Here is a 141,483-nt window from a genome sequence, read left to right as displayed (position 1 = left end):
TATCAACTGACTTCATTGAAATATAATATTCAAATTCAAGATTTTAAAAAAATGAATCCGTAAATTTTTGGAAATATCAGGGCTCGGAAACTGATTTGGGGGCCGATTTTACATTTTTTATTATATCTACTTAACGAATTGATGGAATTTCTTGAAATTTAATATTTAACTTCTTGAAATTTAATATTTGACTTCTGGTTGTTACCAGAAGTTACTGACGAATAATTCGGATGACTCAAAATGCTACTCTATTAAGAGCCAAATTCACATTTTTCTAGTTATGTTAACTAAAAAGTTATTAGTGTCCTTAAATATGTAAAGAAGTGTTTAAAACGCATTTTCATAATCTTCTGGAATACTTTTACCTATTAAGACAATATACATAGCGATCGATTATATGCTGATCACATCAGATTTTTTTATACTGAATGGATTTTTATACTGAATGAACAGAAGGTCCCCTTAATGGTCAGTAACTGGATGGTACCGGAGGAGTCTTCCCTCTCGGACCGTTGCTGGATTCGTTCTAGGATAAATTTGCAACTGGAGGGGTTAGCGCAATTTAGGAACCCCTGAAGGGCAAATTGGGATGGGTACTCAGCGGGCCTGGAATCTGCCATGGCCGGGCCGGTACGAGAACTGATAAGAAGGGGTAAGTCGATTAACAGTACGGTTGAGTGTCTGAGTGCGTCTATGCGGGGGCTTTGGAGGCCAATTGACCCATTAACCGTCCTGCAAAGTGCACTAGACCACCATGGTGCTGTAACGAAATTGGTGAATCCAGGAGAAAGGTAAGGAGCCTACATCATTTAGCGAAGCGGGGTAGCATCCCATCCATGTAGGATGAATATAAAAAGGAACTGAGGGCTTTTAAGTACACAATAAGGAAAATACCAAGGAGGTTGCAAGATTACGAGTACGAGTTTTGGGTAAAGAAATTTTTACGGGGGAGAGGATACGGTCGGCTACTAAGTCTTTTGGCCCCTACGAGTCTCCGGGAACGAATGGAGTGTTGCCTATTATGCTGCGGGGGCACCGAGAGTTATCATTGATTGGTTGGTGGTAATTTTTCGCAGCTGCCTGTATATGGGGTATGTCCCTAGAAAATGCAGAGAGATTTTTGTGCCGAAGCCTGGTAGGAAGGGTCATGTCAGCGCGAGGGATTTTCGACCAATCAGTTTGTCGTCGTTTGTGCTGAGGACCGTGGAGAGGTTAGTGGAAAAATATATAAAGAATGAGGAAAGGGAATCGGGTCTGTCAAATGACCAGCATGCCTACAGAAGAGGGAGATCTGTGGAGACGGCGATCTGTGGAGGGAGATCTGTGAGCACGCGGTGGTCACACAGGTGGAGGTGTCTCTGCAGTACAAGGAGTATACTTTGGCCGCTTTCTTGGATGTTGAGGGTACTTGATAGACTGGATGGCTGGGCGCGTGGATGCGGTCTTTCTCTGAACCCCGCAAAAACGGAGCTGGTATTGTTCATTAGGAAAAGGAAGGTGCCCGAGTTTGCTCTGCCTAGGATGGCGGAGGTCGCACTGGATTTGGCGGGTTGTGCGCGATACCTGGGCGTCATTATGTATAGTAAACTACTGTGAAAGGAAAACATAGAAACCTGTTTGCCTGTAAGGGTCTATGGGGAGTGAGTCCTCGGCTGGACTATTGGTTGTATGAGTGGAGGAAGTTGGAGAGGATGCAGTGTATGGCGTGTGTTGGGGTGACTGGTGCATTGCGCACTACATCCACTTTGGGTTTGGAGGTTATTCTCGACTTGGATCCGGTGAGTGAGCAGGTGAAAGCGGTGGCTGCGAGGAGTACCTCGAGGCTACAAGTGATAGGCATACTTAAAAAAGGAAATACACACACAGTAGGATTCTGGGAGAATGCGGTCTATGGACATTAGTCCTGACTTTGTGGTGCTATATACTGACTGGAGGGTTGATTACGGGGTTGTGATTCAACAAAGGGAGGATTGGAGTGCGGAGGGGCTATGCATGATGGTTCTAGGACCATCCGTATAGATGGTACAAGGGGGATTCTCCAAGGAGTTGGGGATAGAGATATCGATTAGGTTGCCTAATTGATGTAGGCTTTTCCAGGCAGAGATTTTGGCGGTGCTCAAGACGGCGGAATCGGCTGCCACTAAACCGGTTGGGGGGATGGCAATTTTTGTGAATAGTAGGGCGGCGATTGGGGCCCTCGCGTCCTACTCGGTTGGGTCGGCTTTGGTGGGTCAAGGCGGGGGGCACTTTGCAATATGTGCAAAGTGACTGTGTGCTGGGTTACCGGTCAGAGCGGGATACTGAGCAATGAGATGGCACATCGTCTTGTGAGGGGAAAAAAAATATTATCCAATTTTGAAGAACTAATCAATGTTATATGTTAAAGTACTGATTACTGAATCACTTTGCATGTACATATATGTTCATATGTACACGTATAAAGAAAGCAAAAATACATTTGCACAAAAATTGTCAAAGAAATCTTAAATAAAAGGAACTAATTTGGAAATTTTTTAATGAACAAAAAATGAGTTTTATCTATTATAAAACCATGCACTGTTAGAATGAGGATTTCATTAGCTATAAAACGAGTCTACAAGATTGGATTTACCTGTCACATTTCCCGAGTTATAGATAAAAATGTGAAAATATGCCGGTTTTTCCATGTTCCAACTTTGAGGCCCCATAACTCGAGAACAAGGTCCGAGAAAGAAAAATGTCACTAGGTGCTTTTTGTTCGTCTGCATGTATTATATCACCCTGCTTCGGAAATACCATTGAGTCTCGGACACCCTGTATAATGTTCCTTTTAGTTTTATTTTTTCCACATAATTGAAATACTTTTAGCACGTTTTACTATAAGAAGCATTGAAATATGTTTATGTTATATAAAGTTAAAAATTGTTTCTATTTTGAGCAAAAATATTAAAGTTATCAAATATTTTATTTACAAAGAAATATGATCTTCGAAATGGTTTATGACCAATTTAGATATTCGTTTTTTTTCAGTGTAATTTTATATTATAAAATTATTGCTTACTGTACATTAATGTTTTCTTCAATGAATTCATTTATGCGTTCGTTTTATCAATGCAACTCTTTATTCAAAACAAATTTAAAATACTGAAATTATGTCTTTCATATTAGTCTATACATAAATAAATTTTTATTATGTGCACTCTTTGTTTAGATGCATACACAGATCCATTAACAAAACTAGGATTATTCGATTACTATTAAATCATTAGTATTTATTATGAATGAAAAAACAGAGTCCATAAAAATTTTTTAAGAATATATTTTTGATCAAACAGTAATTATTTAGCACAAACTTCAGTGTTTATTACTGAAGAAAAGAGGTACTGAATCTAAAACTAAAACGATTTTATCACTTCAAATTACAAAATATATTTGTACTGGTAATCCGAATGACTGTATTAAAATTGAAATTTCTTGTAAGATTTCTGAAAAAAATTTATTCAAGTACATTTATGCTGGTTGAAAAGTTATGTACAATTAAATTTTCTTTTTAAAAATTAATGCACTTAATTATATGATCAATGGCTTAGAAAAAGTTAAAAATTAAGATCAATTATTTAACCACATAAAGAATATAAGGTCACCTCTTTGGGTCAGCGTAAATCATTAAGTTATCATTTGTTGTCTCTTTAATTTGTGTTTTGTATTTATGATTGTTTGATATATTATAGAAGTATGCAGAGAACTTGTGTCGAAAAAATATGTCGAATATACAGTATAACATATTGTAGTTTGTGTATACAAAATACAAAATAAATAAAGGAAAACTATACGGTTCAAATTAAGGGTTCAATATTAAATTAAATTTTAAATTGAATTATTGTTTGTGCAATATACGGGGTGTTTCGCATAAGTTGGGAATAATTTCAGGAATGATTTTTTGATGAACTTCTACAGGTTTTTCCTGCATATAAATAAATGGTCAGAACTTCGGAATCACGCAAAATTTGTGTTTCTTTTTTTTCAAAAACTCGAAATTTCTCAAAAATTTGTGTCATTATTTTTTTTTTTTGGTTTTGCTAACAATGAGAGCTGAAGTTTACCCACATAACATTTTTTTCTATCTTTCATAGTTTTCCCAGTAAAATATATTAAATGTGCATGCGAAAAAGGTATTATTCATACATTTCTTACAAATTCCTTACTATATACGAGTACTTAAAAAAATATTTAGTGTATGTTATGTTTGTATTTTCCAACTCATACTAACTTTAATCTTTCCTAAAATTAATTGCCACCTTATGCGAAACGCACCGTATACTTACATATTGTATAAATGAATTATGTGAATTTGCTACATATATTGTTAGCCTATTCCCTAAAGACTTTTTTCCACTCCGTTATAATTTATAAAAAAACTTTAATAATTTTTTAAATATCAGATTAATTATTCAAATTTGTTGAAATAAACTCATTTTAAAAAAAATGAAAAAGAAATCAGGTAAAACCATTGTCTTGTGTACTACAGAACATTATTTTTTGTAATATATTTTTTTTTTTTTTTCCTTTGTTCACTCCTAGAAGGAGCATAGGGCTAGTGCATGATTTCTCATGCACTAGTTTCATAGCGTCATAGGGTTTAACTAGGTAGGTGACTGACTAGCCTGCCGTAGTTTTTATTTATATATTAATTATTTGAGGTTATTAATATTTACTATTTATTTTTCTTAGTTTTTTTTTTTTTTTTTTAATATCGAATATTAGGAATATTTGAAAATTACTTGTATAATATTTTTATTAGTATTGTATATTAAGTTATAATAATATTGAATATAATTTTTATAGTGACCTGACCGGGGTTTGAACCCGAGACCCTTCGGTTAAAGGACCGGTGCCATAACCACTGCACCAATGGTCAGATATTTTTTAATATATAGCTGGTACTTTATATTCTTGTGTATAAGTATCCTTTGTTGTAGTTAAGTTATGTAGTAAGTAATTAGTAAAAAGTTTCATGTTAATCTTCTATTTAAGTTAATCCCTTTCGAAAACAAAAACTCAAAATTTATCAAAAAAAATGTAATCGAGTCGTGGATTCTAAAATAGAACGTTTACTTTTTAGTAATTTAAATCTAAATGTTGTATTTGATAATGAAAACGATCTACATTGATTATTGAAATATGTCTTTTATTTCCATTCAATTTTGTCTAGGTTTAGGAGAAGTCTTATTGTAATAAATTTAGAATAATTCATAGAAATGCAAAGCTTGAATTATTGTATTGCTATTAATATAGTTAAGGCATACTAAGTGTTTACTTTTGGGTAAGAGTACATTTTCTGTAACATTTTTGCATTAATAAAATTTCAACAGAATGTCGAAGTTTTACAGTGTTAAAGAATAAGTAATAAATCTGGTGCTGGGGGACTTAAAAAGAAATTTTGTTATAGGAAAATATAGTATTCATAAAAAAGCTATTAATTTTTGAAACAAATCTGAGTTGGTGTGTAGGAACAAAAATTACTCCGACAGTTAGCAAAAAACAACTTTAGATAATAGTGATTTCCTTTATGAGTATTTATTATACGAATTGTATTGGCTCTGGTTTTGGATACATTAGCTTGCGAAAACTTGCATTTTAACGTACTGTCTGACAAAGTAAAACTGATAGACACTTTTTTTTCCAAATTTTGTTCAAAATTCATAGACTTTGACTTATAGTTTTTATGTTCATAGATATAGACTGGACTGTTAAGTGTAATATGATATGCGCTATATGAATACATAAATGAATGGTCGTTTGGTATATGTAGCATCAGCAAGACGAAGCAGAAGATGTAAACAAACATATGGCGAACGAAAGTAATCCTTTTAAAGACGATAACAAACAAAATAATGCAAGAGAAAATTTTAAGGCTACAATGTAGCGAAGATTGCAAAAAATCTTTCTACTGTACTTGTACCGGATCAAAAATTTGTGATTTCAAGAAGTATTCACAGAATCTAGAAAAAAAATGGTTTTGTCTAAAATATAAAATTTTTGCATTGTTTTTGTGTGAGTAGAAAAATTCTCAATCTGAGATCAAGTTCTAATAACAATATGGATGCAAATGAATACATACATAAATATTCGTACCATATATTATTTTATTTTTCAGATTAACAGTGAATACAAATTTGTCATCGAAATTGCATTTTTGTGTTCTTTAATTTTTTTACGAATTTGTTTTGCTATAGTTGCAAAAATATGAAGCACTGGACTGTTATAAAATGCAATTAAACATTTTAACTATAAATAAAACGAGAAGAAATAGAGTTAATCGTCGCCAAACTTTATATCATTTGCATTGCGTTATAATAAGTAATTTCAGGTATTAAACTTTCATCTACATATTATGATGAACTATAATAAACCGTTTTCTTTTTGTTTAATTTATTTAATCTTTTTTATTTACAATAAAAAATATGTGTTATATACATATATATAAAAACCAAATCATATTTTTTAATTGCTTTTTAACGTAATTCATCATTACTTTATTTTTTAATCTTGTATTTTCATAATAATTTATTTTAGTATCAGATACAGCTATGCCGAATTGAGTTTTTTTAGTAATATGTGTAAATGTGTTGCTTGGTAAGGTATATACATATGTCCTTTTTTAGTAAAAAATACAGGAATGACAATCAAAATATTTGGGAAACTAAATTCAAACATCGTATTCTGCACTCTTCATAGATGAATGAAGGTTTCTTTACAAAAAAGGAAGATTCTTCAAAGAGAAAGGAAAATTGAATTTACTAATTAAAAAAAAATTGTTTTCTTCAAAGAGAAATTGAAAATTGAATTAGTAAAAAATTTTAGATTATTCACAAGAAACACTACAGCAAGTAAAATAATACGTGTATTGTAGGAAGGAAAACACTCAAAACTCAAGTAAAAAGTGATATGTATAACATAATAATTTGCTTAGAAACGCAAGAACCATATATTTTATTAAGACATATCCTTACTAAGATATATATTTTTATATAATTCGATCGTAATAATAAGCAAAATATTGAATTTTATACTTTGTGTGAGAAGTTTACCTCGTTTGAGAAGAATATTAAAGTATATTTTAAAGTTGAGTTGAGTAATGAATGTTTCCACTGCTCATCTTCAGAGTGTTCGGTAGATTTATGAGAGAAATAACGGCACAAAGAGAATGAATAATTTTGCAGCTCTCACAGAAATCTCGAAGCCAGGTGAAATAGTCATAAGTCTAAAGCTAAACCACTATTAATAAGCACAGAAAGAGAAGAAGACATTTATTTCCGCCTCCGCATGACACCAAAAACCAACAAAGATATATTTAAAGGATACGCAAAGAGGATTTGGATAAGTTTGGATACTTGGACAGTGTACTAACGATTAATAGCGTTACAAGTAAAAACACACACCAAATAATAGGCAAGACCAGGGGTGCGGAGGTCAAGGCAAGAGAAGTGCTAGGAGTCTCCGAGTAGAACAGCGGAATGAGAGTTAAATTTAGTTAAATATAAGTTTGGGTCAAACGAATGGTTTGTAAAGTAACACTTTTCCCTTTAATAAGTGCCTTAAAAACAATCTGTGTTACATTGTCTAAATTGCTTTCATTCATATACGAAAATATTTCAAAAATTGCATAAATGTAGGACGATACAAAAAAAAAGTTAAAGAAACATTAACATAATTGTGAATTTAAGGGTTAATTGCGTGAATTAAGGTAAATAACTTTTTTTGATATCAATCAAAATCTTTTTAATAGCATGTCATTTCCCGTTAGCTTTCTGCATTTATATAAATTTGGAGAAGGTTGCTGTTTCGGAAATATAAGGTACTAAAAATTCAAATTTTACAAGTTTTAAAAGGCTATAACTTGAGAAGGGACCTATTTAAAAAAATTTTTTTTCTAACAAAATAAATTATTTGTAAATATATTATCTAAAAGCAGCTAACAAACAAAATTTGGAAGAAATGGATTTTAAATAACGGTTAATTTTAACGGCCATTTTTTTTTTAGTTTAACTGCGGTAGAAGAAGTCCACTATATATAACTTTTAGAGCGGAATAAATAGGCAACAATTCATGTAAATTGAGAATATTTTTTTTAGTATTTTATTGAATTTTTGTTATTAAAAATATTATATGGAATGTTTTGTATCTATAAGTGAGAGGTTTTGCAAACAGACACATCAACGGACAAACTAATAATAAACGGAAGGATTAATAAAAAACTAAACTTTTACAGTGAAACTAATAAAAATTAAATACGATAGCCAAACTGGTTACTTAATTTCATATATTTAAAATATTCACCTTTGGATTTTTAAAAATTTCTATTAAATGTGGAAATCTTGTAGTCGTCAAAAGATAAACATCAATCATAAAATATTTTTTCTTCAAAGAGAATTATAAAATATTGAATTTTCTCAAAAAACCTGTAATGTCAATGCTCCACTCTCATTCTAAACATGCGACATATAACATTATGTAATTGAATAAGTATGTAATTAAATTTTAAACATTGTAAATAATTGAAATATTTTGTTAAAATAAAAAAATATTTTTTAAAAAATATTTTTCACTATACATATATTATGCACAAAAAATCTTTAACAAAATTGGAAAATCTTCAACAAAAATATTGCGTGAACAAATAAATAAACACGTGAAATTAAACGAATTTACCTGTATCTTTTTATATTAACACGACAAGTAAACTCTGAACATTTTTAGTAACATATTTACATAAATATGTTATTTATCTTCTTTTGATAAATTTAATCTCACTCACACATACAAAACACACCATTCATTATTTTTAATAAGAAAAATTCAATAAAATATTTACGCTTAAAAATATAAGAAAAAGAACACTCGTATTCTCAATTTTCAATAATCATGATTCACGATCATTGATGACTCAAACTACCAGTTCACTCACAGAGTGCAATAATATAACTCAAACTAACGATACCAACGAATAAAAATTAAACAATATTATCAAAACATTTTTTATTAAGCGGTTTCATTACAGTTGACTTTAAATTTGTTTTAGTAATGTGTTAATGTAGCAAGTGTATACAATTTTTGTTAGTGTTTACCAGTTATGTATAAATGTAAGGTAGAGAAAATTGAAAAAATTGTAAATGAATTCAGAAAAAAAATATAACTTTTAGTTATTTAGTTTGCATTCAGCTCTTATACTCTGAAAATTATTGTCGGATAGTAATTTGAACGTCTTACAATTTTGTTCATTTGTTGTTGTTGTTCTTGTGCATAAGAAATTCCCTCTACTTTTACTTATCGTGGCATTAACATTGCAAAACATTGGATATTGGACTAAAAATATGTTTAGTTCATTTTTAAAAAATATATAATGTACAAGTATAAAAATTATTTGTTTTAATAATTAACATAATTTATGCTAATATGAATTACATGTGTATATGTATATGGATATGCAGGTAGTACGATGTGAAACAAAATATTATACTTTAGGAAAATGATAACAGGAGATTATGTGAAGTTTAGAACTTTTTTACATAAAAGCAAAGTATGGAAATTATTAGCAAAATTAGTGACTAATTAAAGTAAACAAATATATTCTAAAAAAAGTGAAAATATGAGCGTGTATGAAGATTAAAAAATCATTTTAGATTTAATACAAAAAAATGATAAATTCTAGAAGTGTAAAGTGCTAAAAGAAAACACGAAATTCTTATCAAAATTTTGTAGATAACAAATGATGGAAGAAATTGATTACATTTACATTTAAAATAGTTCAATTACAATTTATGTATATTCATTTACAAACTGTGACGGAACAAAAATAAAAAAAAAATTATTAAAATATTATTTTCTAAGAAGTGCCATTAAATCATTAATTTTTTAAGTACTTAACATTATTTTATGAAAAAATTATTTCATAAATTCTTTTAATAATCGCAATGAATAAAAGTGAAACATGACACCTGAACAAAGCAATAAATGTTCAATTTTTATAACAGCTAAAAATTGAACTATAGTGCAATATTATTTTTTTTTATTCATTTGAATTTACATACAAATAAATATGTGGATATATTCTGTATATGTTTGTGTTGCTAAAGTAAATTAAAGATGCAAGTGTTAGTTTATGTATGCATGAAGTTATATACATATAATATTTTAGCGTATATTCTAAATTTTTAACGAAACCATTTTGTTTCATATTAAAATTAGTGAAATAAAAGATAAAAAATTCTGTAATGAAAAATATAACTTTACTTTTTTTAAAAAAGAACACAAGAACTTATCATTTCAAATTATATTATTATAAGCAAACACCACGAACATTTTTTTTTTATATTTTTTATTCAAGTAATAAAATTAATAACAAAAATTAGATTCTACAGCATGTTCAACAAAGCCAGTTTTGAAGTGACGTCATAGAAAATATTACTCGCTTTGTTTTCTCTTCGCAATTTTATTTATATTTTGTTTTTTTTTATTATTTTCTTGAAAAAGAAACTCAACGTCCTAACCTACATACATATAAATTAAATTATTTTTCATACACTTACATAAACATACACAGGTACAAATAAAACGTGTGTGAAGATACTAAATATACACAATAGTAATCCACACATTTATGAAAACGTTAAAAATTAATTAAGTAAATAACAGTAGTTTTGTGTTTTATTCAAAATTGAAATTATTAATTTATTTAATACATATAATGTATTTCTTTTAGTATATCTGTATGAGGCAGCTATTATATTATTGACTAAAGGTCTATTAATACATAAATTCATTATTACATTGTTTGTACTCCAGAAGCATGATATTTTAATATAATATAATTACTACCATATGCGGATAAATAAAATAATTTAATTGTATTTTACCTCATACCTCTACCAATTTTTTGCCTATACTGTGTATAGTTATTGAGAAAATGCTAGATAAATATATAAGTACATATGTACATAAGTACATAAGGTTTCTTTATTTTTCTACTCATATTTAACAATATAGAACAAGAGCAGATTCCTTTATATTTACATTTGATTTTCATATTGTATTTTGTGGAAATTAAATAATTACGCACTAGTGTTAGAAATGCAAATAAACGAGAAATGGAGTATGTATGTATGTTTTTATGCACTTAATTATATTAACATTATATGAAAGTATATAATTTGAAATTTTTAATTTCAATCACCTAATTTAGCATTTTGAATTATAATGATTGTAATTATCTTAAGTGAATGTAGCCAATTAAAATAAAATCTATGTCGTTATCTTTACAATTTAAAACAAAATAGCTTTGCTTATATTTAATTTTGAAATTCTAGAGCTAAGCCGTCTAATAAAATATAAACTTATACATACATACATATATGTATATGTATATAGACATATATTTATTTATTAAACATAACAAAAATTTTAAATAATAAATTTAATTTATATTTTAGTTTAAAAAACACTTGAACAATTTATATTAGTTTCTAGGTATATTGGTTACTTTACTAAACTATGATGTCTCAAAGTAGGAATCGAATTACTCAAGCCACTTGCAAGTGTATATGTATGTATGTATACGTATATGATATAAAAACAATTTGATTTATTTGTATAGCTTATAAGAAAGATTGTATAAATAAGTTATCTCCTTATAAATAAAATTATTATAACAAAAAACTGGATATTATGTGGTTCTTATACATATGTGATATACACATTGTTACAAAACCTAAATAAAACTAAAAACTCAATTTCAGTTTGTAAAACTAGCCCAAAGTAAAGCAATGCAACGCTAGCGGAAAACAGAAAAGTTTAACTATAGCAAATACAGGAATCTTATTCATAAAACAAAGTTTTAATGTAGCAACGCCAAGCTCAAGTAAAGCTTAACTTTTAACTTTCTCATTGATATGTTGATATAATGTAAACCACAGTGTTTTTAATGATGCTGGGAAAACATTTAAAATTCATATTTATAAGTAAAAATTTGAAAACCTATTTTGCGTTAGTTATTTTGAATGGCGTTAAAAAATTTTTTTTGTTAGAAATTAAATAAAACAAAATAAATTTAACAAAACGCCAAAATCTTAGATTTTTAAATATGTATACTTATATGTATTTAGTCAATTCAAAATAAAAATACCATGGTACTTTGGTTTCCTTTGGTTTAGAGTTGTTCGAATTGCATTGCAAACAAAGCATAAGGAAAATTCTACTTTTGTTTTAAAAATATTGCTGTAAGCCTTACTAAAAGTTCTTTTCTTCTCTTTCATTATTATTAGAATTAGAAAACTTAAAAATATTTTAGATTATCGCTCATATAATTTAATTCACAATAACATACAAGAGAAAGTTAAATTACCGATACAAAATGAAAAACATTTCACCACAAAATAAAAAGAAAAATTGGATACAAATTTTTAGAAAACCAAAATTAAATTTGATAGTATTTGTATACTGCCAGTACTTCATATTTATCCAACATTTCAACTTAGTAGAAGCACAACTTTTATTACCCACGCGTGACCCAAGATTTTATTCAAGAGAAGGAGTTGATTTTCCTGTTCAAAACCCTGGGGATCCAGATTATCGGTTAACAAATTAGTTACTTATTTTATATTTAAGAATTAATGAAATTTTTCATAATTTAGAACTTATACACACAATGATCGACGTTATGGATTTTATCAGCCTAATGGTTATGGACAAAAATATCCTGGACAGTATAAACCTGATCAGTATCCTCAAGGCTATCCGCAAGGGCAGGATACGTTTCGATATGATCCCGTAAGTGTATACATTACATATTTATTTTTTATTATCATAAAATTTTTATTTAACTTAGTTTAAGGGGGTTTCCGTTTATTCAGTTCTAGAATAGTTCTAACTTCTAGTACGTTCGAAAATTCACGCTACATATTCTAAAATTATAGATCGTTCGGAAATACTGCCTGCAATAAAAACTTTCAGAATCATCTGCAATTCAATCTGTAATAAAGAAATGTTAGAAATGTAGCGCAGACCCCTAGTATAATTTTGTTGCTGTCATGAAGTTTCTTTTTTTTTTAAATTCAAAATTCAAAAAAAAAATTTAAATTTCAAAATAGCAGATTCAAATATTGAAAGGTTATTAAAGTAAATTTTTTTTTAAGTTTTCAAATCTTGTTAAAATTTCCTTATTTTGCAATGAAATAGAAGGCGAAAATTATTGAATACAATTTTATATATAATGTCATTTCTGTTATTTTCGAACGAAGCTTCAAAATTGCTAGACTGCTTAAACAAAAAAAAATTAGCAAAGTTTTTGCATACTGTTTAACGCTGCAACTTAGAAATTCTTGTTCTAATGTAGAACTTTCAGCGCAGCGTGCATAAACGAAAACCCCCTAATTACATTTATTGTAATTAAAACATTTCCCGACCTATTATGTTAATATTATTTATGTATGTATATTATTTACATACATTATACAAATATAATACATATGGTTTATTCCTTTTTTACAATTAAACGTTAATCTGTAGAAAAATTTAGTACTCGTAGATGAAATCCATCATTTATAAAATAGTAAATTGTCCATTAAGAACTTGAGTCTAGAGATTAGTATTAGTTATATACGTACAACATACTTGGTACTCGTATTAACTTACAATGATTAGGTATAATGAAGTAATGAAAAGCATCTATTGCATTAGAAAATTTTATTATCAAAGAATTTTGCATAAATTCGGCAGAAATCTCTGAGTAATAAATTTCGAAAAATATTTTTACTCAGGTTTACTTCTAAGTAAGAGGATGATTGCTGTTACATTTTTGTGTCAGATGGAAATTAAGTAGAGTATACATAAAGTTAAAGAAATGGAAACGCAAAATTGAAATTTTTTAAATTTTGATGAGTAAAAACTCTGAAAGGGGAGGTGTTACAAAGTTTTTTTCAAGTAATTATCAATATATATAAAATTTTAATATGGCTATAGTTTCCTATGATAAAAAAAACTGATGTGATCAGCACATAACCGACCACAATGTGTATTTTCTAGCTAAGTGAAAGTGTTTCAGAATATTACAAAAATGTCTGTTAAATACTTCTTTCCAATTTTTAGGACATTAGTAAGCTAAAAGTTAACATACCTAGAAAAATGTAAATTTGGCTCAAAGTAGCGTTTCGCTTTGTGCTACCTGAATTCCCTGAAATGTTAGCCAGTTGTAGATTGTAGATTGTAGATTCTAAGGGAACTGAGTGGGGACAGGAGCATCCCCCCAAGCCACCGCAGCCATTTTTGACTTATTGTAGCCACCCCACTCTCCCGTCTATAATATCCCCGTCCCAATCACAAAGCCGGAGATATCCCTAAGGGAGTTGGACAATAGTTCCCGAACACTTAGGGACCCATGTCCAAGACAATTGCGGCGCCGAACAGCCAGTGCCGGACAGTCGCAGAGAATGTGCACGGCGGTCTCATCGCCACCCCCACAAAATCTGCACAGGGGGGAGCCCGACTTCCCCAGCCTGTGCAGGTGGTATTTCACCGGGCAGTGCCCCGTGAAGAAATTCGCAATAGTGCGAACCCGGCTCCTGCTCATCCCCAGCAACTCCGCAGCGAATCCGCCGGAGCACGCCGGAACAAACACCTTCGCATGACGGCACCCTTTCGTGTCCCGCCAGTGACGACTGCATTCCGCCGCGAGTAGGCAGGCAAGCCTGGCCCCCACGGCGGAAGAAGGCAGACCACAGAAAGGCAGCGGCTGCACAAAGGCAGCCCCAGATCCCCTCCGCGCCAACTCATCGGCAACTTCGTTGCCCGCATGGCCACTATGGCCCGGCACCCAAATGAGCATCACTCTGTTTTCCGATGCCAATTCCATAAGTGCAGCAAGGCAGCTCCAGACCAGCTTGGATGTAACCTGAGCTGAACGGAGCGCCAGCAGTGCAGCCCTGCTGTCTGAGAACACATAGATGGTGCGGTTTCTATACCCCCTTTCCAAATTGATTCTCAGACAGATCTCTATTGCATGTATTTCGGCCTGGAACACTGTGCAATACACAGGCCACACGCTCGAACCCGACCTAAGTACCGGACCACCCCGATCCCACGTCCATCGATCAGGAAACAGAACCCTGTACTTGTGGTCGAAGTTGTACCGCGGCAGACAGGTATCTGACATGGTTATCCTTAGAATCGGATCGCCCTCAATGAAGTCTCTGTGAGTTCTGTGGGCCAACTTTAGCCCTGCCCCGTCCTCGCCAGAGAGAAGTCGGTAAGTCACCAGCCGAGCTTCCTTCAATATATGGAGGTGCAGTGGCGGCAATCCGATCATCACCTCCAATGCAGCGGTGGGAGCCGTCCGCATCGCCCCGGTCACTCCCAGGCAGGCCAGCCTCTGTAGCTTTTCTAGCTTGGCCCGCACACCCGCCTGCTGAGCCTTACGGCACCATACAATCGACGCATAGGTGACGATTGATAGGTGATGTTAGCCAGTTAGTTTCGGTAACAACCAGAACTCAAATATCAAATTTCAAGAAATTCCATCAATTCGTTCCCTAGATATGGTGAAAAATGTAAAATCGGCCCGCAGATGAGTTTCGAGCCCTGATCTTTTCAAAAAATTTATATGTTCATTGTTTCAATACGAAGAATTTAAGTATATATCAAGTAAAATATAAGAAATAATCCTATCACTAAAATTTAGGTAATAGTCTAAAACTTATGTCAACTTATATCTTAATAGTCTTAAACTTTTTATCTTGAAGGATACTAAGTGAAATAAAACGAAAATTCTAATAACTCTTGCAATAATTTATCATATTTTTCCTTATGAGAATTATTGAAAAAAAATTTTGTTTTCACGAATCTTATATGAAAAATAAGCGAATGCAAAATTTATACTTAAAAGAGCTTCGACGTTATACATACAATTATTGTAAAATACTTTATCTTTGAGGTACATTTACAATATGTTTATAGCAAACAAATTTATATTTCAATAAGCTAAAAATATCATATCTTAGAACAATCCCAGCATTCCGTTAACTCCTTTTCCCGGTATTCTCGGAGGATGGCGCAAGGATCTCCAAGGAAAACAGCGTCCAGATTCAGTAACATTAGACCCACAAAGGAATGTTTTTGTTACAACTAATTATGGACAAGTTCAAGGATTTAAGGTGGCAATATATGACGACCCCGATCCAAAATCATTTTATCGACCATATCACAGTCCAGTTGACCAAAAGAAAGGGGAATGTTCGGTTTTTCTTGGAATCCCTTACGCCTTACCACCAGTAAATGAAGGGCGTTTTAAACCTCCGCGATTACATCGTGGTTGGCAACTTCTTCAAGCTGTAGACTTTGGACCAGCTTGCCCACAACATCCTCGTTTTACAGGTGCAACAAAAGGAATACGTGACGTTCACGAAGATTGCTTATATCTTAATGTATTTTCTCCAAAGGTAAGTTATTTAATTCGATGAAATTAAAGTAAAACAAAAATATTGTGCACGGTATTAATATTATCACTTGAAATTTATTTTTCAGACAGGTGGTGGAGCCGTTCCAGAAAAATATCCTGTTATGATTTATATTCACGGAGGACACTTTGAACGTGGAGCATCAAATTTGTTTCCGGGCCATATATTAGCCACTTTTTATAATGTTGTAGTTGTTACCATTAACTATCGTTTGGGTGCTCTTGGCTTTCTTTCAACAGCAGATGAAAACTCTCCAGGAAATTATGGAATTCTTGATCAATCTATGGCAATACGTTGGGTCTATGAGAATATAGAGTTCTTCAATGGGGATCGAAATTTGATTACGCTATTTGGGCCAGACGCTGGCGCAGCTTCAGCTGGGCTATTAGCTGTAGCGCCACAAACAAAGCATATGATTGGTAGAGTAATAGGTCTTTCTGGTTCTGCTTTCGCTGATTGGGCATTAATTTCCGACAAATATAGGTCACAAAACACAAGCAGAGTTTTGGGCCAAAAATTGGGATGTTATATTGATTCAAGTTGGAAGTTAGTAAATTGTTTAAGATCTCGTAGTTTTGAGGAGCTTGGAAATGCTGAGTTGGACCCACAAGTTGGAACTTTTGCATGGGGTCCCGTTTTAGATAAAAACTTCACATATCCAGGTGATGATTGGTATGAAGGTTGGCGAGAAAGTGATTGGAAATTTTTATCGGAAATGCCAGAAAAATTGTACCGAGAAAATAAATTCAATAAGGGACTACATTACATGACTGGTGTGACAACACAAGAGGCTGCGTCATTTATTTTTCAAAATGATAGTTTAAAACCCAATTACATAGTAGATGAAAAGTTTTTCCAAGAGAAAATACGTGAATTTGTCTTACGTTATAATTATACATTAAATCCAAATGGTGTTTTCGAAGCAATTAAATATATGTATACATACCACCCAGATCCTAAGAATGTTACTTGGATCAGGGAAATGTATATAAACTTTCTCTCAGATTTTTTGTACACTGCTCCAGTAGATAAAATGGCTAAGTTATTATTAGAGAAAAAAGTTCCAGTTTATATATTCGTATTAAATACCACAATTGAAGCATTTAGCTACCCTGAGTGGCGAAAATATCCCCATGATATTGAACACTATCTTTTAACGGGGGCCCCATTTATGGACGTTGAATTCTTTCCAACTGCAGCAAGATTTGAAAGAAATATGTGGACAGACAATGATCGTAACATGAGTCATTTTTTTATGCAAACATTTAGCAACTTTGCAAGATTTGGGTAAATTCATCAAATAATTATCAAAGTTTACTTTTCACTTGGTTTTTACGATGAAATTTCAATTAATTTTTCAGAAATCCGACCCCTCAACAAGTTCTTGGGTTACATTTTGAAAAGGCTTATCAAGGTGAACTTAGGTATTTAAATATTAATACAACTTTCAATTCTACAATTAAAATGAATTATCGGCAAACTGAGAGTGCATTTTGGATGCAGTATTTACCAACCGTTATTGGCGTCTTGATTCCAACATATCCCCCAACTACAGAATTTTGGTGGGAGCCACATGAGCCATTGCAAATTGCTTTCTGGTCAATGACAGCAGCTTGCCTGTTGTTAATAGTATTAGTCTTCATATGTTGCATAATGTGGAGAAATTCAAAACTGTAATGATTTTTAGTTTATTTAAAATTTTCTTTTTCAATTTAAAATTTTATTTTAACAGTAAAGCTGATCGTCTTGAGGAAGATATATTTTTTATCGATAACGTCGAATCAACAAGAAGCGGTCCTAGTATTACTGGTATTGAAAACACACATATGCTTGTTCATAACAACTCGGTTAAATCACGAGATAACATTTATGAATATCGCGAATCGACTACAAAAAAAAAACCTCTTGCAGACGATTCATCCACACATGCAGTAAGTTCAATTGGTGTGACCCAGAAATTTGGTAGTCAAATTTCCCTGAAAAGTGGAATTTCTGCTAAAGATAATACTTCTTCTTTCCAAATACCAACAATGACACAATCCGTTGAACAAAAACTTCGAAATAAAATCGAAAATGACCCCAAAATAAATACAAGTGGAACCGAAACTGTATTTGGAGTAAATAACGTAAAAGAAACATCTAGAAAACAACCACATTTTTCATCAGAAGAAAAAAGTCTATTAGTTAAAGAATCGTGTATAATTTCCCCAGAAAAAGATTCTATTTCGAATAGATCTATAACGGGTAAAAGTAGTTCAATCAGTCAAACCCCTCCACTCGCTAGGCTGCGAAGTAATGTAAAACATTCTCCTAGGACTATGTTGTTTGAAGGAATACCACAAACATCTGTATAAAATTATATAAATGTGTATATACGAGTATTTAGTTTTAAAATTAGTTTTTTTTTCATTTTTCATTTTCCACACGTGCTTAGGCTCACATTCATAACATTTAATTAAATATAACTAATAGATATAATTAACCTATTATAAGTTTTTATAAAGTCAAACACATAAATATGTAAGAAATAATAGGTCTGGCTGGAATAAAACTTGAAAAAACTTTAAAAAGAGAAACAATGACGAAATTTCCCCCAAAAAGAAAAAAAACTTTTCATTTAAAAAAAAAATAAACCAGACACAAAACTTTAAAAAACTTTATGTAAGTTATTAAAATTTCAAAGTGTTTATCAAACATAAACAAATATTTTTTGGTTATACCAAAAACTGAAAATTTTGACTTTCTAAGTTGGTCTTTTCTAAGTTCCACACTTTTATGGCTCAAAATCAAAATTTTCTGTTTTTTTTTTTAAGCAAAAAATTTGTTTATGTTTGATAAATATTAAGAAATTTGACGTTTATCTATTTTTCTTTATTTTTGCGAGAAATCACGTCATTGTTTTCTCTTTTTTAAGTTTTTTAAGTTTTATACTAGACAGACCTAATTTTTCAGTCTACAATAAAATTGCATTTTGTCAATAAACAAAAATTACATTTTCCACTACTGTTTTCTTTAAACGAACTCTATTAAAAGTTATTACTAAATATATTCATTCATACATCAAAAATAATAGTAACGCCGAAAACAAAGGATAGAGTTCCACAACATTATATTTTTTCATAGCGAAAATTACTAATAAAAACATTTAACCCTTAAAATAATTTTAATTATTTTCCATTTTTTTTTAAGATAGTTCAGAAGTATTTTATTCGCAAAATACATTAAACATAGACGAATAAAATAGGCCTCCATAACTAAAATTTTTTATTACTTGGATTTCATTTTAGTGAATAAAGGAACGAAAAAAGACACTAAAATCTGAGGAAATTATATCAATAAAATTCTTATTTTATTAAAGAACAAGTGTTAATAGTGCTCTTATTTATTTAAATATGTAAGTAGGTACATAAAAATGCATTTGTACCTTACGCACACATACATATATTTCTTTATCAAGAAAATCAAGTTTTTAGTTAAATTGAATTTGAATTTCTCGGATAATATTGTGATATCTTCAATTTCAAAACATCATATATTTCCGTATATGTGGGTACATCCATCCATAAGCAAAAAAAAAATTAAAAAGAAGAATTCGACTTGAGTCTAAATAGTTAGCAGTAAATGTTTTTTTTTATTTTCTGTAAAATGAATACTTTAGTAAAATAACTTCCCTCCTTTTTTTGTAAATCTATACAATTCGTCTGTTGAGAAATAAAACAATGTATGCTCCATATACTTTGTAAACGTTATGCCTACACTGTTTCATTTCGCAACAGAAGAATTTATGTTTGTCATTGACCTGTTAAAAAAGTACCTATAAAAAATTTATAGGTAATTTTTAATTAATAATTCTTTCTTTAGAAAAAAGCACTTTATTAATAGACCAAAAATTTGTAAAATGAAACAATTACAATTTGTTGTGTCTTTATGCATACAATTGTATATGTTTGTAATATACATACATATAAAATATTGCTTGATCAATTTTTTTTTTATCTTTAGCACTGTACATATTTGATGTTGATTTTGTCATTTTACTTTTACTTACATAATTAAATAATAAGCCTTCATTATTACTATACGTACTCGTCTGTATAGGCTATAAATTATTTTTTAATTTGAAAAACATAGGGCAAAACAATTTGTGCAATTTTAAAAAGTTTTTTAATATTATGTATTTCGAAAACATATGCATTATGTAGTTGGGAATGTTTTGTAAACGATTAAAATAACAATTAATTTTTCAAAAATTGTAATAATTACATATATATAAGCAATTCTATTACCTACATAATCTATGTTAAAGTAATTTGAGATCTCGCTAGAAATAAGCCTTTGTGAACCAATTTTTTAACAATTAAAAACAAACTCCCTTTAATTCGTACTTAAGCACTTTATCAAAAATGATTTTCTGATTTACAAATAATGTGATTCTGATTTTCAAATAATGTGAATTTTTCTAATTAAAGGAAGTTTTAAGTTTTCTTCAGTTTAAAATACACATATAAAAATTAAGGATTCGAAAAAATTATAAATTTATTTTAAAAAATATTTTAAAATTATTTAACTACTATTTTTGAGTATTAAAATTTAAAATAAATATTATAATAAATTTCGTTGTATTTAAACAAATTTGTTAAGCAAAATTTATTACAAAAATTATATTCAAATATTTATATTTTAAACTTTATTACAAAATTTATTACAAAAAACTAAATTAAGTAAAAAATTAATATTCTTAGGGCCAAAGAATTGTTTTGTTAATGAAAGCGTAACTATTTTTTTGGTGGTTTTCCAAAGTTAACAAGAGTCAAAGCTTAACTCCTACGGCGAATCTTTCCAAATTTTCAAACCTATTTTATAACTTTTTTATTACACGCATAATGAAGTTATTTAATAATATATCGCTGAAACCTACAAATTTTTCTTATGAATATGTGAAACTACATTGATAATATCAATTTTTTTTTTTATTGAAATTATAAAATTTAATCATTTTTAAAATCACATCTTTAAAATACATACATACTTATGTATGTAACTAGGATACGTCATTACAACAATAAAATTCGAAATATATTTATATCCAACAAGATTTTTTTCAGGAAAGTTTTTCATCCAATGCATTAAATCTACTTTTTAATTAACCATTTATTTATGTAAACAAGTTAAAATTATTTTCAACTTTAGAATTCCGAAATTTTGAAAGCTTCAGTCAATTAAAATAAAAACTTGTTTTGCAGTTCTTAAGTACATATGTATATTAAAAACCATGCTTTAGATTCACAATATCCAATTAAAAAACAAATTATTTGTTTTTGCCAATAAAAAATTTAGAAACGAAGTTAAAATTTGCTTAATTTATATTATATTAAGTTTGCATAATTCATAAAGTCAATACGAATACTAAATACGAATTTGTTTGAAAAAAATTAGATTCACGATGATTAGACTTAATTAGACTAGAATAGTTTTTAGTATTAGCTTTCATTTTAATTTTTTAATTTTGTGTGTACGTTTGAGAAAAATTTTTGATTAGTACGTTCATACATATAATTTAAGATTTACATATGTATATTTTAATTGTTAGAATTTAAGCTGTAATTATGTAAAAAAAAGTAGCTACATAATATTCCAATCAGAATTCCGTCCATTCATTTTTGTATGTATTCGTAGTTAAAAAGTGTCCATGTTATAAAATTTAACTTTTAGAGTTCTTCATTGTTTAAAATAAAATTTATGACAAATTGAAAAAAAAACTTGTACTTTAGCTTAAGTATATGATTTCATGTTTTTAACAGTTTCTGTTTAATTTTTTTTCAATAAGAAATGTTTGTTACTGTTTATTACTATTTGAATTACTTACTTTCATAAAATAAAAAGATGTCTTAGAACTTATTTTAGAAGTCAGTAGAAATACATGATTATCTGCAATTCAATGTTTTGGATGCATTCCAAATTTTCAAAACATAAAATATAACTAAGAACTATCAGCAGTTTTCGAATCCTTTCTAAAGAAATTAAAGTAAGTACATACATTATAAAATTAATTTCATTTGCATATGTAGATATTCGTTCAATATATTACCATAAAAAATTTATATACATATGTACATAATATTAAGTAAATAGACCATTTAAATATTTCTCTTTTTCAAATAATTTTTGGTTTAATAAGTTATTAGGATTTAAAGATCAGGAGCACTTCGTTTTTTCATTTTCGTCAATATATTTGAGAAAAATTTAAATTAAACGACATGCAAGAAAAATTCAAGAGCCTAGAGAAAAACCTTTATTTACATAAAGGATGTAAATGTTTTCCCCTCCGAAAGTAAAGTGAGTCCCCTCCGAAAATAAAATGTGCAAAAACCAAAAAACTGCCTTGTAATAAAGATTTATGTTAAAAGATGTTCAAGTCGTCAAGTAGTAATGGAATGTTACTGTGTATATCTCGGAAAATCCTTATCTAATATTCCATACCGTGCATGGATAAATACATATATGTATCTTTATGTTCATAAATGGCTAATACAAAAAAATTAACGATGCCTAATAGCACTGTTGATTTCTTTTGTATATATGTGTTGTGCACCTATCTTCTGGGTATTGATTTATTAACTTTTTTATGGGCTAATTGCGACTAGTTACATTGGTTTTCTTGCTAGATTCTGGACTTTTCGCTAGATGATTCTTTCTATAAGAAAAGTAATTCATGCTCTCACAAACTTTTGTTTTAAAACGGAACAATAAAAACCTCTCGATGCGAACGATACTTTAAGTTTATTTTATTTTCTGTATTCGTCGGCAATATGCGATTCAATTGCAAGCAGTTCTTTGTGTAATATCTCAAGCTGCACAAAATCTGAAACCACGTAAATAACAAGCAACATTAAGAAAGTGAATAGTTTAATATAAAAGCAAATAAAAGCATGTGCAAGTTTGAGGTTTTTTAAAGTTAATTATATAAGGATAGTGTAAATTTTGTAATAATATTTTATATAATATTTTTATTTAAAATTTTCGTGAACAATTTACAAATATAAAGAAGCAGCAAAAACAATATCTCTTTTTATTAGACGAATTCCCTCTGAAAATTTATTTTCTAAATCAGTATTTCCAATGGTTTTTGAGGCTTGGCACATTTGCCTCAATAGTTCTTCTAATCTTCGCATGCAACGTATAATTGATCCTTCAAATATATCAGTCATTTTACATAAATTCAAAAACGATGAGCCTTTGCACCACGCTAGAACAACGTCCATTAAAAACGGTTTGAACTTTTCAACATAGCAGTCTGGATCTAAATCTAATTTACATTCCTTAGACACTTTTGCAATCCTTCTTGCTAAGTCTTGCATTTCCCGCAAAGGTCCTGATAATTCTTCTGCAGAGGCAGGTATTTCTGAACTTTTCTCGTCGCATACAAAAGTCGAAAGCAGCGATACGCACTGACTTGAATTTAATTTATTAAAAGTACCATTAAATATCATTTCAGTTATTAAAAGCTCGTCTGCAGTGCTTAATTCACAAGCAACACGTCCTTTAAATTCTATGACATCTGAAGCAGTACAAAATCCTAAACGGCGTAAAACTCGTTTTCTATGCTTCAGTTCGTCCATCTGCAACAAGCTTCTTGCCTCTCTTAACTCTTCCTTAGCTGCTTTTAATTTTTGCATTATAGACATTTTTTCGATATATTTTGTGTATAATTTATTGAGATCCTTATTGTTATGCAGAGGATGAGCATATAAACGCTTTTCAAAACCTTCAATATTATTAACAATTTGTTTAAATTCTGGTTGATTTATTTTCATTTCTGTAATTGGATTTAATATAGGTGGACCCTTTGGAAATCGCTTTTTAATTTCGTCTATTATTTTTATTAAACTTTTTCTATTATCTGCAGGTCGCAAATCTTTTGGCAAATGTACTCTTAGAGAAGATATTTTCACTACTAGTTTATGGAGTACTGGTATAACTTCCATGCTACCTTTTTTGTCACCAGAATGACATGGTTTTGGCTCTTTTTCCTTATCAAATCCTTCAGCCACATGCAATAAAACGTCAATAATAACGTTAACTTCAGAAGTAAGTGGATTTTTGCTTTCATCTGATTGTTTCTTAAAATTTACAACTATTCCCCAATCGAATTCTTCAAGCTCTGTTTTGATTTTAATTAAGCGTCCTGGTTGCAAGAAGGGCACCATATACTCAGGTTTTGTAATATAACTCCGAAACTGTTTGCCTAAAGTTTCTAACTGTTCCCGAATATGATGATATGATGCTACAACATGCTCGTCATTTATTTTTATTTTATTCAATTCTAACTGCTGATCAAGTACTTTTTGATACAAATCAGGAATTTTGCTCTGATTTTGAAATTGAAAAAATGACCGCTCTAACATATACTCTGGATTGATTTCTTCCACTCTTAATAAATTTAGTACCATGTTATATGTTAAATGGAATGCAGAATTTATAGGATCAGCTTTTCCTTGTATTATACCTCTTCCAATAGATGGGGATACTTTTTCATCAACCATCAAAATAACTATCCCTTTATCGTCAAGGCCTCTTCGTCCAGCTCGACCAGACATTTGAATATATTCGCCTGATGTAATCCACCTTAGAATTTATTTTATTTTATAAATTTTTTTTGATTTTACTACTTAATTTTTACCTAAAATCTTTGCCGTCAAATTTCCTAGGAGCAGTAAATAGTACTGTTCTCGCCGGCATATTTAATCCCATAGCAAAAGTTTCAGTGGCAAAAAGAGCCTTCAACAATCCTTCTCCAAACAGAATTTCAATGGTTTCTTTTAAAATAGGAAGTAAGCCTCCATGATGAATGCCTATTCCTCTCCTTAACAAAGGTAAAACATTTTCAACTTGTGGTAATTTCCTATCTTCCTCTGACAGAACATCCATAGCGTTGTTAAAAACTTCGTCAACCAACTTCTTTTCTTCACTTGTATTAAAGTCCAATTTAGCCATTTGCATTGCATAAACTTCGCAATCTTTTTTGCTGAAAGAAAAAATTATAACTGGAGCAAAATTTCTTTCCATAATCATCTTCACAATCTTAAATATGTTAGTAGAACCAGAGTCTTTTCCTTTTATTCCTCCTTTTCGACCTTTTTGGTCTCCTTTTGAAGCTTCCCCTGCATTTGCTAAAACTGACATTGCTGTGTTGAAATTGTCTTCTTTAAATTGTCCTTTTTCATCAACAATTAAATGAATGCCATCCCCACCAGCTGGAAATATGTAATGCTAAAATGTAAGAAAATTTATTTTATTATATAAAAAATATATAATAATAAAATATGTATATATAATAATTTTCTAAAAAGAAATAAAATATTAAAATATATTTTATTTCTTTTTAGAAAATTGGATATGTAATAAAGCTTACTTGTAAAGGGGTTGGTCGGTAATCTGTGTAAACTACGTGACATGGTTGCTTATGTAAATGACATACCCATTCAGCAAACTGTCTAGCATTTGGAATAGTAGCCGACAAAAAAACATAACGCACATTATCTGGTAATAAAATTAGAGTTTCTTCCCAAACCACCCCTCGTTCTTTATCACGCATATAATGAATTTCATCAAAAACCACCCAACCAACTTCACGCATAATTTCTGAACCGCGATACAACATATTTCTTAAAATTTCTGTTGTCATTATTAAGCATGAAGCGGATGGGTTTATTGTTACATCTCCAGTTACCAAACCAACATCCCCGAATTCTTCAGTAAACTCTCTATATTTCTGATTTGACAAAGCCTTAATAGGCGTGGTATAAATAACTCTTTGTTTAGCTTTCAACGATTTTGCAATTGCATATTCAGCAACAACAGTTTTACCAGCTGAAGTGTGAGCCGAAACCAACACACTTTGACCATTTTCAATGCATATTATAGCTTCTTTCTGAAAAGGATCTAATACAAAAGAGTACTGCTTGGCAGGCTCTCCTGATAATGGATTTAGTGGAATAAATTCATGCTCAGGATATACAGCAACTTCATGAGTACATGATTCTGGAGAATCAATAACATGTACTGTAATTCTAGACTTTAAATCTTCAATGCATATATCATCCAAAATTGATTCTGTAATTTTTGAACGTTTATAAGGCGATTCACCATTTTCAGCAGTGATCTGAATATCTACATTGTTCGATTCAGTATATGATCTTTTTTCACACCACTGTCTGAAATTAATGCCAATTTAAGTACTCACCATTAAAATATACTAAAAACTTACTCCTTAGATGAACTTGTGTCAGAGTAAAGCTTTTCTTCGACAGTAGGAACACATGGCATTACAGAATTAACATCAGCATCATGGTTGAAACAATCGAATAAATCATCCAAATCAGCCATAGATTAACGTGATTTCAATTTTAATTTTACACCAATTTAAGCCAAAATAATTTAACACTTTCTTCCCTTTATTTTTATAATTATGAATGATTTTCTTTTTCAATTAAAAAGAAAAAGCAAAAACAATCTTTAGTCTAAATCAATTTGGTAAACAGCAATACATTGAAAATAGAAAATTTACAGTGTTTCCCAAAATTATGTCAGGCATCTACTGGAGGTTTTTCAAAACTGTAATACTCTGCGTATACACGACGACTCATAGTAACCGATGCAATTATTCTCTTATATCCCAAATACACATCAGACAACATCTATAATTTAATCGAACGTACTGTTTATACGACAAAATCGAAGATTAAATCTACGATACATATGTATGCGACAAAATGTACAATTTGGTCTAAAATTAATGAAAGTTGTATTTTTAAACCTAATTTGACATCAGACTTTGTCTCCCTAGACAAACAAAATTAATCTATTATTATTATTATTATTTCTACAATAAAAATTACTTTATTTACTGTCAGATTTTTGAAAAGTAAGTAGCAACAATTAATTGTGAAGATTATGGAGAAAGGTGGCCACTCTTGAAAAATCAATGATAAAGATTTCGAAAAAGAGAGGAAAATTGATAATGTGGTTAATTGTAGAAATAAAACATTTCTTTGTAGTTTAATCTGAAATTTATATATAAAAAATCATATATATCAAGCACACAAATCTAATATGTATATAAAAATCACAACATAATAAAAAAAGACATTCTAATGAAAAAATTGTAACACTAAATCCAGAATACTGAGAGCATTGATCACTATACCTCAATTTTAAGATCTTGATACATATTTATTATCAAATTTTATATAAAGAACTTTTATAAAGAGAAAAATTAAGGTCCTTTTCAATATTAAGAAAATGGGCCAAACAGGAATTTAAGAGAAAAATGGACAATAGGGACAAAATGATTTTAAACAAGGAAAATTGTACACGTTGGGCCAGATTTGAAACACTGCTTATGCGTCTGAGCTTCATCAAATAAATTCATTTCAGTTTAAGTCTTCAGTTCATATATTTTTTTTCTAGGAATCATATTATTATATTATTTGTATTCCATTTACTCATGAGCTTATATACATACGTAGTTTGAAAATGGTATGGTCTTTTTCGGTATGTAGCAATGGATACCTTAATTTTTTTAGAGTAACGACTTTTTCTTCTAATAGCTTTTTTTTTCTTCTAGTATATGTACATTTTTTAAAAAAAGATTTGAAATATTACAATGAAAGGCCAAAATACCTCTAAATACACATGATTCACCTGTTGAAAATAAAAAGTACATTTACCTGGAAGTTCTATTTTCATTTATTTGGAAAAAAAATAACTTAACTCCACAGTGTAGTTTTTCTCAGTTTTGGGAGCTCATTAGTGGTTTAAACATAAAAGCGTGATTTTTTTTTAAATTAGTAAAGTTTGTGAATGAAAAATTATATGATATTTCGAAAAACATTTTTAAAAAACTATTATTTAATTTAAACTTTTTAAAAAAATATAACAAACTGAAAAAAGAACAAGTTTTTTTGGAAAAAGAAATTGTCATTCCTATTTGAAAAAAAAAATTGATGTTTTCCACCATATGCATGTGTCAATATTTCCCTTTCCCTTTATAGAGTGCAGATTTACTCAACAATGAAATATGTACATACATATATGAAGACGCAAGCGATGTCGTTGAATAAATGTAGTAAGTAAAATAAAATATTAGTGTGAATTACTTATAAAATATATTCTTTCAGAATAAATAAGTATGTGAAGCTCAGTTAATTAATAAGAAAGTTTACGATAATAACCATATTTTTTAATGAGTAATAACCAAAATATTAATTAAAATTTGCTAAAAATGTCATTTTGTATACGAAATTCAAAAAATTAATGAAACCTCACAAAATACAAAAAAAATATGTTTACTTTCAAGAGCTGTAAGGTATTATAGTATAAAAATATGTATATTTAATTTTAGTTCATAAAATAATTTTATTTTTTTACAGATATTTCAAATAAAAAAATAAAATAAATACGCTCCTGTTAAGACTTTGACAATGGTTAGAACACAGACAAACAACTAGGAAAAATTTGGCTTCATTTTTTTTTTGCAAAATTAACCTTTCTATATTATTTCTAATTCGTTGACCTAACAGCGATTAGCGATAATTACCCCTTGGTGCAATTCAGTGGATATATGTACATATGTAAGTTCATAATAATAATAGCGCTATTATAATTTTATAATTATTATAAAATCTAATTTTAAACTTATATTATAAAATCTAATTTTAAACTTATATTATAACCTAATATGTAAAAATGATTTTATTAATAAGGTTATTATTTTCTGCTGTTTTTCCCTAAGTTTTTAGGCCCTTATTTTTGTCATGTCGAGGTAGAAATTTATTTTAAAAAGAGTGACATTGACGTTTAGCTGTGACAATTTTAGAAGATTTTACATCTTACACTTATGACAAATATTATCAGCTGAAGGTGACAAAATATATTTATTTGAACACAATTTGGAATTTTTTCTTTGATTTGGAAAAAGTATTTGGAAAGTATTTTAAATACATGTTACAGCTTTGATTATTTAATATTTTTTGTAGAAAAGTACACGAATTTTCGGAAATGGCATCCCCAACCGGTGGTACGACTCCCATGGCTATTGCTGGTCGTATGGTTCGAGAACGTGAGCGTTTAATTGGTATGTCTGATGAAGAAAGAGCATGGCGTGCCAAATGGTTAAAAGATCAAGAGTTGCACCACGAACCAAAGCGAGTACCAGAACTAGAACGTCATTTTAAAAACCCAATTCGACGTTTCTACCGTGCACCTCTAGATAAATTATGCGAAATCCTTACTCCCACCATTGTAAGACTTACAAATTAGTATTATGTAATTAACCAAAGTAAAAAAAAAAATTGTTAGGGCTTTCAAAAAGCGTATGGTGTCAGGTTTTTTTTGGGAAAAGGCTTATTGGCAATAAGTGGAATTTATTTAGGAGCTTACTATTTCAAATATAATGCAAATGTAAGGAAGTAAATGAGAAAAAAATTAATGTTAAGTCATGTGAAATAATTTAACGAGTTCTTTCTTTTCTTAAGGATTGGACAAGAAAAGGTGGATGGAGAGTCATTTCATCGCGCAGAGCTTGCAATCCAGGAGATCCAGGTTTTCCAAAGATATCTGAACGAAATAAGCCATCAGATTATGCCTCAAGAGGTTTCAATAATTCTCCAATATAATTGTAATTTTATCGAGCTGATATTTACTAGGTCACAAATATATGTACTACTACTAAATTCGATATTTTAATTTTTATTCTGTCGAAAGAAAGAACTGGTAGTGCGTATGAACATAAATAAATTGTTTATTCAGAATTAAAATTTAATTTTGGAAGTTGAATTTCGTATTTACTTAAAGCCGGGTGATGTTATTGTGTATAGTGACGGTTCGCTAAATAAGCGTACCTATATTTACTAAGAGCTTCATTTATTTATTCCAGTATGTGCAATGTACCACGTTCCCACATTCTATCCAACCATAGGTTCCACCATTCACCTCCTTAATAATATGAATAACTGATATAAAAATACATATGTATGTATGTACTTGTTATACTTGTGTATAACGCCATTTATTTTCAGATGCCTTACTATGTACATACATAATTTGACTTTCGTATTTGTAGAAACGTAGTACCATACAAATTTATTGATGCAAGGTTAACATTTTTCCGAATAGGAAAATTGTTTAACGGTTTAACTTAAGATTAAATCGTAGATTTACTCTAATACCGATATGTATCTACCAGTTTAAGGATTACGAAAGTTCCTTTTAAAATGAATAGTAGGTATAAGAAAGAAGAAAGTAAGCCCAAAATTAGTAGTCATATTGAGACATTTTTCTAAACGGACGACGCGTAACGCATAGTGCTCGTACCAGCACTTAATAAAGTGACTTAATTTTAAAAACAGAACCAAGGCGGTGAAAGAAAACGGCACACAATTTCCGTTATTAAAAAGAGTGGAAAAGCAAAATCAACTCTTCAGTAATTTGTATACAATGTGACACACACATGCAAGCAGATACTGGCAAGTGTCAAAAAAACGCCAGCGGTAAAGGCGGTTGAATTCGCCACTGCAATTTCGTTTGATTTTGGGCGACCCCATTTAAATTTGTTTTTTTATTCCTACTTCGCTCCTGGGAGGAGCATAGGGCTGGTACACGATATTGTAGGTAACCATGAACCACTTTCTTACATCATTAAGTTTACTAGGTATTTTGCTGGTGTTTTTAATATTAGATATTATTGAAATATGGAAATTAGCTAATATTAATTATTTATTTTTATATGTAATGAGTGTTAAGCTATATAATATTGAATATAATTTTAATAGTTACCTGATTGGGTTTTGAACCCGAGACCCTTCTATTAAAGGATCAGTGCAATAACCACTACACCATTTGTCAGTTATTATTTAAATGTGTGTATTCTATACTAATTCTGACATTTCGCCGGGGAAAACCACTCTTGTTCTGTTTTAACTTAGATGAGCTACGCCCGTACGCAATATATTGGAATTTTCGATTTTAGCAACGCGTATGTACATTTATAAAATAAATTATTTTTAATTTATTTTTTGATTTTGATTTAACAATTTTTTTTTATTTCTTGTTTGATTCCTTTTTTCTAACGTCAAATTGATCTGCTTATTGTCAATCCGCATACATATGTGAAGTGCAGACTTGAAATTTAACAATATAAACTTCTTTTGGAAAATAATTTTGAATATAAAACCCGCATAAAATCACATACATATAATAAATTCTTGACAATAAATGTCAGATTACATATGTGATGTGCCACATCAGTTACCTTATGCGTATATCCGTATCTAAGTAATATACGCACTACGTGCCCATTGGAATAGAATAATGTTATTTCTTATTCTACTCCAGCGATGGCAGTCATAGCAAAATGTTTTGTTACAGAAATAAGTATCGACATTTGACCAATGACCGTCGTCTATTCACTTCCCACAGACATCATTGAGCGAATTACAATCAAATGGCTGAATGGTATTTTTGTGAGAAGTGATCCAAAACCATTTAAATACGTAAAGCAAACCTTTTTTTCAACCAGCTGCCTTCACAGTGTTACCTAAAAGTACCTAAAAGTATTAATGGTTTTTTAATATAAAAAGAATACAAATATGCGGTAATTTTTATGAATTATATAGCATATAAATTTAATTAGTATAGACATGAAAAATATATACATATTACATATGTATGTAAATATATATGTGATATATAAGAAGCACATACATTATGTACATACATTATTAGGAATACTTGTTAATATCAAATGTACATTTCCTCAAATTTGACAAAATGTCATTTTAATACATACTTTGAAAAAAAATTTCACCATTACTTTTTCTTGTAGTGTAGCATTTATTGAAATCTTAAAATAATTTGCACAGAAGGCTTTTTTTTTAAATCAATTTTTCAATGTTTGAATAACGCAGAACTTAACATAAGAATGTAGTACAGCAGAAAAAGATTGAGTTTTAAATTTTTAACTACAAACCGAACATTTTGATTTCGGATTGTAAAAGTGTGAAGTTTAGAAAAAGACAATTTGTAAACTCATTTTGGTTATTTTGTCTTTAATTGAAAAATTTTGAAAAAAAAATTATTGTTGACGAAATTTTTTTGTTTTTTCAAAAATAAAACCTTGTGACTTAATAAAGAAAAACATATGTTTCGCCAGCTGTAAGATTTGAAAAGTTTTTAAAACACTAATTGAAAAATGAGAATGTCATAATTTTCTCTCATTTTTGTTTAAAGAGTATTATCCCAGACACTTTGCGCGCAAAAACTTTCTTATACCAGACAGATTTACTATTTCCACCTACTGGAAAAAAAATAGATCATCTACGCATTTTGTAGTAATGTAGTTATGCTTATTTTGACTATTCATGTCGGGCAATTGGAACACGTAAATGGTAGATAAATGCTATGTTCAGAAAAGGTTTTCAAATATTTTCCAAAATTCTTAATACCTTTTTTTAGAACTAATTTTTACAGCAATTTTAAAATTTTCAGAAGTTATAAGGGTTCTCATTATTTCCAATTTGAAAAATATACACCATGTGAAGTTAAAGTTTATTTATTGCACATTAAATTTAAACTTCTTATATTAATTCTTTTTGAATAATTTTTATACAGGTGTTTCGAATAAGGTGGCAAATAATTTCAGAATTCACGATGAGATCTAAAAAAACGAGCTTTACTAGCAAAATTATGAGAGATAAAGGAACGTATTATATAGGTTAACTTATAGATCTCATGGTAGCGAAAATAACAATAACAAAAAATCGAAAAAGAAAAAATTATAACAAAAAAATTCGTTTCAAGAATTTAAAAACAAAAATTCTGACTTTGATGAGCTGTATCTCGGAAACTATGGCTCAAATCAAATTAATTGTAAGACCAAAAATAAAGAACAATCAATTGCCTGTAAGACAAACTCCTAATCATAACCCTATGTTGTATAGTTCCGAAGCTATAAGCATTTATTTTTATGTAGTCTGGTACCTTTTTTTTCAAGAGGGTAGCTCGAAAACGAATATATCTTGAACCCTCCCGCCTTCCCCCACCCATACAATGTTTTACTGGAAATTGATCAAAGAATCATTCCTGAAATTTTTGCCACTAGTGAAACACCCTGGATAATATTTGCAATTTTTATATAAATTAAAAAGTTTTAAAGAGTAAGTAAACCTAAACTATAATAAGGTCGAGAGTAATAAATATTGGCATTTTTATATTTTCGAACATGAAAGTGGCATTATTGTTCTAGTCATGTGTGGTTCGCGAACGAACTAACCTTAAAGAACGAATCTTTTCACTGAACTGAAATGAATCGTTCATCGTTCACCAAGGATTCCAATTCTCTTTTTTATTTATTAAAAAAAACGACTACATATACATATTTTATTTACAATTAGTAATTGATATACCAAAGTATATCTACTAAAAAGTAATTCGACTCGTTCTATTTCGTTAGTTTTCATTTGCATTTTGCTTCCAAATTCTTAAGCTATTCCATTTTTATTTAGAAATAGATGGTAAGTTGTGTAGGCAAGAAAGAAATAAAATTAAATTAAGTTAGGTTAAAATTTGGTTATTTTTATTTTTTATTCTATAAATTTCTTATAAATAATAAATTTAAACTCAAATGTTTTAAAATTTTTATTTCTCCAAATTTAGGAAATTATTTTTAATTTAACTGTTTTATAATTTAACAGTTTTTTAAGTAAAAGTTTTAAATTTTTCTCTGTGTTTTAAACTTTTTTGTTTATATAAGTAGAGATATTTTGTGGTTCAAAACTTATTACTAATTTAGAAAACCCATTACATATTCCTTTCTTTAAAATTTACCATAAATACGAATAGCCATATAATTATAACCAAAAAACATGCAGTTTATAATATATAATTATAATAATATATGTAATTATAATAATAATGCAATTATAATAATATTCTGTATATTATACAGAAGAAAAGTGAACGCAATGAACGATTGAACGAGATTTTGTAATCTGTGAGTAAAAAAGAGTAGTTCGTTAAGAACGAATCACTGAAATGAACGACATTGCTCATGACTATAATGTACCCTTCTTTTAGTGGTGATTATAGTTATGGAGAAAAAATTATATGCATAAACATAACATATTATGTTAACATATGTATACAGTTGGGTTTTGCTATTTTTCGAAATTAGGGGTGATTTTCACTTTTTAAGTTTCACCACAATTTTTTTTCATTTAAATTTAAATTTGAAAATGAGAATGCAATAGTTATGTGTGCATAGGAGAAGTATACTATAAGTAAAGTACATACACATGCATACATACTGTGGTTTAGTTGAGTATTTAACTTCTGTTGAGATCAATTTTTAGTAAACAGAATCTTTAATAAATAAAGTTCACAATGTATGTGTTTTATTTACATGTGTGCATATAACTTTTGTAAATGGATTTTGATCTCCCAAAAATATATTTTGGAGGTTTTGCTGTTAGGTTTATGGACATGTATGTGTATGTCAAAATTATAAGATTTGGTTATGTCAAAGTTTTTTAGAAGTGTTCTAACTAGACTTTAAGCGTATTTATAACAACTATCTAAATATTTTCAAGAGCAACCGCAGTTGAAAGAAAAATGATGAAAACCGCAAAAAATAGAAGGGAAGGCAAAAATTTTTTTCTCGGCAATTTATTTATTATAGCAAACAAAAATATTGTTTGTAATAAAGTGCTAGAATCAAAATGTCTAATAAATTTTTCGTACTTTAATCTTTTTTGAAAACTTAAAAAACTTGCAGTTCTTGCTGTACTTTTTTAACAGTTAAAAAGTAAAAGCAAATGTTAGGAAAACGGTTGGTGCAGAAGAGATTTTTTTTTACTTTTTCGATTTTACCATACATCAATTAAAAAAAACTTCCTTGAGATTTTTAAAAATAAAATGTGAAATAGGATATACAGCTGATACAATTGTTAACATTACATTTTAGTGGTGACACTTGTAGAAACTTAATTTTCCTTGCGAGACATTCATTCATGATTGTTATGATAAGTTTAAGCTTCACATTAACAGCCTAATCGTGTATCGGCTTTAAAATCAGAATTTTCCGTTTTCATAATGGATATTTCATTTTTCCATGAAAATTTGTAATTTCTTCAATTCGATTTTTGCATTTTTTCTCAAATTATCGACTGAATGCCTCTCTTTCAAAAGCAAAGTGAATAAATTTTGTATACATTTTAGAAAAACACGAGATACACAATACCGAGTAAATCTTCTCACTTAGAAATCGCATTATACAAATATAGGATAGTTACTCACCTTTTTTCTCATTTGCCATGTAAGATAGCGAGGTATACAAACAGTTTCATTTTTATAAAAAAAGATAAAGTCGTTCTTTTGCAGTTTTTTTTTCAAGCTAGAATCTAGATTATCTAATTAATAAATATTAAATTCTTATATTTTGCCAGTTTTAAAGGGTCGTTCTCTCTTTTAGAAAAATTTATCAAAAATAAGTTGCTTTACGAGATAAAACCCGAATTACATAGTATGTAAATAAAAGCTGGATTCATTAGTTCGTCAGTTTAGTGACGAACTGATATATTTTGTATGAAAATTTGGATTTTTGACATTCTCTTTACTTTTAGTTCAGCTTATTTTCTCTCTTTCAACAAGTTTAAAGAAAAATTAACTTCAACTTTAGTGCTGAGGTTTTTTAAAACGTCAAATTTACATGTACAGAACTATTTCAATTACATATCTATTCTTGTCAAAAAAGTAATAAATGTACATATCAGCTTTTTTCAGACGAACAATCAGCTTTTTCCAGAAAGACCAATAGGTAGCCTACAATCAAACCAAATTACTGCCGTCGATAAAATAGTCCAATATCCTATTTTACCGCTGGCGGTTTTTTTTAAATTATCTGTTTCTTACATTTCGCATATCAAAATGCGAAATGTTTATTATTTGGTAAGGCACTTGTTTTTTCTGTTCTGTTCTTGCTATAGGTTAACAACGAAAATAATCCTCCGTTGCCGTTCATCATTTTTGTTGTTTTAACAATTAGCGAGGGGATTTTTTAAAACGTCAAATTTCCAATAATGATTTATCATATTGGTAGCAATTGGTAGTTTCGTATTTTAATTTATATACATATGTATAAATGGTCAATAAAATTGTTTTTTAAGTACATATTACACCTTATCTTCACAAGTAAAAAACAGTGTTAATAAAAACAGAACCAAAGTGATGAACGGCAATTGCAACGGCGCACGATTTCCAACTGAGAAAATTGCATATTGTTGTTTCATGAGCGTGTTTTGTTTTATAAAATTTTAAATTTTTTGAAGTTTTTTAATTTTAACATGCTACTTAATTTTTATTTCTGTTTCCGGACAGAATTTTGATTTTAAATATATTTAAACATTTTGTTATGGCAATGGATCTCTAAATGCATGCAAACAAACACCATTAATTTTTTTAAATTTAATTGGAAAATGGTTTTTGAGGTGGTATCCTCAGGTTAGCACTAAGCCGGTACGCATATTAATTATTTTAAAAATTGCATTTTAATTTTTATTATATTTTGAAACAGTTTTTTATCAGTTAAACATAGAGTTACTTTGCACAATTTGCGAGACCAACGTATTCTGTGTTGTTATGCCTTCGAACTGCAGAGCGCACGTCTCCTTAATGCCCCATAAAATTGCAGTTAGGCTGATTGGACAAACCTTTTTTTAGATGAAACGTATGGCTTGAAATTGTTAGGTTTTGTATTTCTGAAACATCTAGATTTATATATAATATGTAAATTTACCATACAGATATCAACAAAATGCAAAAATATCCTGTGCCACCATTTTATACTCTGTCTCTTTAGTTTTCAAATTCGAAAAACGTTCAATTTAACATATCTGTAAAAATATGTTTTAATACGTTGAATATCCAGCATATACACATATCTAGCTACTTAGTGGTATGTCTGTGGTACCACCTATATTTACAACCCCAATAATAATTTTTTTGCCAAATTTTTATAAAATAATAAGATATACTTCCAAAACACTTAAAAAAATAATATCTGACTGGCCATTATCGTTGAAATGTAAGAATCACGCAAAATAAAACAAAACTCACCTGTTTGGAAAATTTCCGAGATGTCAACGAAAAAACCTCATTTTAAATGTGAAAATTTAATCTTAATAATTTTAGTCTTACTACAATTCAAAAATAACTATAAGTTGAGAATGTTTAAAAATGTGTTTGCAAAGGTGGTATTCTTACGTTACCAGTAAGCTTAGAGCATTAATATTTTTTATTATGTCCTCGTGAAGGAAGTTAATAAGAATATATGCTTTTTTCAGTCATTAATATTACTATGTACAATATTCTATGTTGAAATGATTTTTTCATTTGTAATTAACGGAATAAGATTAAGATCTAATTTTTGCAAAAAATTGTTTCTGATAAAATCAACAATCTGTACTATATATTTTTGGGAAAATAGAAAATATTATTTTAACGTAAATTATTTAAAAAATGGATAATCTAATTGAATGCTAAACTTAAAAAAGCTTGAAAAACGTCAACAATATTATGTCGATTATAGAACAAGAAGGATGAAATTTTTATATTTTTGTAAACAAAAAAAAAAACAAAGAGAATCGGGTCTGGTGAACATGAAAATAATTTCGATATTAAAAGTTTTTTTTAATTTCGAAATTACTCTGAGATAAAAATATTAATATGTTGAGTTGAGGTTGCATTTGTAAATTAAATGTGGTGGTATTTACGTGTGGTTTCTAAAAAAATCTTTAATTAAAAACAAAAAAATGGTTATAAGCAAATTTTAAGTTGTTTTGGCTAAGATATTAGTTTACAAAATTGAAACTTGAACGCTTATCAATGAAAGCTAAAATTATAAAAATGTTTAAAAGTAATGTTTAAATAATGTTTGAAGCAATGTTTAAAAATATATATTTGTATTTCCATAGATCAATAATTGTGTATGATAATATTATGATAAACAAAAATTTTGATAATATTAATTTAAAAAAATTTATATAAAATAATCAAAATTTACGATATGTGGGTATGTTATTTTTGTATGTAATTTTTCAGTATTAACTCATGGATTTTAAAAGTACAATTTAAAGGAACTGTGTAATTTAATACGTTCAAAATTCGTGTGTCTACCTATATTTTGAAAATGATTTTTAAAAATCAGAACCTTAAAAAGAATATGTAAAATTGATAGTTGTGTTGAATTTAGTTGTTCTTATAACATATCTAGTACAAAATGTTGGCGGTAACAAATTAATTCCTACGCTTGGCTTGGATGTTTTATTTCACTTGAAATTAAAATTAAAGGTAGGTAAAAGATAAAATTATAAAACATACCGTTCTGAAAAGACCGAATTTATGCAAGAATTGTCCAAGAAAAGAAGAAATGAAATGAAAATTCTAACAGTTCGCACATATGTATGTAGTTAAATCAAAAAAATTTTCAAAAGTGCTAAAGGTAGAAGAGAAATTAGTAAATTGCATAACATTTTTGAATTAAATAAATAAAGAAGTTTTATCTGAACAGGGTTAAAATATTTAGAAATTTTGTTACAATGCAATAGTTTTCCGATGTTTTAATCGACATAATATGTAAATTGTATTATGGAGGTCAAGTTATTTGGGTGAATGAAATAATGAATAATATAAGATCTTTTTTCTCTAAGTATTGAATCAATCAGCTGGTAAATTGTTAATACAATAAAATTTTATACGATTATGTATTATTAAAATTCATATGATCATGATTATTATGTATTTCGTGGTGAATTTAAAAATATATGTGTGCGATGTACTCTACGTAAGTGTATTTAGAAAGAATGATTTAATTCTCAATAAATTCTACTCTGCATAGATATAATTGAGCTTCTTTACGCACACAAACGATCTTTAAAAAGTAAAATATTTGTTTGTGGTGAAAAATGAAGAGTAAAAAAGAAGATACTGAATATTGCTTTATACAATGTTGAAATGAAAAAAATACATCTTTTTCATCATGAAAAAAAACTTGGCGCGCGCGGGAAATGGTTTTTTGAATTAATATTTATTTAAACTAATTTCAAAAATATTTTTATTCAATTTACAAAATTTGACTCTGGACAATTTATATTATTTATTTTTAAATAAATTTTTATAAATTTCATTCATGAATAAATAAATTTATGTATTTAAATATTTGTTTATTTTAACTCATTTATTTGACATTTGACGTGTACACCACGTTTTGATATAAGAAAATTTGGCGGGTAAGCCTTAATTTTAGATTGAATTTAAGACAATTTCTAATGAAAATATCAGAATAAAATTATTATGATTGGAAAGCTAAAATTTTAAAGTTTCATATAAATTAAAAATTATCAAAATATAAAAAATTTTACTGAAACAATATTAACCGCCAATTTGTGTGTCAATTTACAGAATTTACTTTTGATGTGGCGGGCTGATTCTCAAAATTAATAGTTATAAGTATATAATATGTATGTATGTGAAAACGGGAGTGAGACAAGTCGTTGATTGTTTAAAATAGTATCAGTTCAGTACCCATGTTTATAAGGAAAAATTGTAGGTTTATTGCATTATTCGAAAAGATTAGTTAAAATTATATTCTAGTATGTATTAGTTTTTATTCTCTTTAAATTTACATGTATGAAATTTCAAAGGAATGAGAAAGAGTCAAGCGTATAATAGACAGTTTGTAAAATATGCCTTTGCCTTAATAGCCCGGCATGAAAATTGTTCAAGATTTTTTTAAATTTAATTATAATTTATGATACACGGTGCTTTTAAATAAGAGTTTAAATTTTAATAATTTAAAATTATAAAACTAAAATATAAATTTATAAAATTAAACAAACTATTAATTTGAATGTTTAGTAGTGATAACTTTTTATTGCTTATTGTCGTGCCTAATTATAGTGTTAAAATAAAGTTTTTTGCATAAAATATATACGTATATAAGTTTTTTGAAATAAATTGTGCACTTGAGAAAGTAAAGGTGTAAATATATCCAAATATATAATTATATTAGAATTTTAATTTTAATAATGTATATCGTATAACCAACAAAATATTTTTGATAAAATAAGAGATAGGTATAGGTATGTATATATGTATGTTTATTTTGTCTACTAATTTTTTGAACCTGCGAAAATTTAAATCCAAATAAGTACAAGTAATAAGTATAAAATATAATTATATACATATATAGATTTCATTATGTATAGACAGCCGCGTTTATATGGATGAATGTACCTATCAAAATAAATACTGAAGTAGAAGAGAAATTTTTTTTTACATATAAGAAAATAGTGCCTAGCTAAAATAGTGGTAAAACGGGGACCTTGCTTAGTTTATATTCCCTCTTTAGTTTACAAAAATCAAAAAGGATATATGTAAATGTTCAATTATTATTGAGTTAACGTATTTTTGTGCAGTTTTTGTAAGTAGTTTCAAACACATACAAAGATAACGTAGTAATTAGGTTCAATTGCAAAACCTATATACCTATCAAGATTCTTTGAAATAACATTTCTAAGAAATTTGTGTAAATTCCAACCATAAATATATCTTGTTCTAGTATATAGGTACCTACCTAGCAGCTTGTCCAAGAATATTTATATTACTTACTTGAGTTTCTCAATGTGCCCGTTGAATAATGACATTCTTATTAGAATTTTTTAATAAAGTAACTTTTAACATGCATTTTATTTTTAAAATTTTTCATTGTACATTGAATTTACAAAAATTGTTCAAGAAAGGAAATTTCCAAATTATGTTCTATATTTTATTATGTAGGTTAAATATTTTGTCTATAAAAAAGATTACGGTTTATAATATCTATAGCATAATTGATATAAATAATCTATAGTATAATTGATGAAAGTAATTTTAAAAGTATGTAGCGTACCTATTTAATATCAAATCTTCTCAATATTGGCGGATGTAATATTAAGTAAAGCTATGTACTACATACATATGTATGTACCTTTTTTAGTATTGCATTTCTGGAACTTATCCATATTTCTGAATTTAGGTATTTCATATTTTTGAATGTTTTTCTTTTCTTTTTTACGTACTTTAGCAAAAAATATTTTCTAAATTTCATTTTTAATTTTTTAGATTCATGATTATTACATACATAATTATCCTAATTAAAAATACAACCAATACACAACTTTAAATTTATTTGGTATTATAAAATGGAATATAGAAGGTAAGTAACTTTTTTCATAAAAATATAATAGAATGTATTTTAAATTTCTTTTTGGCAGAGATAAAATAAAATATCTATGTAAATTCTAACTGAGCTTCTTGACAAAATTTATAGTATGTTTTTATATAAAAATTGCATAGATCACTTTTATCGATACAGTATGGTTTTTGAAAAAAAACGAAGCGTATGTATATAATTATAAATATATGTATATAATTATAGATGACTTTTTCTAATGAAAATAAAATAAATTTTAAGCTAAGGTCTTACATCACAGTAAATTTTTTTCGTTATATTTAAATGCTTAAAACCCTTTGTGATATAGTTTACACTTCGAGATAATATTTGCAGTGAATTACTGCGTGGTTATAAGAAAATGTTCTGGGAAGAAAATTGCTACTTTACATTTTGTGTCATGATGATTGTATTGTATACGTCTGTTATATTTCAAAGTTTCAGTACCTTAACCATTTAAAAATTTCTTAGTATTGTTTCAAAAAATATTTCATAGTATTTTGTTTAAGAATCTTAAATTTTGTACAAATTTTCAAAAATATTAAATAATATGATGATAAGTTTATGAATGAAGTTGTTAGATACCTATAACAAGCTTTAGAAGTATAAATATGTGATTTATTGCGCATTTTCATTAAGGTAAATTTTTAATATTTTTGCAGTACAACTAAGCGTTTAAGTAGATCAACCAGCAGTGGTAGTTTGAAAAATATGAAAAGGAAGAATAGCCCAAATATAACTTTCAATAACACCAAAAAAAACTCAAGCAAATCTACGAATTTTGATCTAGCTAAATTTTTTAATACATCTGTTGAAAAAAATATAACTCATAAATCTAACGCCTTATTCTGTGCGCCCGCAACAGAACAAGATCAAAAAATTGACGTAAGTTTTAATGCAACAAGCTCTTCCAGTTCTGGAACTACAGATGGCAAAAGTAATATTAAATCAAATGAATTGGTCCTTGACGCAACAAGTATAACAAGTTCGGAAACACCTATTCATAATATGAATGAACCGTACAATTATATTAGCAATATAAAATTAAGTTCAAGTTCGTCTAGTCAATTAGTCAAAAACAAGGAACACTATAGCAAAAATAAACTTAGTAACTCACAAGAAATCTTTACAAAATTGAATTCTTGTGACAAAAATCAAAGGAAGAAAAGGCGTTCAAGTTTAAATGAAGAGGTATGTTTTAAATTTGATTATTATTTATTTTTTGATAGTAATTTAGTTTTAGTCATAATTTGAAGTTAGTTTTAAATTTTTTTTGTTTGAAATCGTGGACTTGATTCATTTATTTAAATTTTAATTCAATGATGATGTTTGTTAATCAGCTAAATCCTTATATCTAACTGTGTATACTACTCAATTTTCTACTCCCAATTATTTAATATATAGCTTGATATATTTATTATGAATATAGAGAGACAAAAGTACAATGCTTTCTAATATTGGTGTTTAGGTATAAGAATGAATTTTTACAAAATACTCTCAAGTCATTGAAAAACGAGAATAAAATATTTCTTAAAAGTAAGAAAAGGTAAGAAAAATTGTTGTTTGCGCATTTTCGTTGTTCACATCTGCCTTTTTTTTGGATATTGTATAAATTATTTTTGTACTAAATATGCTTCACAAATTTAGTTATCTATACATAACGTATGTATATGCATATATTCAAATATATATTGTCCCCTTATGAACAAACAATGCCACATGCATTTATATGCACATATGTATATCTATATCAATAAACATACATATGTAAGTTTATAATCAAAAAAAATTTTCAAAGGATAATTCTTTGTATGTATATAAGTATGTATATTAATTTAACCATTAAGTATTGCCATGACAGAATCAAGAAATAATCTTGAGCATGGCGATATCTGCAATTTTTTGAAAATATTTGTATGTTTCGAGAAGAAAAATTAAAAGTTCATAATGAAATTAATTTTCAAAATCAATGTTTTAAATAATATTAAAATTTTGGCAAAATGAAAACAATTATTAAGTAAAATAGAGTTATAATATATGTAACTTTATGTTACAGTAATTCATACATGATATTTTTTTTATGTTAATATTCTAACTATTGTTAGTAGTCCTTGTTATTTTAAAACAGTTAATCGTAATCATGTTATGTACGCAAATACATACATTTAAAATGCGATACTGTATCAAAATGTAAAAGCGAAAAATCCAGGTGTATTTTTAAATTTTTATTTTATTATTTTCATTCCTTTTTATATATTTTAACGCACCCTTCAGTGAAGAAATGTACTTTGCAGATACCCTTACAGGAATTGTTACTTTTTGTGCTTGCATGAATTTGTGTAAGATCATTTCAGTTGGTACGTTAGTTTTACTGCATATATTTTAGAGAAAAAAATGAGTACATACCTAAGAATATTCGTTAGTTATATATCTTTTGTTTCTTTTTTTGCAATCCTTTTTGATATTATCTACAGGATTTATTTTATTTCCTTAGAAAACGTGTGCAGGATTCTTGATCAAATATTCAGTGTTTATAGAGATATTAATCAAAAAGATTAAAAAAAGGGAGCTTTCCTAATGTTTAAAATTTAAATAAAAATTTTAATTAAGAAACTTATAACATCGTAATCATTCAAAGCATAGGTATTTCTTTTGAGATATTTCTGATGTTCAAATCGAAAATTTTTGCTTTGTTCAATTTAGAATTCATATTTATATGTATTATTATGTATTGAAATATAAAAGGTTTCATAATATGTGCTTTATACATAAAATACGTTATAAAAAGTAATATTTATTTAGATAAATATTTATTTATATAAATACATATTTAAAATATGCTTTTCAATTTTTTAACTTTTTTATACAACTATTGAAAATTTTTATAGGATTTTTCTGATGCACCTGCACCAAAACGAATGCAAATGATGGATTCTTTAAGTTCTTTTAATGTGTTTGTTCCAGTTGCATCGACTTCGTTTGGAGGAGTATTACGTTCAAGAACTCCAAATTCATACAGAAATAGAGAAGTATGTTCCTTGTCTAGCTCAGTTGAATCATCGTCTCTCAATTCTTCGCCATCACCGATAGCTGTTAATGAAATCGGTGAGTTTATAGAACAAGAAATGGACGCTGCCAGTTCTTCTTCCTGCTTATCTACTGGAGTCGAATTCGATTTTGTACCAAGTTCAGATGAATCAACTTTAGTATTGGAGTCTTCAACAAGCAATTCTCGAGATTATGAAAAATTGCAAGAAAGTATTGGAAAAATAAATGAATATCACGCCACACCCCATAAGAATCGAGCTCTAACACCATCCCTCGACATGCGACCATGTCCTTTACCAGCTTTATCATGGGCAAATGCTTCAGATGTTTGGAACGCGATGTGCAAAACCGATGAGAAAGCTGCTTCAGAAAGAACGTCTTCAATGATGAGTAATCATTTTGGATTACAACCGCGTATGAGGGCAATATTATTGGATTGGCTTATAGAAGTTTGTGAAGTCTATAAGCTTCACAGAGAAACCTATTATTTAGCGGTAGATTATTTGGATCGCTATTTATCAACTCAAAAAAACATTCAAAAGACTCATCTTCAGTTAATTGGAATAACGTGTTTATTTGTTGCAGCTAAAGTGGAAGAAATTTATCCACCAAAGATTGGGGAGTTCGCCTATGTAACTGATGGAGCTTGTCAAGAGGAAGATATTTTACAACATGAACTATTACTGCTATCAGCGTTAGATTGGAAAATCACTCCTGTTACTATAATGGGCTGGTTAGGTATTTATATGCAATTAAATATTACCAACAAATCAGGTTCTGCGTTTTTGAAAAGCACGTGTCAAGGAAGCACAAAAGATGCATCTGTACTAAGCTCCAAAATTCTTAATAAAAATAATTGTAATTATTTAAAAAGGTGCCAGGATAAAAATATTTCATGTTTAAAGGAAAATAATAGTTTCAATTTTAATAACAACACTTATTTTAACCTGTCAAAGGAATCAGCGTGTAAAAGCGGAAATAGTGGTAGTGATAGTGCTCATTCCTCAAACTTAGGTAGTTTATTTGGTAATGACAGTGGAATTTCGGTTTGTTCAGGAGAGATTGATGATTCCTTTATTTATCCACAATTTTCTGGATACGAATTTTCTCAAACAGCTCAATTGATTGATTTGTGTACCTTAGATTTAGAAATAGCCAATTTTCCTTATTCCATTATTGCTGCTACTGCTATAAGTCATACGTTCGGGAAGTAAGTATTATTGCAAATAGGTATTGAATGGAAAATATCCTATACTCAATTTGTTTATAGAGAGACTGCTGTGCGTGTTTCCGGTTATGATTGGGATTCACTAGTCGGTTGTTTTAAATGGATGCAACCTTTTTTTGACATAATAAAAGATGAAGCCCAATTTTTCTTCTTGCCTGAACAAAATGAACAAGTTCAATCTAAACAAGGTTTGGGCCATTTTTGTCCAAAAATTGTTACTGATGATTCACATATGGTACAAACACACACAACATCTATTACAATGTTGGTTAGTATAAATATATTTTCAAAAAATTTTCAATATTTCATTTGTCGAATGCGATACATAATGCCATTTTTATCTTAAATTTTAGGAAAAAGCCTTTTTACGTCGGGAACAGCTATCCAATGCATATGCTATGCATCAACCTGAAGCATCACCAGCTGTCAAAAATTCAAGGCATTTGTGTCCAGAAGGTTTATTAACCCCCCCTGCATCCAGTCGAAAACCAGTTAATAATAACGAAGGTGAGTCAAGTGCGCAAAGAATAAATTAAGATACATTTGTTAGAAAATAAAAATAATTTTTTAAAATACGCTTATTCAAATTATTAAAGTAGTGATTAGGTTATCAATAAGTTAATGCAAAAATTAAGATAGTCTTAAAATATGTAAAACTAGATAACAAAATTGTAAGCATAAATACATATTATGTACATATAAAATTTGAATAAAAATTTAAATAGAGATATGTATTAGCAAACAATATATGAATGTATGTATGTATAACCGAAGCATTTAATTATGTTTTTCTTTTTCAATATTCTTCAATCACATATATGTATATGTATGTAAATTTTATTTGGCCATAGTCATTAACGTATAATAAATAAAGTTAAAAATTGTGTAATATTCAAAAATAATCAAGCAAAGAAATATGATAAATTTCAAAAATTGCTAAACAAATCTATTTAAATCTATTTTTTGTCTCATATAGCATAATGTCAAAGAAGTGTTATGTGGAAAGTTATGCCGTTGAATTTTATTTTTCAAATTATTATAATTTCAATGTTACCATAACTTTCAAAAAGTAATAAAAAATATTTTGCTATTTTATATCTTCTGAAATTTTTCGTTGAAAAAAATTAAAAATGTAATAATTCAAATTAAAAAAAATTATACTTACAGAGTGAGTCAGTAATGAGCACAATATTATATACATATCTCTTAGAACAATAAAAATGGTTAAAATTTTTGTTTGGAACTAGGCATCAATCCCTGTATTCGAGATACACGGATTTTAATAACTTCCATCCGAAAAAGATAGAAGCTTCAAACAAACAGTTTTTGAAAAACTTAATAGTGGAAGTATTAAGAGGATATTTTTTTGTTATTCATTGTAAAAATTACAAATGTTTGCAATTTGTGTTTTTTTTTAAGTTTTATTTTGGCCAGTCTCTTAAACTTTATTTTTTAATCAAAAATGGTGATGATTTTAAAATAAAAACTGGGAAAAATTCTTTAAAAAAAATTTAAATTTTCAAAAAATGTACAAAATTTTTAGGTTAGATAATACTTAAAAAAATAAAATAAGCAAGAAATTTAATTTTTTTCTTAAATTTAAATGGTATTCTGTAAGTGGATAGAATATAAAATTAAATAATATGCTGATTTCAAGGCTTAAGTTTACTAAGACTTTTTTGTTAGAAAACGGCTGTTTGCTTAAAGCATCTATTCTTTTTTTCGTAAAAATCCCTAAATCTTGGAAGCTGTGGAAAGTTGACTCGTAGTTCAAAAAACAAAAATTTTATCCATTTTGAATGATGATATACAGGGTTTCCGCGACTCAATGGTATTCCCGAAGCAGGATGATAGAATGACTTTAGACAAACAAAAAACATCTAATTACATTTTTCTTTTTGGACTACATGAAAACCTTCTAATTTTCAGATTTTTATTAATAACTCGGGAAATATGACACGTAAATTCAACTTTGTGTATTCATTTTAAAGCTAATGAAATTCTCCTTCTAACGGCAAAATTAAATTTTTTCAAAAATTTTTATACTAAATTTTCGTTTAATCGTCATTTACTCATAATTCCAAGTTTTTAACCTAAGCAGTTTTTTACAGGAAAAAGAGCCCTATATTCTGACCTTCATTTTGATATAATTTTTAAACTTAGTAAACAAATTTTTGAGCAAATTTGACTTTGTACTTGAATATTGTTAGAAAGAGACTTTCATTAGCTTTAAAATGAGTACACAAAGTAGGATTTAACTGACATATTTCCTGGGTTATAAATAAAAATGTAAAAATTAAACTGTTTTCGGTTATTCTAACTTTGGCGGCCCATTCTCAAGAACAAGAGCCCAAAAAGAAAAATCACACTAGGTGTTTTTTGTTCGTCTGAAGACATTCTATCACCTGCTTCGGGAATATCATTGAGTCGCGCACACTTTGTATAATATTCCACTTATCATTAAATCATCATGTATATGCATATTAAATTAATATTTTTAAATTATTTACATACATTTTGTAATTAATAAATATTCAAAACTAATTAATACACTTTTTCAAAGGTATGATTTTGATGTTCAAAAATTTTTTGAGCATTCAATTTAAATATGTTATATACATACATATATGAATCGAATAAAAAACTAAGATCTGCAATAAGGTCTTTTTGAAAATAATTTACAACAGTCTCAATTGATTGAAACATTAATTTATTTGAAAATACATACATATATAAAAATTTGATAAAAATATTTGGGAAATATATACATAAGTACACTTAAATTTTAATAGAATTTTGGGATTCACGATTTAGGAGAAAAACATCTTATTATATCAGCAAAAATGAGGTACTATTAATAAATAAAACTTTATCAATAATTTAACAATACCTCATGTTATTTCGTATAAATAATTTCTACCCTTTTAACCTAAATTTTAAGTACACTTAATATTTATATGTATGCCAAAATTTTGGGAGTTTAAAAATTATAAGTTATGTTCTAATGTTACTTTGCATATGTGTAACAGTCTAACCTGTTTTAAGGTTGGTTACTTTAATATATATTTGTATGCATAAAACTTTTTTGAAAGTTTAAAGTAGAAACTGAAAACAGTTACAGCAAACGAATAATGTTATTTATCCTTTAAATTCAAATCTATTTTAATTTTAATTGATTTGGTTTAATAAATATATTGGGAGAAAAATGAATTTGAAATGTAATGTATTTTTTTTATTTTACAATTTCTTACCAAAGGCATACTGCTAAGGAATATAACCAATTTGAATTTTTTCCAGTTTGCTTTTGTTCTAATGGAAGTTAAAGAAGTTTTTTTTAGATATGATTTACATACATTTTTATTTTGCTACGTGCACACTTGAGGTAATGTAATATTCAAAAGTTTGAGGTTTTCAATGTAAATTACAAAATTTGAGTATAATATTCGATTTCAATTTGTTTATGAGAATATGGGTGATATATGTACATTGAAATTTTTGGAAATTTATTTAATATTAAAATAGCGTAATGGATACAATTATTGCCGCTCCAAAAACACGCTTTTCGAGTATTTATAACTGTCAATCACAAATTACTAATTACCTTTTCTTTATTCTTTGTTTATTATCTATAAACACTTTGTTATAAATTTAAATTAATTGGCAGGCTTTTAATTTTTAAAAATAAAAAAAGAATTTTACAAAATTTATTTTAGGCAAAAAAATAGTGAAAATTATTTTTGAACTTCAATATGTAAAATTAGCAATTTTGAAGATTACTGTAATATTTTTAATTTAATTGTGGTACCTTTAAAATAAATAATTAACTAATTTTATATTTGCAAAATAGAAATACTTAAAAAAAAGTATTAAATAGTTATAAGAGAGGGTGTCAATAATTGAACGAATTTTGATTTCCTAATATTGACACCAATTAAAAATTGCACATTTTCAAATTTTTAAGAATAATAACTCGGCAAAGTGAAGAGGTACTATGAAACTTTGCTTTTGTAAGACAAAATAATTAAAATAATTGTTAAAACTTGTGACACGCCCGATATTTGAGAACATATACATATATGTATGTATTCTCATATAAGTACATGCATGCATATTCGTTTTTTTTAAGCTTCTCCAACATTTTACTATTACGCAATAAAGTTTTGCAAGAATTTATGCAAGAATTACCTTTTGTACATGTAAGCATTGTTTAATAGTTATGCAGTATATCAACTTGCTAGAGGGTGCTTGATCCAATATCGGTAATAACATAGCAGATGTTGGGTCAATGCATTGAAAATGCACTTTCCTTTTTCTAGATTAATATTCTGGGATTAAATATTATGCATACGTAATAAAATCATACTAAATGTAACAGATAAAACGAACATTGCACTCATTCTTCTATCTACTTGTCCCAGTTGTATAAAATAACTTAAAATGTCTGAATTAGCTTTCAAATATTATTATTTTTACAACGGAGTCTCCGTTTGTTTTATTATTTGAATAGCATTTTCATTAATTTATGTATTAATTGTACATTTATACCATGTTTAATAGTTATATTTGGTTGTCAATAATTGTACTATTAAGGCCTGTCAATATTGTACTTTTTGGTATTCACGCAAACAAATTTAATTTGTAATATTTTTATTTGACATTTGATAAGTTTTAGTGTATGAATATGAAAGGGGAATATTCACTTTATTTTTACCAATGCTTAAATTTTTATAATTCTTAAAGAAAAGTTTGTGAAAAATACCGCTTAAGAGTGTCAATAATTGTATCCGGTACGCTATCTATGAAAATTGTGTATATTTCTTTTAAAATAGTTGATATGTAAAATAATTTATACAATATTTTTAACAAATAAAATATTTATAATTTGATTAGACAATTTTATTTAAATAATTATCAAAAAGATATGAAAAGTTTTTTAAAATTTTTTTGTAAAAAACGAGAAATTTTATTGTGTGCAATTTAATTTTTAATTTTAATATTATTACAAGATCGAATACAAAATTGTTTTCCTGTAAGATGGTAAATTATACAATTAATTTTGTTTTTGCACCAAATAATTTTTTGAAAAGGATTTCAACTCACTTTTTTACAAAGTCATACTAATCCAAATTAATTTGAAACTGTATATAATATGAGTATTATAGAAAATTTGAAATGTTGATTTCTTACGTTGATTTTGCGTTATAATTCCCATATACATATAATGTAGCTCTCAGTTTAGAAGTTCTACTTGTTAAAATATAATGAAATTTAGTATATAGAATTATTCTGTTTGTTAGCCATTAACATATGCATATATTTTGTATAAATGGTTCAAATAAATTTACCAAAAAAAAAAGCGATTGTAATCGGTTATTTATGTATTAGACAATAGTTTGCAAAATAATAGTTTAAAAGCAATAATAAATTGAAAAAAGTGAGAGGTATAATAAATGCAATTTTCATTTCACATTTTTTTTCTCTTTACATTGATCATTGGTTATTATTCGTCTTACATATTATTTTTAGAGTTTGCAGGCTTAAAGTTTTGATAGCAGTGAAAGTACTGGAATGAAAATAACAAAATTCATACAAAAATATGACTTTGTATAAAATTTTAGAGGAAAAACGGTTAGTATAATGAATTTCTTCTGATTACATTTGTTTGATTACTTGTCCCACTATATCGTACTCTATGCATATAACTCAATTATTTTGACAGCCATTCGTAAGTATAGAAGGCCTTTTTTAACATCATAAATCTTCCACAAGGTTAACTTTTTTCAAATTTCTAGTTAGAGAAAGCTAAAATTCAATCTTTAATTTACTAGTGCTTACATTCTTGTAGTTTTGTGTTATAAAAACATCACAAAATTGATTTGAAAAACCTTCCGTCATGTTAATTTTTTTAAGATTTCGCTAAAATGCTACACTACAGGCAAAACAAAATTGGACATATTGGGTCTGTCTGGGATAAAACTTGCAAAAACTTTAAAAAGAGAAACAATGACGAAATTTCTCTGAAAAAGAAAAAAAATGTTCACTTAAAAAAAAAATAAACCAGACAGAAAACTTGAAAAAATTTTTAAAAATTTTATGAATAGGTGATAATGGTTTTTTCTAAGTTTCACACTTTTACTCGTATAATCCAAAATCATATATATAAAAATTATTAAAAAGTTCATAAATATGTAATAAGTGTTTATAAATATCTGATAATTCTCATTTTTGTTCAAAAAGTAATATAAGCGTCTGCTTTGCATACAAAAACTTTATAAAGTTTTTAAAAATTTCGTATACGAGTTTTTAAAGTTTCGAATAAACGAATTAAAGATACTAAAGGAAGGGACAACTTTTTTTCTATTACGCTTGCGCTCACTAATAAGTCATGTCTTGAAAAAAAAACATAGTGAAGCAACTCTTTCTTTGCTCTGAGGATTGTCAAATTGTTATTGACATTAAATGCCAAATGTTGTTTTTTTTTTTTCTTGGAAAAGTACGCCGTGCTACTATAAACAGTAAACAAAGAAAGCTTTATGATTTTAGTTTTAAAATTAAAGTGAAAAATTATAAAATATTTAATAATAAATATTCAAAAACAAATATTTTTTATAAGAACTTATAAAAAAAATATAGCATATGGAAAAAAGAACAATTTTTTTTGGAAAAAGAAAACAGTGCAAAGTTTCAAATTGAAAAACAAATGAATATTTTCTACCATATTCATTTAAATATTATTTATTTAAGGATATGTAAGAAATATTTCTTAAATAGTGTTTTAGTTAATTTATAACTCGTAAATTTATTAAGTTTTCAATTTTGTGAATACAACATTTATTTTTGTTTTGGTTTAAACTAAAATTACTACTGAAGATAGTACAAAATATCAAAAAAAATATGTTCACGTTTTAGCGCCGCGCCGTATTGTTATATAAAAATATGTATATTTAATTTCAATTTATGAAATAAATTTGTTCAAAGAGAAAAACGTTAATGAATTCTGTTTAAATTTGATTTTTTTTGCAGATTTGAAATGAAAAAATATTTTCAAAATATTTTAAAATATTTTTTATTTTTATTCTAAAAAAATTTCAACCTACAAATTACACATATTTATAGAGTAGAGTTCAAATAAACACACTATTGTTACGAATTTAACAATGATTGAAGCAAAGATAGAGACAACTAGAAAGAATTTGGTTTCATTGTTTTTTCAAGATACTCGTACTCCTTCCTTTAATATTTTTAATTGATTGCTACTTAATACTTACTAATGCCATATACAAATATAAAATTTATATATTTATCTATGATGCCAGGAAGCTTAAAATAAATATAACAATATTCTCCGATGTATTTCAAAGTAATAAAATTTACAAAAACAATACTATTATATAAACAATAATATTATAGGGTAAAAGCACTAGTGGCCGAACAGTTAACACATTTTCTAACTTTAACTTTATATTATTTTTTAACTACGAGACATAAGGCAAATATTTAAATTGTTTCTAAAAGCGGAAAGAATTCTTAATAGCATTAAATATGTCAAAAAATTGTTGAAATTATATTTATAATAAATAATTAAATTTTTGTAAAAAGTATCACTTTTTCTAGTATCCGAACACCAAAATTTAGTTGCCGAACACTTTTATTCTAGTATCCGAACATACAAATTTTCTTGATATATAGGTACTTTTCTATTAAAAAATTAACTAATTAAATAAATTAAACTTTATTTTAATATAAGTTTTATTTTTAAATATGTTAACCAAGTTTATAATGAAAAAACTTTAAATATGCAAGTAGGTACAGTTTTTTCACATGATACTTCACCGTTAAATCCAAAAAAGGAATAGAACTTAAATTGAACTTCAAGAATGAAAACTAAAATAACGAATAACGAATTTTAAGAAACTTTTTGGTTTTTTTTATTCTTTCCTCTCTTCATTTTTTAATTGATTTAGCCTTTTTCTGCTTTTATTTTTCTTTTATGTCATAAATTTGCTAGTTTCATCGCCATTTAGTTTTGAAGGGTTGTTTATAATATTTATATTCTTGGTTTATACTTTTCAAGTGGTCTTCTCGATTGTTAAACCATTTTAGTATGCTCTCCTCAGTGTCTGCCGCCTTTGGTAATATTTTCAGCTTCTCTGAATTTCAATATAGGATTTCGTGTCATAAAGAAACGCATCCATAACTTTCCTATCATCATCATTATGTAGATCATTTTTAAAAGGTGTTTTTCTTTTACTGTCTTGAATGCTGTACAAAGTATTTAGGAAATTGTCTGTTTTCAAAAGGAAGCCACATTTGCATAAGTTAATACATCATTGTGCTTCCTCGTCAGGTGTTAAATATGGATTTGGACCAATTTTGGTTGATTGTTCTCTAATTAACCTCTTACCCATTAATCGATCGAGTAGTGTTTTGGTCGTAATTCTTATTTGGCAGCTGATTTTCGAATACTTAAGTTATTATTACGGATTTTTATTTAAACAAAAACAAGGGGATATAGAAATTGATAAATTAAATTAATAAATTTCAGCAAAAAAAAATGTTTAGTATTAACGGAACTGTAAAAATAAAATAGATTATATATATAAAAATTCCAAAATAATACTTTTTTTTAGGCTAAAAAGTTTATGATTCGTAATACGGTGGTTTAAATTTAAGACTTAAATTTAAGACTAAATGTATGAGCGTTTAAGAAAATTTTTTAATACTCAGTTTCAGTAGGTCTTTATAATTCGCTCAATTTCACATAAGTACAAATTTTGCATAAAATATTAAATAGTAAAAATTTTTCTTTAAAAAATTGCCACTTCTACATGTGCAATATTTTAATTATTTTAAATATTATGTTTATAAATATTATGTTTATAGTAAAAATAGATATTCTGACAATTAAATTTATTTACTTAATGTATTAATAATTAATTTATGTTCCTACTATAACCTTTATAAAAAATTAATTATATACAAATTTGGTTGTTCGGATACTAAAATATGCATCTTTTTCATATCTTCAGAATCCGAACCCACTGTTCGGAAACTGAAAATATAAAAAAATGTCGGCACCAATATGCGAACTGCAAATATTTAGTTAAAAATTACTCTTTTGTTAACGTTTTATGATTTTTTTAACAAAATTAAGCAAATTCCAATGAAAATATATACTTATCACTAAATAGACCTTAAAATATACCAAAAAAAGACTTACTTTCCACACACAGTTCCACTATTTTTTTTACAAAAAAAACGCCAAATCAAACGCTTTTCACAAACCACTAACATAAACTGAGTTATAATTCAAAGAGCATAAAAGTAATTTATTTGAAATTTTACAAGCACTAGCCCAAAACATAAACATTTTTTTTTGCGTTTTTGGTTTGAACGATTTCTTGGGAAAATTTCTTATTTTAAATAAAAAACCAACGAAGTGTTCGGATACTGCAACTGTTCGGAAACTAGTGCCTCTACCCTAGGTTCCGAAGTATTCCGGTTCAAATATTTTTTTTTCTTTTTTTGTTAAAGTTTTTAGTATTGTTTATTAAAGTTATAAAAAAAAATTTATTGTTAATGAAAAAATTTTTTTTTCCAAAAATAAAATCTTCTGAAATGAACCAAGAAAAACAAATGTTTAAGATTTTAAAAGTTTTTAAAACAGTAAATTTTTCTTTGCAAAACTTAAAAAAAATTTAAACCAATGTATATCTATTAAGAAGTAGTGCGACTCCATCCATTCTGTTAGTTTCGTTTGCTTGCCACTTCCAATTTCTAAAAATATTCCATTTTTATTTAGAAATAGAGGGCAATGAGAATTATGCAAGCAAGAAAGAAACAAAATACTGTAAGCAAACGAGTGTATCAAAAACATTGAACTGAAATAAAATTAAATTAAGTTAGGTAAGCATTTTGTACTTTTTATTTTGATAACAGCAAAATTTATTATTTATATGAAATATGAGTTTAAAATTTATATACATATTTATATACAATATTGATTACATTTTAATTTTTTTTTAATTATATATAATTTATATAAAATTTATTTTTATTATTTTTTAAAATTATATTATTTAAATTATAATTATTTTTTTTTATCTCAACACTAAAATTTTTTATTTAATATACTTTATATTTACAAAAAAAAAACGCTTTTATTTGCCTTTAAAATTGCATTGTAAAAAGGCAGGTAAACATCTATTGCGTGGCCTTTCTCTCTCCAAAAAATTCCTATGCGTATATAAATGAAAATAATATAAGGTTAACTATTTTAGCTAAGGGAATTTGTTGTATAAAAAGATTGATGAATGATTTATTAGTGTGATGTAAACGGAGAGTCGAACTGCTTGTTAGATAGGTATATGTATGTACTTTGCTTCAAAAAGTAAGAAAATGAAAACGCCATAATTTTCTCTCATTCTTGTTCAAAAAATATGATCCCAGGCATGCAAAAACTATAAAATTTTTAAAAATATTTCAAAACTTTCTTATACCAGACAGACCTTGTAATAATTAAATTATTTGAAGTTTGAAATGAAAATCTTCCTAAGGGCAGGATTTCTAATTTTAAGGAAAGAGTGAATTCAAAATATAAAAAATACTTATCAGCAAAATTTGGGATTTTTGTTTCTTATTTTGAAAATGGGTGTATAACAGTATAGTCTTAGCAATACAATTTTAACGCATTCCATCAACATTTCCATATTTTAATCCATTAAATTACTAACAACTTATTTTAAAAATAATGCATATATAAAAAAATACAAAAAATTTTTGCTCGCAATATTCCTATTACGTACTACAGATACTAATAAATTTTCTAAACTTTTTCCTTGTCTAAACATTGTAGATGTGGAGCAGCGTTCCCACTTGGATACAATTGTATCCATTTGGATACATTTTTGCTTTAAAATTTAGCTTGGATACAAAGATACTCAAATCTGCTAAAATGTCGAAATTGGCTACATTTTAAAATTTTGCTGAAATATGGATACATTTCTTTCTCGAACACTAAATAAATATTAGAAAACTTTTAAAGTGCTGTAACTTTTAAGTGCTTTATCTTCCAAAAAACTTAATTTGCTGACTAAATAAAATTTGCCCGTTTTCATGCTGAATCGTTTTTACCGCATAGTTCAACAGCTACAGAACATATATTTTCTGACCTTAAATTTTAAAATGTAGTAGAAATTGCGTGTGATTTCTAAAAGAATTTACTATAAATAACGAAACTCACATTGTTGAATAAAGCAAATTAATATTATTTACGAGTTTATTGGTATAAAATAAGACGATTTAGTATAATAATTCTACTTTAGGAGGCTGGATACATTTTGGATACATTTTTTTCTCGAAATTGGATACATTTTGTTTTTATTGAGTGGGAACACTGATGTGGAGCCTTATTCTAGTTGTCGCGTCACTTACGTGACATTTGTCGTTTACGTTGTCACATCATTTGAAATATGGTATTCTAGTTGTCGAGTGACGTGACTGCGAGAAATAAACGAAAATGAAACGTTTCAAGTGAAATTGATACATTTTAAAAAGAAATTTTGGCGAGTAAAGTTCAAACTAAAAAAAAAAATTCGGTGTATATACATATTTATTTTTTTAAATACGAGGAAAATAAAAAATGTCGTCATTTGCATTATGGTTTATGGATTCATCAGACTCCGAGAGTGATGAAATTGAAAAAAAGCAACAATTAAGGATCAAAAGATTTAAGATTAGGGACAGTTCTAATCCATTGGATTTGCCAAATGGAGTGTAAAATAATAATTTTTTCAAATACATTAGTTACAAACATTTTATTTTATTCACAGATTTATAAGCTATTACAGACTTTCAAACCATATATGTATTAAATTACAAAATTTATTATTTTTTATATTTTTATTAAATTGTTTTGTTTAAACTTATATTTTTGGTGTATCCATCTCGCTTGTCACTTGTTAAATACTTTTCGACAAAAAACGTCGTTTCACTACGACATGTGTCGCTCTACAACGACAACTGGAATATACCTGAAACACATTTTCCCGCTATTCCACGACACGTGTCACTTTAATCGCCATTTAGAATATCAAATTCAAGTCGTGACGACAATTGTCGCTCTACTTCGACAACTAGAATAAGGCTCGTGATCTTGAAATATTGTATGATAATGAAAATAAAAACAGTTTGAATACTGAATTTTCTTTTTTTAGTTTTCATGAGAATATAGTTTTCAGTAGCAATAGCGATAATAGACATTTTGAAGAATAAAAATGGGGCATTTATAGAATATGGGCCACAAATAAAATTTGTTAGAATTTGCTGGATGTCGGAAAAAATTTTATCGCTTTTTATTTTACAAAATAGATTGAACGAAATCGTAAGTATAATAATATGTAACATGTTAAAAACAAAACAGAAATAAGTCAAATTTTAGTAGACGGAAATTAAATTTTATTAAATTACTATTATTTTCGGGCTTTCATTTTGCATTCTGCATTTTTATTTAAAAAATAACTTTTTCATATCTTTTTTGTAAATTATACTGCATGTGATTTTTTTTGTTTTTAAATTTTTAATCCATTTTTCATTTGCAATTATTTAAAACATTGCTGTAAAAAGTATGTCATTAAGGTATAAAATGAAATTGATGTATAAATCCTTATCAGATCTTATCTTACACTGAATCGTAGATTGAACTATAATAATATGCAAAATATTTTTCCACTATTTTTGGTAAATATGACAGTTGCCAATACCAATACATTTCGAGTAGAACATCATTAAATTTTTTTTGCGTTAGTTTTGTTTTACTAAAACATTAAAAATTGAAAGTTTGGTGAAGATGATTTAAAAAGTTTGCATTTTAAAATGTTGCTACTGAATATTACATTGTATAAAATTTGAATATGCTTTTCTATATTAAATGAGATCTACACTTTTTCCAATTGCAATTAACAATCCAAACTGAATAAGTCACATAAATGTTTTTAAACGTGTTTTTCCTCATATGAAAATAATCAACATCAGCATTTAAATATGAAATGTAGAAATGAATGTGTGCAGATGCTTCATTTTCATCTTGAAATGAAACTGTAAAAAAAAATAGAATACATTTTCATTTCAAAAGTATATGTCTCTGTAAGTACAGTAAGTACATATGTATCTGTAATTTCAATGCCCTAAAAACTTCTATGATTTCAAGAAGTGAATAACTGTTGATATCTAACTTTGTCAGAAAATTTTTTGGAACAATTGGTTAGTTATAGTGTTCTTCAAGGATTTTTCTTTAAAACTACTGAAAAAATTATTTTCTTTTCTTACATTAGAAAGCGCTCTAAATTTTAAGTTACACTGCATTCATAACTTTTTCTTGCAAAAAATGTAGATGTCATGTTCTGATAGAAAACCCTAGATATAAGACAAAGCTTTTAAACGGCATTAAACGGTAAATAAATCAAATTGCGAACTTATGTATTTAAATCAAAAAAAAATATAACCTTTACTTTTTTCAATATTTAAAATATTATTTTCAGGCATTTGAATGAAATTTTTAAAATACAATTTAAAATGTTGAAGAAACTTATTTCTTAATCTCAATCACTAGCTCGAAACAAATATTTAACGCATTGATGTTAACCTAAAAAGACAGTGAATAGAATTTTTATGGAGACGAAAATATGGTATTGAGTGTAAACATGTTAAATATAATCATTAAATTTAGTTTACGGTATATTGCAATAACGTAAAGCAAACGAAGAATATGATATCACACCAAAAAGCTTTCTGTTGTGTTTTCTTTTAAATTTTCCTAAAAATTGGTAAAAGGATATTTAACCATAAAATTATTTTTTAGTATTGTTCAAAGCATTCTCGCGCAAAGAAGTAATTTTCTATTAAATTGATAATTAAAGTTTTTTTTTCATGCTATATAGTTATATTTATATATTTTTGTGTATATATATACATATATGTATATATATGTATATGTACATATGTATATATATATATATATATATATATATATATATATATATATATTAAACATATATAAATTTACATATAAATTTTATATACACATATGCATATACATTTTTGTGTTTTTTATATGAATTGATAATATGGATATAATATTAAACAATAAAATTTATATATTGTATTTATGTATTTACATATATAAACAAAGTAATGTTAAATGTGAGATACTCTATGCATGAATGTCCTTAAATAAAAAAAAGTTAGTCAAAAAATTTTTAGCTCTTATCAAATTAAAAAAAGAGAGTTTGAAGTGGAAAATTAATGCATACATACTTAATATTAAAAAATATATAAAGAGTTTGAATTTAAAAAAAATATTTACTTACATAAATATTCAAAATGTTTTTAAATTAAATTTACTTGATATGTAAAAAGTGTTGTTTTAATGAAATATGTTTAAATAAATATGTTTGACTTAAATTTATATAACACAGGAAAAACATTTAAAAAAAAATTTAAAAAAGTGAAAAAAACCCAAAATTCAACCAAAGAATTCTCTATAATATATTTTTGAATACTGAAAAGCGCGCATAAAAAACCTCCCCATCAATTTGTCATACGTCCACCCTTAATACTTTATACTTTTTTTTCGTATTGTGTATTTTTCTTTTCGAGTGGTATTTTAACTAATTTTGTGCCTTTTTTGGAAAACCCCTCCTATGTCCTATGTTTTACTATCTTTTTATGTACATACAACATTACACTCTAAATATTCATATATTATTTTGTTAAATAAATACACATACCAACATATTGTATTAATACTTACATAAATTGTTTCTTGTAAGCTTATGTATGGGTTTGTCTTTTTTTTATTTTCTTGTCTTTATTTTTGGGTTACTTTAATCCGAAAAGTTACAAAAGTTAAATCTTGATTGAAGTTTGTAAAGATTTTCTCAAAATTTTTTAAATAAATTTCTATCAATTTGTATTTTCTTGTACGCTTGAGCAATTCATTTAAATTTTTTTTTTGTTAGCATTTTGTGCTTTCATTTAGTTTGTTAAATAATAATAGAATTTGCAGATGCATATATGTAATGTATGCAGCTTTGTGTATTTATTATTTTATCTAAAAAAGACCTTCAAAAGTTACACTATTTTTAGAAGATTTTTGCCTTCTTATTTTTAAAAAAAATAATTCCAAAAAGTTTTGCTTAAATCTAAGGACAATTTATCTATTTTTACAGTAAACTAAATTCTATAAACATGTTTTAATGCTGTTCAACAACAATTTTTTAATATAAAAATATGTCTCAATAATAGTTAATGTTGTAAACAAGAAGGTTTTTTTAATATAAGAATTTTAATGTGCTATACTAGTTCAATAAATTTAAAATAAAATTGTATATATTAAAATGAAACTTTGATAAAATTCTTGCCTTTTACTTATTAAATTAATATTTATTATTGCAGATAAATGATCTGATTATATTGTACCTATAGAAAGGATGAACAATATCCTTTTAACAGTTTTTGCTATATTTTTGTGAAGCATAAAATGCGTTTTAAATGAAGGAAAATAATTTGAAAATTTTCAAAAGATTTATATGGAAAATATAATGCTACCAAAAAGCTCTATATTAAAATTTACATACATATATGTATTAAAATTCACATACTTGAAATAGTATGAAAATTAAAAAGTAGTATAATTTTTTGAAGCAAAACCAAAAACAAAATTTTCTCCAATTTTCTCTGTATTGTGTTGAAAGAGTTTGCGCCTTAAAAAGCTCCAGGTTGAGTTTAATTTACTGAGTTTCTACTTCATTGTATTTTTCTAGTAAGTTGTAAAGGAATACAAGTACGTTACTTGTTTATACATCAATTTAAATATAGAAAAATGTACCGTTGCATTATTTCAATAACGGTGTTTTCTTCAATAATTTTTTTATGTGTAGTGGTAAAATTTTTGAGAACTTTACTTTTTCAAAGTCTTTCATAAACATTGTTAAATATTTTCAATATCAAAAAAAAGGAAAAAGGTGGAAAATACTTTAACTTTAATTTATATTAATTGATTTTTTTTTATAGTATTAAATAACTCAAAAAATTTTTATTCGCCAATATTAATATAGCAAGGAACATTATGTATTTCATACTGTATTTAAAATAATATATTTTTATTTAGTTATATTCTTTTGTGGTTTTAATAAACCGTTTGACAAGGTGACAGTTTTTTGTGGAATACTCTTTAATACAGATTGCTTGTATCGCTTGTAAAATATTTTAAAAATCAAGCAAAGGAATTGCAAAAATATCTGAGAAAATATCTACTTTTTTTTCCTAAATAAAATTGTTTTCATCTTTATTAATTCTTTAATAAAATAATAAATATAAATGAATAAAAAATTCAATTATTAAAAGATTTTAATGAAAAGTATATAAATTTGTACATGCATTATTATTGTATTTTGCAAGAATGCTCAAGTATATATTTTTTTTGAGAATTCCAAAAACTTTAGTATCAGGTTAAAATCAGTTTTTATTTTGGATCATTGTGCGCAGGCTCCTGCAGTAATTTTTTCTCACAACTAATAAAAATATAATATTATAATTTTTTTTAGTGTCTAATTCTTAATTTTTTTCAATTAAAATGCTTTTTATTTTTATGGCATTTTGCAAAATTTCAATTTAATATATATGCTAGACTTGTGTTAATTGTATATGAAAAATCCCATAATAAACTATCAATTAAATTAAAATTAAAATTTTATATGGAAAGTGTACTAAAGAGGTAGTATATGTACATAACATGTATATATTTGATCTGCAGATATGCATATATATAAATTTTATTACACATATGTACATATAATTAAACATTTGAGGTAAATGCATATTATAAAGTTACATTTGAAATATAACTATTTATATAATTATTTATATTTATATTATGCTATATGAATTTTAATCTTTATTCTTCCTATTTAAGTGTGTAAAAATTATAGACAATCTATTAATTGCAATCGTAAAAACCAATATCATTTTTGACGTAAATTATTTATTCAAATTTAATAATAAAAATGTTAATTCTTAAATTATCCAATAGATAAAAATAATTTTAAACACACATAGTCAGAAAATCGGAAAATTGTATTTACAACTATTGCAAATTGGTAAATTGCATTTATACCCATACTTATTGCTACTTCATTTTTTATGTTAATAATTTGCACAAAATTTCAGAAAATATTGAAATTAATTTTTATTTTATACATTATAAAAATGAATAAAATTAACTGTTGAACTAAGATTTTAAAGAAAATTGAAATTGAATTTTTTTTTTGAAAATTGATTTTTTTTTTGTTGAAAACGATATACCTGCATATTATAATCTAGAAATAAAAAATTAGAACTTGATTTGTTTTTGTATGAAAAGTAAAGATCGTTTACCTTGAATTTACTATAAAAATACTATAAGAAATACTACAACAGTCGGAAAAAATATAGACTGTATTGATTAAAATAATAACTGAAATAAATATTTTTACAGCTTATTAATGCATTTCAACATTAAGCATGTAGACATTTTATTCACCCATACTAAAAGTGCATTTTCAAGGACAATATTGCATCATTCATATAATAATAATTGTGAGATAACTTTGCCTTTTGAGCATTTAAAAAATATTTTATACACTTAATCACATAAGCATAAAAGTAAATATATAAGAATGTAGTATGAATAATTGTATACATATAAGTATTATAATTATATACCCAGTTTGTGTTCAGTTTCAAATGCATAATACTATATAATGTACATACATACATAAAATTGGTACATTATATAGGTAATTTAATGTATCATTCGCATACATAAGAGCTTATATACAGGAGTAGAATTAAAAGTACACAAATACCCAAGTCCTTAAAAAAGGAAACAATAATTATGATTAAAAGAAGAAAATAAATTTGAAACAAAAACCTGAAAAGCTTTCATTTGATATAAAATTTTATTATTTCATTATATTTTTCTTCTTTTTTAATTATGTATGTATAAAATATAAACATTATAGCAAAAAATTGTTGGAGATAGACAGACAAAAAATCTTTTATTTAAATATTGAAGACCTCTTCACGCAAAAACTACTCATTCAGACCATCTACATAAAAGAATTATTTATTATATATATTTTTGTGAAATATTTATATAAAAGTCCAAAGAGCTGCGCCGCGCATCCAGGAAATGTCATATTGAAATGAAAAAAAATCTACATAAAACGTTGTTGAATTAAAAGCAACAAAATGCTGTTTTTCATGTGGTAAAATAACTTGTAAATTTTATTATGAATTTAGTTGCCCCAATAAGCTACGTAATTGCTGTAGTTTAAATATTAGTCAAGTTTAAAGATTTGATAACAAAAAGTGCATATGATTATATACACTTGTTATATAAACTCTAAATATTTTTTAATTTTTTTTTTTTTAATTTTGAAACGATTTGGTGAAAATAAAATATCATATAATTTTTATCGAATAATTATGTCCTAGAAACATTTTAATTTGAGGTTGAAGTGTTTTTAAATTGGACCTTCGTTTTATAACTAAGTGTACATATATATATATATATATGTATATATATATATTCTATGCACATACATAATTTATAAATGATACTTAATATTATAAATATATAACTAAACTATAATACTTTATTATAAAATCAATTTTTTGTAACCGGTATTAAACGTGTATAAATTAAAAACATCCATATTTCATTTATATATGTATGTATATATGTATAACGTGCACTTAGGCGGTGGTAAATGTTGTCAAATTACTATTTAAATATAATATTTATTAAATAAAATTTCCAGGAATGAGAAGAATAAAAAATTTTAAATAAATTATAATTTTAAAGGACAATGTAGAACAATAACAAAACAGCTAATTTATAGAATTTATAGAAAGTTGTTATATAATACTGACATTAATATGCATACACGTATTTAAAATATAAAAGGAATAAATACAAGTACCTATAATTGAAATTTTATTTCTTTTTCATCAAAGAAAAGTATTTCTGTCATAAAAAAAAGCTTTGAGAAAGATAAAATACACCAAATTAAATATTATTAAATTTATTTTTTTTGCAAGAAATAAAGAAACATATCTCTCATCAATTTCTTAATATCATACTGTTTTACCATTATAACAGAAAGAAAAAATCGAACTTCTATATATACATATGTATACGTATGTGCTCACACAGCAAAATTTAACCCATATTAATCCATAGAATGCTATATTGTATTTTGAAATTTAAGGATATATGTACATAGAAATATTAAAAAATAAATTTAGAACATATTTATATATACATAAAGGATATATGTACATAAAAAATATAACTGGTAAATATATAGTAAAATACATGCATATACACACATATAAAAGTCCACATTTGGATATTTCTAAGATTTAAGTAACATTAAAAAATGTTTCTTAATTAAATAAAAACGCCACTGAAATTAAATTGAAATAATAAACATTAAAACAAAATCAAAAATATTTGATAATGAATCAGAGTGAAATAGTTATGTACAAGTACAATTGGGAATTTGTGAAGTCTATTTAATGAGATAAGTTTAAATTGAAACATGAAATTAATCTTATAAATGAAAAAAAAATATACTGAAAATTAAAGTGTTATCATTAATTTCAACATCCGCGAAAAAGAATATTTATTAGTGCAGTAGTTTTTTTTGGTTTATTGTTTCTTTAATATTTACGTAAAAATATTTTGAAGTTCGTATTTTAATTTTAATTATTGGTAACGAGCCTATAATTTAGAGTCAAATATGAGATTAAATTTTCAACTTGAAATCAAAATAAATTTTATTAAATGTGGTTTTAAAAAATCTAATTAAAAAAAATCATTTGTTTAGTCAAAATTGTTTCTAAATTATATAATTAAAATAGTATCAAAAATTACCTATATATACGAGTACATATAAAATCATATATATAAAAGTATTTTAGGCTATTGCTGAAAAACACATAAAATAGCAAATATCATAATGGACGCAAATTCTTGGACTTCTTCAATACTTTCGAAATTTTGTCTATTATGTATTTGTTTTATGTCTATAACACTTTTTGGAATATTTGTTACTGCTGATCAAGAGGAGGATATACCACACAACGAGTAAGTTTTGTTTTCTTTTTCATAAATTTTTATTAATTTTCACAAGATTGCCATAAACAAAAAATGTTTTGGGAAAAAAAATATTATATATTGTACACATTATACATTCATACACACTTTGGAAAATAAATTTTTTTTAAGAAAAAATTTTTATATGTTTTTGTAGTTCGGTTTTTGTAGTTTGGCAAGTAATCGCAAGAACATGTTCATCTAGAAATTAAAATAATAAAAAATAAATTCATTTAATTTGAGCAAAAATTTGAATCCTTTATTCATTAAACGGAGAAGCAGCTAAAAAATTACTACTCGAATAACAAATAATTTAATATTATGTAAATTTTTAATTATAATTTTATGTATATACGAGTACATATACGTATGTTAAAATACTGTAGAGAGTTGACATGGAGTTATTTTTGATTATACAGAATAGAATGCTTTCAAAAAAACAAAATAATGCTAGTGACGTTTTGCTTTTTTGGCCCCCCGCGAGTTATGAGAGCTGAAAGTTAAAATTTCTAAAACCATTAAATTTATACATTTTTATAGATTAAGAAATAAGGCAGGCAAAGCCAACTTGACAGTTATGAAGCCTATGAAATTTCCCGACTATAGTGGTGTATTATTGGTGCCAAATACTTTTTTAATTTTCAGTATATTTAACAGCAAAACAAAAATTTTTAAAAATTTTTTCCAATAAATTTTCCATTAATAGTAATTTACTCATACACGTTACTAACCTATATTTGTTTTATGAGAAGCGGTGTCTTGTAATCTGATCTTCATTTTGTCATTACAAAGCGTGGCAAAAATCGCAGGAATAGTATGTGGTCAAAAAACCTGAGATCAAAAGAATTAAAAAAATAATTAAAAAAAGTATTTTTAAAACAGAAACAATATTTAAACTGAAACAATATTCTTTAACTTTGATATTACTGTTAGATTTATACTTTACTTTCTTAACTTGTAACTTTTCTTCTCCAAATTTTAAAGCCTCGCCTTCACTTAACTATTAAATACTCCCAAAAGTTTTAGGTATATCAAGCCTACGAATGAAAATTTTAGATCAAGTTTAAAAAAATGAATAAAGTTCTTTTCAAACAAATTACTTATAATCAAAATTATGTTGAACATTCTGCGCATTTCGATATTATTCCAACGATTTTAAGCTAGTATGGAAAGTTTTATTTTCTTCTTTCTAAATAGAAAAGAGATTTTTTATCATAGTATAATAAAATTGAAGCGATTGATAAAATTAGTTTAAATTAATTAAATCCTATTTTTTTTAATGTTTGATCTCAGGTTTTCACTTGATAGACATATTGCTTCTGAGGTTTTTGCTACATTATGTTATATCAAAATAAAGATCATAATGATAGATTAGTTACATTTAAATATGAATATATAATGATAGGAATTTATTGAAAAAAATTTTTAAATGCTGTCATTGCCTTTATGAAAATATCTCTGAAATTAAAAAAATTTTTGACAACATCGCCAGAAATGGAATTACATGAATTTTAAAATGAGTATACAAAGTTGATTTTGCTTGCCATATTTCAAGAGTCATCAACAAAAATGTAAAAATTAAACGATTTTCAGAAATTTTAACGTAGAGGACTCATTATTCAGAAAGAAGGGCTTAAGAAGCAAAATCCTGCATAGCTGCGGGGAAAAACATTTGTGAATTTAGTAACTCCAATAAGTGATTTTTTTGCGATTTGTGTGTACATAGTTGCATAATAAAATTACATAATATACGTATTTTGTAAAATTATGGAAACTTTTTTAATTGCCATTGTTTTCAAAAATTCGAAAAAAAAATCATGTTTTATTAAAGTCATTGAATATTAAATTATCAAATATAATTTTGTTTTTTCTATTTCAGAGTTCACAATTGGGCCCTGAAATTTGGGGTTGATCTTTGGGAATTTGGTAGACAGTTTACAAAAATGAATGATATTAAAACTGTAAGTAAATTGTAGAAATTTTTGTGAATATAAAATTTTGTATTTCTTTTCCTATTTAAAAAAAAGACACTTTTTTTAAATACTAGAAACAATTTTTTCAATTCGAAAAATGATATTTTATTTTTGCGAGTATGTTTCTGCGCAACATGCTTTATCAGAGCTGATTTTCTTTTATTAACACAACAATATTAACAATCTTTTTACGTATTTTATTTTTTGTTAAAACTAAAAGGGTCATAATCATTTTGCAATGTAAAATGTTTGAAAATATCTTTTTTAAAAGCCGGGTAACCACATTGAACTTATCCTAAATTAGCATGCATTCCTTATTGAAATAATATCGTTATCATCAGATATGAGGCTGTAGGTGAGCAAGACAAGTACTATAAACGTAAAAAAATTAACTGTCCTGATTGTGGCAACATTTTTATTTTTGCTCCAATTATTAAGTACGCGTTCTGTTCCTGGTGCGTCATTGTATTTTTCGAACAAAGTAAATCTAACAAAATATATTTACCCTCGGACATAATATGCCGTCCCTCATACATTGTACTTGTGTAGCCAAACTACGCTAAACTAAGCATTAGCTAAGGAGAAAGCTTTTTTTTTAATTTTACTTCTGCATGCGAGTTCAATAGACCAGCATTATTGGTTAAGTGTTTTGTTAACGAAATGTAAGCCCTTTTTTCCCCGACTATAAATGCATATAATAAATTCAGTTAGTACTAAATTAACTAGAAATTTAGAACAAAGGTCATTCGATAAGTTATAGTGAAGACCCACAGCTTTTTTGATCGTGAGTAGGCTTCCTAAGTGGTCTTTGGCCAATGTTGAAGATATAGCTCGGAATTGTCCAATTCGTGGAACCTTATTATGTGACTCGATTTTTTTGAAACAGTTTTCGTATTCGAAAAAATGGTAAGGTAGTACCAGTCAATTTGAATGCTTTCATTTCTGGGAATACGAAAATTGTTTCACGAAAATTCAATTACATATGCAATAAGGCCTCTGCAATTGCCAATTATATTGAATACCGTCGATAATATATTGGAAGTTTGGTTATGTTCGGGGATTTTGGGAAACCGGGGGACCGAAACAAATAATTAGGAATATTCATACGAAAAAATTTTCTATTTTTTAATGAGAAGTTTTGTAATCGGAAAATAAATACTAAAGGATGAAACGATATGGAAAACAGATGCTTCGTTCCACGAAAGCGGACAGAAATTCGTTTACTCACTTATTTATGAAATATTTTCAATATAAATTATAATTTCACAAGTGACTTTTAAAAAAATTGAGGTTTTTAAAACTATTTAACTTTTCTTTATGTATTGTTTTTTGAAGAAACATTTTCTTTTTTGAATTTTGCAGTATGATGGTTGTTGAAAAAATTAGTTATTTTTATTTTAAAAAGATAACTAAACAATAAAATTAATAAAATAACGGTAAAAAATCGCAATCCATGTTTTCTGGAATCAAATATGCAGATAAAATATGAATACTTAAATAAATTCAAAGATTTTATGGTGTTTAATCTGCTAACAAAGCTTCGAGTTTTAATCAGATGACCTGTAAGAGTAGATTTTTCTCCCAGATGGCAAATATCTTCTGTATATTCTCTTTCTACTTAAACTAAACATCTAGAAATGTAGCCGAATATTTTGCCATAATATGGCGCCATTAATGTGGGCTAAACTGAGTTTTATTTTCAGTTCTTTATAAACCAATAAAGTTAAATTTTACATGTCCCTTCACTCTGCAAGAGATATGAAATTGAAGTGACTCGTCAGTCTTAAAAGCAAAACAAGAACCGAGTACACTAAGAGAAACTAGCTTTTAGAATTTTTTGTTTTTTTTTTTTTTTTATAAATGATAACTAAGAACATGACCGTGTATCTCGCCAAGTGAGAGGGAAGTGAGTGAATATTATTTGTATAACGTAATTTTCGAGTGAGAAGAATTTTTTCACATTGCGTTTTTCTAAAAGATATAGAAAATTTAATTATTATTGATTTGCTTTGTTTTTAAAAGTGATAGATTTAATAGATATTTTTAGAAAGAGTGTAAAAATCTAATTGAAAAAAGAGTAGTATTATTCGAAAATAGACATATTTCAGTACGATGTTTTCAATATTTTCTAAGATATGCCAAACTACTATTGAAGTTGTGTGGCAACTACCAGAAAGAGCCAAGCAATTTCAATATTCACTTGTGTGAAATTTCAATATCACAGTTTTTGAGATAGAGGCCAAATAGCTTTTGAAGTTGTATGGCAGCTACCAGAAGGAGCCAAGAAATTTCAACTACTTTTATCAAGCAAATCGGATTTACTTATATAATATTTACTTATTTGAAATTTCAATACCACAGTTTTTACACTTTCTGAGATGTAAGCAAAAACGTTTGAAGTTGTATGGCAGCTAACAGAAGGACCCAAGCAATTTCAACGATTTTTATCAAACACATTTGCCCTATAAAATATATTTACTTGTGTGAAACTTTAGCATCAAAGCTTTTATAGTTTCTAAGATATAGTCAAATAAATTTTGAAGTTGTGTGGCAGCTACCGAACCAGTACCCCAATTATATCTAATTTAAATAGAGTTCTGGCATTTGTTATAATAAATCATTTGTGAAAATTTGGTAAACTAGCTCAATTAATTTTTGAGTAATCTTTGGACGGACGGACAGACAAAGCTAAATCAACTCAGAAATCAACGCTGATTAAAAACATATACTTGAGTCTGTATCTCAGACTATTACTTTTTAGCGTTACAAACGCTAAGGCAAATTTAGTATACCTTTCGAACATAAATACGTACGCGTATAATGAATATTCTTATTTAAAGGTGAATAATAAGCGAGGCGAAAAATCGAGACACGCAATTTGCTTTTAAGTAATCATTCAAATGAAGTAGAAACACTATGAAAGTACAATAAAATATGAATAGCTAGTCTTATAGTTTTTTTATAGAAAAAAGTGAAGCTAAAATTCAGAGGGTCTTTGGCAAGTAAAAATGTTGTTTTTCGTATTGCCATCTCTGAAAAATATTAAAATAGGCGAAAAAAAAGTTGTGGGAAATTGGAAAAAAACTTCGATTTTAAATGCTTAATTTTTATTATATGTACATACAATTTTTATTATATGTAAAAAAAATAATTGTATACATTAAAATAGGAAGGTTAAAGATTGTACAAAAGAGTACATAAATTATTTTAAGTAAAAAAGATTTAACTTTATACCGTCCGTATTGTGTATGCAATAGGTAGGTTATGTGATAGCAAAGAATTTTGCACATCGAGTTTTCTTTCGGTGGGAATGCACTTCTCCATGGTATGGAAGTGTAAATAAACTATTTTTAGCAACCTGTCGGTCTGTCGGTCTGTAAGTCTGTCGGTCTGTCCATCTGTCGGTCTGTGTGTGTACGCGTGTATATCAAGTTCTTCTGAACCGATTTTGATGAAATTTTGAATGTAATTTTTTTTCAACTACAGCACGGATTGATCAACTTTTGGGATATATCAGGCCTCGACACCTAAACCTTTCAAAGGGCCTGTTTTTCCAAGACATTATACAATATAATTATTTTTCTTAACTCACACAATTACCCCTTAAAATTGAGCATTATATTAACCCCTCTTTAAATTAATTTTTGCTTCATTTCAGACTGCATAAATCGTTAATCCATAATATATGCAATCCTAGAAATAGTTTCGTTTATGAATGAAAATAATTTTAATAGTGCGGTAGGTGTACATAGACTGTATTTAAAAGCAGTATTTTCACTTGTTGAAGGGAAAAGTGCTACAATACAAACCATTGGTTTGACTCAACTTTATTTATTTTAAATACGATTTTTAGGTAGTGCAAGCGAGATAGAAATAAAGATGCTCCTTCTTTAAGTATTTCTAATTCATTGAAGCATATTACAAATTTTTAAATTTTATGAAAACAAAATATATATATCTCAAGTTCGGCTGAACCCATTTTGATGAGAATTTATCAGATCTTTTTACGGGCCGATCTTACATTTTGATAATTTTTAAGAAAATATTTAAGATTTTCTTTAAATTTTATATACATATAAGCTTCTCCGGACTGAACCAGAAAGCACGTCACTTCTGGAAGAAATAAGATGTCTGCAACTGAGCTTCTTCTACGGATTAAATTTAGATTTTGTGCATATAAGAAGAAATAATTAATCCTTGTAATTTAGTATTTATAGGTGTTAAAACAATGAACATAAGTTTTTCGGGAATATCACTGCGTGATACGTTGAATTAATTTATATTAACGTTGACATTTTAAAAAAGGTGAAATGTTGTTTCCATAAAAGACTGGCTTAACATGACTATTAGTGCATTTTTGTTTTATATAAAAAAATATGATGTATTTTTTAACTAGTTAAGTAAAAGTGTTACACAGAAGATTATAAAAATTACTTTAAAACACTTCTTTCCAATTTTTAGGGATTTTAAATTTGACTCTTAGTAGAGTTTTGGTTTGTATCGGAATTCCCGAAAAAGCCCGCCAGTTAGTTTGTGTAACAATCAAAACTCAAATATCAAATTTCAGGGAATTTCATTAATCCGCTCCGTAGATATGGTAAAAAATGTAAAATCGGACCCCAGTCTGGTTTCCGAGTCCCGATCGTTCCAAAAAATGTATATGTTAATTGCTTTAATACTCCAACCTTAAGTTCGGAGGTCGGATAAGGTTTAATAAGGTCGGTAACAACTTAACTTAATGGAAATTTCTTCATGCAACTGCAGAACAGATGGATGACGTAATCAAAGGAACGAGTTAAAGCAGAAAAATTAATTAAAAAATTTTTCTCCTCGAACTGGACTCGAACCAGTGACCTACCTCTTTCTAGGCGGACGCTCTACCAACTGCGCTACAGAGGCATGAAGAAACAACCTAAAATGTCAAGAATTTGAATATTTATAACTCTCGCATATTTTGTGCTGAATAATCTTAAATTTTTTTTGCGTGTCCTTTTTCCTAAAATATTATGTTTAAACTTAGTTTTAATTTTAAATAATCGATTTTTTCAATACTTTATTGTGCAAAGCGTATGTGTCTCATTGAGTTTAATGAAAGTCCGTGTAATGGTGCTGTTTGCTCATCGGATTAAATGCGACCATTTTGTTATAACAACTTCAATCGTAAGATTGAGCAAAAAGTTGTAATAATTGTTCACCAAAAATTCGCTGAAGTATTGAGAAGCTGTGAAAAGTCTCACGGCTTCAGTCTTTAAAGGAACTGTGTTTTATGCAACGTAAGAACCAAATCTTTGCATTAAATGTTCTACGTAGTGAAATTAAAGTGTAACGGTAGGGGTTGCATTGTTCGTTTCATAAAACCTAACAACTATACAGTAATATTTTTCTCGCGATTTTCCTCGCAAACTCAGCAGCTTGACGTTTAATAGTGTTCAATTTTCGAGATTTTGTCACTACGGATTGAACTAATTCCTCATGCTTCATTATGTCAACTATGACATGCAAGCATAAAGTTTTGTATAAGCTCTATCTACCTTTCAGTGGTGAAATGGCAAACCAAAATATGGATCTCTCCTAGGGCGTCAAAAATAAAAATACAAAAAAGTAAAAGCTATAATGGATATTCGTTGGACAGAATTTTTTTAAACTGATTTTTTAGCTCTCCAAAAAATTTGAATCAAGTAGAAATCACACTGTTCTCAACTTTATTGAGCAGAGGACATATGTAAAATAAAACTTGAATTTAAATTTTTTTAAATAAAGTATAAGAAAAACTTTTGAAGGTTTGGCATTATATTGTTGGAAATACTATCAAGTTTTGTATTTGTTTAACACCAGTTGTTTATTGCAACAGTTCTTGCTTTTTTAACGCGATTGATTCTTTTGTCCTTATGTAATTTCGTATATACATATATGTAATTTTATTCATATTTAGGGCCTGATCGTCTATCTCGCTATTTTACTTGTTCTATGCCGTATTGCTTACAATCCACACCAAATCGGTGCAGTGAGCCGCAGATGACACCATATGGTGTGTTGTCGAACGCATTTCCCAAACGTGTTGTCAACTGCCACTTTCCTTGCTTTCAGCGTGTTCCCGATGCCCCCCACTGGACCCTGTAGAGCGAAAGTAGTGGACTTTCTCGACTGATACGCATACTGGAACTCATGCGAGGAGCTGACTCCGAATGTTACCGAATATACCTGTCAACCAATTTTTCCATCGGCTTCAATAGAAAAGAGGTAAGACTAATTTGATAAAAAGACATAGGGTGGTTGCTTGTTCGCTTCCTTGCGTTCGGAATGTACGTCACCTTGGCTGCCCTCCACAATAGTCGAATATAACCGTACGCATAACTGGCACAAAAGATCTCCAGCAATGCCTTATCAATATGTTGAAAACCCTTCTGAAGGGTGAAAACAGAACGCCTCCAGTCATCTCTCTTGGATCAAGGAGCCCTTGTTTCAATTAGGCACCCAACGATTTCCGAATCAGAAAAGTCTGTTAAAGCCATTAGTTCCAACGTCTGCTTCCCGTCTTCAACAATAGTGCCATCAGGTCGTTGCATTAGGTTGCATTAGGTGGTATATGAAGGTATTGCACTGCTGGAAAGCTCTTCTATTCCCTTGTAGAACGCCTTCCATAAGGCCCGCTTCGCTTTCCTTATCTCATTATTGTAGGTCGCGAGTAAGCGTTTATACTCTTCCAACTAACCTGACGTCCTGGCCCTATTGAAGAGGTTTCTGGTCTTTAGTCTGAGCCTTGAAATCTCCTCACTCCACTATGGAGACTTCTACTGCTGTGCCTCGGCTTGATAGGACAACTTCCATAATAGGTATAAGTAAAAGCCGTTGTAAGGCCACTACTAGCCAATTTCGATGGCCACCATGGTCCTGACAGAAGCAGGCACTTAACGTATCCTATCCATGAGAAGCGTTTCAAACAGGCTCAAGTCTGTGGGCTGAGGAATTCATATTTTTTAGTCTGTTACTATATATAAAATTAAGTAAGCGCTCACCTCTCCTACTTATAACGGTGCGGCTCTAGACGATGTGGTGGGCAATTACCTCTTTCCCGATTTTCATTTGGAAGTTCCTTCTTCCATAGAAGTCCACTAAGCGCTTCCATTTTCGTCTGGACGATCAATGCCTCCCGGAAGATAGGATGAGCATGCTTCACCAGTACAGCCACTTGATCCTAGGAGTAGAAGTTCGGAATGGGAAGATATTTAAGTTTTTTACTAAACAATATGCAAGTCTTGAGCCTGCCCTATTTGATATATCATATAATAACTCACCTGCTATCCTTCCTTTTTGCTATCCATCCTCAGTACCCTCTAAAAACTCATCTTGAGGCTAGGGTTTCGTTTCCCCATCTGCCGAGAAGTTCATCCCAGAAGATTGACGGTGTTTTCAATTCCTCCTCGGTTTGTTGGATCATTGGTTCTAAAGGATCCTGATTATCCAATTGAATCGAAGGCGCCGAAAGAAGGGTTTCTTCTGCTGGCGTGAGAAAGAATTCCTCTTTTGCTTCAGTTGAAACAAGTTCTGGTTTCGCAGATCTTCGAGCCGCCCTGTCGGTATTTAACTTGTTGACGCTTTTGTTATTCTGTTTTTTGTCTTTATTACTATTCTTGTTGTTTCCACGAGTAGCGCGGAAAAGTAAAGTCGCCCATGGCAGAGTCCGGCATACCATGGGAAGGCTTATTTAAACTGGAGACCAGTAGAGCGGTATCCAGAGTCCGCAAAACGACTAAGCTCCCCCCAGCCACGCAGACCCCGCCATATACTGTTTGACGACTGTCGTTAGCTGACATATAGATATCAGGCTAAAATTTATAAAGTAAGGGATTCACCGCGAGGCATGGTCACGACACGAATATAGGTTTTGCCATCCGCCAAAATGCGGATTTCAAAATTTTTTATAAGCTGCCAAAAATTTGATAAATTTAAAATTCGTGTCGTTAGTTGGAGTCCTGTAGAATATTCCTTAGCATTTGGTGTCGAATATATTAGACTTTAACATTAATGAATCTTGGGGAAATTTCATTGTTCTGGAAGTTTTTTGAATATATATTTTTTTTTATTCCAGCATTCGATTGTTGAGACATAAAATGTAAGGGCATAAAAAACTTTTAAATTATGATTATCGGTCTTCTTACATATATTGAACCATAAATTTTTTTTGAATATTGCAGAAAAATATTGCATATAAGTTAGACACTGTGATACACGCGCATAACATTAGACACTGAGGTCAGCATAATTTTTATGAGAATATTATTAAGTATTTTTCCTGTGAAAACTTTATTTTTATAATTTCTACAATAAATGCCTAACAAGCATTTTTAGTCATTTAATTTTATAATTGTAATACTTATTTAATAATCAATTATTTGCTACAAATATGTTCAAAAATAATAATTAAGTTTAGTTTAGTTTTGTTATGATAATTAAATACATTAACTCAATAAAACAGACCTCAGTGCGGGAAAATATTTTTTTACAGGAAATTGGACTATAATTTCTTACCTATAACTTATTTTCTTGATTGGACAGTAATAACTTAACTGGAGCAGTTAGGGATCTGGAAATACAGAACGTTATCACCGTGGGAACATAACGAGTTAGTTGCAGATAACATAAAAAAAGTGATGGTAATTGTACCGCAGACGTATCTAACGAAAACCTATAAGAAGCATTCGGCTCATAACGTGAGCACAACATCAAAATTCTTCATCAAAGTTATAGAAGTGACTAAAAATATTTTTCGACGTGAAAAATAGCCGAAAACCTATCATAATTTATAAAAGCAAAAATAAATATGGAAAGGAAAATCGAAGAAATACAAGATGAAACATGACTGGCGCACTTAACGCCCGATTCAACATGATAAAAGTATTGCAAGCTAAAATAGAATCGTTAGAAAATACAAGAACACCGACCCAATAATTCTCCTCGTCAGGACCAGTAGGTCCAAAGACAGAGCTGGAACTAAAAGATATTTGCAAATTTCCAGATGCAGTGAATGAGCTCCAAGTGTTCGATGGAAACCCGACTCAGTACGTATCATTGGTCGATAAAGTCGAAAGCATACTGGTAGATTAAGCAATCGTAAGACAAACCAATATAGAGCAATATTACAGAACATTCGCAAAAAAATTCGGAGCAATGCGAATTGTGCTTTAATATCACACAATATATTTAACAAGAGCTGGGACGGAAAGAAGGCATGTTTATTCCTTCATTATACTGTCAAACAAGATGTCAGAACAGTAGTACACCAACTATTCAATTTAACTCAGAAGAACCTTAGAATTGACGAATTTTATGCCAACATCAAACATCAGCTGTCCCTGATAACCAGCAAAATAAAAACTAAGAATTTCAGTAATGACACGTCACAAGGACTAAGCGAAACATATTGGAATACGTCATAAGAGTGTTCATAAGAGGGCTAAACGGAGATTTATCAAGATCGCTCATCATTCAGCGACACTAATCCTTACCAGGGGCGTATTCTTAATACCTCGAAATCCGGAATGCCAACCCAAGTGACAATTTTCAAGAGTAATACCCTAAAAAATTGACCAAAACTCCCATAAAACTCTCATACACTCCAATAATCTCATAATTTGTTTTTCTTTTTTTGTTTTTATGCAACTCTCATAAGGTTCTTATAATAATACTTAGCACTTAAAGTGTTAAAAATTCTGCTACTCTCATAGCAAAACTATGTTACGATAATTTTAGTATTGTAATTTTTCCTTATCTAAATTCTAACACTAATGAGACTGAGAATTCTTTTTTTTTGAAAAGAAGTCCGAAAAATATTTATTGTACAGAAATTATTAAATTAAAGTTAATGAAATACAAAATTATAGTTTTATTGAATATAATAAAGCTTTAGTTGGAATTTATGCACATTAGTATATTTATTTTTTGTTTAACAATTCTTAAATTTTAAAATTTTGTAAAAAAAAAAAGAAATAAGATATTATAGGATTAAAAAATATGCATAAAATTTTTTTAAATTTTAATTATTTTTAGTTGGCGTTGCTTTTCTTCGAAGTACAATATCAACTTTTATTAATAAAATTTTAATGCCAGCAGCTTTTTGATTTATAATCATGGCAAAAAAAAATATTTTAATTTCTCATATTTATAATTTTACAATATTAAATGTTTGAATACATAATTTATTGATTACATATCATATATATAGGCATATGTATATTTTGTTTCGTTTTTGTTAAAAAAATAATTATTAAGAGCGGAATAGATATATATTTTATAAAGTTCGAAGTAAGACCGATAAATTTATTCTACAATTGTTAACAACTACAATGTAGTAACACTATTATAAATGGCTTGTGAGAGTTTTGGTATACCAAAACTAGTATTATGAGAGTTATATACTTTAAATAATCTTTTAATGGGAGCTTAACTCTCATTAAAAGAATTAATAACTCTAGTAATTGCGCCCTTTTGCTCTTATAAAGATCTCATTAGGGTCTTTTAGTGTTCTACAAGACTGAAATTATAAGAGTAATATTCTTGAAGAATTCTTCATATAGCTCTACAAGAGTCTTATGAGATAAAAATTGTTACTTGGGAATGTACGTAGTATAGCGATACACAGTAAGGGCTCAAGCAACAGAGTGATAGCCCCAATAAATTCATTTTCGAAGAAAAACTCGTCATTCAACCAATTACTGTCAAGAAGCTCTTATTATCAACAGCTATACATTTACAACGGATACGCGTTCAGCGAAACGAACGAAGAAACACTCGCCAGACCAAGTCAGTCCATATATGTTTTGTATCTAACTTTAAAACAGGAAACCAACTACATACAAAACTACTAAAAATAAAATAACAGACGTAAACCATGAATTGAAAAGTATATTGGCATACTTGAAAATTTATAGGAATTGGTGCCAATTCCGATGAATAAAAGATTTTAGATTAGATTTTCAGTTGTTAATTTACCATTTAATAATGTTAATTTAAAAGAACACATTTATCGAAACGGAATTTTCAAACAAACACCTTTATGCCACAATAATTTAAGTATAAACAAGATTACCTTTACTTATTTAAAAGCTGATTTTCTTTTGAAAGAAAGAAGATCAGCTTTTCGATTTCCTGGGAAACAAAGAGGATTTTTGATTTCCAATTTAAGTTTACAAACACCAACTACTTTCTTTAATTAAACAAACCCTGCATCATACTAATTCAGTTACTTGTTTTTATATTATATCTACGTTAATGTATCGTGATAAGTTTTTCTAACTGTAAAAAGAAATATTTTTCAAAACAAAAATAATAAATTTTTTTATACACAAAAAATTTTGTTTAAATATAAAAATAATAATAAATAATGGAAAATAAAATTATTAGATTTAGATTTGTAATTTCATTTATTTCCGTAAGATTTTTACAAAGCATTAAAAACATAAGCTTTAAACTATTTTTTATGATTTACATCGATGTGGGCAGGTTTCATTCTATACTTGTCACGCCATTAAAATTGAAAACAAATTTTGAAAATGAACAAAAATATTTATATCAGGGGTTTTAGTCGGTCATTGTTTCACACTACAGGAGCATCTAGTAATTTACTATTTTGGTGTATATTATATTAATAGGTTAACTGATATTCTTCTTCTTGGACCTTATAATTTTTTTTGCTCATTTTGTTTTGCATTCTTGTTTGCAAGTGTGGGGTAAATTCGAAAAGGGATAGATGCAGCTTCAATGTAAAACTTGACATGACAAAAATATCACAGTCTGGAACCTTCTTTTCTTGTGAATCTATGTGTTTAAACTGCGAATGTATAGCAAAATGACTTTTCTGAATCATCTTTTTTTTATTTTTTTGAAAAAAATTTTGATTTTTGCCTATTTTCATTTCAAGTTTTATATGAAGAAATTGATATTTAGAATTTCGTGACCAATGTAACAAAAATTCAAATTTATTTTTAGTTAAATATATTTTCGAGTTTTTTCCGCATTTTTTTGAACCGCCATATCTGAGGCTTGTCGGGCAACATATCTGAGAGAACTGAGAGTAAAAAATGATAATATACAAATAAAAAAAAAATACTGCTATATTTTTGAGTCAAGAATACACGACATAAAATAAAGTTAACAAAAATTTTATTAGATTTTAAGTTAGAATTTAACCCATCATTACATACCATATCATCTATGATATCACCAAATAAGGGAGCGATTGTGTAGTCAGTGACGGACGGTTCATATGTGCAGAGTATGCATTTTCAGCGGGCGACAAAAAGCAGGATCGCCATTAAAAACTTTAAAAAACCATAAATTTAAAAAAAAAATTTTAATACAAATTTAATTCAATTTACAGCGAAATCAACTTGATAAAATCTACCTACATACAAACATAATATTTTATTCCTAATAATATAAAAAATGTGCATGAAAAAAACGGTCAGTTACGCAAAACACTAAGTATTGAGCTTCATATATTTTCCTTTCGCACCGTACAATGAAATGTTCATAGAATGAAAATTATTCACACATTTTCTTACTCTACACTACTCTTTTATTACCGACCGTATTGTGTAAACAATAGGTAGGTTATGTGATGGTAACAAATTTTGCATATCGAGTTTTCGGTCTGAACGTTCTTCGGTGGGAAGTGTAAATAAACTATTTTTAGCAACCTTTCAGGGAACATTTCAGGGAATTCGGGTAGCACAAAGCGAAACTCTACTACTAGCCAAATTTACATTTTTCTAGGTATGTTAACTATAAGCTTACTAATGTCCTAAAAATTGGAAAGAAGTATTTAACAGACATTTTTATAATATTCCGTAACACTTTCATTTAACTAGACAATACACAATGCGGTCGGTTATGTGCTGATCACATCAGATTTTTTTTATTTATTGTACGAATACACAAAATATTTTTTTTCAATGATATGAATCATCAGAATTGCAATTTTTAATTTTTGCTTTTACATACTAGAATAAATTCGTATATTATGCCTATAAACAGAAAATATACAGCTGTACACATTCAATCCTACATATACAAAGGTGAAATTGTCTCATATAATATACATAGAAGCAAGTTACGCAAAAAATAAAAATATTCAAAAATATACATGCACACATAATTATGCCTATATTGTTTAATATGAATAAGATCAACACTCATGCGTACACATATAATTATCTCATAAAGCAATATTTTTATTTTGCTGAGATTGCTCCCTATCAACACTCGCTCGTACACATATAACTATATCACAAAGCAAAATTTTTATTATGCTTAGTGATCGCCCACAATATATTTAAATTGTTTCATTGAAATGCATTTTTAATTTTGGAGTTAAATGTGTGAAACAAATTATTGCGCCATTTCATTTTGCTTTTATTGTTTGGATGATTTACACAAGATCAATTCAACATAAAATTCTTAACATTCGCTTGATTATTAAACAACATTTTTTCAATTCAATATAAGTAGTAGATATTACCAATTAATATTTAATTCTGTGATTGATAACAGTTTTTTCAAAAACGAAAGCAAAACATAGTAGAAGAAATAATGTACATAAAAATCTTAGTTTTCAAGTCACAAATTTTAGAACGAAACTGTGATTTTCCTTAAATTCCTGCTCCATTTCTCAGGCGATTTGTGAAATAAAAAGTCATATTTTATTCGTAAATTTAAAATTACGAATAAAATTTCGTTATGTACAATAATTTAAGTATATAAGTAAATAAATTTTTCAAAAAAAGTTCATTTGATATAATTTTCATAAAACCTTCTACAATAAGTTTCACTTACGTAAAAAGTAAATTTTTTGATTGTTAAAATCAAAAAATCAAGTTTAAATGATTGACATAAATCTGATCATAACTTCATAAAAAAACATACAGTTAAATAAATTACCTTGTTTTTTAATTTATAAAACAAAAAATTGAAAGTTTAGTTCCAGACTTTAATTCTATAATTAGTTCTGCATTCAGCATAATAAGGTTACAAGAAAGTGCTTTATGATGCACAATGTGCAATGCCTATTAAATTTTGTTCACAGTTATAAAATAGGTGAAACGGTGGAAGGGGGTGCGCACTTTTTAGGAACCACTTAGGGCGACGAATACATCAGGCACGCGCCTGTGTGTAGTATATATGAGTTAAAATACAAAGTCATATTAAAAATAAGTTTGAGGAACAGTATTTTTTTAAATCAGCTGCTATTTAGTTCATTTTTTGTAAAAATATTTGGCGAGAAATATTTTTTATTTGTGTGATCGAGAGGTATAAATTGAATTTAAAACAAGTGCCATTTTTTTATTAAAATAATCAGGTAAAGAAAAAAATTAAATGAATGTCTTTAATTTTGCAAAATATATATTAAAAAATTATATTAAATATACACTAACTTAAAACATTTTAATGACATCTCAAGTAATATTATCAGTAATGTGCTCTCAAGTAATATTTTTTGGTAGTATCATATATGATTTTATGTCATATTTGATATAATAAGCAATATATCTATTATTTGTTTAGGAGATTTTATTGCACTTCTAGACCAAGATTTTGAAGTAATTATAAATTGCTTGGATCAAACTGAAGGTGAATTCGGCGTGTCAGATCATGAAGAATTATATTCTGCTTTAGATGTACAGATGTACTGTAGCTGTATATGTAGATGATACAACTGACAACAAAAAAAATATGATCAAAACAGCAGAAGCAGCCGAAGAATTTGAAGAGCAGTATGAAAAAATGATTTGAAAAAGAAACAATTAGAAATGCCTAATGTTGAATTCAAAGGAAATGACATAATTTTCATAATATTATGCAACTAGAAACACCATTTCTTCGTTCATCTTTCTTCAAATATCCCTTTGACGACGATATCTTTAATAATACCGTACAATAAATAAATCAATATTGTTGTCAAAAAAGGTTCATATTGTGTAGAAAACATGACATTAATTGTCATATATGCATTCTAACCTCTCTTATTCAAATACCAAATATCCGAAGGTATTGGAATACCACTTTAGATAATTCCCTGGTACAAAAAAATATGCCTTTGAGGCAAATTTAAAAACATTGGGCAATAACGAACGAAAGTCATTATACACCCTATATTTTGCTATTTCTCCGAATTTAGTACAGTTTGATAAAAATTGCATTCATAGTTTCAAAGCACAATTAATTTAAAGAACATTGAGTATAAGATGCAAGGCCCCACTTAATGTATGCTCCCACTTAAGAAAAATATGAAAATATTGTGATCTTTAAAATATTTTTTAAAGTAGGCTTATAATTTTATTGAAGCACAAGTCAATTTAATTATTGTTTTCATTTAATAAAGTCCACCAACTTCAAGAAAATAATATGGCAAAAACACGTAAAGAAACCACAATAGAGGAAAGTGAAATAATAATGAAATTAAAACATAAAGGCAAATCTGTCAGACAAATTGGGGAAATAATTGGCCGGAGTTTCTCGACAATTGCCCAAATAATAAACCGTGCCGAGAATTCAGGAACCGTAAAAAAATCGTCAGAGAATTGGTCGTCCTTCGAAAATGAATGACCGTACTAAGAGAGGTGTTTTACAAGAATTGTAAAACACCTCTTAGTACGGTCATTCTAAAACTGAGTGCTCCAAAATTAGCTGCAAGTACATCACAAAAATTACATACTGATATTCATGCCCAAGCTATTCGTAGATTTTTGTGGCAAGAAGGATATCACCGCCGAGTTCCACGTAAAAAACCTCTAATATCAGATATTAATAAATGCAAAAGAATAGAGTTTGCAAAAAAATATGAAAAAGCAACTTTGGACTTCTGGCAAACCGTGCTCTTCACAGATGAAAGTAAATTCAATGTTTTTGGTGCAGATGGTAGGGAAAAAATTTTATATAAATATATTAAGCCAAATATTTATCTGACCATTGGTGCAGTGGTTATGGCACCGGTCCTTTAACCGAAGGGTCTCGGGTTCAAACCCCGGTCAGGTCACTATAAAAATTATATTCAATATTATTATAACTTAATATACAATACTAATAAAAATATTATACAAGTAATTTTCAAATATTCCTAATATTCGATATTAAAAAAAAAACTAAGAAAAATAAACAGTAAATATTAATAACCTCAAATAATTAATATATAAATAAAAACTACGGCAGGCTAGTCACCTACCTAGTTAAACCCTATGAGAAATCATGCACTAGCCCTATGCTCCTTCTAGGAGTGAACAAAGGAAAAAACAAAAAAAAAAACAAGCCAAATATTTAAATATTATTAAAAATAATTTAAAACAGTCTGCCGAAATATTAGAGTTGGGATCGACCTGGGTCTTTCAACAGGATAACGATCCCAAACATACTGCGAGAGTTGTAAAGGAATGGCTGTTGTATAACGTTCCAAAACAACTCCATTCACCACCCCAGTAGCCTGATTTGAATTCCATAGAACATCTATGGGATTTTTTAGAACAAAAAATTAGGAAACACGACATAACTGGCAAGGAGTCTTTAAAACGCGTTATAATTGAAGAATGGCATAAAATACCGTCGACGGTCACTTATAACCTAGTCCAATCTATGCCAAGACGTTTGGAAGCTGTGCTTCAAGCAAAAAGTGGACCAACAAGGTATTAGATACCATACTTTCTGCAATTTCTTTAAAATTTTTATTTACTGTATGATGAATTTCGTTGCAATTTTTAATAGAATTTTTTGTTTTTGTTTTATAACTTTGAATCAATGAATTGTTTTTGTTATATATAAGCTTATATATTTGTTTTACTTCATTTTCTAACAAATAATAAAAATATTAACTTATTTGGATATCTTTGGTGCTAAATTGAAATTCCGTACGATATTTTTCGTCAAGAAAATGACGAAAAATATCGTACGGAATTTGAAAAGAATTTGAGAGCTAGAGCAAATGTCGTTGTGAAATTGACAAGAAACGTAACCATGAATTTTAAATTATAAATTATTTGTTAATAATTACTATTCTTCAATAAGGAGTGGGGATATTCTTATGAATTAACTTCAAATGCGTATAAAATGGATTTAGCTGTTGTATGCTGGAAAGATACTAAAACAATTAACTTACTAAAATAGTCTACTTTCAAACTTTGTTGGCGAGTTTCCACTTCAAAAGTTTTAGCAGTTATGAAAAGCATAGGGAAATGTTAAGGTTAAATTAACTTCTATAGTGAAGGCGCTTTGTTTGATGGGCGAACATAATAAAATTGGGCGTCCATCAATACGTTCTGACGTTCACTCTGAAAGTCAGAAGAAAGTGATTTTCGAGTGGAAAGAATTATTCCGAATTCAAAAATAAGATTTTTTTTTACACTTTGTTTTTGAAATTGAAACATTCAGTCGATAATTTAAAAAAAAATGCAGAAATCCAATTAAAAAAATCTGATGTGGTCAGCACATAACCGACCACATTGTATATTGTCTAGTTAAGTGAAAGGGTTACAGAATGTTATAAAAATTTCTTTTAAATACTTCTTTCCAATTTTTAGGAGATTAGTAAGCTCATAGTTAACATACCTAGAAAAATGTAAATTTAGCCCTTAGTAGAGTTTCGCTTTGTGCTACCCGAATTCCCAGAAATGTTCGCCAGTTAACCAGAACTCAAATATTAAATTTCAAGAAATTACAGCAATTCGTTCCGTAGATATGGTGAAAAATGTAAAATCGGCCCGCAAATCAGTTTTTGAGCCCTGATCTTTCCAAAAAATTTATATGTTCATTGTTTTAATACGGAGAATTCAAATATTAAATTTCAATGAAATCGGTGAATTATATCCCTTTATATACGCAAAAATGTATATTTGGCCCGTAATAAACGTCCAGTTGCTGATGCCTGATTTCTTCCAAAAGTAAGAAATTTTCGCGGACGGTCGAGCAAAGCTCATATATGAAATTTCAAGTAAATCGGTTGAATATTTTCTTCAAAATGGTGAAAAATGTAAAATCGGCCCGCAAATCAGTTTTCGAGCCCTGATCTTTCCAAAAAATTTATATGTTCATTGTTTCAATACAAGGAATTCAAATATTGAATTTCAATGAAGTCGGTGAATTATATCCCTTTATATACGCAAAAATGTATATTTGGCCCGTAATAAACGTCCAGTTGCTGATGCCTGATTTCTTCCAAAAGTTAGGAATAGGAAATCGGTTGAATACTTTCTTCAAAATGTTCAAAAATGTAAAACAGGCCCGCTAAAAAGTGCAGTTCCCGAGGCCTGATATATCCCAAAAGTTGATCAATCCGTGCCATGGTGGAAATAAACTTACATATAAAATTTCATCAAAATCGGTTCAGCAGAACTTGAGATAAGCCACCGACAATACGGTCGGTAAAAATGAGTGGTCTTACGGGAAAAGTAAAACATCCGTTTGAAAATACCTATAATTCTGATTTGAAAGTGAATAAAAAGTGAGTAAAAAAGCGAGATACATGACCAGGCTGTTAAACAAAAAACTTGAACTGAGAAGAAAAAGAGGAAATGTGCAAAACATATCATCTTTTGCATCCTTCCATCAGATGTGAAAACTTATAACAGTGGCCATTGACCTGTTTGGAATTCAGTCAGAACTACTTGTAAATTTCCACAACGCGGAAAACTTAGATTTGTCAAATGTAATGTGATACAAGAATTTGTTTTAATTAAGAACGGCCTTGTTTCGTTTTATAATTAATATCACACATCACGAAATATGTAGTAATTCTGGTTCAAACCTTAAAACTGAGTCTAAAAGGCTTATTTATTTTTGCAATGTAGCTATAAGTCCGTTTTGTTTTTGATTATATTTCTGTTTTCGAATTCAAAATTTTATTTTATTGCTTTTATTTTTATGTATTTTGACTGAATTTTAAATGAAGAATTATAATGAATTGTTATGAACTTTGAGGAATTGAAAATATTAAAGTTTTATACTTTTCATATTAAATAAGTATATTTTAATATACTTTTTATAATAAAAAGATCTTGTTCATTTGTATATAATATTCAGAAATAAAAATAATAATAAATATATCAAATATGACATCGCCACTAAATTCCATTTTAAGCAGAAACGGTAACTAAGCAAAATTTACCTAGAACAAAGTCTACCTAATCAAGAAAAAAAGTCGTGTGATCAAGGCTTAACATTGCTATCATTAGATTTTAAGTGTTATAATAATTTCATTGCTTTTATAATTTTAGAATTATTACCAGTCGTGTGTGCTTGTATTGCAAGCCTTGCATGTATTATGTCTGTAGTTTTGAAATTGTATTCCATTGTGTGTGTGAGATATTTTAAGTTTACTTTTTTTCTTCAAAAATATAATTTACATTACACCCATAATATACGAGTACATATAGATACGTTTCTTTTCTAATATTTTATAAGATAAAACTTAAAATAAGAAAAACTAAAAATAATTACGAAAAAGTACATAATTAAACAAATAATTAGTTCCTTTGAGATCTAATATCTTTTGAGTAATTTATTATAGAATCCGCTTTGAGTTGTGTCGTATAAAATCGTAAATTACCTTTGGCAATAAGCACTTGAAGCAATCAATTATTGTATACGCATATAATAATTCGCATATACTAAAATCCATGCAAGAATGTATTTAGATTTTATAATACATACGAATAAAACGTGTGAGTGTATAATTAGTTAATACTTCTCAGGTTCAAACCCTGTAACATGCAATTTGTCATATGAACTTTTTTTATACCCGTATGCTAAATTTGCCTTACCGTTTGCAACGCTAAGAAATAACGGTCTAAGATATAGACTTGAGTGCACGATCAGCATCGAATTCTGAGTCGATTTAGCTTTGTCTGTCCCTCTGTCCGTCCGTCCGTCCGTCCCAACGATAACTCAAAAACTAATTGAGCTAAGTTCACCGAATTTTCACAAATGATTTATAATGCCAGAACCCTATTTAAATTGGATATGATCGGGGTACTAGTTCGGTAGCTGTCATACAGCTTCAAAATTTATTTGACTATATCTCAAAAACTATGAAAGCTGTGGTATTGAAATTTCACGCAACCGAATATATCAGTAGGGCCGAGTGTTTAATAAAAGGAGTCAAATTTCTTGACTCCTTCTGGTAGCTGGCATACAATTTCAACAGCAGTTTGGCCATATCTAAGAAAATATTGAAAATACAGTACTGAAATTTTGCATAAATTAATATGATACTCGTAATATGGCAACCTAAAGTCATAGTCTGTTCCATAGTCAGCTATGACATATATATTCGCACATAGGATAACAAATTCGAATGGGTATCACAGAGTTGGCACGTTCAACTATATTTTTTCACGTTTTATTGATAATTTTATTTTTTTTTGTTCTTATTTAAAATGAAATTAAAAAAGCTTTACCCTTACAAATCAATCTCAGCAAGTTCCGCCCCTAAATATTTTTTTGAAATTATTCTATTTGCAAAAATTTAATGCAATAAAATAACATTTTCTTATTAAATTTTATTTATATTAAAAAATACATAACTAAATGCGTACCTACATACTTATTATAAAACAATGTAAATTGCATTAACTTTAATAATTTTCTTGAGGAAGTGTTGACTTCTTGTTATAATTTCACTTCCAAAACACAATTTATATAGAATACTTATACTACCAAAAGTAAATAAGAATGACCCCTACATGATGTAGTACCATTTTGTAAAAAGCAGTCACAAAGCCATTGGGAGGGGTTGAAGGGGGAGGGTGGCTGGAATTCTCGCTTTTTCTGGCGCAATAGAGTCAAAACCTTATCTCATGCCTTTTGTCCCATGTGTCTAGTCTTTCTAGAAATACCCATGCTTTTTGACACCTGAGAAGTAGCTATATAATATATAATGTAACATAGGACGGTTTTTGAAGAGTTCATACGAAATATGAAAAAAATAAAGGATTATAAGGGCAAATTCAAGGTATACTGTGTACCAATATACATACATAAGCATGTGTCTATATTGTTTTTAAAGCTTCTTAACTAATTTTTTTAAACTTTCTATATGAATTGAATAATATTTAAAACTATGATTTGACATATGTATGTATAGAAATAAATTTTAAACACATAATTATTAAATCATGGGGGTAAATAATACACAAATAAATTTTTTGAATAAAGAAAACGTTTAGGCATAAACAAAAATATGTTACAAATATATGTTACATAATGTATGTACATACGAATATGAATGTATTAGAATTGAAAATTTTAAAATTTTTCGTTCAAACAATTAGAAATATGATTTTGATAGCGTCCAATTGATTTACCATCTTTAATTACAATTTAAATTCTTACATTTTTTATAAGGTCACATTTTTACTGTTTACAGTTTAGTTTCCATTATCTAGATTAAGAATTTGCCATCTGTTTAGGCATGATATGTCATGACATGTATCTGCAGTGACTTCGTATTTCATCTTTTAGAGTAGGCATTTTGAAATATTCATGTATTTCTGTGTTTTTAGTGAACCAAGGAGAATTTGCAATTGCTCTTAGTGCCGTTTTTTGATAAAATTTCAGCATTGAAATTTCTAGCAGAGCCCCACAATTCTATTCAAAAGATCCAAATTGGTTTAACCATCTGATTGTATACAAGAAGTTTATTATTTAGCGAAAAAATTGAACCTCTTCCGATCAGACAGTATAAGGATTTCCATTGTAGAGGACATTCTTTCTTTTTGCATTTAATATGGTTTAGCCAGCTGAGCCCTTCTATCAAGATGAAGACCGAGATATTTTACAGATCATGTTGTAGGTAAGGCATTTCTTAAACAGGTGCTCAATTATTTTTTTTAAGTGTACAAGTTATATGACTTGATTTTGGTAAGCTATATTTTATTCTTCACATGTTTAACCAGAATTCAATTTTGTTCAGTTGATTTTGCAGCTTTTTAAATTCCAGATTTTTATCTCGGTCGCTAGCAAGACTTGCAGTATCATCGGCGTAAGTGCCTATTTCGTCACCTATGGTTTTGGGCAAATCTGATGTATTTATTGAGTATAAAATTGGACCTATGACAGATCTCTGAGGTACTGCGGCTCTGACATCACGAGATCTTGCGACCTCTTCACAATATTTCACTTGAAGGTTCAATCCTCTATGTATGATTTTAAAGTCATATAGCATTAATTTTTTAATAGGACTTTTACTTTATATATCACATCCTTATGCCACACCTTGTCAAAGGCCTGTTGTATGTCTAAGAACACAGCTGAGCAATACCCCCGTTTTTCCAATGACTGTCTAATTTTTTGTACAGCTCGATGTGTTTGTTCTACGGTCGAATGATGCGAGTGTAATGCAAATTGATGATCAGGGATGATTTTACTTGAGTTTATAATAGGTTGCAATCTTTTCAAGAATATCTTTTTAAAGGCTTTTGAAATTATCTGAAGAAGACTTATAGGTCTAGTTTAGCTGTCATGCACATTTGATGTACATAATATGGAATTGAAAAGTATAGTTATGAATACTGTAGCTTTCTTTGGTAGTTTTTTTTAACACTTCAGCTGTTATAAGGTCAAATTCAGGAGCTTTTTTATTCTCCAGATTACAAATCGTTCTACTGATCTCTCTTGTTATGGTTTTATCTATTGGGAGTGACAGCTGATGATCGCTATTTATTATTCTGTCAATGTTTTTTTTCAAATTCATTCATGTCTGATTCATTAGGTTGAAATACTTGGTAAAGATGTCCTGTAAATACTTCTGCCTTTTCGGTAGGGCTTTTGGCCCATCCATCATTTGGTTACAGTTCTTAATGGTGGTATTGTTTGCTGCGGTCGTTTAATATTCTTAGTTACTTTCCACAATGAGTAGTTATTTGTTTTAGTTACTGACAGACTACATAATTTTCTGTTAAATATTTAGTTTGTGTGTTCTGAGATCAACTTTTTCAGCTGTTTTGAGAACCTATTCAGTATGCAGTTTTATCCGTTGAGAGTCTGCTCAATTACCAACGATCAATTTTATTTCTTATCTCAATCGGAATTATTACGCAAGAATTATTATAATTATTTTCTTTTCTGCGTGTAGATTAGGTGTGGAGCACCATCCAGCTTCTTGAATCATATTTGTCATTTATATGGCTGCTTTATCGATATCCGAATTTGTTCTTAGAGATACGTTTAGATCTACGCGTTCATTCAAATATTCCGTAAAACAATTCCAGTCTCTCTTATGATTGTATATCTTCATTTGCGGTGATTTGTATATTATTGTTGAGCTAAATGTACTGATTACTGGTGTCTGATCTGAACAACCGTCGAAACAGGGTTCAATTCAAAGGGTTTTCTTCATGAACAAAGAAATCCAATAAGTCTGGCGTTTTTTTCTGATCCGATGGTTAGTAAGTTGGCTCTCCAGTTTACAGGGTTGTCATTACACTTTTTATATTTGTCATTACACTTTTTTTTTAGACGGCGATTCTAAAATTTTGCGTCATTGTAATTTGTTTGCAAGTGTTGTAATTAGATTTATTAATACAACGATCTGTTGCATTAGTTGATCTACTTTTTCAATTTACTGTCGTCGAAAGGAAGTTCGTTTGAGCTACTTTGTGTAGCTATATTTTGGGATATTGGTAACTTCACATTTTAGGTAACTTCACTGTAGGATTTCTTTGATATCAGCGGTGTTGTCTGGATCTCAGGCGCCATTTGGTTACCATTTTCTTCTATACGAGTCTCATCGTTTCTTGGCTTAGTAATTTTTGCTTTAGGTAAGTTACTCCTTTTTACACTATCTTATTGTTTTTTTCTATTTAGGATCTCCATGTAGACCGAGCGTCCTTTGTTATTTGCGGCATGGTTGCATAGACAAAGGCAGCACTTAGCTGAAGTATCTTTAATTTTTAGGCATTCAGTGGTACCGGCATAAAATGCACCGGCATTATGAAGGCCGGTACATTTTACACATCTATTGGTCTCATACAATTGTTTTTAGTGTCATCTTTCATCTCTGCTATTGAATGTATGTCCAATCAATCCTTTTCCGATTAAAATTTTGTAATTTTCAACAGTTTTTGATGAGATAACTAATTGATTTTTTGTAACTACTTTATAGGTATAATCTTCTTTTGTAACTTTTTGTTCTAAGTATAGTATGCCGCGATAGAAGAATTACTGCTTTTCTGCGTCTGAAAAATTTGGAAAATGCATGTGGTTCTACTACAAAAAATAGTTGAAAAATGGTATTATTAGGGTTTTGAGGGGGTATAATTTTTAGAGGGAAGAGATAGGTAAAAACGAATATTAGTTTCTAGTAAAGATCAACGTACGTATAAAATTTCAGCTTTCTATCTTCAAGGGTGTGGAAGTTTTGTAAACAGACACACGGACAGCCGGATGGACGGAAGGACGGGTGGATGGACAGACGGACAGACAGACAGACGGACTGACGGACGGACGGACAGGCGGACGACAAAGTGAAACTAATAAGCACTTTTTTCTTCGGAAAAGTACTAAAAATTAAATTTTAGGTACATACGTACATAAATTGTGTAATGTATTTTTTTTTGAGCTCGCTGACAAAACATAATATTCAAAACAATAAAATTTATAAATATTCAGATGCCAAAAAACGTCTGGTGTCTTTGATAAAAGCTGACATTTATTTAAGCTTATTTCGATTTTTCCAACATAAAGTATGTGAGATCATTACATTTTCAAATATTATTTATTTCTCGGTTTGGGCTTCCAATAATAACGTAAAACGTATTATTTATTTCTTGGTTTGTGTTTCTTATAATATTATATAGTATAAAACATATTATATAGTGCTTTTCTTATTTAAAAATTTTTTCAGAAAATCTTAAAATAGGTCATTTCGGAGCTAAAAAGTTCCAATGTCAGATTTTTCTGGAACCCTAGAGGCGAAACACTATCTAATGCCTTTTGTCCAATGTCCCTAGCTCTTCTAGAAGTACCCGCACTTTTTGACTCCTGAGAAGTAGCTATATATATATTGTCAAGCATATAAAAATTAACATAATGAAAATATGAAGAAACTTGTATAAGCTTTTAAAGTTCCTGATGCGGTAGTTTAGGTAAATCAATGATTTAGACTTGCTAACAATATGAAAATATTTCGTAATATTTATAACAAAAATCTAAAAAGAATTATATAGTCTTTTAATATAAAAAGAAACACATATGCAATAACTTTTATGAATTATGAAGCATATTAATTTAATTAACAGAGTATACCCATGAAAACTATATATTTATAAAGGACTTAGGACATCAAAAATGGGTAAAATTTTTTTTGAAACTGTCAAATGTTAACGGCTTCCGAGATACAGGGATTTAAACGAAATCAAACGAAATTTCTATTTGCTCAAGTTTTTTTGCTTACAACTTCTCTTCCGAAAAATGTAGAAGCTTTAAATGAATAGTTTCTTAAAGGACTAGTAAAAAGTTTGAAAGCAACATGTTAGTTGATTTTGTATTTTATGCACTTTCGGAATACCAAGCATTCGACTTTTAGAAAAAAATCAAATTTTGCCTTATCTTGATTTTTTAGGTTTCTCTAACCCAATAATTTCGTAGAAAATTTTTCGAAACATTGAAATTTTTTTTTACAGAATTTTGGCTTAAGATTTTAAAGGGGTTAATAAAATGTATAAATTAAAAAAAATTACTGCTATTTTAGATATTTATTAACTTAAAGTGTTAACTTAATTATTGTTAATTTTTGATCAAAATGGTTGTTTAGAAAAGTAGTTGACATTTTAAGGAATCGCTACTTTAAGGAAAAAAATTTAATTTTGAGATTTTTATTGAAATGCATAAATTTTAAAGGTAAATACCCCTTGTTTTACTTTTTCCAAACTTTTTTGTCAGCAATGAGATGACAACAGTTGGTCGTTTGAGTAGTTCGGTAATCTTCGGTTCAACTTTGCTCGGTGCACAAAAAAAGTTTTCAAAAAATTCAACAATAATGTTCTGTCTCTAATATCTATTGTATTTCAATAAAAATCTTAAAATTTCATTTTTATACCAAAATAACGATTCTAAAAAATGTCAACTGCTTTTTAGAGCAACTATTGTGATCAAAAATTAATAAAAGTTGATAATTACAGCACTTAAAATCAACAAAAATCAAAAATAGTGACAATTTTTTACATTTTATTAGGGCCCTTATAATCTGGACATGGAAATGGTTATTGTATTATATTTTCTGTACCAGCTGGAGAAAGTTTTGTAACAAGAAAACTAGAAAATTAAAATAAGGAAAAATTTTGATTTTTTCTAAAGTTAACATAGTTGGTATTCCAAAAGTACATAAAATAAAAAATTATGTAATATGTAGCTTTAAGCACTTTTTCTAGCCTTAACTGTTCGTTTGAAGCTTTTATGTTTTTTCGATAGGAAACTTATCTGTAAGAAAAGGAACTTTTGCAAGTAGAAATTTCGCTAAAATCCCTGTATCTAGGAAACCGTTGACATTTGATAATTAGCTCCAAACAAAAATTTTACCCTTTTTTGATATGCTAAACAATGATATATATTGTACTCTTTATGGAGTCACCCAGTACATATAAGATTATATAAGAAGCAGGCGCGGTTCTGATGTATTCGTCGCCCTAAGCGGTTCCTAAAAAGGGCGCCCCCCCCCTTCAACCTTTTCACCTATTTTATTACTGTGAACAAAATTTAATAGGCATTGCACATTGTGCATCATAAAGCAGTTTCTTGTAACCTTATTGTGCTGAATTATAGAATTAAAGTCTGGAACTAAACTTTCAATTTTTTGTTTTATAAATTCAAAAACAAGGTAATTTATTTAACTGTACGTTTTTTTATGAAGTTATGATCAGATTTATATCAATCACTTAAACTTGATTTTTTGATTTTAACAACCAAAAAATTTACTTTTTGACGTAAGTGAAACTTATTGTAAAAGGTTCTATGAAAATTATATCAAATGAACTTTTTCACAGCTTATTTGAATATGAAAAAAAGTAAAAAATTATTTTTATTTTTATTCGTAATTTTATTTTTATTTTTATAATTATTTTTATTTTTATAATTATTTTTATTTTTATTCGTAAAATTTGGCTTTTTATTTCACAAATCGCCTGAGAAATGAAGCAGCGTATAAAAAAAGTTTCGACTTGCATTCAAAAATTTAAGGAAAATCAAAGTTTCGTTCTAAAATTTGTGACTTAAAAACTAAGCTTTTCATGTACATAGCTATAAGCTTTTATACTGTTCATTATATTTTTTAGATTTTATTAAAATAAATGCATTTACTGGTATTTATAGGCTCGTGGTTTTGAAATTTCAGAATGTCGTTTTGCTTAACTGTTTTAATTTTGGAGATAAATGTGTGACGCAAATTATGCGCCATTTCATTTTACTCTTATTTTTTGGATGACTTACACTACATCAATTCAGCATAAAAATTCTTAACATTCACTTGATTATTAAACAACATTTTTTCAATATAAGTAGTAGATTTTATCAATTAAAATTTAATTCTGTGATTGATAACAGTTTTTTCAAAAACGAAAGCAGAACATAGTAGTAGAAATTCATAACGATCATGTAATTTTAAAATTCATTCAAAATTTTTTGTTGTTAAACAAAAACAAAATATTGGTATACACAATCTCAATATCAAGCTATGCTTTCCATCATTTAAGAATATTGCTCTCATTCTCTTTTTCTAATTTCTTTCTATTCTCATTCTTAATTTGTATTTTTTATAAAATGAAGTGCAGGGCTTCGTGAAGGGTATATTAACTTTGGTATGGAGTTTGTAACTACTTGAAGGAGTCATCTGCGGTATGGACATATATATATATTCTTGCTCAGCGTAAAATTCTGCGTCGATTTAGACATGTCCGTCCGTCCGTCCGTCCGTCCGTCCGTCCGTCCGATCGCACGATAACTCAAAAACGAATAATGCAATCGACACCAAACTTTCACAAGTTTTTTCTTTTGTGCCAAGGACGAACCCTATTGTTATTGGACTAAGTCGGACAACGGGTTCGGGTAGCTGCCATACAACTCCAAGAGTTTATTTTAAATATTTCAAAAACTAATAAAGCTATAAATATAAAATTTTGTACACATGTGTCCAATTATATTCTACACATGCTCTAAAAATTATAATGGGATAGCTGCACCGGTTCGGGTGGCTGCCATACAACTCCAACAGCAAATTTTTTATATTCGGAAAAATAATAAAGCCAGATTCATGAAACTTGGCAGTCATGTGTCCAATTATAGGTCAAATATATTTCAGAAGTTTTACAGGAATTGCTTGACAGGTTCGGGTACCTGCCATACAACTCCAGAAGCTAATTTTAAATATTTGGAAAAATAATAAAGTCAGATTCATGAAACTTGGCAGTCATGTGTCCAATTATGGGTCAAATATATTTCTGACGTTTTGGTGGAATTACTTGACAGGTTCGAGTAGCTCCCATACAAGTCTAAAAGCTTATTTTAAATATTTGGAAAAATAATAAAGTCAAATTCATGAGACTTGGCAGTCGTGTGTCCAAGTGTAGGTCAGACATATTTCTAAAGTTTTGGTGGGATTGCTTGACAGGTTCGAGTAGCTCCCATACAAGTCTAAAAGCTTATTCTTAATATTTGGAAAAATAATAAAGTCAGATTCATGAAACTTGGCAGTTGTTTGTCCGATTATAGATCAGATATATTTGTGAAGTTTTGGTGGAATTGCTTGGCAGGTTAAGGCACTTACCATACAACTCCACAAGCTAATTTTAAATATTTGGAAAAATTATAAGGTCAGATTAATGAAACTTGGCAGTCGGATGTCTAATTATAGATCAGACATGTCCGTGAAGTTTCTATAGAACGATTTCACAGGTTCGAGTAATTGCTACACAATAACGAAAGGTGCAGGGTATAATTCAATCGGTTTATACCGACTGAAACGTTTTTACTTGTTTTATTTTGTTCTTGTTGTTTACTAATGCAATAGCATACAGAAAAGTAATACATTATAATAATGTGTTTGTTTGTTTGGGGAGTGGGCGCCAACTAAGCAAAAATAAAATTTTGCATGTATGAAACAATTTAAATATAATGTGTACGAACGAGTGTAGCCAGGGAGATCACTAAGCATAATAAAAACATTGCTTTGTGATATAATTATATGTGTACGAGCGAGTGTTGATAGGGAGCAATCTCAGCAAAATAAAAATTTTGCTTTATGAGATAATTATATGTGTACGCATGAGTGTTGATCTAATGTCTTTATATCTAACAAGTCCCAATGCTCAGAGAGAAACTTGAAAGCACACCTTATTTTATATGGCCTTTTTTAAATCGAAGTGGCTATTTTTTGAGAAGAAATATTAAAATAAATTCACACTTATTATAAAGCAGGTAAAATTTAGAACATATATTTGAAAAATCAAAAAAATATATTAATATTTTCATTGATAATTATTTTAAAATTTAAAAAAAAGCGGAAAAACAACAAACACAACCTTCGCCTTCAACGTTTTATTTGTTACTGAAAGCATTTCATTATTTTTAAGTGAACAGCTTTTTTTTCTCATAGGGTAAGTTAACGCAAGATATGGGAAGTACCTGTGGTGTCAAGTTGAAAATATAATTAATCAAAGATAATTATTAAAATATTGATATAAATACATAGTAAAGAAAAAATTTGAAGAGGGAATTAGAAAATAATATCTAAAATACAATCAAATATTATTTGTTAAATACAAATTTTATATAAACTTCAAAATTTTACCTCTATTTTTATTTGAAAAAATATTAAAAACTTACTATCATTTATATCAATTACCTAAGAAAAAAAAATATTTAAAATGTTTGGAAAAAACAATCATATATTTTTATGACCGGATTTGAATATTTTTCTATTTTTGAAATAAATGGTATTTTACCAAATGACTCGAAAATTCCGACTGTAAAATAACAGGTATTTTAAAATTTTTGTTCAGGTATTTTAAAATTCTTTCCGTTTAGAATTAAGATAGGTCATACATACACATGCAGGGACATTTTATAAATAGATTGGTCTTGTTTACCTGCTAATGAAATATGAAAAAAGAGCACAGCAAAATTTTTGAAGCACTCAATATAACATGTTTGAAATAGTTTTAAAATAATTATTTAAAAAAAAATTTATTGGAAGTAGGTACATACATATTTATTTTTAATAATTTAAAAACTAACTGAAATTATTTGAAACAATTTTATAAGTAACGTATGAATAATCGAAATGAGATAATTCAAATTGTTGAAATGTGTCAACCTATATTACTTTTAATAACATTTTTGTTAGCCGACACTACTCAACTTACCTTATTGGGAAATACAAAATGTGCATAAAAAATCATACATCCTTCCTCATTAACATTTGAAACCATACTGAAATATGAATTTGAAATTTTTTTTCATTTTTTCTTTCCTCCTACCTTTCTTTCTTTTTCGTGCAATAGAATTTAAATGGGAAGCTTTTTAAAAAATGTGTATAATATCCTGAGAATTTTTAAAATATTAATCTCTTTTTTACGTAAAAAAAAAGAAAAAAGTAATAAAAAATATGACACGATCAGTGGCATTTAAAGAAAAAACCAACAACGAGGCCAAAAATTCGTAACATTTCGTAAAAAAAATTGAGTATTGGGACTTGTTAGATATAAAGACATTAGTTGATCTTATTCATATTAGACAATATAAATTATGTGTACATGTGTATTTTTGAATATTTTTATTTGTTGCGTACATTGCTTCTATATATGTATGTATATTATATGAGACGATTTCACTTATATATATGAACGTTTGAATGTATACAGCTGTGTGAAATAATATTCTGTGTTTATAGGCATATACAGTACATAAAAAATAAGAATGAAAGAGTAGTGTAGAGTAAAGAAATGTATGAGTAATTTTAATTCTATGAACATTTTTTGTTATATGGTGCAAATAGAAAATATGTGTAGGAACAAAATATTATGTTTGCATGTAGGTAGATTTTATTAAGTTAATTTCGCTATAAATTGATGTATAAAAAAAAACTTGGAATCCTTTTTTTTGGGTGAAAATTTTTTTTTTTTAAATTTAGGGGTTTTTTAAGTTTTCAATGGCGCCCCTATTTTTTATCGCCCATTGCAAATGCATACTTTGCATGTATGATAAATCCGGGGCTGATAAGAAGTATGCACTAATTGGAGACATACATATATAGGACAAAATTAACAAACTTGTTAGTGTCAAATTTTAAAAAAATATGCGGAAATAAACTCAATACTTTGGGAAAAAAAATTTGCACAATTTTTTTTCATTCCTGTAGTGTGGCATTTATTGAAATCTTCAAAAGAATGAATAGAGTCAGAAAGGTTTTTTTGATTTAATTTTTTAATATTTTTACAACACAATACTGTTAAAATGTACTAGTAAAAAAAAGAGATTGGATTTTAACTTTTTCAAACTAGATATTTGAAAAAATTTGTCCTTGTGGGAGATTTATGATGTTAGTTCTGATACTATACAATTTATAAACATATAAATTCGTCAACTGCGAAGTGTCACTCTCTCTTAAGATCTATGCCTGTGTTTCCGTCCGGCGTGATTTAAAAGCATATAAAATTTATGTACGAAAATGCATCAATATAGTAACTTTTATAAAGTTTGATATCCAAAAATGTCAAAAATATGCATCGTTTGCGTATCGTACTTAATGGGTTGTGCATCATTTTACGAGTATTTGTGATTTAGTATTGATGTAAAGTTTTTTAAATGGAAGCTGAGAAGTAAATAATTTATTATTTTAATATCACTAATAAAGTTAATATTTGTAGATGTTTCAAATTTAATTTTTTTTTTACAGCTTTTCTTTTTAAAATGAATGCAAAGAGATATATAATTTAGAAAGTGTCCAAAAATGTGAAAATAATTTTACATCAGCAAAGCAAACACATCACATTGTTAATTTTTTCTCTCAAAATTACCTGAACATTAGATTCAATTTCATTCTCTGTAACTTTAAATCTATTTTATAAGTAATTGGGCTCTCCGGTTACACCATATAAAAAATTGTGTCATCGCAAATAATTAGAAAATTTTTAATAATTTCACTAAAATAATCACTAGGGAACGGATTTTTCGGTTTTTACCTATTTTTAGTAGTGCTTATTAGGACCAATATACAAATGCGTTTCATAAAATTTCCTTTGCTTTGACATCCAGTTGGAAAAACCTTTTTTAAACTTTTTCGGAGTTTAACACCTTTTTTAACCTTTTTCAATATTTTTCGCTTTTTGCGACCTATTCTTCCATTTTAAAGCTACTTTGCTAAATACAATTCAAAATTAAGTCAAAATAATGTCCAATTCTTTAATTTCTCTCTTTTTTATTTCACTGAATGTCACAATTCCTTTAAGAAATAAATCCCTTGATATTTATATCTGCTGAAAAACATAATTTTATTTACCACTTCTAACCCAACCTATTATATTATGCTAAGGCGCATAGTTAGTTGCAATAAAATATTATGCCCACTATTTTGAAAAAATTGAAAATGTGTTGTGCCATTCACCAGAAGAAGATTCTGTTGCCGTTGCAAAAGCAAACAACATATTTTAAAATTTAGATTTTAAAAATAAATTGGAAAACATTTTTTTATTTCTTTGCGCAAATTTTAGTTTTTCTAGCACTTCAATCACTCGCTTGGAAACTTCTCGGTTATCTCTTCATGCTCAGATAGAGATTATTGAAGATGTTGTTGAAAAAATAAATAACTTAAATGGGTCACATAGTTAAATTTCAGTTAAAATGGCCGAATTATAGCATTTGAATTTGCGCCAGTGATTTCAACTGATCTTGAAAGATCGTTTTCAATGTATAAAATTGTTAATCTTTTCTCTTTCAAATCTTGAATTAATGTCACAAAATTTAAATTGATGTTTAACTAATTTGTACAATCATAGCTGAATCCTTATTTTGGTTGCACATTTTTTTTTAATATTGATTCGTTATACTTTTGGGTTTTTATAAATCTGAATTTTAGGTTTTGCTTGTTACTTTGGATTTTAAATTTTGTTATATCGTACCTTTTGTTAATTTAATTAGGTTTTTTTAGCACGATTTAGTTAAATTTTGTTGTTTTATGTTCAGTTTTAAAAATTTACTGAAATAAAAATGATACTTTGATTCTTATTGGTATAATTTTTGAAGTTTATTAAAACCTTTTTAAGCGACTTTTTTTCCAGTTTAAAGTGACCTATTTCGTTGCCGAAAAGCAGTTTTAAGCACCCTAAAAATCCTTTCCCTAGTAATCACTCAAAAATACCCTAAGCTAAAAGAGTTAAGCAGTTTATCTTTTTATTTTCATTTTTATATACATTATATTTTTGTAATATATTTTTAAAGGTGCATTAAAGCCTTATTTTCCCATATAATGATAAATATAAGCATTTCAAAGGCGCACAAAAACATTTCTGTAATTTATTCGAGAACAGGTTGGCAAAATTCACATTATCAAAGTGAAGTGATTTAAAAAAAAATTGAGTACTAAAATAAAAAAATAATTATAATTTATATAAAAAATAATATAAGTAAATTTTAAAAAGACAAATAATTAAAAAAAAAATTTAAATTTAATATTAATAAGTAATTTTATTATAATTAAATTTAATATTAATACATAATTTTTATTAATTAGAAGTGGAATAAATATAAATTATGGATTTTTTATTTTTATATTAATATTGTCTTTAAAAATGTAAAAGACATATTTCCTATAAACACACATACACACATATGGGTAATAAATTTGATAAAGTATGAATTAGTATCCATACGCATCTTTTTCTTTACAAGTTTCTTTATTTCTATATCTCGTTTATATTGCTGCTTCATTACTAAGCAATAAGTAAATCATTACTAAAATTTCAAGTCAAATAAGGAAAGTTTTTAATTGACTTGAGTGAAGCTTCAATTCAAATAACATTTATATAGACATAAAATATGCTACAAGTTGTACGCTTGAAACAGCTATATAACGGGGCACGTACATATTACTACATCATAATGTGTATGAACTATGCATATGTATGCATACAGTGTACCGGAGACTCGATGAAATGACTTTACTTTTTGACATTTTACTTTTTGGTCCCTTGTTTTACAGTTATGGGAACTCAAAGTTGGAATATTCAAAAACCGTTTAATTTTGACACATTTTTTCATAACTTGGGAAAAGTTTTCCAATAAATTTTTGTTTAACTGTCTTTTACTCATAATTCCACGTTACTAACATATCGACTTTTTTACTGGAAGAAGAGACCTATATACTAACCTTCACTTTGATAAAATATAATATTGCAAAAATCACAAAAATAAAAAGTGTATCAGGCGAAAAACTGAGGCCAAAACATTAGAAAATTAACTAAAACAAAATATTTTTAAACAAATTTGTTTAACCTTTATTACGCAATATTATGCATTATTAACATTTATTTTTCCCTTTCCAAAATAATAGACATTTGCCTAACAGCAAAAACAAGCTTTTTCGCAGCAAATTAATATTATAATCCAAATAATGTTTACCCTTCAACCTTCTGTGTATTTTGCTATTATTCGAAAAATGCAATTAATGACCTTCAGGTATAGCTAATATGGAAAATTTTATTTTACTTATTGCTTACAAGAGTGAAGTAATTAAAGCTAAATTAATCAAAATTAATTACAAGTAAAAACGTTTCAATCAGTATAAATCGACCGAATTATACCCTGTACCTTAGCACTCTGAGGTTAAAATTTGTTTTTAAAATATCTAGAATTAGGTCTTATTGTTGTTTACCAAGTATCTGAACCTGGCAAACCACTCTACAGAAATTGCATGGATATGTCTGACCTATAATTGGATACACGACTGCCAAGTTTCATGAATCTGACTTTATTATTTTTTCAAACATTTAAAATTAGCTTTTGGAGTTGTATGACAGCTACCCGAACTAGTGCAGGCATTGCAATAAAATTTTCAGAACATATGTAGAGTGTAATTGGACACATCTTTGCAAAATTTGATATTAATATTTTTATTAGTTTTTGAAATATTAAAAAAAAATTCGTTGACCCGAATCCGCTGTTCGAATTGGTCCAATTACAATAGAAGCCGTCGTTTGCACAAAAGAAATAACTTTTGAAAGTTTAGGACCAATTGCGTTATTCGTTTTTGAGTTATCGTGCAATCGGACGGACGGACAAACGGACGGACATGGCTAAATCAACGCAGAATTTTACGCTGAGCAAGAATATATATATATATCCAAACGGGAGACGACTGCTTCAAGTGGTTACCAACTCCATTCCAACATCAATATATCCTTCACGAAGGGTATAAAAATCCTATTTATATACAAATTTTTCTATTTCTATGCATATACACTTTTCTACGGTTAACATAACATACATGTTATATGTTTTCTATACATATGTACATAAATGTATTTTGTTTATGCCTAAATATTTTTTTTTATTTGCACAATTTATTTCTGTATCTTTACCCCCATGATTTAATAAATATGTGTTTAAAATTTATTTTTATTTGCTTAACCACAGTTTTGAATATTATTTAATTCATATACGAAGCTTAAAAAAATTCGTTAGGAAATTTTTTTTTTTACGTATTGGTATGAAAAGAAAACTTCCTTTTATTCGGAATAAAATACTTTTTTTATTTTTTGCTAATATATTTCGTGCGCTACATACGCACTTTATCAAAGCTGATTTTCTTCCCTTTAAATTAAAAAAAATATACCTACATGCTTATGTACTTAAAAGTTTCGCGAATTTTGCCAAAGTTCTTAAGAACACAAGTTATTAAGAACAAACTACAGAATTATTCTAAGTACTATTTGAATAATATTTTTTTGGAAATTTTTATTAAACTTTTATAATAATATTTATCTGTTTTTAATATATTAAAAAAATAAAACAAAAAATTTAAACAAAATAAAATAAAAAAAATTTAAAATAATCCAAAAAAGAAAAATACGACAATATCGAACAAGTATCGATCTAATAACCTTCTGGTTATCAGACTACCACTACATCTACCAGGCTACGCAGTACTTTGAATTTGCCTTTGTAATTTTTTATTTTATTCATATTTCGTATGAACTCTTCAAAAACCATCCTATTTTACATTATATTATTATAATATATAGCATTATATTATTATATACTACTTAGGTGTCAAAAGTACGGATGCTTTTAGAAGAGCTAGAGACATGAAACAAAAGGCATTAGATAGGGTTTTGCTTCTAGGGTTCCTGAAAAAGCAAGAATTCCACCCACCCTCCCCCTTCGCCGACTCTCCCGTCTCACTCACTTCGAAGAAGTTTTGCCACCGCTTTTTACAAAATGGTACTACATCCTGTTAGGGTAATTTTTATTTGCTTTTGGTAGTATGAGAATTCTATATAAATTGTGTTTTGGAAGTGTGAGTTACAACAAGGAGTGAACACTTCCTCAAGAAAATAGTTAAAGTTAATGCAATTTACATTTTTTTATAGTAAGTATATAGGTACGAATTTAGTTATGTATTCTTTTCGCGATTTGCTGCAAAACGTATTAGTAAGCAAAACATAAGTGTACATTAAATTTCTTGACAATATATTTTTAGGACAAAATTTAATAAGAAAATGTTATTTTATTGAAAATGTTATATATAAACTTTTACAAATACGGTACATTATTTCCAAAAAAATATTTGTAAGGGTTAAGCTTTTTTAATTTCATTTTAAATAAGAACAAAAAAAATCTGATGTGATCAGCACATTACCGACCGCAATGTGTATTGTCTAGTTAAGTGAAAGTGTTACTTTAAGTATTAAGTTAATATTATAAAAATGTCTGTTAAATACTTCACCCTAGAAAAATGTAAATTTGGCTTTTAGTAGAGTTTTGCTTTGTTCTACCCGAATTCCCTCGCTCGACATGCTTGCCATTGAAAAATGTAAAATCGGCCTGCAGATCAGTTTTCAAGCCCTGAAATTTCAATGAAATCTGTTGATTACTTCTCTTTATATACGCAAAAATGTATATTTGGCCCATAGTAAACATCCAGTTGCTGATGCCTGTTTTTTTTCCAAAAGTACACACACAGTTTATTTACACTTCCCTACTATGGAGAAGTGCATTCCCACCGAAAACTCGATATGCAAAATTTGTTGTCATCACATAACCTACCCATTGTACAAACAATACGGTCGGTAAAAATAAAATTATCAATAAAACAAAAGTTCATCTGATAAATCGCATTTCCCAGGGTTCGGACCTGAGACTTTTTGCATAGAAATCGTATGCTGTACGCTTTATCCTATGTAGTATTAGAAATAGCTAATTATACATTTAGGTGTTTTATTCGCATGAATTATAAAATCCAAATACATACGTGGATGGATTTTAGTAGCGAATTATTTTATGTGTATACAGTACTAAAATAATTCGTACACATAAATTTGATCGCTTAAATTGCTTATTGCCGAAGGTAATTTACGATTTTATACGACACAACTCAAAGCGAGGTTCTAAAATAAATTACTCAAAATGCATTAGATCTCAAAGGAACTAATTATTTTTTTTAAATTAATTTTTGCTTGCATAAATTAAGCAAAAAGACTGCATAAATCGTTTATCCGAAAAATATGCAATCCTAGAAATAGTTTCGTATATGAATGAAAATATTTTTAATAGTGTGGTAGATATACATAGACTGTATTTAAAAGCAGTATTTTCACTAATTGTTGAAGAGAAAAGTGCTACAATACAAATCATTGGTTTGACACAACTTTATTTGTAATTATTTTTAAGAACTTTTCTTATTTTAAGTTTTATTTTATTTTTCATTACGAAAAAAACATATCTATATGCATATTACGGGTGTGTTTTTGAAGGAACAAAGTAAACTTAAAATATCTCAAACATAGAATGGGAAACAATTTCAAAAGTACAGACATAATACTTGCAAGGCTTGCAATACAAGCATTCATGACTAGTTTCTTAATAAAAATGGAATATTTTGAGAATATTGGAATTGGTAAGCAAACGAAAACTAACGGCTTGGAAGTAGTCGAATTACTTATGAAATAGATATACCTTGCCTGAAATTCTAAAATTACGTTTACAGTTGCTTCTTTTCACAATAATAATATGTATATATAATAATATGTAAATGAATGGACAAACCACATTTGTATAGGTAGATATGTATATACTTTTCTGTTTCTGACTGACTTTTTTATATGTACTTCATATACAAATTTTAAATTAAATAATTACTTTTTTTATATTTTACTTCACAGAAATACAAAGAAAATGATTTCGAAGTAAAACGCAAGGATGGTATTATTCTTTTACGAGAATTAGCGGCTGAAGTAAAAAACTTTATGGATTTTAAAAGGAATGCTGTTATGGTAAATACAATCAAAACAATTACTTTGATTTAGTTATGTTGCACAAATATTACATACTCATGTATTTTTCAAAATTCCAGTTCTATACCTACATATGCTGAATAAATAGAAAATTTTTATTATATTCAAATAATATGATTTTGTACAGTATATATTATAATACAGTATATATTATAAACCATAATAACTAATATGCTGAGAGCACAATACAATCTTGAACTAATTTCTTAAGAAATAACAGCTTGTAACACACAAAAAATATTGTAAACAATATAACATTAATTTTTTTAAAAATGGAATAAAAACTAGTGAAACTTCATGGTTCTTGTATTAAAATTGCAAGAAATACAAATAATATACTTATACTTGAGCGGGTCTACTTAATAAAGTTACTTCATTTTTGGATTTAGTTCTAATTATAGCAAAGTCTCAGAAAATGACGAATTGGGCCCCCAACCCGAATTCAGTAAAATTTTTGAGTTATTCTTTTAAAATTTAATTCAATGTTGTTCTCAAAGGAGGATTCCTTTAAAAAGCTGAAGAAAAAATTTGGGCCATACCTATATAAATTCAATTTTTTTAAACTTACCTTATTAAATATTTATTGAATTAAAACTGCAAAAAACGCTTTTCAAAATGCAGCGAGTCAGCTTCAATTCATGTAGCAGCATAATTTGAACCTGACTCGCTCCTGAATCCCTGAAATTGCAGCTCATAACTAAACTTCGTTTTTCCTTAATTAATTAAGGCCAAAGCACAATTTGATCGTTTTTTCTCTTCAAATCCATATACGTACATATGTAATATTGTCACCTTTATCACTAATGTATGAAGAAAGTTATAAACTTGGTTTTAAGAAACCTTAAATCCTAGAACATTAAAATTTAGGGCTATTAGGAATTAAACTTAGTTATATTACTTCAAAAGAAATATCTAAATTATTAAATGAAATTTCGCTGATATATTGCAGTGAAGATTTGCATGTTAAGAAATTTTGAAATTTCGTATATTAAGTAGGTAGTGCAAAATTATATACATACATGTTTCTTACTTGTTAATATAATTTCTTTTTTATTGACAGTAGTCAGTTTGGAACACAATGAAAGAGATATCCATAAATATATATACACATGTATGTAAAGGAAAATAATCCAAAAAATTTCTTTGAAACTTTATATTTCAACATTAGCTCATTAAACTAATTATAATAATTTTTTTGGAATTTTTAATCGTATGGATGAAGTACTCAACGGGTTTTCTTTTTTTATTTTTCCACGCTTCTTTTTCCGGGTTTTTATTTTTGTTTCTTTTTACATTTGATAGGGTCAAGCAAATGAAAATACAGTCTGTCAAACTAATTATTTCTACCGAACTACGATAGGACTACCGTTTACCTATGAAAATAAAAGTCTATTGGCGACTCTTTTAATTTCTCAACATTCGTTTTTTTAAATTTTTAAGTAAAATCTAAATAAACAAAAAAAAAAAATTCAGAAAATGAAAGAGGTTATGTAATGGCTCCAAGTTCCACATATCGAGGTAAGGAGGAAACACACTTCTCCTTAGTACGGAAGCGTTAATAAATTATTTTTAGCGAGGTGACGATTTGTTGGTTTGTGTGTGTACGCGTATAATTCAACTTCGGGTGAACCATTTACTTTGGCTATGGCACGGATTGATAAATTTTGTGGATATGTTAGTCCTTTAGAAATGTATCTTTTTATGACTTGATTTTACATTTTGATAATTTTTGAGGAAAAATTCAACAAATTTTTTTGAAATTTCATACATCTCCTTTTTACTTTTGGAAGAAATGAGGTGTCAGCAACTGGACTTTTACGGCGGGTCAAATTTGTATTTCTGCGCATATGAAGAGAAATAATCAACTAATATCCTTGAAATTTAATATTTAAGTTGAGGGTATTAAAACAATGATTTTATAAATTTTTTTGGAAATATTATGGATCGTTTTTTTTTATTGGTATAAAAAGAAAACTTTCTTTTATTCGGAATAAAATACTTTTTTTATTTTTTTTTGCTAATATATTTCGTGCGCTACATACGCACTTTATTAAAGCTGATTTTCTTCTAATTAAGACAACAAACAATAAAAATTGAAATCTATTAAAATTAGGAGTATTATATGTGACTTAATATAATCTACCTGACTTAATCTAGAATTTGATTATTTATTTTTTTTTTTTTTATTATTTACAAACTAAATTTATACCTGTTTTAAACCTTAAAGCTGGTCAAATAATTAATTTAAAGAGCCAAGTAGCCGCGTTACCTTCGTCCGTGTTCAGTAGGCAGTCCTTGTTTGATTTGTATATCTGCATGCTGTCATGAACTTCTCTCCTGTGTTTTCCTTTTACCTCTTTTAATACCTTTAAGTTATCTTCCTTGATTGTGTGATCCGTTTCATAAATGTGTTTTGCAACCATAGAATCGAAAATCCGGTTAAATCCTACTCTTCTTGCACGTTTTATTTCACTTAAATGTTCCTTAAGTCTTGTTGTAACGGGCCTCTTCGTTTGTCCTATGTAAAATTTATCGCAATTATTACAATTGATTTTGTACACACCGCATCTTTCATGTATCTTCTATTTATCCTTAGCCGAATTTTACAAAATCCTAAGTTGATATTTACTATTGGTTTCCGATGTCCGAATATTGTGTTTCCTTAGTTGTTATTTATTAAGTTTGTACAGTGATGATCATAACTTAAAGATGCCCATGTTGTTCTTTGTTCTTCCAATATCCTGTTCTGTTTAAACAACTCCTGCTCAATTTTTCGTTTTTTCTTCCTAATGAGTTTGTTAATACGTTCAGTAGAATAACAGTCGTCAGTAGAATAACAGTTCTTCACAGTCGTGTCCAAAATGAAGTTTACTTCTGATCTATAGTCGTGTCTGCATCTTTGTGTTGTTGTTTTTTTCCTATATATCTTGAATCCAATTTTTTCAGATTTTCTTTTCACCAGTATGTCCAAAAAAGTAACACTCCATTTTCCTCAATTTCGAATGTAAATTCGATGTTTCTATGTAATTTGTTGATGCATCCGTTTATATTCTCCAGTTCTTCCTTGTCCACTATCGCGAAGACGTCATCAACATACCGCATCCATACTCTACGCATCAGAGAATCCTCCTCCATTCTTTTTTCCAATTTGGACATAAATAATTCTGCGATAAATGGTGAAAGTGGATTGCCCATCGATACTCCCGATGTTGTTCTGTACATCTCGTTTCTGAATTCGAAGTAATTCTCCTCCATGCAAAGTCTTGCTAATTTGTAGTATTCTTTTACTTTGTTTTTCCTTCTGTTTCTTCTGCTTGTGTTGATAACCATACTTTCAAATATTCAAGACTTCGTTAACTGGAATACTGGGAAAGAGCGCTTTGACATCGAACGATACCATTAATTCATCAGGACCAATCTTTAAGCCTTTCGTTTTTTCTATAAATTCCTCTCTATTCTTAATAGAACAGGAACGGAATTCCATTTCCCCAAATCTTTTCAAGAGCCACTTCGCAATTTTGTATGTTGAGGCACCGTTAGCGGAAATAATCTCCCTGAACTGCTCACCTTCCTTGTGAACTTTTGGTAGACACACCAGTTTCGGAGCTGATGGATTCGGCATCGTCAAGTCGTTGATGTTGAAGTCCAGAAACTTACACTCCTTTAAAGCTTTCTTAACCTTCATTGCTGATTCCTTTAAAGGGTTGCTCCTAATTTTTCTAAAATTTCCGTTATTAAGTTTATCTAAGATCTTTTCATCGTAATCGTCCTTGTTCATAATAACGATAGTGTTTCCCTTGTCTGCTTTTATGTAATACACTGGCTTTTCATTCAAACTTTTCACCGTTGCATGTTCACTTTTGGTTTTGTTATCTAGGTTGCTGTTGGTATTAGGGATCGAAAACTCAACTGAGAGTCGATTTTACATTTTTTATCTTAGATATGATAGCTAATGAGTTAGGTATGATAGATATATGGTATTCAATTGAATTTCTTAAAAATAAGTGTTCAAGTTCTGTTTGCTACGGTCTACAATAGCAAAAGTAACGGATCTGAGAGAAGGTCAGTTAATTTTGATTTTTACTTGAAATACCCGTGACCAAAGAACATGTAATATATTGAAATACATCTAATGCTGCAGTTTTTTTCTTAGCTGAACGTGATGGCAATATAACCAAATAATTCCTAAGGGCAATTTTAGGTGGCCCCCAAACATGTTATGTAATGAACATTCCAATACACACATTCGAAATAAAATAATGAACTTGGAATTTAATTCGATTCAAATTGTAATTCGACCCAATTAATTCACTCCTCTATTTTACGGGAGTAAATTATTACAGTATTTAGAGTTTGTGTATGCCCGTTGTGAGGCCAATAAGATGTCATTCATACACAATAATCATAACTACCTCCATCTTTCGTACTTGGTCTACTTTTTATTTCTCAGTTATATATATGAAGATAACATGGCAATAGTAACAAAATTTCATATGTTAGACTTATTTATTACCCCAACCTTTAATCTGAAATGGTTTGAGATAATGTTTGAATTGAAGTCTTTTCAAAATTCTTCTGATAGATTAGGTTAATTATTTTAATTATTCGTGTACTTAATTTAAAGTTGAAAGAGTTTTTAGATAATATAGTGAAGAAAAAAATTTTTTGGTGAAATAATAGTATACGTTTATGTAATTGAACATCAAAACATGGGCTTGCGCATACCCATTGTTTATTTATGTCTTCCAGCCAAAATAAAATAAGAACCTCGAATAACGTTAATATTACTATTAGTATAGAAATTCCAAGTCAAGAACAAATCCCAAATTTATATACCAAAGTATTAACACACAATATTCATGAACTATGTCCAAAATCAGTTTGAATAATATATGAATCTTGCATACAAAATTTTCGTAAAACTTTTTGTTCAGAAACTGATACATTTAATGATGGTTATTCAATTTATAAATAATAATTCTAATGAAAGGCATTTCGTTCTTAATAATATAAAATCGATAATAGGTAGTCAAAGAAATAAAATATATTCATAAATAAAGATTTAACTGCGTTGGATTTTTTTCTTTGGGGTGTTTTAAAGTCTAAGGTTTATGTTAACAAGCCCACGACCACCAACTCCTTGAAGGAGGTAGTTGAGCGTTGTATCAACGAAATTCAAAACAATCATAGAAAATTTCAATAAAAGAGTGCGTATGCGCCAACAAAGCCGTAGAGCTATTTTCATATAACCCTATAATATATACTATATAAATCAATAAAAAATTTAAAATTTTTAATTATAAACCTGTGTTTTCTAACAAAATTACTTCTAGCGTGAATTTTGGGACACACTTTATATGTATAATTATAAGACATCTAGTGACAGTATAATTATAGGATATCAGATCGAGTATTGGGATAGAAAGTGATGAAATTAAATAATACTTAGATTGTATATGTGTACGTTTTTTTTACGGTAGGCTAGTCACCTACCTAGCTAACTCTCTATGACTATAGAAACTAGGCCATGATAGATATCATGCACTAGTCCTATACTCCTTATAGGAGTGAAGAAGGAAAAAAAAAAAAAAAATATGTGTAAGTTCACAAAAAGCACTTTAGCACTTATTAGATATTCCCATTTATTGCTAAATCACTTGAATCACTATCAATTCACTTGAAAAATTGCTAAAGTAGTTGTTTACTTTTTGAAGTAAACAAAGGTGGAAATGTTTTGAGTCAAGATTCAGCTAAATTCGCTACTTCAACGGCATATTTTGATTTAAATCCTTTAGGTGCAATCGCTTTTATATATTTTGAAAGGCAAAACTATATTTTTCTGGGTCAGACGTTCAGAAAAATCATATCATGGGAAAATTGCAATAGGTAATAACTCTTTCTGTTTCACCAAATATGTCAATTATATCATTTGCGTTTAATATTACTCTCTGTCAAAGACTCAGAAGCAGCATCGTTTTAATTAATGGTTCTGAAGATTGGCATAACTGTATGAATGATGCAGTAAGTTATATAATGCTTAAAGTTTTACGATTATTTTATGTTCGAGCATTTTTACATTTCCATTTTTTATTTACAAAACACCTGAAAACTTTGATTTTGGGTTTTGTGAATTATGTTCATTTTCTAATTGAGAGATATAATTATAACCGAAATTTAGACAATGTATTTGTTGATAATACATATTACTATTATGTTATTTAACTATAATAGTATTGATCAGTATTTATGTTAACAAAATGCGAGTCAACGATATGACTGTACTTTTACTCCTGTATTAAATTTATTAAAAAACCTGCTTTCCTAAAATCAAAACATATCTTCATTATATATAAAAATGTAGCTACTTCTCAGATGCAAAAAAGTACGGGTACTTCTAGAAGGGCTAGAGACATGGGAAAAAGGCATTAGATATGTTTTTGCCTCTAGGGTTCCAGAAAAATCTGACATTGGAACTTTTATCAGACATCAGATGTTTTGCATCTGAATATTTATGCTTCATTTGTTATTGTTTTGAACATTATGTTTCGTCAGCAAGCTTTAAAAAAATTTCCATACAGAATATATGTACGTATGTAGTTAGAATTTTATTTTTATTGTTCCAAGCGAAAAACTGTAAAATGCTAAATTTTAATACATTCATATGTACATACATATATTTGAATAAAACTATTATTTTGTTTTTGCCTAAACTTTTTTTTTATTTGAAAAATTACATTCATATGTACATATATACATATATTTGAATACAATTATTATTTAATTTTTGTCTAAACCTTTTCTCTATTTGAAAAATTTATTTCTACATGTTCACCTGCAGTTTTAAAAAAATAGGTATACATTCATAATTATGTATGTTTGTGTTCAAAATTTTATTTCTAATTTTTTGAACAAAAAATTTTAAAATGTTCAATTCTAATACATTCATGCACATACATATATTTGAATAAAAATATTATTTTATTTATGCCTAAACCTTTTCCTTATTTGAAAAATTTATTTCTGTATATTACCTCCATGATTTAATAATTATGTGTTTTTTATATGTCAAACCACAGTTTTGAATATTATTCAATTCATGTAGAAAGCTTAAAAAAAATTAGTTCGGAAGCTTTAAAAAAAATATACATACATATTTATGTACTTAGCTATCATAACAATATTTTTTTGGAAATTTTCTTTAAACTTTTATAATAATATTCATCTGTTATATATTAAAAAAAATAAAGCAGAAAATTTAAACAAAATAAAAAAAAAAATTTTAAAATAATCTTACAAAAGGAAAATACGACAACATCCATGCAAGCATTGATCCAATAACCTTCTGGCTATCAGACTACCACGCTACCCACCCACTAGCTACCTACCACGAACCCACTAGGCTACGCAGTACCTTGAATTTCACTCTATAATTTTATTCATATTTCGTATAACTCTTCAAAAACCATCCTATTTTACATTATATGTAAAATAGGATGGTTTTTGATATATAGCTAATTCTCAGGTGCAAAAAAATACGGGTACTTCTAGAGGGGCTAGAGAAATGGGACAAAAGGCATTAGATAGGGTTTTGCCTCTAGGGTCCCAGAAAAAGTAAGAGTTCCACCCGCCCGCCCCTTCACTCCTCCCTGGATGCTTTATGATCGTTTTTTACAAAATGGTATTACATCCTGTAGGGGTAATTTTTTATTTACTTTTGGTGGTATAAATATTATATGTAAATTCATATTTGGAAGGGTGAGTTATAACAAAAAGTAATCACTTTCTTAAGAAAATTGTAATGTTTTAATAAAATCTACATTGTTTTATAATAAGTATGTACGTAAGCATTTAGTTATGTATTCCTTTCACGATCTGTTGCAAAATGTATTAGTAAGCAAAACATAAGTGTACATAAAACTTCTTGACAATAAATTTTTAGGGCAAAATTTTATAAGAAAATGTTATTCTATTGCATTAAACTTTTTACAAATAGGGTATTTTCAAAACAATATTTAGAACGGATACTCGCTGATATTGATTTGTAAGGGTGAAGCTTTTTTAATTTCATTTAAAAAAAATAAAATTATCAATAAAAAAAAGTTCATCTGGCAAATCGCATTTTTCAGGGTTCGAACCTGGGACTTTTTGCATAGAAATCGTATTCTATACGCATTACGTTATAAACGTTAGCATTGGTGTTAACTCATTCTGTAGTCACGCGTTTTATTCGCATGTATTATAAACTAAAAATACATGCATGCATGCATTTCATTACCGAATTATTTTATGCGTATACAGTAATTTATCACTTAAAGTGCTTATTGTAAAAGGTATTTTACAATTTTATGCGACATAACTCAAAGCGGGGTTCTAAAATAAATTATTCAAAAGGTATTAGATCTCAAAGGAGCTAATTATTTGTTTAATTATGTATTTTTGGTAATTGTTTTTCAGAACTTTTCTTATTTTAAGTTTTATCTTATTATTTATTAGGAAAAAAACATATCTATATGTATACTAGGGGAGTGTTTTTGAAGAAATAAAGGAAACTTAAAATATCTCAGCCACAGAATGGAACACAATTTCAAAACTACAAGCATAAAACTTGCAAGGCAACACACGACTAGTATATGTATAAGCATTTGCTTTTACGTTTATATTAATATTAAATTTATATTAAATCAAGAACGATATAATATATAGATACATTGAACTGCATATGTAGGTTGTCCTCAAAATTTTGTAAACGAAAAGTTTAGACGAATAGTTGGACAATTTTTAAAGTTTATGAAGAAATTTGAAAATATTAAAAAAAAAATAAGATATTTTAAATTTAAATCAAGTTCAAAACTATACATACTTGACGTATCTCTGATATACATCCAACCCTTAATTATCCACTGGCAGTGGTGCTAAATTGTCAATTGTTTTTAGCATTTCACCATTTTTTCATTTCAGCCTAACTACACGAATACGATAATCATGACCTTAAGATATTTATAATCATAATCATATTACTTTTCATATATTTTAAATTTAAATCAAGACGATAATCATATTACTTTTAAGATATTTTAAATTTAAATCAAGTTCAAAACTATACATACTTGGGGTATCTCTGATATACATCCAACCCTTAATTATCCCCTGGCAGTGGCGCTAAATTGTCAATTGGTCTTAGCATTTCACCATTTTTTCATTTCAGCCTAACTACACGAATACGATAATCATGACCTTACATAGTTCCGCCGATTCTGTCTGTTAACCAATCCTGGAATGGTATATTTTCTTCAAAAATCATCACCAACTGACCAACCGTTATATTTTCAAATGGACGATGCCATTGCGCTCTAATTTGCATTTGTAACAGATATTCTTTTACCCATCTGTTTCAAAAATGTTGTTGGATTTCAAATAAAAATCGTTATCGCTTCTGATGAGACAGGCTTTTGATTTCAAGAGTTGGTTCTACTACTTCAGTTAATGTAGCGCTTATGAGAAAATGCAAAGTTCTCAGAGCCTCTTCATCACTTGGATCACTTGATAATGAAGCTAAAGGGTTATAAAAGAGTTATAAATTGTCTTCTGCTGTTATAGTGCAAAGCTCCTCATATGTTAATTTACAGTTTTGCACAGTCGTATACAAATATTTCTTGGCCGATTTGAGAGTAGCCTCCCAGATCCTTACGAAATGTAACTGATCTCCATCATTTGCAAACATTTGCACACCATTTGGAAATTCTGTTTTGTTTTTGTTGTTCAAGAATTTTTTTGCGTAGTTCAAGTAGATGTTTTTTGGCACCTACAAAATTTGTGGTATTGTCACAATACAGGTGTTCACATTTTCTATGTCTGGCTACAAATCGTTTCATTGTCGCCACAAAATCCCAGGAAATCAAATCAGACGCCACCTGAAGATTTACAGTTTCGTTGAAAAACAATCAAATACAGCGATGTTTCAAGTGGTTTACCACGAATTCTTAATGACGCAATAAATGGTCGACAAAACTCTATACCTGTTGTCAGGAATAATCGAGCTTCAATAACAGGCCGTGCCGGTAAATTTTCCATAATTTGCTGGTACAATTTTGGTCGACGACTGATCTTGCAATTTTGGAACAGTTAATCATCCAAACTTTTTCACGACTTTTTACTTTTTTGAAATTTTTGCATTCCTCAGCAAAACATATTTGTTAAATACGGAAAATAATTCATTTATTTTTTTTTTCTTCGATGCATAAATATCTGTCAAACTCGCATGCTCCCGGCCAAAAGTAGCTCTATTTAAACAAAAAGTTTGATACCATCAACTAGCATGAATTAAATAATTGTATGGGATTTACCTCCTCGCGAAACGATATCAGCCGGGTTTAAACTTGAATTTGCATATCCCCATACACAATTTTTAGCTTTTTGAATTTTAGCTTCTCCATGGCTTCAAGACCAAGGATGTGCTGCTAAACATTTCAAAACTATTTTTAAACTGGACTTTATGAACCATATTTGGTAATACTTTTTGCAACAATTCCACCAGCAGTTTAGTAGCACACAGTCGTAGTCCAGGGAGAGTTCTAATTTTAATTGGAGACGCTATGAAACTGCTTTCATTAGAACACCTTTTCTTCAATTCAAAATTTCCATATTTAAACAATTTTATGACTTCATTTTGTATTTTTATATGTCCAACATAAAGGGTAGATTTTAAAACTTCGTAAGCAACTAGATATTTATTTTTATATTTTTCGGTTAATAAACATAACACCTTTGCCGCCAAATACGGAGCTGCTGTAGATTCGTAAGTAACTGTGTTCAATTTGTAGATTATTTTCCCATTTTCATTTTGTCTCAACAATATATACATTGCTACGTGTGATCTTGTGAAAATATCTTCACTTGACTATTTATTTTAACTATATCAGCCAAATTGCATATTTGTATTGACGGAATTTCAAAAGTGTTACTATAACATTTCGTTTCGTACTATTAGGACCATTCAACAGCAATTCATTAAAAAAAAAGCTAGGTGAGGATTTAGAACTATAATCGAAAACCACACGAAGTTAGTGGTGGAAGATTCAGGTCAAATTACTGGATGATGAGATGCATAGTTCTTCACTTTTTTTAATTGCTCATCAGAAACATGCTTGGTATGCTGCAAAATTTCATAAAATTTATGTATTGCAATTTAATACGAGTATCAATGCTTTTATTTAATTTCTTTTCCAAATTTTAAAATAATAACATTATTCTCAAAAATTTTTCACATAATTTATGTTCTTCAGTGCATTCATTTTTGTTTCAGAAATATCTTCTAACTTCCAAAAACTTTCAACCAGTTTATCTAAATTCAACAACTGATGTGACACAATAGCCTTTTTTACAAGATGAATAAGTTGTTAACTACCTTAATCTGCCCAGCCGATAATATTTGATAGAAAAATACAGCGCTCAGAAGTATATTTATTTTATCAGGCTGGCAAAAGGCTGGATCTGCTAAATCTATATTGCATGGAATATTAAACTAGGATTTCATAATATACATAATTAAAAAATATAATCAAAGTTTCGAAATTTACTTCACAATTTTAACCTAGATTTCATTGCAATAGATGTTTAAAACTTAATAGTTGAACTGATGTCGCCATCTCCTGTTATACTTGAGTGATATCTTTTTCCTTTTTCAGCTTTTGTCGCTGTGCAAAAGATTAACACATGAAATTTAGTTAGGATGCTAAATCTAAAAATATCCTAGCTGATTGAGAGTTTCCTGAAATATCTTTAACCAGTACTGGAGTTGTTGCTAAGAAACTATATCAAGTCGACATATCACTGATCGTATTCCATGAAATGTGAAAACTCGCCATATTTCCAATATTTGGGTTGTCGTTGCAAGTAATATGAGCGATACTTTCAATTTTAATATCTTTAGTTTTTCTATGTAACAATTCATGGAGATTTTCAGCACATTTTAATCATTTTAATCAGTTGAACAGTTTTCAACCATGCGTACTTTTGGTCAAATACTGTATGCATTAGCCTAATTTCTTCACCAATTAAAATTTATTTCCAAATTGTATATTTTTAAATTTGTAACACTTTTCTATAGAATGAGATTTTTTTGTTGCAACATAAATAATTATCTTGAACAACTTGCAGTGAAGTTAAATTTTTGAATTTATTGCTACCTTTTGCATTAATCTTTTTTAAATAAAGTTTTCGAAATTCTAATTTTTGACATCGTTTGTTTAGTATACTTTTGAAATTAGACCATTTTGATAGTATATTGAAATCAATGACTTTTCCCAACGTTTCGTAGCTTCAATATCAAGTTTTTGATTTATCAAATATATTATTGCCTGTACGATATTTTCATAGGTTTCAGTTAATTTCATTGCACTAAACATCAAACCACCCCTTTCTCTTATTTTTTAGACACCAGTTTTCATTGATCCTTGCTTATGTTTTGACGGTAAAATTAATTGCTAAATTAATTTTGTACTGATTGTTTGAGAGCTATAAATTTCAGCTAATTCAAATTAAAAACAACAAAAATTCAAATTAAAAACAACAAAAATTCAAATTAAAAATAAAACACTTCATGTAGAAGTGATCGATGCTGCCGATCTACTTATATAAAGAAAATTTTTAGTAGAGTTAGTTTCTATGATTTTTGATTTATTTATAGTTATTTGAAAATTCTGAGGTAAAATGATGATGAAATTTGCCAAAATATAAGAAAGATAGATTCATCTATATGAATATGTATAAATTAGCAAAGGAATACAATTCGTATCAAAATAATGCATATATTTATATATGTACATATATAACGAAGTAATATTCGAATATACATATAAGAGAATAGACTGAAAAATATTTTTGTTACTTTTTATTATTGATGGTTTCATTCATGAACTAAATAAAGTTGGGTCAAACCAATGGTTTGTATTGTAGCACTTTCCCCTTCAAAAATTGAAAATGCTACTTTTAAATACAGTCTATGTATACCTATCACACTATTAAAATTATTTTCATTCATATACAAAACTATTTCTAGAGTTGCATATATTTAGGATGAACGATTTATGCAGTCTTTGAAATAAAGCAAAAATTAATATAAAGTGGGATTAACATAATGCTCGATTTTAAGGTTTAATTGTGTGAGTTAAGAAAAATAATTATATTTTTTAATTTCATGGAATTTACTGTTAACTTGCTGCATTTATAAAAATTTGAAGAAGCCTGCGGTTTCGGATATATAAGGCATCAAAAATTCAAATTTTACAAATTTCAGGAGGCGATAATTTGAGAGGGGGTGGAAAATGAGAAAAATAAAAGCGTTTGTAAAATTAGAAAAATGCATATGGTTCACTATTGTAAACAGTTGAAAAATGGCATTTTTAGGGTTTTGAGGGGGTATAACTTTTAGAGGGGAGGAGATAGGTAAAAATTATATCGACAGCATTGTGTATACAATAAGGTAGGTTATGTGATAACAAATTTTGCATATCGAGTTTTCGGTGGGAACGCACTTCTTCATGGAAGGGAAGTGTAAATAAACTATTTTTAGCAACCTGTCGGTCTATCGGTCTGTCAGTCTGTCGGTCTTTGTGTGCACGCGTGTATCTCAAGTTCTTCTGAACCGATTTTGATGAAATTTTATATGTAAGTTTATTTCGACCATGGCGGATTGATCCACTTTTGGCATATATCAGGCCTCGGGACCTGCACTTTTTAGCCGGCCCGTTTTACATTTTTGACCATTTTGAAGAAAATATTCAGCCGATTTACTTCAAATTTCATATATAAGCTCAGCTCGACCGTCCGCGAAACCTCCCAACTTTTAAAAGAAATCAGGTGTTAGCAACTGGACGTTTACTACGGGCCAAATATACATTTTTGTATATAAAGAGAAATAATCAACCGATTTTATTGAAATTTCATATTTAAATTCTTCGTATTAAAACAATGAACATATAAGCTTTTGGAAAGATCAGGACTCGGAAACCAAACAGGTGTCCGATTTTACATTGATTCTTGGAATTTGATATTTGAGGTCTGGTTGTTACCGATACTAACTGATGAGTTTTTCAGGGAATTCAGATGGCACAAAGCGAAACTCTAGTAAGAGTCAAATTAACATTTTTCTAGATATGTTTACTTAAAGCTTACTATCGCACTAAAAATTGGAAAAAAGTGTTTAAAAAGCATTTTTATAATTTTCAAATTTTTATTTTTCAAATTTTTGATATCACTTTTCTTTTACACGATAAGCTATAGGAGCCTGAAATTTTAACAACCTTTAAATACTAATAACAAGTTTATTTGGTAAGAAGAAAATTTCTAACTCGATCTCATCTCAAGTTATTTTTCTTAACTCAATGCTTCTTTCAACTAAAACTCATCTATAAAAAAGTGAAAATTTGGTTGAAGCCGGCTTTTTTTTAATATACGATCATTGAAATAAATTAACTTGTGTAAAATCTAGTTTTTTTACTTGGGTGTGCTCTTTTCAAATTCATATGCATACATTATGTATATATACACACGCACGTGAACATATATTGCAAATGCAGTCTTTGATATGAAAATCAGTTCGTAAAGTCGCTGCCTCAATTTTCAAAATTTTTGGGTCTCTAATTTTATGAATCTTCGACATCTTATCACATATAAAGATATTCCATATAACAAATATTCAGAAACGATTAAATTTATAAACTGTACATATACATATTTGCACACATATACATGTATCTAAATAAATACTACAAACTATACATATATGCATATGCAGTAAAATAATATTTTAATTTGAATACTCTATGTATAGGACATCGACCTTCTTTACAGTTTCGTTTAAAAACAGCAAACTTCCAGAAACAATTTTATCGTCTTGTTAGCTTGTTCTTTTCTAATATTTTTTTTTCTTTTGTTCTTATCATTGTATGTATTATACCCGTCTGTAATGTTTTTTACGTGCTTAACAAGAATTGAAATGATTTGAACATGAAATGAAAATTATGCATGTAAGTATAGAAGTACGTAGTACTTGTGATTTATGACGAGATATACAATGCCAGTGCGAAATTTCTTTTCACATTTTTGTATCTGAACCTTTTTGCACAATTTAAATGAAATTTAAAAATTTTTTAAATTTAATAAATGTAACAATTGAATAAAGAATTATGTAAAAATAAAATTATATAGAAAATAAAATTTACATAAAAGACAAATACATACAAAGTAAAATGAAAATCTTTGAAATATGCGATATGCGTTTATATTTTCTGTTTAAATACAAAATAGATCACAAGCCATATTAATGATAAAATAAATTGATGGCTTATATTGTAGTAATAGCTTTTTAAATTCGGCTTAGCTTAGATAAGAGTTGCAGATTTTAGCTTGAATTTAAGCTTCTGAATCGTACTAACATCTTAAAGCCATATGATAACATAATGGAACTCAAGATAGATAATTCTTTTTGATATAGATAATTCACAATATAATATAAACATGATATGCATTCTTCGCATATTTTTAAGCACAATTAATAAATCTCTTAATTAGAAAATCTTAAATGGGTTAACTTTTAGATCCCATTGTGGCCACCCCATAAAATAGGTAACTGAGTATAAATAAAGTGAGGTCAAACCATTGCTTTGTAAAGTAGCACTTTTCCCTTAATTGCTTGTGAAAACAATCTATTACATTTTTTATTACTTACATTCATATAAAAAAAATTCAAATTATTATATTTTTCTATAGCAACGCATTTACCTTTAGCTTTCTACATTTTTAGAAATTTGGAAAATATAACTTTTAAGTTAACGGGTTACCAGCGGACGTAATACCGTTATACAATGGTTTACCAACGGACATAAAAAACTTATCGGCGGCGAATTTTAAAAGGAAGTACAAGAAACCTAAGTTGGACAAATACAAGCCAATATAGTATATATAAGCATAAATATTGTATATATATATACTTATATATAGATGTTTTTACTATTGTATACACAATACGATCGTTGTGTATACAATAAGTAGGTTATGTGATAGCAACAAATTTTGCATATTGAGCTTTCGGTGGGAATGCACTTCTCCATGGTAGGGAAGTGTTAATAAACTATTTTTAGCAACCTGCCGGTCTTTTGATCTGTTGGTCTGTCGGTCTGTGTGTGCACGCGTGTATCTGAAGTTCGGCTGAAACAATTTTGATGAAATTTTATATGTAAGTTTATTTCGACCACGGCACGGATTGATCACCTTTTGGGATATATCAGACCTCAGAAACTTTACTTTTTAGCGGGCCTGTTTTTCCTAACTTTTGGAAGAGATCTGGTGTCAGCAACTAGACGTTTACTACGGGCCAAATCTACATTTTTGCATATATAAAGAAAAATAATCACCGATTTCATTGAAATTTAAAATTTAAATTCTTTGTACTAAAACAATAAACACATAAATTTTTTGGAAAGATCAGGGCTCGAAAATTGATCTGCGGGCCGATTTTATATTTTTCACCATATCTACGGAGCGGACTGATAGAATTTCTTGAAATTTGATATTTGAGTTCTGGTTGTTACCGAAACTGGCGAGCATTTCAGGGAATTCGGATAGCACAAAGCGAAACTCTACTATGAACCAAATTTATTCATTTTGCAAGGTATGTTAACTATGAGCTTACTAATGTTCTAAAAATTGGAAAGAATTAATATCTCATTGAATTACTAGTTGATATTGGTTTTTTTGTTTTTATCTTTTCTTGTCTTAACTCATGTGTTTCTTTTGCTAAATTTTTGTAATATTGCAAAAAAAAACAGGTACATTGGAAAAGGAATTATTAATACAATTGTACCTTTTTGTTACACTCTACATCAACCAAATGGACTTATTTGAGATAAATGAAATAAATAAAATAAACAAATAAATAAATAAGTTTTTAGTAAAGATATATCTATATATAAAATTTCAGTTTTCTCTCTTAAAAAGGGAGTAGCATACGGATAGACGAACGGACGGGTGGGCAGAGAGAAATCAATCCAATTTTTTTGGTAAAATCCAAAAAAAAATATGTTAAATTTAGTTTTGATTTCAATATTTTTAAAATGTTTGGCGGTTGAAATAAAAAAAATTTTAATATTTTAATTTATTATTTATCAAAATAACATACTGCTTGAAAAATAAATAAAAATACATTTCAATAAAATATTTTTTGAGTTTAATAACCGATTTTCTTGCGAGAACTGGACTTTCTTGCGTGCTAATTTTAGATTTTTACCCATATAAAGAAAAATAATCAACCAATTTCCTTGAAATTTAATATTTAAATTTTTTGTATTAAAACAATGAACATGTAAATTTTTTGGAAAGATCAGGGCTCGGAAACTGATCTGAGAGCTGATTGTACATTTTTTACCATATCTTCGGAACGAATTGTTGGAATTTCTTGAAATTTGATATTTGAGCTCTGGTTGTTACCGAAACTAGCTGGCGAACTTTTCAGGGCATTCGGATGTTACAAAGCAAAACTCTATTATGAGCCAAATTTACAAAAAAGCTTATCAACACCCTAAAAAGTGGAAAAAAATGTTTAAGAGGCATTTTTATAATCTTCTCTAACACTTTCTCTTAACTAGACTATACACATTGCGGTCGTTTATGAGCTGATCACATCAGTTTTTTTTTATATGATTTTCATTATAAATAGCATGTATTATGTATGTTTATATGTATACACGGACATATATTTTTTTTTTCAAATCATGTATTCCATTATTCAATAAAATGTTTCTTCATGCTCAATTTGAGCATGACCTCCTCAATTCCTGTTTTCTTCTTATATCATCTCATCATTCCGATCATTATTTGTGCCATCTTTTCGTTCTATTTTTACAAAAAGAAAAGAAAGACTTTTGTTGCTAAAATATACATGTATGTATATGTTTATTGATATACTCTATATTGATCTCTTTTAAAATGAAAACCGCGTCATTATTTGAAGCAGAGGCGTCCAAACATTTCTAGTAAGACCCTATTTTCTATGTAATAGATAATAGGCTCTTTCTGGTAATGTCATTACCAGAATAAACTTTCATGTACACTTATATACATACATTACATACCCTTATATTAATATTTTTTCTATTCTTTATTAACTTTTATTTTATAAATTTATATATACCTTATACATATGTGTTAATAAAAGAAAATTCAAATCTCATTTCTTATTTCAAGAATTTTTTTAAATAAAATTTTGGCCCGTGAACCGTATTTTATACTACTTATTATGATTATATGATTATATGATTTATACATGTAACTTTATTTTTTAATTTAAGGAGAAGCATACAGAAGATACACCTACACACATACATATGTATATGTACGTTTATCTATGACTATATTTATGCAAGGGGAAAATTAAGGGATAAAACAGAATAACAATTCAAAAAACGTTCAAAATTAATTTATTTTTCTGTATTATATAAAATTCTTTTATAATATTATATAAAACTCTACAAGATGTCGCAATTCTATCTTTTATAAAGTTTTTTCTGTAAGAAAACTTTTTGATTGACTTTTATAGTTTGGTTACGATGTTATATTACTATTTCTACTTATCTACATACTAATTATCGTATCATGCAGGAGATTGCGTTTTTGATATATTATTGAAATACTGTTTGCACGACGTATTGGTTGTGCACAGAAGACATTGAAAATTCTTAAAACGTTTTATTTGGAAAACAATAGTTTTTTCTAAGCAAAATTAAAGTTTAAAAACAATAATGTAAAATAGTAAATTTTTTACAAAATAGTCAGGGTTCGGAATGCCAATGTTATTATAGTAACATATTATTATTATAGTATTTAAATGGCGACAGTATTATTATATATGCCCCCGCGTGTATTTAAGTGTGGAACTATGTGGAACAAATAATACAGATCATTTTCTTTGTTTTCGTCCTTTAAAAAAATACATCCAATTTTTAAAATAATTTTATTTTGTTCTTAAATATTTCGAACTTCAAAAGAAGAAGAAGAATTTAATAAGCTTGTAAATAAGTGTATCACTTAGAATAGCCAACTTTGAAGTTCAATAACTAAAGAAGGGGGACGGAAAAGAAAAATATCGCCTGTTATTTCTTCTTTGTCTAGAATCATTTTATCTTCCAGTTGCGGCTGTACCAGCGAGTTCCCTATACCCTGTATATATATTCGTGATTATCTGCATGTGGGTAAATGTGACTACTTTTTAATAAATTCTGATAATTTAAATTTTTTTTTTGCTTTTTCATTGACAAAATATTCACTATGCACTAAAACTACAAAAAAGCTTATTTAATAGAAATTAGTAAAGCAATTTTACACTTTTGATCATAAATCATTAAATTTTCTTATTTTAATTTCTTTAAATGCAATTATCATAATTTTGCGAAAAGATTTTTCCAGATCCTTATAAAAATATCTATTTTTTTTTTTGTTCGCTATTTATATTACAAAAATTATTAGGGAGGAAATAATACTGTGTAGCTCACAGCTTCCAATTATTTTTTTGTATAACCATTAAAATATTAAGGCGGGTAACTAACTGTTTGTTCGCGTTTTTCTTTTTTTTTTGTTCCCATACATTAACTTTGGGTACTTGTATTACTATTCACACTTTAAAAAGTAAAAGATAATATTTCATAGGCATTTAAAAAAAACACTTAATAACTTCAACATAATCTGTGAAGTTATTTGGATATATAAAAACGCGTATGGCAATATTTCAGCATTAAAAAACGTTAAGGATGTCGAAGGAATATTTACCACCCGCCGCTTTGTAAAGATAGTAAGAATTATATTAAACGATGTGTTTTCTCTTGTATTAGAATCTTTTTTATTAATGTATGGAACAAGAATATTTTTTTATAATAAAGTAACATCTAGAAGAAACAATTACTCTTTTTGCATATAATTTTAAATTTAATAATCAAATTATGTATTGAAATTTTTAGCGAATAATGGATTCGGCTGAACAAGCCGCTTTATCAGAATTGGATTCGCAAACATCATCGTCGTCAACACAAAAAGTTACTCATTACGATGCTCGTCGGATAAATGAATACAATTCAGATGGAAAACTAGCCGATGGAGCAAAACATTTAGATATACGTTATATGAGACGATTTGAACGTTTACCAGTTAACCTAAGTATCAGCTCAATTTTAGTGCCCAATAATGTGGATTTAAGTGATGCAGATATTAAAGCAGCGCTGCAATGGAGTTCTCACTTAGATCCACTGTTTCAAAACAATTTGGAGAGAGATCCCGCGTTATCATGGCAGTATTTTGGATCGAGCTTAGGATTTTTAAGAAGATTTCCTGCAACCGCGTGGCCTCCAGAAGGTTCAAAAGGTAGCAAACAAATACACGATTTCCGAACACACAATTGGTTTGTACAGGCAGCTTCTTCGCCAAAGGATATAGTAAATTACTCTGAAATTATGCTTTTATAATAATAATTGAATTTTGTTTTTGCAAAACAGATGATTCTTTTGGACTCCTCATCCTCAATGTCGGAAAAGTCTTTTGAGTTGGCGACAACTACTGCTTTTAATATATTGGACACATTAGGCGAAAATGATTTTGTTAATTTAGTTTCATTTTCCGATACAATTAATACTCCCGTTCCATGTTATAGAGACAAAATGATTCGGGCTACCCCGGAAAATACGAAGGAAATAAAATCAGCTGTAAAAGCTGTAACTTTAGGCGGCACTGCAAATTTTACAGCTTCTTTAGAGTATGCATTTCAATTGCTACATAAGGTAATATTCAATTTGTTGAACAAATGTGTAATGTATTGTTAAAATAATGTTTTTTCTGCTAGTACAATGTTACAGGAGAAGGAAGCCAATGTAATCAGGCTATAATGTTGATTACAGAAAGTATGTCAAATCCAGAAACAGATATCATTAAACAATATAATTGGCCACATATGCCTGTCAGAATATTTACATACCTCGTTAATGGAGACTCGGGCTCTAAGAGCACACTACATGAAATAGCTTGCTCTAATAAAGGATTTTTCGCCCGCATAACCAATGTTGAAGAAGCCCGTGAGCGGGTAATTGATTATGCGCTTGTAATGGCAAGGCCAATGATAATGTATCTTAATGATCATCCTGTTCATTGGTCTCCAGCTTTTGTAGCTGGAAAAACTGGAAGTTTGGCAAGAGACAGTGAGACAAAACGTCGTCTTGTAACGACAGTTTCAACTCCAATTTTCGATAGACGAAACCATTCGGTTCGTGTAGCCAATTTATTGGGAGTTGTTGGGACAGACGTTCCAATTGAAGAGATAATTAAAGTTATTCCGCAACATAAATTGGGACCGAATGGTTATTCATTTATCGTTGATAATAATGGCCGAGTGTTGTATCATCCTGACTTAAGACCATTAAGTGATAACAGCCAATATGTAAAGGAATTGAAACCCAAATACATATCAACTGACATAATGGAGTTGGAACTGCCTGAAACAGAATTTGGTAATGAACAACATGAACAATATGAGGAGAACAAAGCTCTTCTGGCTGAAGTAAGTATATTAAATATTCTGTACTATTCTTAAACACGTTTTTGCTTAAATTCTTTTAAAAATGGTTTGGTAATTCAACTTCACAAAGTTTAGAAAATTAAGAAGCTAAATATGCATGTATATTCATATAGTGGTGAAGAAAGCTGTTCAAATAATTTAAAAATTGTTAATATTTCATTTTTTCTTTTTTCTCTTTAACAAAATTGATTTTAGTATATGACACAATTTTTATTATAATATTTATCTGAAATTTAAGAAAATAAAAGTTAACTATTTATTAAAAAGAATAATAAACAACAGTTAAAATCCTTTCAAACAGATTTTGAATCACAGGCATGTTTTCAAACATATTTTGAATCACTACATAATTAATGTTTTGCCATTTTCCCGAAAATATTCCTTACAGCTTTTTTTTTTATTTTTTTTGGTTTTGGAGAGGCTCTGTATACAACTTCACTTTTGCTCGCAGTAATTTATACAATTCTATTTTTATTGACCGTATTGTGTATACAATTGGTAGGATATGTGATGGCAACAAATTTGCATATCGAGTTTTCGATGGGAATACACTTCTCCATAGTAGGGAAGTGTAAAAAAACTTTTTTTAGCAACCTGTCGGTCTGTCTTTCTGTGTGTGCACGTGTGTATCTCAAGTTCGGCTGAACCAATTTTGATGAAATTTTATGTGTAAGTTTATTTCGACTGTGGCACGGATTGATCAACTTTTGGGATATATCAGGTCTCGGGAACTGCACTTTTTAGCGGGCCTGTTATTTATTGTTTAAAGAAAATATTCAACCGATTTACTTGAAATTTCATACATAAGCTTCGCTCGACCGTCCGCGAAATCCAAAATTAACCACATCTGTACCAAAAAGCAAAAAATGCATCACGTTATTTTAGATACATTATTCTCAAATCGGGGGTTTTTAGTGAGAAGTGAAGCATCGGAGCACAAGTAAACAAAAGGAAGCCACAATTATGGTTTAAAAATTGAGAGTAAAAAGAAATAATTTAAAATAAAAAAAATCTGATGTGACCAGCACATAACCGACCGCAATGTGTATTATCTAGGTAAGTGAAAGTGTTACAGAATGTTATAAAAATGTCTGTTAAATACTTCTTTCCAATTTTTAGGACATTAGTAAGCTTATAGTTAACATACCTAGAAAAATGTCAATTTGGATCCTAAAAGAGTTTCGTTTTGTGCTACCCAAATTCCCTGAAATGTTCGCCAGTTAGTTTCGGTAACAACCAGAGCTCAAATATCAAATTTCTGTAGATAGTTCAGTTTTCGAGCCCTGATCTTTTCAAAAAATTTATATGTTCACTTTTTTAATACGAAGAATTTAAATATTAAATTTCAATTAAAGCGGTTGGTTATTTCTCTTTATATACGCAAAAATGTATATTTGGTCCGTAGTAAACGTCCAGTTGCTGACACCTGATTTCTTTCAAAAGCTTGGGAGGTTTCGCGGACGCTCGAACTGAGCTTATGTATGAAATTTCAAGTAAATCGGTTGAATATTTTCTTCAAAATGTTCAAAAATGTAAAACAGGCCCGTTAAAAAGTGCAGTTCCCGAGACCTGATATATCCCAAAAGTTGATCAATCTGTGCCATGGTGGAAATAAACCTACATATAAAATTTCATCAAAATCGGTTCAGCCGAACTTGAGATACACGCGTGCACACACAGACCGAAACACCGACAGACCGACATACCGACAGACCGCCAGACCGACAGGTTGCTTAAAATAGTTTATTTACATTTCCCTTCTATGGAGAAGTGCGTTTCCACCGAAAAATCGATATACAATATTTGTTTCAAGCACATCCAAGGTAGGGAAGCGCAAATAAACTAGTTTTAGAGAGATGTCGGTCTGTCGGTTTTCCTGTCTGTGTGTACCCGCGTATCTTAAGATCGGCAGAATCGATTTTTATATGTAAGTTTATTTCGAATATGACACGGATTGATCAACTTTTGGGATATATCAAACCTCGGGAACTAGACTTTTTGCGGGCCGATTTTACATTTTTGCTCATACAAAGAGAAATAATCAACCAGTTTCCTTGAAATTTATAATTTACATTCAGAATGAACCTGCAAATTTCTTGGAAACATCAGGGCTCGAAAACCGAACTCGGGGATGATTTTACATTTGTTACTATATGTATGGAACAGATTGGTGGAATTTGTTGAAATTTGATATTTGAGTTCTGTTTCGTACCGAAACTAACTGATACACTTTTCAGAAAGTCCGGTATTTTTTATTTTCAACAAGCTGTAGCGTCCGCCCCCCCCCCCCTTAGCCACGCTTCCCCCCCTAGCCTGGCCCCCTCACACGCATAAAAATTTTGCACGCGAACGCATCTTAAAACTTCCACGCAAGAAAAATATTTTAATTTTCGGGGGACACGTATAAATGCATTGCTGTTTATATGGATATGGAACAATATAGCATAAACATACTGACTTTCTAAACGCGGTCTATGTATTAAGGCCATGGGTATGGATTATTTCAGCATTAGAAATTTTTTTTCGGAAAAATGTTGAGCATTTTGCCATCGGTTTTGGATATGGAGCAAAATGCATTAAAATTTAGTAAAAATTACGGATATAAATCAAAGTTACAACTGTATAATTAACCAAAAAAAATAGGGAAAAACGGATTACATATTATGAAAGGGCGTTTTTTAAAACCTAAGAAAGCATTGTTAACTCCAAGCATTGGACTGACGAAGTATTCAACAATGACAAGCCCAAAGGGAAATGTTTTTGTACCCTGCACTTCGTGAAGGGTATATTAACTTTGGTATGGAATTTGTAACTACTTGAAGGAGTCATCTGCGGTATGGACATATATATATATATATTCTTGCTCAGCGTAAATTTCTGCGTCGATTTAGACATGTCCGTCCGTCCGTCTGATCGCACGATAACTCAAAAACGAATAATGCAATCGACACCAAACTTTCACAAGTTTTTTCTTTTGTGCCAAGGACAAACCCTATTGTTATTGGACTAATTCGGACAACGGGTTCGGGTAGCTGCAATACAACTCAAAGAGTTTATTTCAAATATTTCAAAAACTAATAAAGCTATAAATATAAAATATTGTACAAATGTGTCCAATTATATTCCAAAACATGATCTAAAAATTATAATGGGATAGCTGCACCGGTTCGGGTGGCTGCCATACAACTCCAGCAGCAAATTTTTTATATTCGGCAAAATAATAAAGTCAGATTCATGAAACTTGGCAGTCATGTGTCCAATTATAGGCCAAATATATTTCTGAAGTTTTAGAGGAATTGCTTGACAGGTTAAGGTACCTGCCATACAACTTCAGAAGCTAATTTTAAATATTTGGAAAAATAATAAAGCCAGATTCATGAAATTTGGCAGTTGTGTGTCGAGTTATAGGTTAGATATATTTGTGAAGTTTTGGTTGAATTGCTTGACAGGTTCGAGTAGCTCCCATACAAGTCTTAAAGCTTATTTTAAATATTTGGAAAAAAAATAAAGTCAGATTCATGAGACTTGGCAGTCGTATGTCCAATTATAGGTCAGACATATTTCTTAAGTTTTGGTGGGATTGCTTGACAGGTTCGAGTAGCTCCCATACAAGTCTAAAAGCTTTTTCTTGATATTTGGAAAAATAATAAAGTCAGATTCATGAAACTTGGCAGTCGGATGTCCAATTATAGGTCAGACATATCCGTGAAGTTTCTATAGAATGACTTCACAGGTTCGAGTAATTGCTACACAATAACGAAAGGTGCAGGGTATAATTCAATCGGTTTCTACCGACTGAAGCGTTTTTACTTGTTTATTTTCAAATTTATTATGTTACTAATAAATTTTTATTTTTAAATTTATTATTACTAATTAAAATTTTATTTACAATTTTTTTAAACATACTGTGACATCGAAATCATCCCAGAACAAAGTTTTATTATAATTTATATACCGCACTAATACAGATTAATGTTACCTAATGTTGTAAAAAAAATAAAAAGTATATGTATTATTACTTATAATAATAAATTACAAAGTATATGATTTATGATCACTATTTTATAAAAAAAAATTGAAATTTGAAATTTATGAAATTTCCCTATTTTATGCAACTCCGCACAATGTAAGACTTTTTAAAGTTTAATACCGCGTTGTCATTGCATCATTTTACGCTACTACCATTCTGTAATTATATTATTTTATTAACTGTGTTGTTATTTTTAAAATTAATAATTGCAGATGCGAAATGAGATTGTAACACCTAAAGAAGGTGAATCAGATATTACAGTCTTGACACATTATGATAATATGAAGAGAGTTTCTTCCAGAACACAACGGTAAAATAACATACGTACATATATTTAAAAATGAAAATAACAGGAAACTTTGAACTTCATTTATAGATATTTTTATGGCCCAATCGAAAATACACCATTCACTCTAGCTCTTGTTTTACCAGAGAGATATGGTAATCATGAGGTGGTAGCTCAGCAAGAAATTAGACATTCTAGAACAAATGGTAAATACTCAAATAAAAATATTTATTGTCGTACTTTTTATTATTTTTATGCTTTTCATTTAGTTACTGAGTTTTTCTCTGGTGAAAAATGGCGTATTAATCCAGATTGGGTGTATTGTGAATATAATACAGTTGGAGATCTTGAGAAAGAGCGTGAAAGTTCAGCCGAAGTATCACGTGAGCAAGAACCTAATTTCGCAACGCCAGAAGAACAAGTTTTACATTTTTTAGCCCGTGCTGGCAGGCCCGGTTGGAAATGGATGTCGGTAAGGTGTTCTTCATAAACAAAATGAATTAAAAAATTCTAACTTTTGAAACGTGTGTAAATAATTTTTTTTAATTTATTAAGGTACGGCCAAAACCACCGCAATCGCACGTACCTACCCATTCACAAAGCCATTACGGTGCGTTTTTAAATAGTGGACAAAATCCACGAAAAGCCGAACCATATTTTTGCGATAGATTGCTAATTCAAAGCTTAGTGCGGGATGCAATGGTTACTTCAAATTTGGATCAACCTTTAAATTCTCCACAAAAAGAAGATAAACAGTAAGTACCAACATTAAAAGAAATTTTCTGACAAATTATTCCTGGGAACGAATTAAATTTTGCTTGAAATTTATTCTTCCAAAGGAAATAGATATGTATTTGTCAAGTACTGAAATTTCAATAAAATAAATGATAAAATTTTATTATATATACATATAAGAACATAATTTAGCCTTATTATACAACAGCACTTTTCTTTTTTTCTTCACCCTTTTGCCTGCTGCCACTAAATATGTTTTTATATTTACAATAATTTTTCTCTGTGTTTATATTTATATCTATACATATATATATTTGTATATACATATATATATGCATACATGTTTTTATATATTTATATTCATATTTTTTCAAATAATGTTTTTATATTAAAAATAGCCCAATCGCCACATTAATGGCGTTATTGCACAGGTAAAATTTTGAATTTTAATTCTTCTAAAATGTAAATTTAAGCTAACGTAGTATACACTTTGGATGGTTAAGTATGGTGAACAAGCTTTTCAATTCTTATGTCTTTTAAAATCACGTCCAAATTGAAACTTCATCTTATTAGATATATGAACTGTAAAATTTATGAAGTATGTTCGAGGATATTGATGTGGCTTATATAACTTGTATATGTAATAGTAGTTCAATTAAAACTAAATAATAAAATGAGCATATGATTTAGTTATAGTTAGGAAACATGAGTTAGACGTTAAACTGAAATTACCAAAAAATACTCAGTTAAAATTTGAGATTAGTACTTCATTTTGAATAAAGCCAAAAGAAAAAATAAGAGCTCCAGAAATAGCTCATTTTATATTGCTACTTTTGTTTTTCGAAATCCTTATTCGACTGATAATATAATACAATATACAAAATTCATTACCAAGATTAAGTTTCAATTATGGAAATGAAAATATCCAAGTAATGTGACAACCATAAAAAGTATTTTATCCATTTAATATTAAAATTTATTTTTTAGTTTTTGTTTTTAATTTTGGTTGGTTGTAGACTAAAATGCACTGTTTAAAGGAAAAGGCACATTTTTATTGGTTTATTGGCTAATAAAAACGAATTAACGTTTAATTTTTAATTAAAGCAGAAGCGCTAAAGTTGCTATGAGATATTAATTGGAATTTTATACAAGAAAAATTAATATTTCGAAATATTTTATTGCAGACAAGGATATAAAATGTTTTCGGTTGTCACCACATTTGTTGCAACAAGATCAGGTTTACTGAGGTGGAATGATCATTTCAATCGATCTGAAGATGCTCCAGAAATGTAAAACTCCCTTTTTAAATGAAAAAAGTAACTTTTGTAAATTATCCCTTTATAGACATTTTAGTGAAAACAATGCTCGTGCTATAGACACAAGTTGGTATCGTCGCGCAGTAGATCAACATCTTATAGAACCAGATAGTTTCGTTTACAGTGTACCATTTGAGTCTGGATATACTGACAAATCAAACCGAACTCTAGTGACTGCCTCACACGCTATATTTTTAGATCATAGAGGTCACAAAGCACCAGTAGCAGTAGTCGGCCTTCAATTTCATCACGATTCTTTAGCAAGACATTTTATCAATATAACTTCAAAGGTAGAATTATATAAACAAACCAATTTTTTATGTATTTTGTGTCGTTTTTTGAACAGTGTACCGGTAATGGGCAATCATGTGGAAAAACCTGTGCTTCAGATGAGCTTGATTGTTATGTTTTAGACAATAACGGTTTTGTAATATTATCTGAAAATAATGAACATACTGGAAAATTTTTTGGTCAAATCGATGGAACAATAATGGACTCCTTAGTTCAAGATCGGATTTATAAACGTGTAACTGTAATGGATTATCAGGGAGTATGTTCAGATGCCGATAATCCTTATACTGCGGCTGGAGAACTAATAGTTCCCTTTAAGCCATTTTCATGGTTAGCTAAATATATACTGTCGTTGTGTTTCACATGGTTATCATTTCTGCCTCAGCCGTTAAAAGCGTGGCAACAAGATGATTATACATATCATGAAATTGACGCTGATCTATTTGATGAGACCACTTATACTGACGAATACGAAAATTTCGACGATTATAGTCCGAATGAAGAAGATGAGTTTGAAACATACACAACACCGGAATTCGTAAAATTTATTCAAAAATATCAAAGGATTATTTTTTAATCTTCTATTTTAAGCAGGAAACAACTACAGTCCCACCCAAAATACAGAAACCAACTACTGGAGCAAGATCGCCACCAGATCCAAAAAATGCCCGAAAGTGCGATATGAAAACAGATTTGTATGTGTTGCAACCAGACAGACTGAATCAAAGCGGGCAAAATAATCCACTGAAGGTGAAAAATTTCAATAGCAAATAAAATTTAAAATTTCAAAATAAAATATTTTATAGGGTAAATTAACAAACTGTCACTCTTCTGGATGCGAACGTCCTTTCAGTGTTCAAAAAATTCCACATAGCAACCTCATTTTGTTAGTAGTAGATACTTTATGTCCTTGCGGTTCGAAACAGTTGGATATTGAACCGATTGAAACACCCGGAGGAATAGGTAATTTCATTTTGATTATACATTTGAAATACATTTGAATATATTTAAATATATTTCAAAAATTTTTCGGTGTTTTATGTTTAGCAGTTTTCCATAGTATGTACTAGATAGTGATAAAAAGTTAAGCAATTTATAAAGAAAAGAAGTGTATGATATTTTATGAATTATTATTACCGATACGTGTATGTACACACATATTTACAGGAAATATGTGTGCTAAATTTATAGGGACAGGATTGAAATAAAAATAAAAAATTCATAAATTATGTGAAGCAATAACAATTACAAATTTAAATTTTTTTTCAATATTATTTGCCTTTTTATAATTCATTTTTATTATTTTTTAAAATTATATTATACATATAAATTATAACTTCGCTTTTATCGCTTTTAATCGCTTCACTTTTATAACGTGGATATACCATTCTTGCCACCTTGTAGTGGAATAAATTACAGAAATAAAAGCACTGTCTTTAAAATTTTTTATATTTTTCCCATACTTTATATACAAAAACAAAAATCGGCATTTAAAAATACATTATAAAAAATTGGCAGGCATCTATTGCGTATTGGTGAGTGATTACGTTACTGTTATGTAAACGAAAAGTTAAACTACTTTTTAAATTTAGATTTAGATCATTAATCTTTGATTAATACTCTTATTCGAAAGTATCCCAATTTTCTTGTACAAGTATTTTTTGATGTGTTGTTCTGTACGGCGATATAATTATAATATCCGGTTTTGTCACATCCAGCCGCTAGTTTAACTTTTTTGCAGATTGTTGTACTCGTATGTTGTTCTCGCGCTGGATTTCCATCTGCCAATAATTTTTTATTGTCCCATATAATTTTGGTGCAACTATTACGGAAAATAATTTAAGTGTATAGAGGATTGCTTTTTAAAAAAAATATTTTCACTTGTTCAAGAGGAAAGTAGAATTTTACAAATTAGGATTTGTTCCGAATATATTTGTTTGTTAATTTCTTTTACCTTTATTAATTCATATTTGACTTTAAATTAGTTCATATTTAGTTATAGCAAAATGTGATCGAATCAATTTTGTAAATATAATTTTAGGAGCGTGCAGCACTCGCCGACAAACATTAGAAAAAGAAAAACGAATGCGGCCAAAAACTTGTATAAACTATCATCCGGAAGAAATAGAAATTCAACAGTGTGGTCGTGGATCATCTACATTTAATACACAATCGATCATATTATCACATTTATTGATGTTTGCTGTTACAAATACTTTGGCAAATGCGTGATATTAAAATATAATATTTTTTCTAATTTACCAAAAAATATATGTACTAAAACAATTTTTGTTATTGGTTATTGTTTCTAAAGTTAACTGGTTTGTTTTAAATTTAGTTAACCAGATTCATTATAAAAATTAGATTTAATAAAAAATGAAAAAAACATTTTTTTTTATATAGTTTTGGGTGGAGGCGAAATAAAACTGATTGTTAAAAAAAAATAAAAAAAAACACAAAAACAAAAATCATATGCATTAACAAATATACAAATTATTTACAAAGTATGTACATATATATGAAAACACACGGAAGAGTAAATTTACAGGTCGAATAAATGTAGATAATTACCTAATAAACCACAGCATCAAGTATAAAAACAAACCTACAGAACTCAGCGTTTATTACCAAAGATTAAGGTTTAATGTGAAGCAATATAATAATAAAGAAACAAAAATGTGAATTTAATTTAGAACTGAACTTGTTACAATTTTTTACATATGAATTTGAGAATACTGAGTTTATATATTTTATTTAAATAAAATCATTCTGAATAAAATTAAAAATATAAATTCTGAATAAAACCCATCAACTTTGTGCAAAGAAAAGAAATCTTGTGTAATTTATATATATATATTTATATATATATATATATATATATATATATATATATATATATATATATATATATGTGTAGATAAATGTATTCACACAACAATAAAAATATATGTATTTAAAAAAAATGATAACCTTGAATTTGGTGGAACAAAAGTAGCGTTTAGAAAAAAAACCGACACATAAATTATAAATTAACACACACCAATTATTTCGAAACAAATGGATCTTTATCTTGCATTTTATGCATATAAATATACCAAAACCAAAAAAAAGAATAAAAGAAGAAAAAAAACACAATTTATAGAATGTAAGAAAATTTAACTACAAAGAAAATATTAGAACTTTTTTATATGGAAATTTAAATTAATTTAATAAAATAAAGAAAAACGTATGTAATTAATATAGTTTTAGTAAAAATTGATAATTAATAATATTATTAATTTTGGATTATAAAATATAAGTGTAAATTATGTACTTCTATATTATAAAAAATAACAAAAAAAAAATTATTTTAATTGTTATCAATTTCATAACAAAAAGTGTAACTTATTTGAAAGTGTAATTTTTTATGGTTCATAGTCTTGGGAAATTAACTTTGAATTAAATCATAATAGAGCATAATTCTATATTGTTTTTTGCATTTATTGTTTTGTATTGAAACCTACCACTTTAATTTACGTAACCTTGAAGTTTGTATAGTCTTAATATTAAACATCATATGTACGAATACGAGTATGTATATGCTTCTGAAAAATGCACTACTTAGATATTGAGTTAATATTTTTTTATGTACTTCATTATATCTACTTCTTTCTAGTATGAAAGTACATAAATACACTCCTTTTGTAATTCATAAAATAAAATTCATGAACATTGTAGATAATATGTTCGAAGGTTGAAAAAAAAGTATAACTGATGTAATACTTGTTTGTTAAGAGAAGCTGTCTTATAAAATTTGAAGCATGCTTTTTTAGTAGTTCGTTAGAATCTTATTGATTACGTACTTACAGTTTATCAAAAATGTTAAAGCATAAGATTTTTTGTATTTTGATTGTGCTAAACGAAAGTTTAAAACAGTTCAAGCATAATATAAATGTATGTAATAGTTTGACAAATTATTATATTATTTTACTAAAATCAACTATAAAACATAATGGTAATATTTGTAAGTGTTCATTTGTAATAGATGAAATTTTCTTCTAGGAAGTGCATGCAATTGGTGTTTCTTATAAAATATCCTATAACAAACAATACCCCACGAGAAAACATTACGTACAAAACATTTATTAAAAATCATTTTAACTAAAACAGACATGTACATGTGAAACATAATGTATAATTTATTACAAGGTTTTAATAAAGTGGCTATGGAATCGATACTTTATACTATAATTAAATAATAAACCGAAAAAATATATACATATTTATATAAATATACGTGTACAAACATATATATGTGGTCCTCTTTTTTGAATGCGGAAATTACATTAAAATGGCTAATTTAGTTGCTAGACAATAAAAGAATACAAAATTAAATTTTAGATTAATACTTTAGATTAATTAAGGAATAATAAAAAAAGACTTCAAAATTATTTTATGTTAATCTTTTTTGAGTAAGAAAAAGAAATAAATCATATAGTTAATTAGTTAATATTCAGATTAGAACTATTAAAATCAAATAAAAGTATTAGTAAAAGTAAATGTTATAGATAAAATTTGTAAATAGCAAGATTTAAATATTTAAAAATCTTTATAAAATATGGTGTAAATTTTGAGATTTTTTCTGTTCAAGGAATCTATTCATCCTTTTTATACGATAATCTTTTACAAAAAAATAATATTTAATGAAATTATTCTATTAAATTGTGTTAAAACAATATAAGTATTTAAATTTGTTTAAGAATGCAAAAAAAACGAATTTAATTAATTTATTTAATAGAGCTTTTATTAATTGCTATATAAAACAAAAGCATTTGCTTTCTTCTTAGCAAATTGTTAATTAAGTAAATTAATAAAAAGTTTTCTATATGTACATAAAAAGCGAAAATTTAAGATTAACAAGGGTTTAATCTTTTGTTTTACTTTTATTAATTTTCATTGCTATTTTGAATGCTTTTGTCTGCTTTAATGCGTTTTAATGGTCTTATCATGCTGAAGATGTCTTAAAACAGATAAAACTAGTGGAAATAATCATAAAAACTAACAAAAATGAAATAAAAGATTAACAAGTTTTTAAATAATTTTATTTTTTGAAAACTTTTTATTAATTCATTTAAATAGAAATATTTTAAGAATATGTACAGTTTGAAAATTTAAAAAAATATGCTTATGTAAAAAATTTATCGGTTGCGATTAACGATTTACAAATTTAGTTTTTATATACATATATAATATACATACAGATATTATACAAGTATATTAGTTTTATTAACCTTTTCTTTGTAAAAGATTATCAACTGATGAAATTCATAACCAACTGAATTTAGCTTTTGAATTACCAATCTCGAAAATTTAAAATTTTGCATATTTCCTTTGACTTTATTTTATTTCTATTTCCTATTAATAATTTTATTTACAAGTTTTCTTCAATTAAACAATATCAGTTCGTTTGTGTATAAATTTAAATAACGTTTTCCATTATAAAAGCATCATTGTAATATGAAAGTTTTCCAATTAGAAAATATCACTGTAGTTGAAAAATGAAACACATGAATTTAAAAATTTAAAATCATCTCTTAGTAAAATCATTTTTTGCTTTATATTATAATTATTGATTTCATTAGAACTGTTGTAATTTCAAAGTCAAAGCAAAATCGTATCTGTACAGTTTTTGAAAACGCACAATTTTCCTAAAATTCTTTGTACTTTTTAGTTTAAAAAAATCAATCATAAAAAAAGAAAAAAAAAAACAACGTAAGATAGGAAATAAAGTAACACAAACAAATTTTTGAATTGCATAAGTATTTTCGATAAAAATTACAAACATTATAAAACTACTACATATCAGTTTCAGAAAATTTTTTTAGAATTTTATTCCAAAAAATTTAATATTCTTATCCACAGTTTTGATTTTTAAATTTTGTCATAATAATGAATATGTACTTACAATTTTTTTAAGTTAATCAAAATAAAACAACAGATTATTAAGAAATTTACAAACCTTGCTTTTAAAAGATTCTTGCATAAGAAGTTGTTTCATAAAATATATTGTGTCACATATCTCACATTCATATCGCTTGTGTTAAAATAAGCACGAAATTCTGTAGACTTAATCTAATGATAAACAAATTTAGATTGAAATATATATTCATATTTTTTTGTAAATTACAATCAAAAATATATAACATCCATTTTTTTGATGGTAAAATACTCTTAATTTTATGAGATAGCTTTAGTAACAAATCACTAAAGAGCAACAAAGTTATTTTTTAAGATATTTTTAAAAATGTAAAAAAAATTGATTAAATGGTATTGAATGGAAAACAAAATTATAAAATATTGCAAAATTTTAACATTTATAAAAGAATAAATTCATTAAATAATTTAAATTTCTTTTCTTCTTCTAGTCATTTAATTAAAGCTCTAAAAT

The 141,483-nt window shown here is 28.2% G+C and overlaps 5 protein-coding genes across 15 annotated transcripts; 4 read left to right on the top strand and 1 right to left on the bottom strand.

Annotated features, from left to right (window-relative positions):
• The first annotated feature begins 9,135 nt into the window (after positions 1 to 9,135).
• Positions 9,136 to 19,645, top strand: LOC129612496 (neuroligin-4, Y-linked). Of its 5 annotated transcripts, none has more exons than XM_055526137.1 (7): positions 9,136 to 9,384; positions 12,300 to 12,609; positions 12,669 to 12,804; positions 16,029 to 16,466; positions 16,552 to 17,771; positions 17,846 to 18,157; positions 18,217 to 19,645. In XM_055526137.1, exons 2-7 carry the CDS (start codon positions 12,389 to 12,391, stop codon positions 18,836 to 18,838), a joined length of 2,949 nt encoding a protein of 982 aa, XP_055382112.1. In that variant the 5' UTR covers positions 9,136 to 9,384; positions 12,300 to 12,388; the 3' UTR covers positions 18,839 to 19,645. The 5 variants fall into 5 exon arrangements, with proteins under 5 accessions (XP_055382112.1, XP_055382110.1, XP_055382109.1 ...); XM_055526135.1 differs by having other exon boundaries at positions 9,136 to 9,559; positions 12,326 to 12,609; XM_055526134.1 differs by having other exon boundaries at positions 9,136 to 9,559.
• A 3,826-nt stretch (positions 19,646 to 23,471) lies between these two features.
• Positions 23,472 to 27,037, bottom strand: LOC129612424 (exosome RNA helicase MTR4). The gene is made up of 4 exons (XM_055526010.1): positions 26,752 to 27,037; positions 25,897 to 26,698; positions 25,165 to 25,754; positions 23,472 to 25,109 (listed from the first exon to the last, which is right to left on the bottom strand). Exons 1-4 carry the CDS (start codon positions 26,868 to 26,870, stop codon positions 23,516 to 23,518), a joined length of 3,105 nt encoding a protein of 1,034 aa, XP_055381985.1. The 5' UTR covers positions 26,871 to 27,037; the 3' UTR covers positions 23,472 to 23,515.
• Positions 27,038 to 29,303: 2,266 nt separating this feature from the next.
• LOC129612425 (uncharacterized) lies at positions 29,304 to 30,222 on the top strand. Its single transcript, XM_055526011.1, has 4 exons — positions 29,304 to 29,462; positions 29,522 to 29,786; positions 29,844 to 29,945; positions 30,020 to 30,222. The coding sequence occupies exons 2-4, from the start codon at positions 29,544 to 29,546 to the stop codon at positions 30,158 to 30,160; spliced, it is 486 nt and encodes a 161-aa protein (XP_055381986.1). The 5' UTR covers positions 29,304 to 29,462; positions 29,522 to 29,543; the 3' UTR covers positions 30,161 to 30,222.
• An 8,428-nt stretch (positions 30,223 to 38,650) lies between these two features.
• Positions 38,651 to 66,138, top strand: LOC129612491 (G1/S-specific cyclin-E). 4 transcript variants are annotated; one of them, XM_055526116.1, is made up of 7 exons: positions 38,651 to 38,885; positions 41,697 to 41,790; positions 42,468 to 42,996; positions 44,694 to 46,063; positions 46,124 to 46,349; positions 46,435 to 46,588; positions 66,107 to 66,138. In XM_055526116.1, exons 2-7 carry the CDS (start codon positions 41,777 to 41,779, stop codon positions 66,115 to 66,117), a joined length of 2,304 nt encoding a protein of 767 aa, XP_055382091.1. In that variant the 5' UTR covers positions 38,651 to 38,885; positions 41,697 to 41,776; the 3' UTR covers positions 66,118 to 66,138. The 4 variants fall into 4 exon arrangements, with proteins under 4 accessions (XP_055382091.1, XP_055382088.1, XP_055382090.1 ...); XM_055526113.1 differs by lacking the exon at positions 66,107 to 66,138 and having other exon boundaries at positions 46,435 to 47,072; XM_055526115.1 differs by lacking the exons at positions 38,651 to 38,885; positions 66,107 to 66,138 and adding an exon at positions 40,536 to 40,675 and having other exon boundaries at positions 46,435 to 47,072.
• On the top strand, positions 60,272 to 139,604 carry LOC129612490 (voltage-dependent calcium channel subunit alpha-2/delta-3). 4 transcript variants are annotated; one of them, XM_055526108.1, is made up of 19 exons: positions 60,559 to 60,738; positions 64,141 to 64,386; positions 64,942 to 66,272; positions 68,161 to 68,242; positions 106,657 to 106,767; positions 126,795 to 127,265; positions 127,326 to 127,607; positions 127,670 to 128,380; positions 132,641 to 132,738; positions 132,805 to 132,920; positions 132,984 to 133,186; positions 133,270 to 133,469; positions 133,848 to 133,880; positions 134,634 to 134,738; positions 134,794 to 135,055; positions 135,112 to 135,594; positions 135,651 to 135,806; positions 135,863 to 136,019; positions 137,098 to 139,604. In XM_055526108.1, the coding sequence occupies exons 3-19, from the start codon at positions 66,145 to 66,147 to the stop codon at positions 137,286 to 137,288; spliced, it is 3,789 nt and encodes a 1,262-aa protein (XP_055382083.1). In that variant the 5' UTR covers positions 60,559 to 60,738; positions 64,141 to 64,386; positions 64,942 to 66,144; the 3' UTR covers positions 137,289 to 139,604. The 4 variants fall into 4 exon arrangements, with proteins under 4 accessions (XP_055382084.1, XP_055382083.1, XP_055382086.1 ...); XM_055526109.1 differs by lacking the exons at positions 60,559 to 60,738; positions 64,141 to 64,386 and adding an exon at positions 60,272 to 60,320; XM_055526111.1 differs by lacking the exon at positions 133,848 to 133,880 and having other exon boundaries at positions 60,560 to 60,738.
• The last annotated feature ends 1,879 nt before the right edge of the window (positions 139,605 to 141,483 follow it).

The sequence above is a fragment of the Condylostylus longicornis genome, unplaced genomic scaffold (assembly GCF_029603195.1).
Source record: "Condylostylus longicornis isolate FDR11 unplaced genomic scaffold, ASM2960319v2 ptg000072l, whole genome shotgun sequence".
NCBI lineage: Eukaryota > Metazoa > Arthropoda > Insecta > Diptera > Dolichopodidae > Condylostylus > Condylostylus longicornis.
This window is presented reverse-complemented; position numbering and strand designations above follow the sequence as displayed.

Bases quoted from the DNA above. Each gene is read 5' to 3' on its own strand.
- LOC129612425 (XM_055526011.1), top strand. From the start codon at position 29,544: ATGGCATCCCCAACCGGTGGTACGACTCCCATGGCTATTGCTGGTCGT. The intron at 29,787-29,843 runs GTAAGACTTACA...AAAAATTGTTAG, and splicing joins AAATCCTTACTCCCACCATT to GGCTTTCAAAAAGCGTATGG. The intron at 29,946-30,019 runs GTAAGGAAGTAA...TCTTTTCTTAAG, and splicing joins ATTTCAAATATAATGCAAAT to GATTGGACAAGAAAAGGTGG.
- LOC129612496 (XM_055526137.1), top strand. From the start codon at position 12,389: ATGAAAAACATTTCACCACAAAATAAAAAGAAAAATTGGATACAAATT. The intron at 16,467-16,551 runs GTAAGTTATTTA...TTTATTTTTCAG, and splicing joins TTAATGTATTTTCTCCAAAG to ACAGGTGGTGGAGCCGTTCC. The intron at 18,158-18,216 runs GTAATGATTTTT...TTATTTTAACAG, and splicing joins ATGTGGAGAAATTCAAAACT to TAAAGCTGATCGTCTTGAGG.
- LOC129612490 (XM_055526109.1), top strand. From the start codon at position 66,145: ATGGACGCAAATTCTTGGACTTCTTCAATACTTTCGAAATTTTGTCTA. The intron at 133,881-134,633 runs GTAAAATTTTGA...ATTTTATTGCAG, and splicing joins TTAATGGCGTTATTGCACAG to ACAAGGATATAAAATGTTTT. The intron at 135,595-135,650 runs GTAAAATTTATT...TATTTTAAGCAG, and splicing joins CATACACAACACCGGAATTC to GAAACAACTACAGTCCCACC.
- LOC129612424 (XM_055526010.1), bottom strand. From the start codon at position 26,870: ATGGCTGATTTGGATGATTTATTCGATTGTTTCAACCATGATGCTGAT. The intron at 26,699-26,751 runs GTAAGTTTTTAG...CATTAATTTCAG, and splicing joins GACACAAGTTCATCTAAGGA to ACAGTGGTGTGAAAAAAGAT. The intron at 25,110-25,164 runs GTAAAAATTAAG...ATAAATTCTAAG, and splicing joins TTTGACGGCAAAGATTTTAG to GTGGATTACATCAGGCGAAT.
- LOC129612491 (XM_055526113.1), top strand. The intron at 46,064-46,123 runs GTAAGTATTATT...ATTTGTTTATAG, and splicing joins ATAAGTCATACGTTCGGGAA to AGAGACTGCTGTGCGTGTTT. The intron at 46,350-46,434 runs GTTAGTATAAAT...CTTAAATTTTAG, and splicing joins CAACATCTATTACAATGTTG to GAAAAAGCCTTTTTACGTCG.